Genomic DNA, 141,596 nt, shown 5'->3' with positions numbered 1-141,596 from the left:
TAATTGTGAACCAAAAAGAAAAATTGAGTGACGTTCAACTTCAAGACTTTGACACTGCTGTGAGAAGTCACTGATTTGAAAGCAAAGTATTTAAATACATCTGTTCAGGTGGAGTTGGTTTCATTACAACTGACAGATATTGACCCCTTACTGCATCTGTACAATAGTGTGTAGGTAGCTAAACAATTTAGTCTTATTTTAAGACGACAACAGTAGCTGTATGGTACTATTGTATGGTCAATGTAACTATAATTACACACTGTTGGAACCCCAGTATCAAAAGCCAGACATGTCAAACCGAACTTAACCACAGTTTGACAACAAGAACCTTGGTTCTACACAAACTTGCCTTTTAACAATTTTCACAGAGTTTGCTCACCTTCTCTAACATTTTTCTCCAACATGGACTCCAGTGACTGGAGAAGTGCCAAGGCCTTCTGTATGGAGAGATCATTGGGAGACACATCTGTAGTACACAAGAGGTTAAGTTAGTGTCAAACAGTTGCTCAGAAAAGATCCTGTCATTAATGTTCTTACCTCTCATTCTCCTCTGCAGCCCATTATCACATTGTCCATTTGTGCAACCAACAGGCAAACAAGAGCCTATGGATAGTGCATATTTAATAATTAGCCACACTCTTTAAAATGTGCTATACTCACTACCAATTCCTTAAAAAGTATGTTCACACAGAGGAAATACAAATACCTTTTGCAAGCCAAACAGTCAGCACACAAATAAGCAAGACCCAAACAGCTCCCATTGTTTCAGTTACCAAGAGAAAATGTTTGCAGTGCCACATGGCAGTTTAAAAAGCCCCATCATGCAGGTGGCACAGCTGTTGCTGATCAACTCTAATTGATTCTCTCTCTTCAGAGATTACCATACTGACGGGGGATCAATGAAAGAGTACAATGGGCACAGAAAGGAAATAACATGATGGCATTATGAAGAACTTAACATGGACTTTATTCACACTTTACACGGTACACAATAAAGCTAGTAGGTGTTGTACTTTACCCCTAAAGGCTTTGTCTCATTGTTTTTCAGTTTGTACCTTGTTAAACAGGTTCAATCTAAAGCGCTAAAGACTGAGATGGAGATTCCTGTTTTAATAACTACAAAAAACAGGATTCTAATGATGCTATTAATTATGAACTTATAGTGTACGGATGTATGTTAAAGAGTAAAACCTATGGAGACTGAATTATGTTTGTGCACTTTTACCATCTTGAATATATTTGATACAAAATAAAATGTTATATATGCTTTTGTTCCTTTCTTCAAGTGCTGCATTCTAAATATTTACTGCTCTGTCAGCTTAGATGTCCTCTATCATGGACTTTAAGTTATAATCCATGAGATTTGAAGTACCTTGTTTCTAGCAGCCTGTTTAGTGGTAAGGGTACCTCTTAACTTCCAGCCTGTGCCCTATATGTTAATCCATACAGACACACACACACACACACACACACACACACACACACACACACACACACACTTTCCTATTAGACTTCTGCCCTTGCTACAAGCCTGACTCAGAAGATGGAAGTTCCCGAGTACAAGTGTGTCTATGGCGACACCCCCTCTTTAGAGAGGGGATGTTGCCATAGACACACAGGTAGGATGCATTTTGTGATAGGGATATCAACGATAGATCACTTTTTATATACATTTGTGTTTTTTAAGTGTTTTAAGATGACACATAGGGTTGTTGGTTATTTGCAGAGATTTTACTTGGAGTCTGTACCACAAAGTGAGATTCACAGGTTAGCTGTTGAACTACATATTTGTCTTGAACCTCTCAGTTCATTTTTGATTTCCAAGGGGAGTTATCAATGCATCTAGACACAACAAGATAGACCTTGGACCAATCGAGGCAATAAAAAGATGAAGAGCGACACATGCCTTCTACTGCACATTCGGGAAATTTGCATGCAGCCTGTTACTGCTCCAGCCTTTGAGTTCGCTTTTTTAAACTTTCTTAACTTTTATTCTCTTGTTGTTTGTTCTGTTTCTTCACCCCAACTTCTGAGAAGTTGGGCCCTCTATAATGAAGTTTCTTTCCATTGGTTTTCATATTTTTTTCTTGCTATTATCAATGCCGCTTCCACATGGAAACGCTGCCTTTGGTTACGCCCGAGGACAGCTGATCGCGCTCATGCTGGCTGACATTACGGCCAGACCAGCTGATATTCCATCCGAACTCTTGAGAAAAACATACCGGAGATGTTGAGGTGGGATGCAACGTCGGAGCTATAGAGGAGGGTCGAGACAGAATGGGCTTATGGAGAGGAGAAGATTTAAGCCCGGTCTCCCCTCTGTTGTTATGGGAAATGTAAGGTCTCTGTACGACAAAATGGATGAAATTAATGGCGCTGACAAGGAGTCACCCGGACTACCTTGAGTGCAGTCTAAAGTGTTTCACAGAGACATGTCTGCACAGGGACATTACCAACCAGAATGTCTCCATGGATGGCTTCCACACCATTCGGCCTGACCGGGATTGCACCGAGAGTGGTAAACAGAAAGGAGATGGTGTAATCCTGGTCATATCACCATCAAAGAACAGCTCTGTAGCCCTGATGGTGAACTGCTGGCCGTTGAACTCCGTCCATAGCATCTGCCTTGAGAGATCCTGCATGTCATCACTGTTGTTCTGTAAATCCCTCCCTTCGCAAACCCGACATCTGCCTGCAGCGTCATACACACCACCATCTCCAGACTTCAAACTCAACACCCCAGTGCCCTCATCATCATGTCGAGAGACTTTCACCACGTCACCTTGGATAGAGTTCTGCCGACCTTCCAACAGTATGTGAGCTGTCCTACCAGAGAGGAGAGGACTCTGGACCTGATGTATGCGATCATTAAGGATGCATACATCTCCTCTTCTCTCCGCCCTCTGGGCAGTTCAGATCATAACCTGGTTCCCCTCAAACCCTGCTATGTTCCTCTGGTGAAGAAGAAGCCTACGACCGAAAGGACTGTTAGGAGGTAGTCTGAGGAGGCTTGTGAGACACTGCAGGCCTGCTTTCAAGTGACTGACTAGCCTGCACTTTGTGAACCGGCAGGGAGGACACTGATGAACTCACTGAGTGCATCAAGGACTACATCAATTTTTGTGTGGACTGCAATGTCCCAGCTCAGACTTTAACCTGCTATGCCAACAATAAACCTCCAATCACCAAGGACATTAAGGACATCCTGAATGAAAAGAAGAGAGCGTTCAGAGATAACAACCGCGATGAGGCGAGGAGAGTGCAGGGGGTACTGAAACTTTAAATCAGAGAGCCTAAAGACAATTATAGGGAAAAAGTTGGAGAATAAACTCCAACCATACAACATGAGGGATGTGTGGAGTGGCATGAGAACCATCATCGGCTTACAGAAGACAGGTAGCACAGGGTTGGAGGACCATGTGGACCACTTCACACCTAACTTTTCCATCCCCTGCTCTACATCATGTCCTCCAAAACCTGATGACCCAGCCCTCCCCCAACGGGCACCTCTACGGTGTCCTTCATGCCTGACCTGGTGAGAAGACAGCTGACGAGGCTCCACTCTGGCAAAGCTGCAGGCCCCGATGGTGTATTTCCCAGGGTGCTGAAAGCCTTTGCCCCCCAGCTTTGTGGAGTACTGAGTCAAGTCACCAGCCTGAGCCTGCAGCTGCAGAGAGTCCCTGTGCTGTGGAAGAAATCTTGCTTCATGCCTGTGCAGAAGATGCCGCATCCAAGTGGCCCTCGGGACTACAGACCGCTGGCCCTGACGTCCCATATCATGAAGACCCTCGAGAGACTCGTCCTGGAGCAGCTAAGGCCTATGGTCAGGCCCTTTACTGATCCACTACAGTTTGCCTACCAGCCCTGTCTGGGAATTGAGGACTGTATCACCTACCTGCTGATCAGAGTCTACAGTCATCTGGACAAGCCAGCAAGCACTGTGAGAGACATGTTCTTTGACTTCTCCAGTGCATTCAACACCATCCGTCCGGCTCTACTCGGTGAGAAGATGGCTGCGGGGCAGGTGGAGGCCCCATCGTGTCCTGGATTGTGGTTTACCTGATGGGCAGACCACAGTATGTAGGCCTAGAGGACTTTGTGTCTGGCAGGGTGGTAGGCAACACTGGGGCCCCACAGGGGACTGTCCTCTCTCCCTTTCTCTTCACCCTCTTCACCTCAGACTTCAACTATTGCGCTGAGTCCTGCCACCTTCAGAAGTTTTCTGATGACTCTGCAATAGTTGGCTGCATTGGAATACACGACTGTTGTTTGAAACTTTGTCACCAGGAGTGAGCTGAATCATCTGCAGCTCAACGTGACTAAAACAAAGGAGCTCCTAGTGGATCTAAGGAGGGTGAAAACACCTGTGACCCCTGTCTCCATCCAGGGGTTCCCTGTGGGGTACCTGGGGGCATCCTTCAATAATAAGTTGAACTGGACTAGAAACGCAGAGGCTGTCTACAAAAAGGGCCAAAGTCGACTCTTCTTCCTGAGGAGGCTGAGGTCCTTTAACATCTGCCGTATGATGCTGAGGATGTTTTATGAGTCTGTTGTGTCCAGTGCAATTTTCTTCGCTGTTACATGCTGGGGCAGTGGGCTGAAGGTCGCAGAAACCAACAAACTGAACAAACTGATCAGGAGGACGGGTGATGTCGTGGGGGAGGAGCTGGACACCCTGACTACAGTGGCAGAGAGGAGGATGCTGTCATGTCTCCCGCCCTCTCTACGACACACTCGCCCAGCAGAGGAGCACCCTTAGCAGAAGACTCCTCGCACCCAGATGCTCCACAGGAAATCTTTCCTGTCTGGTCATTAAACTATACAACACATCATGGTACTTTGCACTTTACAATACTTTGATCTGTATATATTACTATAGTGAGTTTGATATTTTTATATACTGTATAAATACACGGTTTTAGATTTGTTTTAAAAAATATGTTAACTGTATTGTGTTTGTATATCTGGAGTTTACAACTAAAACAATTTTCCCCTGGGATTATTAAAGTATTTCTGATGCAAGTAGACATTATCCAATGGTTTAGCGTAATCTAGAATGTGCGATATTGTCTGCGCCCACGCGTCTGTGCATGTTTAAATGAGTGCCGCAGCAGCCAGGGTTAGATGCATCTTACTGTCAATATGCTTTTCTGCAGTCTGGAATATTCCTCTGGGGTCCTTTTTGTAATGAGACAACAAATGACTATCTTCTGGCTGCACTGACACCCATTGCTATGAAGTGCTTTCAAAAAAAAAAACTAGTGCTCTTCTGTCAAACAAAAAATAAAATAAAAATAACCAAAACCAAGAACGTCAGGCTGCACTTTTGTTTTCAAAAAAACCCCTCTGGGTAAATAAGACATCAAAAATCAGTTTAGAGTTTTATTTAAAGCACAGAGGCAATACAGCAGGTACATACAGAAACAGCTAAATCAACTCTTGCATGGTTCCCACACCTAATAGACTCTGTGACTGAGTCACTCATCAGTTCTGAGGTTCCAGGGCAAAATGAAGCACCAACTCTGCCCGCTTTTGCCTCAGCTGCTGCTGCTGCTGCTGCTTTCCTCTGTGTGGCTCCATGAACAGCTCCCTTATCACTCGGAGTCTGCTGGCAAGGTCGCCCGTCATGTTGCTGGCAAGGTCGCCCGTCATGTTGCTGGCAAGGTCGCCCGTCATGTTGCTGGCAAGGTCGCCCGTCATGTTGCTGGCAAGGTCGCCCGTCATGTTGCTGGCAAGGTCGCCCGTCATGTTGCTGGCAAGGTCGCCCGTCATGTTGCTGGCAAGGTCGCCCGTCATGTTGCTGGCAAGGTCGCCCGTCATGTTGCTGGCAAGGTCGCCCGTCATGTTGCTGGCAAGGTCGCCCGTCATGTTGCTGGCAAGGTCGCCCGTCATGTTGCTGGCAAGGTCGCCCGTCATGTTGCTGGCAAGGTCGCCCGTCATGTTGCTGGCAAGGTCGCCCGTCATGTTGCTGGCAAGGTCGCCCGTCATGTTGCTGGCAAGGTCGCCCGTCATGTTGCTGGCAAGGTCGCCCGTCATGTTGCTGGCAAGGTCGCCCGTCATGTTGCTGGCAAGGTCGCCCGTCATGTTGCTGGCAAGGTCGCCCGTCATGTTGCTGGCAAGGTCGCCCGTCATGTTGCTGGCAAGGTCGCCCGTCATGTTGCTGGCAAGGTCGCCCGTCATGTTGCTGGCAAGGTCGCCCGTCATGTTGCTGGCAAGGTCGCCCGTCATGTTGCTGGCAAGGTCGCCCGTCATGTTGCTGGCAAGGTCGCCCGTCATGTTGCTGGCAAGGTCGCCCGTCATGTTGCTGGCAAGGTCGCCCGTCATGTTGCTGGGGCTGCAGACTGTGCCATCATTGTAACCTGTGTCAGTATTGCCCTCTTTTGGCTGTTGTACTACTTTAACGTGGCTTGCTGAAGCCTCAGCTTCCACTTCATTGGTTTCCAGTTGTACTGAAAGAAAGGATTGTGAACCAAAAAGAAAAATTGAGGGACATTCAACTTAAAGACTTTGACACTGCTGTGAGAAATCACTAAACACTTTGCTTTAAAAATCAAATACATCTGGTCAGGGGGAGTTGGTTTCATTACAAATGACAGATATTGACCTCTTACTGCATCTGTACAATAGTGTGTAGGTAGCTAAACAATTTAGTCAACACATCAAACTGAACTTAACCACAGTTTGACAACAAGAACCTTGGTTCTACACAAACTTGCTTTCTAGCAATTTTTACAGAGTTTGCTCACCTTCTCTAACATTATGCTCCAACATGGACACCATTGACTGGAGAAGTGCCAAGGCCTTCTTTATGGAGTGATCATTGGGAGACACATCTGTAGTACACAAGGTTAAGTTAGTGTCAAACAGTAGCTCAGAAAAGATTCTGTCATTAATGTTCTTACCTCTTATCCTCCTCTGCAGCCCATTATCACATTGTCCATTTGTGCAACCAACAGGCAAACAAGAGCCTATGGACGGTGCATATTTAATAATTAGCCACACTCTTTAAAATGTGCTATACTCACTACCAATTCCTTAAAAAGTATGTTCACACAGAGGAAATATAAATACCTTTGGCAAGCCAAACAGTCAGCACACAAATAAGCAAGACCCAAACAGCTCCCATTGTTTCAGTTACCAAGAGAAAATGTTTGCAGTGCCACAAGGCAGTTTAAAAAGTCCCATCATGCAGGTGGCACAGCTGTTGCTGATCAACTCTAATTGACTCTCTCTCTCTCTTCAGAGAGTCAATGCTAGTTGAGATTCAGCTCTTCCAGTGACAAATGTTATGTATTACATCATTATCATGAAGCACTTAACATGGACTTTATTCACACTTTACACGGTACACATTAAAGCTAGTAGGTAATGTGCTTTACCCCTAAAGGCTTTGTCTCATTGTTTTTCAGTTTGTACCTTGTTAAACAGTTTCGATCTAGAGCGCTGAAGACTGAGATGGGTATTCCTGTTTCAATAATGACAAGAAAACAGGATTCTAATGATACTATTAATTATGAACTTATAGTGTACAGATGTATGTTAAAGAGTAAAACCTATGGAGAGTGAATTATGTTTGTGCACTTTTACCATCTTGAATATATTTGATACAAAATAAAATGTTATATATGCTTTTGATCCTGTCTTCAAGTGCTGCATTCTAAATATTCACTGTCCATCCTATATGATGGAGTTTAAAGTCACGAGAATAAACTCCTGCAAAACAACATGAGGAATGTGTGGAGAGGCATGAGAACCATCACCGGGTTCCAGAAGAATGGTAGCAAAGGGTTGGAGGACCATGTGGACTAGGCCAATGAACTGAACCAATTATCAATAGGTTTGATACTGCGGCCCAACCCCCACATGACTCTGCTGGTGACGGCCCCTCAACTACTGCCACTTTACCTCCCCCTACTCCTCCTTCTGACAGACCCCTTTACTGCCCCTCACCACCTCACTTCACACCTACCTATTCCATCCACCGAGGCCCCCTCACTCTACATCATGTGTCCTCAACAATGTGATGACCTCAGCCTTCCCCCAACGGACACCTCTACAGTGTCCTTCATGCCTGACCTGGTTAGAAGACAGCTGACTAGACTCCACTCTGGTAAAGCTAAAGGCTGCGATGGTGTATTTCCCAGGGTGCTTAAAACTTGTGCACCCCAGCTGTGTGGAGTACTGAGTCAAGTCTTCAGCCTGAGTGTGCACCTCCAGAGAGTCCCTGTGCTGTGGAAGACGTCCTGCTTAGTGCCTGTGCCAAAGATGCCGCATCCCAGTGGCCCTAAGGACTACAGACCAGTTGGCCCTGACGTCCCACATCCTGAAGACCACGGAGAGACTCGTCCTGGAGCAGCTAAGGCCTATGGTCAGGCCCTTTACTGATCCACTACAGTTCGCCTACCAGCCCCGCCTGGGAGTTGAGGACTGTATCACCTACCTGCTGGACAGAGTCTACAGTCATCTGGACAAGCCAGCAAGTACTGTGAGAGACATGTTCTTTGACTTCTCCAGTGCATTCAACACCATCCGTCCGGCTCTACTCGGTGAGAAGATGGCTGCGGGGCAGGTGGAGGCCCCATCGTGTCCTGGATTGTGGTTTACCTGATGGGCAGACCACAGTTTATACGCCTACAGAACTTTGTGTCTGGCAGGGTGGTAGGCAACACTGGGGCCCCACAGGGGACTGTTCTCTCTCCTTTTCTCTTCACCCTCAGACTTCAATTATTGCGCTGAGTCCTGCCACCTTCAGAAGTTTTCTGATGACTCTGCAATAGTTGGCTGCATTGGAATACACGACGGTTGTTGGCAACTTTGTCACCTGGAGTGAGCTGAATCATCTGCAGCTCAACGTGACTAAAACAAAGGAGCTCGTAGTGGATCTAAGGAGGGTGAAAACGCCTGTGACCCCTGTCTCCATCCAGGGGTTCCATGTGGACACTGTAGAGGAGTATACGACCTTGGGGTGTACTTCAATAATAAGTCGAACTGGACTGGACTAGAAACGCAGAGGCTGTCTACATAAAGGGCCAAGTCGACTCTTCCTCCTGAGGAGGCTGAGGTCCTTTAACATCAGCCGTATGATGCTGAGGATGTTTTATGAGTCTGTTGTGTCCAGTGCAATTTTCTTCGCTGTTACACGCTGGGGCAGTGGGCTGAAGGTCGCAGAAACAAACAGACTGAACAAACTAATCAGGAGAGCCGGTGATGGCGTGGGGGAGGAGCTGGACACCCTGACGACCGTGGCAGAGAGGAGGATGCTGTCAAGGCTCTGGCCTATCCTGGACAATGTCCCCCACCTTCTCTACGACACACTGGCCAAGCAGAGGAGCATCTTCAGCAGAAGACCACCTTCAGCAGAAGACTCCTCGCACGCAGATGCACCACAGGAAATCTTTCCTGTCTGTGGTCATTAAACTATACAACACATGGTACTTTGCACGTTACAGTACTTTGATCTGTATATATTACTATAGTAAGTTTGATATTTTTATATACTGTATATAGTTATATCTACACATACGGTTTTAGATTTGTTTTAAAAAAATGTTATCTGTATAATATGTGTTTGTATATCTGGAGTTTGCGACAAAAACAATTTACCACTGGGATTATCAAAGTTTTTCTGATTCAAGTTGGGGTGGTGGTTGGTCCATTTTAAAGTAGGAAGCATCATGCATGACCAGGTTAGCAGGCACCTCCACGATCAGAAAAGCGTAGGTAGTACTTGAAGCCACAACACGCACCATTTTTAAAGCCAGCGAAGTAGAGTAGACACTATTATCCAATGGTTTAGCGTAATGTAGTATGTGCAAAATTGTCTGCACCGACACGTCTGTGCATGTTTAAATGAGTGCCGCAGCAGCCCGGGTTAGATGCATCTCACTGTCAAAATGTTTGTTTTCATAGTCTTTCTTGAAAGACATTTGGTCAGATCTTAGTGCTTATAAAACTGTCTTTAAAGTACATTATTCAAACTGCAACTATTGTTTTTCTCAATTGGAAAAAGAGTGCCACAGCGCTTCTCTGCAGTCTGGAATATCCCTCTGGGGTCCTTTTTGTAATGAAACAACAAATTACTATAATCTGGGTGCACAGACACCCATTGCTATGAAGTATTTTGAAAAACTTGTACTATTCTGTCAAATAAAACAAAAAAACTACTAACCAAAACCCAGAATGTCAGGCTGCACTTCTGGGTAAATAAGACATCAAAAATCAGTTAAGAGTTTTATTTAAAGCACAGAGGCAATACAGCAGGTACATACAGAAACAGCTAAATCAACTCTTGCATGGTTCCCACACCTAATAGACTCTGTGACTGAGTCACTCATCAGTTCTGAGGTTCCAGGGCAAAATGAAGCACCAACTCTGCCCGCTTTTGCCTCAGCTGCTGCTGCTGCTGCTGCTGCTGCTGCTGCTTTCCTCTGTGTGGCTCCATGAACAGCTCCCTTATCACTCGGAGTCTGCTGGCAAGGTCGCCCGTCATGTTGCTGGCAAGGTCGCCCGTCATGTTGCTGGCAAGGTCGCCCGTCATGTTGCTGGCAAGGTCGCCCGTCATGTTGCTGGCAAGGTCGCCCGTCATGTTGCTGGCAAGGTCGCCCGTCATGTTGCTGGCAAGGTCGCCCGTCATGTTGCTGGCAAGGTCGCCCGTCATGTTGCTGGCAAGGTCGCCCGTCATGTTGCTGGCAAGGTCGCCCGTCATGTTGCTGGCAAGGTCGCCCGTCATGTTGCTGGCAAGGTCGCCCGTCATGTTGCTGGCAAGGTCGCCCGTCATGTTGCTGGCAAGGTCGCCCGTCATGTTGCTGGCAAGGTCGCCCGTCATGTTGCTGGCAAGGTCGCCCGTCATGTTGCTGGCAAGGTCGCCCGTCATGTTGCTGGCAAGGTCGCCCGTCATGTTGCTGGCAAGGTCGCCCGTCATGTTGCTGGCAAGGTCGCCCGTCATGTTGCTGGCAAGGTCGCCCGTCATGTTGCTGGCAAGGTCGCCCGTCATGTTGCTGGCAAGGTCGCCCGTCATGTTGCTGGCAAGGTCGCCCGTCATGTTGCTGGCAAGGTCGCCCGTCATGTTGCTGGCAAGGTCGCCCGTCATGTTGCTGGCAAGGTCGCCCGTCATGTTGCTGGCAAGGTCGCCCGTCATGTTGCTGGCAAGGTCGCCCGTCATGTTGCTGGCAAGGTCGCCCGTCATGTTGCTGGCAAGGTCGCCCGTCATGTTGCTGGCAAGGTCGCCCGTCATGTTGCTGGCAAGGTCGCCCGTCATGTTGCTGGCAAGGTCGCCCGTCATGTTGCTGGCAAGGTCGCCCGTCATGTTGCTGGGGCTGCAGGCTGTGCCATCATTGTAACCTGTGTCAGTATTGCCCTCTTTTGGCTGTTGTACTACTTTAACGTGGCTTGCTGAAGCCTCGGCTTCCACTTCATTGGTTTCCAGTTGTACTGAAAGAAAGGATTGTGAACCAAAAAGAAAAATTGAGGGACATTCAACTTAAAGACTTTGACACTGCTGTGAGAAATCACTAAACACTTTGCTTTAAAAATCAAATACATCTGGTCAGGGGGAGTTGGTTTCATTACAAATGACAGATATTGACCTCTTACTGCATCTGTACAATAGTGTGTAGGTAGCTAAACAATTTAGCCAACACATCAAACTGAACTTAACCACAGTTTGACAAGAACCTTGGTTCTACACAAACTTGCTTTCTAGCAATTTTCACAGAGTTTGCTCACCTTCTCTAACATTTTGCTCCAACATGGACGCCATTGACTGGAGAAGTGCCAAGGCCTTCTTTATGGAGAGATCATTGGGAGACACATCTGTAGTACACAAGGTTAAGTTAGTGTCAAACAGTTGCTCAGAAAAGATTCTGTCATTAATGTTCTTACCTCTTATTCTCCTCTGCAGCCCATTATCACATTGTTCATTTGTGCAACCAAAAGGCAAACAAGAGCCTATGGACAGTGCATATTTAATAATTAGCCACACTCTTTAAAATGTGCTATACTCACTACCAATTCCTTAAAAAGTATGTTCACACAGAGGAAATATAGATACCTTTGGCAAGCCAAACAGTCAGCACACAAATAAGCAAGACCCAAACAGCTCCCATTGTTTCAGTTACCAAGAGAAAATGTTTGCAGTGCCACAAGGCAGTTTAAAAAGTCCCATCATGCAGGTGGCACAGCTGTTGCTGATCAACTCTAATTGACTCTCTCTCTCTTCAGAGAGTCAATGCTAGTTGAGATTCAGCTCTTCCAGTGACAAATGTTATGTATTACATCATTATCATGAAGCACTTAACATGGACTTTATCTACACATTACACGGTACACATTAAAGCTAGTAGGTAATGTGCTTTACCCCTAAAGGCTTTGTCTCATTGTTTTTCAGTTTGTACCTTGTTAAACAGTTTCGATCTAGAGCGCTGAAGACTGAGATGGGTATTCCTGTTTCAATAATGACAAGAAAACAGGATTCTAATGATACTATTAATTATGAACTTATAGTGTACAGATGTATGTTAAAGAGTAAAACCTATGGAGAGTGAATTATGTTTGTGCACTTTTACCATCTTGAATATATTTGATACAAAATAAAATGTTATATATGCTTTTGATCCTGTCTTCAAGTGCTGCATTCTAAATATTCACTGTCCATCCTATATGATGGAGTTTAAAGTCACGAGAATAAACTCCTGCAAAACAACATGAGGAATGTGTGGAGAGGCATGAGAACCATCACCGGGTTCCAGAAGAATGGTAACAAAGGGTTGGAGGACCATGTGGACTAGGCCAATGAACTGAACCAATTATCAATAGGTTTGATACTGCGGCCCAACCCCCACATGACTCTGCTGGTGAAGGCCCCTCAACTACTGCCACTTTACCTCCCCCTACTCTTCCTTCTGACAGACCCCTTTACTGCCCCTCACCACCTCACTTCACACCTACCTATTCCATCCACCGAGCCCCTACAGACCGCTGGTCCTGATGTCCCACATCCTGAAGACCACGGAGAGACTCGTCCTGGAGCAGCTAAAGCCTATGGTCAGGCCCTTTACTGATCCACTACAGTTCGCCTACCAGCCCCGCCTGGGAGTTGAGGACTGTATCACCTACCTGCTGGACAGAGTCTACAGTCATCTGGACAAGCCAGCAAGCACTGTGAGAGACATGTTCTTTGACTTCTCCAGTGCATTCAACACCATCCGTCCGGCTCTACTCGGTGAGAAGATGGCTGAAGGCAGGTGGAGGCCCCATCGTGTTCTGGATTACCTGATGGGCAGACCACAGTATGTACGCCTACAGAACTTTGTGTCTGGCAGGGTGGTAGGCAACACTGGGGCCCCACGACTGTTCTCTCTCCCTTTCTCTTCACCCTCTTCACCTCAGACTTCAATTATTGTACTGAGTCCTGCCACCTTCAGAGGTTTTCTGATGACACTGCAATAGTTGGCTGCATTGGAAAAGGGGATGAAAATGAATACACGACTGTTGTTGGCAACCTTGTCACCTGATCAAAAATAACTCCCAGATTCCTTACTGTGGTGCTGGAGGGCAACACAACACCATCCAGAGTAACAATATCTTAAGCCATTGAGTTACGGAGGCCTTCAAGGCCAAGTACAATTACTTTAGTTTTATCTGAGTTTAACATCAGAAAATTGCACATCTGAAGTTAAGCTAACTGATCGGTTTCTTCTGGTTTGATCGACATATAGAATTGGGTATCATCAGCATAACAATGAAAATTTAAGGAGTGCTTCCTTATAATATTTCCTAAGGGAAGCATATATGAGGTGAATAGAATCGGTCCAAGGACAGAACCCTGTGGAACTCCTTGATTAACTTTAGTGTGTATGGAGGATTTGTCATTAACATGTACAAACTGAGATCTATCTGATGAATATGACTTAAACCACCTTAATGCGGTTCCTTTAATGCCAATTAGATGCTCCAGTCTCTGTAGCAGGATGCGATTCTCAATAGTGTCGAAGGCAGCACTAAGATCTAGTAAAACAAATACAGAGACAGGTCCTTTGTTTGAAGCTATTAGAAGGTCGTTCGTAATTTTTATCAGTGCTGTCTCATTTTTATCATTCGCTCTAAATCCTGACTGGAAGCCCTCAAACAACTCATTATTATGTAAAAAGTCACACAGATGATCCGGGACTAATCTCTCGTGGATCTTAGAGAGAAAGGGAAGGTTAGATATAGGTCTATAGTTGGCTACTGCCTCAGGATCAAGACTGGGCTTTTTAAGAAGAGGTTTAATTACAGGTACTTTAAAAGACTGTGGTACATAACCTGCTGATAAAGACATGTTAATCATATCTAATACAGGAGTGCTAACTAAAGGTTGGCTAATGGGGGCGGCAGAAGCTCAGTCCATAGGTGACTTGGCTGGGAACCGTAGGGTCGCTGGATCAAGTCCCTGTGTGGACCATGTATGGAGCGTGGACTGGTGGCTGGAGAGGTGCCAGTTCATCTCCTGGGCACTGCCGAGGTGCTGTTGAGCAAGGCACCGAACCCCCAACTGCTCGGGGCGCCGCTCTAATAGTTATAATTTTGTCATTAAAGAAGGTCATGAAGTCGTTACTGCTGAGGGTTATAGGAATACATTGGCTCAATAGAGCTGTGGCTGTCTTTCAGCCTGGCAACAGTGCTGAGAAGATATCTAGGATTGTTCTTATTCTCCTCTATTAAAGATGAGTAATAGACTGGTCTGGCATTACGGAGGGCCTTCCTTTATATTTTTAGACTTTCATGCCAAACTTAGCGAGATTCCTCCAATTTAGTAGCGCGCCATTTACTTTCCGATTTTCGCAATACTTGTTTTAATTCACAATTTTGTGTGTAAGGGTGCACTCACACTGTCCATCCGTGACGTGCCCAAATATGTTTCACGGGTAAAGTCTAGTTCGTTTGACCAGTGTGAGTGCAACCGTACCGCGCCTATGTGCAAAACGCTTGCCGGCCACGGACCGTTTGGGAGAGGTGGGCTTTTGTAAAGCACGTTTGCACATGTATGAGCACGAGCGTGTGCACTTGTACAAGCACGAGCATGAGGCCTAAGGCATTGTGACGTCATTTTATGTGCGCCTGTTCGTACATAGAAATAAAGAAGGACGAACTATGAGAGGACATTTAAAACAATGGCGGCAAAAGGTTCACTTTGGTGTGATGGGGAGGGGGAGTGTTTACTGCAGATTGGACAAGACGCACAAAAACTCAATTAGTGTGACGTGTTACGGTGTGATGACGTATAGGCAGGCAAGAAGCATCCGCGCGAGGCCCAGGCAGTGTGACTACAAACAGGCCTGGCCCTCTGGGGGGGTCAAGTACCCTAAAGCACGAGAGGCACAGTACGGGCGGACAGTGTGAGTGCGTCCTTATACCACGGAGCTAGGCAAGGTAACTTTATTTGTATAGCACTTTTCATACACAAGGCAGACTCAAGGTGCTTCACAGCACAACATGTCATGATTTAAAATGCATTACAGAAAGACAAAGAGAATAAAAACATAGACAATAATAAAAACAGTGCAGACATTAAAAGTGCAAAGATTTAGCAGAAAGCTAAGGTGAACATAAAAGTTGTCAGTCTAGTTTTAAAAGTGGTCAGAGTGGGTGAAAGTCTCACATCTTCAGGAAGTTTATTCCAGCTGTTTGTTGCATAATGACTGAAAGATGCGTTCCCTTGATTTGAGTTTACTCTGCGAACCACTAACAGATTGGCCTCAGAGGATCTTAGTGATCTAGAAGGCTTATGTAGTGGGAGTATATCAGTAATATACTTCGGCCCGAGACCATGTAGTGATTTATATCTGAGCAGGAGGATTTTGAAATCAATTCTCTGATGTACAGGAAGCCAGTGTAATGATTTATGAATTGGTGTAATGTGCTTAAATTTTTTGGTCTTTGTTAGAACTCTAGCAGCAGCGTTCTGAACAAGCTGTAGCTGCCTGACATATTTTTTTGGAAGACATGCAAGAAGACCATTACAGTAGTCTAGCCTACTGGTAATAAAAGCATGGACAAGTTTGAGCTGACATGAGCCCCCTAAGTCTTGTTACCTATTTGAGGTGATAGTAGGCCGATTTTGTTTCTGATTTGACGTGACTGTCGAAATGTAAATCAGAATCCATAATAACCCCAAGATTTCTGGCTTTATTTTAGGTTTTCAGGGACAGTGATTGAAGGTGTTGGATGACTTTAAACCTTTCTTTCTTCGCACCAAAAACAATTATCTCAGTTTTATCCCCATTTAGTTCAAGGAAATTTTGGCACATTCAGTGTTTGACTTGCTCAATGCACTGGCACTGAAGATCTATGGGGCGATAGTCATTTGGTGATAGCGCTACATAGATTTGAGTGTCATCGGCATAGCAATGGTGGTCAATGTTTTTATTTTGCATGATTTGTCCTAGTGGGAGCATATAGATGTTAAATAAAGTCGGCCCCAAGATGAACCTTGGGGGACTCCACACGTTACGTTGGCTTGTTCTGATACAAAGTCGCCAATGGAAACAAAATAGTTTCTATCTTGTAGATATGACTTGAACCAGTTTAAGACTGTGCCTGAGAGCCCCACACACTTTTCCAACCTGTCCAAAAGTATTGAGTGGTCGACAGTGTCAAATGCAGCACTGAGGTCCAATAGCATTAATACTGAAGTTTTGCCAGAGTCTGTGTCAAGACGGATGTAATTTATAACTTTAATAAGGGCCGTCTCGGTGCTATGAAAAGGTTGAAATCCTGACTGGAGGTTGTGGCAGCCAGTAGTAGCCAAGAAGTGATTTAGTTGTTGGAGTACAACTTTCTCAATTATTTTACTTATGAATGGTAGATTTGAAATTGGTCTGTAGTTGTTGATAATAGAGGCATCTAGGCTCCGCTTTTTTAGAAGAGGTTTAATGACTGCAGTTTTGAAGGCCTTTGGGAAATTGCCCGATTGAATAGAGTTATTAACTATTTGCAATACGTCTGTTGATAGGAAGTCAAAAACATTCTTAAAGAAGTTGGTAGGTTAAGCATCAAGACAGCATGTGGATGGCTTTAGATCTGTCACTATTTCCACTAGAGTTTTAGAGTATATGGCATTAAAGCTTGCCATCATTGCTGTGTTATTTTGGCCTAAACAGGGTGGTGATCCAACTTTTTTGTTTGAGATATTGATGGCACGTCTGATGCCTTCAATTTTATTAGTATAAAAGAATGCAAACTCATTGCATTTCTGTGTGGAATGGAGTTCGGCTGGTATTTGTGTTGGGGGGTTGGTCAGTCTATCGACAGTTGCAAATAGGGTTTTGGCCTTATTAGTATTGCTGTTCATGATACTGGAGAAGAATGTTTCTCTAGCACTTTTTAAGACTAAATTGTAGGCCTGGAGCCTCTCTTTATTGATGTCATGGTGAATATGAAGTTTTGTATTTCGCCAGATTCGTTCAGCCTTCCTGCACTCTCTTCTCTGGGCTGTTACAACAGCAGCTTTTCTCCAGGGTGCCTTTTGCTTACAAGAAATCTGTAGTGCAATGACATCTATGATATTCATCATTTTGGAATAAAAGTTGTTTACACGGTCATCAGCATGGCATTGGTTTAGAGGTGGTAGCAAGGAGATGGCATTTTTGCTTTTGGTTGCTATGGCGGCGTACTATGTAGCAGCCTGTAACAGCAGCTCCCGTGGGTTTTTAAGTTTTTAAGTTTTTAAAAAGGTTTTGTTGTGTTTGTGTTCTGGTTTTTGCCCAACGTTTGGAGGTGGTGTGGTCCCGGACACGTTCGCGTGGGGAGACGTCTCTGTACCCCGGACATTGAACTGTTGACTGTGGGGATGAGGCCTTGTTATTTGCCTGTGACGTCATCTACTCCGCTGTTGCCCAGATACAGACGCTGCATCTTAACATCCCTCTCTCTGCTTTTTTTTTGTTGTTGTTTTGTTTTGTATATAGTTTTATTGTTATAGTATATTTTGCATATTTTGTTGTTTATATTATTATTGTTTATTGTTTATAGCACACTGTGCACTGTATATATACACTATGTATACATTGGATTCTATTTATGTTATGTACAAAGTTCTTATTTGCTGACCCACTACTGCTGTTACAAAATAATTTCCCAGTCTGGGATCATTAAAGTAATTCTATTCTATTCTAAAGAGTACATTAGCATGTTCATTGATGTAGCGCTTTTTGACATTCTTTGATTCTGTTTGTGTCTCCGGAATTAAAGAAATATTAAAGAAAACACAGACGTGATCAGACAATGAAAGATAAACATTGAGACCTTTTGTGATAGTCAGGTCCAGGGTGTGTCCTTTACAATGAGTAGCCTCTTTCACATGTTGAGACAGTTCAAATGTATCTTTAAAATAGTAAAAAGTTCCTTTGCACCCTTGTCATTCGAATCGTCAATATAAAAATTAAAGTCCCCAGTTATAACTAGGCAGTCAAAGTCAGTGGAGATGCAAGACAATAATTCAGTAAAATCATCGAAAATATTTGCTGAGTATTTTGGTGGCCTGTAAATAATTAACAGGAGAATTTTGGGAGAGCATTTCAAGACAGCACACAGGTATTCGAATGATGTAAAATCACCAAGGGACATCTGTTTCCCCTGAAATATGTTTTTTAAATATAGCAGCACCCACCCCTTTTCCCAGATCTACATACATCAATAAAGATATAGTTGGGGGGTGCTGTCTCAATCAGAATGATTGCACTGTTATTTTGCTCTTGCCATGTTTCAGTTAAAAACATAAAATCAAGTTTGGAAGTGGTAATAAAAATCATTGACTAAAAATGATTTGTTATTCAGAAACCTAACATTGAGCAGACCCATCCTGATGGTGTTATTGACAGGCTTCGATGTTGACTTTGATTTGGAGAGGATAGGAATGAGATTGTTTAGGTAAGCAGGGTGTCTACGTTTCCAAATGTTCACTCTCTTGGTAGTCACTACAGGAATGTAGAAGGTGCCGAGCTTTGACGTAGGCAGCCTTGGGCCCAGCTGATAATGTGGTCAACGGCTGAACCCTTTTCTGTATCAGTAGGGTGGGGCGGAGGTGGCCATGAGGGGGAGGAGGAGTGAGCAGCGTCAGAGCTGTAACAAACTACTGAAGGTGGACGCTTCGGGCGTGGAGGGGGTTGATATGAGAGGGGCGAAGTAGGGCTGAGAGTTTGTGAAGCACACCTTTGTGGAGGGGGGGGGGTGAGAAGGGGTGCCACTGAGATGACGCTGAGGGGGGGATCGCTGAGGTCGGTCAAGGGGGGTAAAAATAGGTGTAGGGCGGGGAGTGGGTGGGGGTAGCTCCCGGAACTCCAAGGGGGAGAAAGCCTTACTTGAGGAAGGGAGAAGGATGGAGACCTGGATGGAGGCTTGGGGGGTGTGGGGGATGGATCTTCACACGCATTCGCAAATGAAGGGGGCGGTAGAGGGGGATGGACACCTCTCCTCTTTGTTCTGGTGTCTCTCATGGTCAGCGCTCTCCTTTTGCAGTGGCGGTCCTCCTTTGACGTTCATGATAAGCTGTGTTGTGTCTTCCTTTTTCGTTGGTTCCTCTTGTCTCTTGTCCTTGGCAGTGATGATAGATGGATGACGCAGGAAGTAAGATGTTCATGTTGGTCATGAAAAACTTTGCTCCCAGCTTATTTAGACAAAGTCCGTCTGCCCTAAAAAGATGCCTGCGGTCCCAGAAAAAGCTAAACTTGTCAATAAAATGCATTGAACGAGCAAGAAAAGCTCTGGAGCGCCACTCATTCAGCGAGTAAAGTCGACTGAATCTCTCAGCTCCTCTCCCAGTCGGGGATAGAGGACCACTGATAATGACCTCAGCATTCACAGCGCTGACTGTTTCAAAGAGTTTATTGAAGTGCTCTCTCAGCTCCCTTGATTGTTGTTTTTCAATGTCATTAAAACCAATGTGCAGAATGATATTTTTCACATTTGGGTGTGCAGCCACAATTTCCAGGATTCTTTTTTCAGACACCGTATCCTTCGGAATGCAGAGTACTTTGGTGTTATTATTGGTTTTCATATCTTTTACAGAAAAGTCACCCACAGTCAGATTTTCAGGCCCTCTTGTAAGCTTTCTCTGTGGTTTTAAGTTAGCAGGTCTTACCCTGCTGCGTGGTGATGGTGGGTTATTCAGGCAATCAGAGGGGGATCCATTGTACGGCAACAGTGGAGCAAACCTGTTCTTTAGCTGAACACCTGCTTGCTGGGGAGGTTTCTTGGTACATTTCCTCTTCTCAGGTGTCCACTGCTGTGTCCTACGTGGCAGTGGAGTTGATGAATCGCTATGTCTGGATGGAGATGGTAGCGCAGGCCAACCGGTCAGATCAGAGATATCGGGGCGCTGGGTCCTCCCAGTTATCCGTTCTCCCTTGTCGCAGGGAGGTGGTCTTCTTTTTGGCTTTGCACTAAGTGTGTTCCAGGGAGGATTGTCGCTGGTAGATTTATTACCCAGTGAAGGGACCTCCCATTTTCTCGTAGCTTCATCATTGCTAGTTAGCTGGGTTCTGGCATGCCCCTGTCCACTGTTTTCAGTCAGTGCAAGAGTGGTGTTGTTTCCACAATATCCATTCACTTCTATATATACTTCTAACCGATTAATTTCTGTTTCCAACAGCAAAATCTTCTGTAGTAGTTTGTGGTAATCTTCCGTAGAGAAGGGAGGCATCTTCTGCTGATTACCTTTAGCACTGTAGCACAGGCTCAGGCTTATCTTGAATGGTAGGCCTCCCTGCCTAGCGTTGAGGAAGTCGTAAAAATATTGAAAAATGCCTCTGTTATCTAAAAGAAATATAATCCCACTGGTTTTGTAAGTATCCAGGAGCTGTTGCTCTTTGCTTCTTATTGAGGAGAAGCAAATAGTAGAAGATAGTAGCAAAAAATGAAAGCAAAGGCGAGAGCAAGCAGAAAAGCGTCCGCACTGTAGCAAAGCAGGAAGCAAGTAAGGCTAACTTCCTCTGTTTCATTACCTTCTTTTTTAACAGAGCTACAGAGTCAAGTGTTGTTCATAGTGAGCCTGCAATACCGTCAACAAGGTGATCAATTTCAGAGAAACTAACGTTATTGCAGGAATCTTGAATATTAGGATAAGGCATTAAAGTAAATGCAGATGGAATTGCCTCCTTAAATTTAGTTACAGCACTATCAGATAAACGTCTAGTGTAGAAACTTTTGCCCAGAGGCGAGTAGTCCTGTAATATGAATTCAAAGGTTTTTAAATAATGGTCTGATAAAATAGGATTCTGTGGAAAGACTATTAAGTCATTGATTTCCACTCCATAAGCCAAAAAAAGGTCGAGGGTGTGATTAAAACAGTTAGTAGGTTTATGTACACTCTGACTAAAACCAATCGAATCTCATACAGAGATAAACGCAATACTAAGGCTAATAATATTGTCAGGTTCAAACAACCTAAAACATCCAAAACATAACAAAAGAGAGAAAGGCAACAGTTATATGTTTTACTTGCAAGGAGAACGGTCAGAGATGCGTTCAGTTCCAATCTCCTACGCTCTTAAACACATTGTGCCGAGCCCTTTCTTTTTATTTCCTTTCGTTGGACCCTAGTTACAATATTAGTTATAGCTGTAAGGGAGATTGGACACACAACTGCAACTCTTCACATGTTGCTCAATTCATTATCTTCATGAGTTACATCTCTGAGGGAGATGGGGCACATGTTGCTCGTCCTTGAAACATGTTCTGTCTTTAATTAGATGAGCAGTTTCTGTTATTGCTCAGATACCTCTTTGGTGACTCATCGGCAGTAATGCTTATCTGATTTCTTCTACCTGCATCACAACTCTGCGCAAGTTAGCTGTTCACACACACCAAGTAAGGTTAGGTTAGATGTAAAGGCAATTGAAGTAAATATGAGATTACTTTATGTGCAATTATTCCAACATTTCCCTCCTGTTTATCACATATTTGCTCAAATTCTCATATCACTTTTAGTCAGCCACTTGTTTGATTTTCAGCTGTAAGAATATTTTCATGAACACAAATACATTTACACTACAGTTTCTTGATACTTGTCAGAGTCATAGTCTGTTGAATCAGGATGCAGTTCCGGCATATCAAAAGGAGTTTCCTTGTCGTCGTCATCGTTGCTTTCATCATCACTTTGGGGATCGCTGCCAAGCAAAGGATACATTTGCTCCACTTTGTTCTCCATGGGTGAAATAGCTGTAGTAATGAGACAGTTAAGCAAAGCACGCAGACAGGGAACACAACAGCATCCACACAAGGTTAAAATTGCAGGAAAAACTGCTATGGAGACTAGGACAGAGGACACCAAAGTTCTATACTTCCCAAAAGCATCCATCCACGAGTCCAACATAGTGGTATCGACTCCAGAGTGTACTTTCATCTTACTGTTGAGAGTACGGAGCCCTTATATGGCCTTAGTGAGGCTGCCATCAGCAGCAGTGTTGTTAGGGATGAAAGTGCAGCACTGTTAACCTGAACATTGCACATACCCCTCCTTTCTAGGCCAATAGCATGTCCAGGGCTATTCGGTTTTTGGAATGCCATGAGGGAAGTTGCAACTAATTGATCGTGAACTGCTTTAAAACCACTCTGTGTCCAATTTCCTAGCTTTAGCAAGTTGTAGTGGATGTAATTGATTCTGACTATGTTTTTGTTAACTGTAAACCACAGGCAAAAAATTGATTCAAAACCAGTAGATATCTGGTTGGCTTCTTTATATTCATCTGGCACCACTCGTGGAACTCCAATAGCATCAATGTATGTTGGATCTTTTACATCTATCCATTTCGCAGATCTTTTGTCATGTTGCCACTGTTCAGGCATTACACTGGATCAATGAGCTGCTGAATCTGCAGCAGACTTAGGATGAATAGATATTGGCAAGAGCAATATTATGAGAGCACAGTATCCCGTCACATCTCTTGGCAATTTATCAAACAATCTCTCGTCCCCACACCACCACCAGATGTCACATCGTGACACAGGTTTAAATTGTATGCTACAGGCACAATTACTTGACACCATTCTTTTGAGAGATTGCCTAGTCATTTTTCTCCTTCAGTTATGTAGCCTGGTGCTACTTTTTTTTTTAGAAAACATTAGTTTCTTAAGGTCGATCGCAGTGATCGGGAAAATAGGATCCCAGTAACTACAATTTGCCCCAGGATTTGTGTTATTCATTATATCAGCTACACATGTTTGGGTAATCACAGCTGGGATTATTTGTAAGAGGGGTCTAGGAACCATACACACTACACAATTCTGTTTAGACATGTTAGCAGCTTGTTCAACCATTGCATACCAATTGTTATTATGTCCTGATACTCCTGTTACCACCTGGAACCATTCATCTGGAGTATACGCTGCTCTAGGTTCTCCAAATGCAAAAATCTCCTTTCCTTTTTCCTGCTGCAGAGACCTGTTGTTCAGTTGGTGCACATTCATGTTCACTACAATTATACATGCATAGACTTATTAGGAATGAAGGATCATTATTATAAGACAGATAGATGTCACACAGCAACGAATGGCATCTCCTAACCATCTTTGGGTCATTTTGGCTAAATTTATCTCCTCTACTTGGTTTGGTGTCTTATAAAAGCTTCACTGACTTTCAGGTCTGTCCAGCCTCTGAACGTCTGAATCCACCCTATTATCAGATTTTGACTCACCTCCCCTAACGGAGTCTTCAACCAAAATGACCCTTTTGCGGTGTCTTAAATGGATCTGTGTTAATCATTCTGCTATCTTTACTGCTGTGGGAGATGTCAGAAATACCTGATACGACCCTTCACACTTAGGTGAATACCAATGTTCTTTTTTAATGCTTCTTATAAGCACCCAGTCTCCCAGTTCCACTAGTTGGAGTTCCTGCTGGGAGACAGAAAGGTTTCCGTTAGTTTGTTTCTGTTTTTCCAACATGGACCTCATATAATCAGCTAAATTGGCCTCATCATCTGTTTCCCATTCATTTTTAAATTTGGGTAGTGTATATGGTCTTCCAAAAGACGTTTCATAAGGTGTCAATTTCAGAAGTACATGTGATGTTTATGTATAATTTTACTAAATCTAACAATTGCGTCCATGTCTTCCTTTTTTTTTTCTTCAATGCACTTTTTTAATCTATTTTTAATAGTTCAGTTCATTCTTTCTACTAGGCCAGCACTTTGTGGTTGGTAAGCACAATAATTCTTCAGATCAATATGAAACATGATATTATATTATATTTTTTACTATCTGGTTTACAAAATGAGTTCCATTATCACTTCAGATTTTCTCAGGTATCCCGTACCTGGGAATAATGTCTTTACAGAGTGCCTTTGCCACCGTCAAAGCGTCTGGATGTTTGGTTGGAAAAAATTCAATCCATTTTGAAAATGCATCTATTATGACTGGACAATACTTTTTCCCTTCACTTTGGTTTGATTCTATAAAATCCATGTGGATTATTTGGAATGGATTTAGGTGTAGGAAACTTTCCTCTACGCGGTCTTATATTAACTTGTGGATTGTGCCTGGCACACAATTATTTTTTTTTTTTAATAAGAGTTGAATCCATAGGTCATATAATATTACTGTATCTGTCCTACCATCCCTCCTGTTGAGACATGTGTTGACCCATGCCTCAATATTGCCGCCCATTTATACAGGTTTCTTGGTAGGATAGGTTTGTTGTCTTGTCATTTTGCTCCATTTTTTTATCTAAACTTCTCTTTCAGTTTTTATAGACTTTGTTCTTGCATTTCTTTTAAGGTAGTTTGATCTAGAGTTGTGCACTCTTGCACTGTCAACACAGTTGTGTGACCTGTTGCGGCTGCCTTTGCTGTTTCATCTGCAAATGCATTTCCTAGGGAAACAGTATCTGTGCTGGACGTATGTGCTGCACATTTACATATTGCTAATGCTTTTAGCAGTTGCACTGCTTGCAATAGATCTGTTAAAAGTTCAACATGTGTTACTAGTTTCCATGTTGAGGTTATCATGCCTCTGTTCTTCCTATATTATAAGTATGAACTGTAGCATATGCATATTGACTATCAGTATAGATAGTTACTTCTTTGTTTTTCATTCATTTACATGCTTCAGTTAGGGCTATAAATTATGCAGCCTGTGCTGAATAAAGTGATGGCAGTTGTTTTGCTTTTAGCACCGTCGTGTGAGTTACAACTGCATCTCCTGTCACGGTTTTACCTAGTTCATTCTTTTTAGAATAACCATCTACAAATATCACCTCTCCCTTTTGTAATGGTTGGTCTCTCAGATCGGCTCTGCTCTCCCACAGTGAGGCAGTGCACATGCTACACTGTCTAGCTTAGACGAAAAATATGCTATAGGTTTCAATTTGTCTGCATGTTGTTGTTCTAATACAAAGGTCATGAAATATCATTTACAATCTACCATTTAAACAAGAGGTTTACTATAATCTGGTAATGCTAGTGCTGTGCTAGATACCAAAACTGGGGATGTCATTTTTAGATCTTCTTCATACATTAATTTACTCAAAGGTGCCATTATTTCTGCATAGTTAGGCATCCAAGTTCTACAATAATTTGTCAATCCTAAAAATGACATCGTCTGTTTTTTAGTCACTGGTTAAGGAGCTTGGAGGATTGCAGTTTTCCTATCTTCCACTATTGTTCATCCTGCTGCACTAAGATTTTGTTCCAAGTATTTTATCTATTTTTTGCACATCTGCAGCTTATTCTTACTTGCTTTGTGACCTTCTTCAGCTAAATATTTTAGGAGTGCTATTGTGTCTTTTTTACATGTCTCCATATCAGGGGAGTCTAGTAAAATATAATTTACATACAGGAGCACTTGGCTTCCCCCTGGAGGTTGGAATTTAGCCATACTTGCACTCATCACTTGAGAGTAAATAGTTGGACTCTCACAATAGCCTTGGGGCAGTCTGGTATATGTGTATCTTTTCCCCCAATGGTGAAAGCGAATCAGAACTGGCTATTTTTATTTTATTTTATTTTAATTTTTTTCTTCTGGCACTGAAAAGAATGCGTTTCTGATATCTACTACAGTGATCACCTTTGCATCTGGTCTTAAAGTATTTAGCAGCGTATGACGGTCAGGAACACACAGAGCTCTATGAACTACAGCATTATTTACTGCTTGTCAATCTTGCACCATGCGCCATCCTTCGGATGGTGCCTGCCTTTTTACTGGAAAAATAGGAGTGTTGCAGCGGAGTCTTTGCATTTAATCATTACTCCTGCAGCAATTAAATCCTCATTTACAGGTTTTATTCCCTCTTGTGAATCCTGTTTTAATGGCTATTGTCTCACACATGGTCTGTACTCAGTTTTAGGTCTTATATGCACTGATAATGCTCCATTTACTTATCCCACATCAGTTGCTCCTTTAAACCATAATTTATCTGTAACACTTTTTAGCAATTCTTCCTCATTTTCCGTTAAAATAATGTTTCACTGAGCTCTTTGGTTTAGATGAGTACCTCCCTGCACTTGGACTGGCCAAAACAATGCTTTTCTGGTCAGACCTGTATTTGAGCTGTACCACATGTTCACTGATGTGACAGCCCAGTCTGTCACACTCTCCCCCATTTGCACTATTTTACCCAGATCTTTCCATTGTTGATTTTTACATCCGATACAGCTTGGAGGTTTCACCAGACTACTGTGCTTTCTGAATCTCCATACGAATAAATTACAGTGATTTTAGCGGCTGTCTCTAGCTTAGCTTTGTATTCTCTATCTGGTCCAGGTGTAGGTATTAGTGATAGTCCTAACAACAACAAGCGTCTCTGCCCAAAAGGTTGACTGGACAGTCTGGAAACATTAAGATGGACAGTTGACAAGACAGTCCAGATGGATCTGGGTCTCTTATCCTGGTTATGTCTCTGGCACCTGAGTCAGCTTTTGTTGTGGAAATAGATTCTTCAATAAAGATCAACAAACAGGATCAGCTTTTTCTCCGTGGTTTATTTTGCCAAAGCATTTTCTTCTGCAGACAAAAATATGTTCATCCCCACATCCTCACAAGTTAGAGTCTAGTAGGGAATGACGATTTGCCAAATCTCGCACAGTCTTTTAGGGAGAGGGACAGTACGCGAATAGCCTTGGTTGGGTGACGTCTTTAGACCAAACAAAAACATGCCTTAGACATTACAATTCTGAACATTCTGAACCTCTCTCATCACAAGGTCTCTAACACAGGGTACAGATGCACAAATATGCCAATATATCATCATGAGTTAGTTATTTGCATTATCCATTAAGAATGTGAGACAGGAGACACTGAACTGTGTCTGACCTGACAAAACTATGATTATGAATTACAAATATCCAAAATTCCCACAACACTTTCCACTGGCAGATCTCACAGTGACACTTGTTTGATTTGGTTTAAACCCTGGTATCCACATAGTATATTGTAATATAGTGTTTATCCGCGATACTGTACTCTTATTGTAGTTCATATTTTGTATTTTTTTTTTACTTCGGATTGTTTTTTACCGCTGCTATGATTACCTGATTTCCCCTCTGGGATAAATAAAGTTATCTATCTATCTATTAGTTATCTGCAGGTAGTCCTGCAGGCACCTATGTCACATAAAAAGGTAATAGGTTTACTGTTCACATACAAAATGACCTCTGGTTTTATACTATCCATAGAGAGCAGGTCCTGATCATTTAACAGGACGTCCCCTGTGTGCCTGTCTGTTTTGCTCTCTGGTTCTGCTTTGTGGGGAGCTGCCTCAGCTGGTGTCTGTGTTAGTCATGCTGAAAAATGCTTCTTTTCTGGGCAGTCTCTTGCTATGTCTATCTATCTCTCTATGGTTTTGACCTCTCTCTGAAACCACTACCCCTACCTCCTTGGTAGTAAATCTCTTCATGAAAATATTACCGATTCTAATGCAAGTTGGGGTGGTGGTTGGTCCATTTTGAAGCAGCATGTCATCATGCATGACCAGGTTAGCAGGCACCTCCACGATCAGTAAAGCGTAGGTAGTACTTGAAGCCACAACACAAACCATTTTTAAAGCCAGCAAGGTAGACACTATTATCCAAGGGTTTAGTGTGATGCAGTATGTGCAAAAACATCTGCACCCACACATCTTTGGATGTTTAAAGTGCCGCAGCAGCCCGGGTTAGATGCATCTCACTGTCAAAATGATATTGTTTTCATAGACTCTTGAATGGCATTTGGTCAGATCTTAGATTGCCTGAATGTAAAGTACATTATCCAAGCTGCAACTATTTTTTTTTCTCCAATTGAGAAAAACAAGAGTGCCACAGCACTTTTCTGCAGTCTGGAATATTCCTCTTTTTTCTTTAATGAGACAATGACTATCATCTGGCTGCACTGAGACATTGCTATAGAGTGCTTTGAAAAACTAGTGTTCTTCTGTCAAATTAAAAAAAAAAACTAACCAAAACCCAGAATGTCAGGCTGCACTTCTGGGTAAATAAGACATCAAAAATCAGTTAAGAGTTTTATTTAAAGCACAGAGGCAATACAGCAGGTACATACAGAAACAGCTAAATCAACTCTTGCATGGTTCCCACACTAATAGACTCTGTGACTGAGTCACTCATCAGTTCTGAGGTTCCAGGGCAAAATGAAGCACCAACTCTGCCCGCTTTTGCCTCAGCTGCTGCTGCTGCTGCTGCTGCTTTCCTCTGTGTGGCTCCATGAACAGCTCCCTTATCACTCGGAGTCTGCTGGCAAGGTCGCCCGTCATGTTGCTGGCAAGGTCGCCCGTCATGTTGCTGGCAAGGTCGCCCGTCATGTTGCTGGCAAGGTCGCCCGTCATGTTGCTGGCAAGGTCGCCCGTCATGTTGCTGGCAAGGTCGCCCGTCATGTTGCTGGCAAGGTCGCCCGTCATGTTGCTGGCAAGGTCGCCCGTCATGTTGCTGGCAAGGTCGCCCGTCATGTTGCTGGCAAGGTCGCCCGTCATGTTGCTGGCAAGGTCGCCCGTCATGTTGCTGGCAAGGTCGCCCGTCATGTTGCTGGCAAGGTCGCCCGTCATGTTGCTGGCAAGGTCGCCCGTCATGTTGCTGGCAAGGTCGCCCGTCATGTTGCTGGCAAGGTCGCCCGTCATGTTGCTGGCAAGGTCGCCCGTCATGTTGCTGGCAAGGTCGCCCGTCATGTTGCTGGCAAGGTCGCCCGTCATGTTGCTGGCAAGGTCGCCCGTCATGTTGCTGGCAAGGTCGCCCGTCATGTTGCTGGCAAGGTCGCCCGTCATGTTGCTGGCAAGGTCGCCCGTCATGTTGCTGGGGCTGCAGACTGTGCCATCATTGTAACCTGTGCCAGTATTGCCCTCTTTTGGCTGTTGTACTACTTTAAAGTGGCTTGCTGAAGCCTCGGCTTCCACTTCATTGGTTTCCAGTTGTACTGAAAATAAGGATTGTGAACCAAAAAGAAAAATTGAGGGACATTCAACTTAAAGACTTTGACACTGCTGTGAGAAATCACTAAACACTTTGCTTTAAAAATCAAATACATCTGGTCAGGGGGAGTTGCTTTAATTACAAATGACAGATATTGACCTCTTACTGCATCTGTACAATAGTGTGTAGGTAGCTAAACAATTTAGCAAACACGTCAAACTGAACTTAACCACAGTTTGACAACAAGAACCTTGGTTCTACACAAACTTGCTTTCTAGCAATTTTCACAGAGTTTGCTCACCTTCTCTAACGTTTTGCTCCAACATGGACGCCATTGACTGGAGAAGTGCCAAGGCCTTCTGTATGGAGAGATCATTGGGAGACACATCTGTAGTACACAAGAGGTTAAGTTAGTGTCAAACAGTAGCTCAGAAAAGATCCTGTCATTAATGTTCTTACCTCTTGTTCTCCTCTGCAGCCCATTATCACATTGTCCATTTGTGCAACCAAAAGGCAAACAAGAGCCTATGGACAGTGCATATTTAATAATTAGCCACACTCTTTAAAATGTGCTATACTCACTACCAATTCCTTAAAAAGTATGTTCACACAGAGGAAATATAAATACCTTTGGCAAGCCAAACAGTCAGCACACAAATAAGCAAGACCCAAACAGCTCCCATTGTTTCAGTTACCAAGAGAAAATGTTTGCAGTGCCACAAGGCAGTTTAAAAAGTCCCATCATGCAGGTGGCACAGCTGTTGCTGATCAACTCTAATTGACTCTCTCTCTCTTCAGAGAGTCAATGCTAGTTGAGATTCAGCTCTTCCAGTGACAAATGTTATGTATTACATCATTATCATGAAGCACTTAACATGGACGTTATTCACACTTTACACGGTACAATTTAAAGCTAGTAGGTGTGTGTGCTTTACCCCTAAAGGCTTTGTCTCATTGTTTTTCAGTTTGTACCTTGTTAAACAGTTTCGATCTAAAGCGCTGAAGACTGAGATGGGGATTCCTGTTTCAATACTGACAAAAAAACAGGATTCTAATGATACTATTAATTATGAACTTATATTGTACAGATGTATGTTAAAGAGTAAAACCTATGGAGAGTGAATTATGTTTGTGCACTTTTGCCATCTTGAATATATTTGATACAAAATAAAATGTTATAAATGCTTTTGTTCCTGTCTTCAAGTGGTGACGGTTTTTATATTTTTTCATGCTATTATCAATGCCGCTTCCACCTGGACACGCTGCCTTTGGTTACGCCCGAGGACAGCTGATCGCGTTCATGCTGGCTGACATTACGGCCAGACCAGCTGATATTCCATCCGAACTCTTGAGAAAAACACACTGGGGATGTTGAGGTGGGATGCAACGTTGGAGCTATAGAGGAGGGTCGAGACAGAATGGGCTTATGGAGAGGAGAAGATTTAAGCCGGGTCTCCCCTCTGTTGTTATGGGAAATGTAAGGTCTCTGTACGACAAAATGGATGAAGTAATGGCGCTGACAAGGAGTCACCCGGAGTACCTTGAGTGCAGTCTAAAGTGTTTCACAGAGACATGTCTGCACAGGGACATTACCGACCAGAATGTCTCCATGGATGGCTTCCACACCATTCGGCCTGATTGGGATTGCACCGAGAGCGGTAAACAGAAAGGAGATGGTGTAATCCTGGTCATATCACCATCAAAGATCAGCTCTGTAGCCCTGATGTTGAACCGCTGGCCGTTGAACTCCGTCAATAGCATCTGCCTTGAGAGATCCTGCATGTCATCACTGTTGTTCTGTAAATCCCTCCCTTCGCAAACCTGACATCTGCCTGCAGCGTCATACACACCACCATCTCCAGACTTCAAACTCAACAACCCAGTGCCCTCATCATCATGTCGAGAGACTTTCACCATGTCACCTTGGATAGAGTTCTGCCGACTTTCCAACATTATGTGAGCTGTCCTACCAGAGAGGAGAGGACTCTGGACCTAATGTATGCTATCATTAAGGATGCATACATCTCCTCTTCTCTCCGCCCTCTGGGCAGTTCAGATCATAACCTTGTTCACCTCAAACCCTGCTATGTTCCTCTGGTGAAGAAGAAGCCTACGACCAAAAGGACTGTTAGGAGGTAGTCTGAGGAGGCTTGTGAGACACTGCAGGCTTGCTTTCAAGTGACTGACTAGCCTGCACTTTGTGAACCGGCAGGGAGGACACTGATGAACTCACTGAGTGCATCACGGACTACATCAATTTTTGTGTGGACTGCAATGTCCCAGCTCAGACTTTAACCTGCTATGCCAACAATAAACCTCCAATCACCAAGGACATTAAGGACATCCTGAATGAAAAGAAGAGAGCGTTCAGAGATAACAACCGTGATGAGGCGAGGAGAGTGCAGGGGGTACTGAAACTTTAAATCAGAGAGCCTAAAGACAATTAAAGGAAAAAAGTTGGAGAATAAACTCCAGCCAAACAACATGAGGGATGTGTGGAGGGGCATGAGAACCATCATCGGCTTACAGAAGACAGGTAGCACAGGGTTGGAGGACCATGTGGACCACTTCACACCTAACTTTTCCATCCCCTGCTCTACATCATGTCCTCCAAAACCTGATGACCCAGCCCTCCCCCAACGGGCACCTCTACGGTGTCCTTCATGCCTGACCTGGTGAGAAGACAGCTGACGAGGCTCCACTCTGGCAAAGCTGCAGGCCCCGATGGTGTATTTCCCAGGGTGCTGAAAGCCTTTGCCCCCCAGCTTTGTGGAGTACTGAGTCAAGTCATCAGCCTGAGCCTGCAGCTGCAAAGAGTCCCTGTGCTGTGGAAGACGTCTTGCTTCATGCCTGTGCAGAAGATGCCGCATCCCAGTGGCCCTCGGGACTACAGACCGCTGGCCCTGACGTCCCACATCATGAAGACCATCGAGAGACTCGTCCTGGAGCAGCTAAGGCCTATGGTCAGGCCCTTTACTGATCCACTACAGTTTGCCTACCAGCCCTGTCTGGGAATTAAGGACTGTATCACCTACCTGCTGAACAGAGTCTACAGTCATCTGGACAAGCCAGCGAGCACTGTGAGAGACATGTTCTTTGACTTCTCCAGTGCATTCAACACCATCCATCCGGCTCTACTCGGTGAGAAGATGGCTGCGGGGCAGGTGGAGGCCCCATCGTGTCCTGGATTGTGGTTTACCTGATGGGCAGACCACAGTATGTAGGCCTAGAGGACTTTGTGTCTGGCAGGGTGGTAGGCAACACTGGGGCCCCACAGGGGACTGTCCTCTCTCCCTTTCTCTTCACCCTCTTCACCTCAGACTTCAACTATTGCGCTGAGTCCTGCCACCTTCAGAAGTTTTCTGATGACTCTGCAATAGTTGGCTGCATTGGAATACACGACTGTTGTTTGAAACTTTGTCACCAGGAGTGAGCTGAATCATCTGCAGCTCAACGTGACTAAAACAAAGGAGCTCCTAGTGGATCTAAGGAGGGTGAAAACACCTGTGACCCCTGTCTCCATCCAGGGGTTCCCTGTGGGGTACCTGGGGGCATCCTTCAATAATAAGTTGAACTGGACTAGAAACGCAGAGGCTGTCTACAAAAAGGGCCAAAGTTGACTCTTCTTCCTGAGGAGGCTGAGGTCCTTTAACATCAGCTGTATGATGCTGAGGATGTTTTATGAGTCTGTTGTGTCCAGTGTAATTTTCTTCGCTGTTACACGCTGGGGCAGTGGGCTGAAAATCGCAGAAACCAACAGACTGAACAAACTGATCATGAGCACCCGTGATGTCGTGGGGGAGGAGCTGGACACCCTGACTACCATGGCAGAGAGGAGGATGCTGTCATGGCTCCAGTCTATCCTGGACAATGTCTCCCGTCCTCTCTACGACACACTGGCCCAGCAGAGGAACACCCTTAGCACAAGACTCCTCGCACCCAGATGCACCACAGGAAATCTTTCCTTTCTGTGGTCATTAAACTATACAACACATCATGGTACTTTGCACTTTACAGTACTTTGATCTGTATATATATTACTATAGTAAGTTTGATATTTTTATATACACACAGTTTTAGATTTGTTTTAAAAAATGTTAACTGTATTGTGTTGTTTGTATATCTGGAGTTTGCAACAAAAACAATTTACCCCTGGGATTATTAAAGTATTTCTGATTCTGATGCAAGTAGACATTATCCAATGGTTTAGCATAAGTAATGAGTGCCGCAGCAGCCAGGGTTAGATGCATCTTACTGTCAAAATGCTTTTCTGCAGTCTGGAATATTCCTCTGGGGTCCTTTTTGTAATGAGACAACAAATGACTATAGTCAGGCTGCACTGACACCCATTGCTATGAAGTGCTTTCAAAAAAACTCTATGCTCTGTCAATTAAAAAAAAAAAAAAAACTAACCAAAACCCAGAATGTCAGGCTGCACTTTTGTTTTCAAAAACACCCCTCTGGGTAAATAAGACATCAAAAATCAGTTTAGAGTTTTATTTAAAGCACAGAGGCAATACAGCAGGTACATACAGAAACAGCTAAATCAACTCTTGCATAGTTCCCACACCTAATAGACTCTGTGACTGAGTCACTCATCAGTTCTGAGGTTCCAGGGCAAAATGAAGCACCAACTCTGCCCGCTTTTGCCTCAGCTGCTGCTGCTGCCGCTTTCCCCTGTGTGGTTCCATGAACAGCTCCCTTATCACTCGGAGTCTGCTGGCAAGGTCGCCCGTCATGTTGCTGGCAAGGTCGCCCGTCATGTTGCTGGCAAGGTCGCCCGTCATGTTGCTGGCAAGGTCGCCCGTCATGTTGCTGGCAAGGTCGCCCGTCATGTTGCTGGCAAGGTCGCCCGTCATGTTGCTGGCAAGGTCGCCCGTCATGTTGCTGGCAAGGTCGCCCGTCATGTTGCTGGCAAGGTCGCCCGTCATGTTGCTGGCAAGGTCGCCCGTCATGTTGCTGGCAAGGTCGCCCGTCATGTTGCTGGCAAGGTCGCCCGTCATGTTGCTGGCAAGGTCGCCCGTCATGTTGCTGGCAAGGTCGCCCGTCATGTTGCTGGCAAGGTCGCCCGTCATGTTGCTGGCAAGGTCGCCCGTCATGTTGCTGGCAAGGTCGCCCGTCATGTTGCTGGCAAGGTCGCCCGTCATGTTGCTGGCAAGGTCGCCCGTCATGTTGCTGGCAAGGTCGCCCGTCATGTTGCTGGCAAGGTCGCCCGTCATGTTGCTGGCAAGGTCGCCCGTCATGTTGCTGGCAAGGTCGCCCGTCATGTTGCTGGCAAGGTCGCCCGTCATGTTGCTGGCAAGGTCGCCCGTCATGTTGCTGGCAAGGTCGCCCGTCATGTTGCTGGCAAGGTCGCCCGTCATGTTGCTGGCAAGGTCGCCCGTCATGTTGCTGGCAAGGTCGCCCGTCATGTTGCTGGCAAGGTCGCCCGTCATGTTGCTGGCAAGGTCGCCCGTCATGTTGCTGGCAAGGTCGCCCGTCATGTTGCTGGCAAGGTCGCCCGTCATGTTGCTGGCAAGGTCGCCCGTCATGTTGCTGGGGCTGCAGACTGTGCCATCATTGTAACCTGTGTCAGTATTGCCCTCTTTTGGCTGTTGTACTACTTTAACGTGGCTTACTGAAGCCTCGGCTTCCACTTCATTGGTTTCCAGTTGTACTGAAAGAAAGGATTGTGAACCAAAAAGAAAAATTGAGTGACGTTCAACTTAAAGACTTTGACACTGCTGTGAGAAGTCCCTGATTTTCAAGCAGAGTATTTAAATACATCTGTTCAGGTGGAGTTAGTTTCATTACAAACGGCAGATATTGACCTCTTACTTCATCTGTACAATAGCCTGTACCTGGCTGAACAATTTAGTCTTTGATTTTAAGAAAACAGTAGCTGTAAACCTGACACTGTTGGAACCCCAGTATCAAAAGCCAGACACGTCAAACTGAACAGTTTGACAACAAGAACCTTGGTTCTACACAAACTTGCTTTCTAGAAATTTTTACAGAGTTTGCTCACCTTCTCTAACATTTTGCTCCAACATGGACGCCATTGACTGGAGAAGTGCCAAGGCCTTCTGGATGGAGAGATCATTGGGAGACACATCTGTAGTACACAAGGTTAAGTTAGTGTCAAACAGTAGCTCAGAAAAGATTCTGTCATTAATGTTCTTACCTCTTATTCTCCTCTGCAGCCCATTATCACATTGTCCATTTGTGCAACCAAAAGGCAAACAAGAGCCTATGGATAGTGCATATTTAATAATTAGCCACACTCTTTAAAATGTGCTATACTCACTACCAATTCCTTAAAAAGTATGTTCATACAGAGGAAATATAAATACCTTTGGAAAGCCAAACAGTCAGCACACAAATAAGCAAGACCCAAACAGCTCCCATTGTTTCAGTTACCAAGAGAAAATGTTTGCAGTGCCACATGGCAGTTTAAAAAGCCCCATCACGCAGGTGGCACAGCTGTTGCTGATCAACTCTAATTGACTCTCTCTCTTCAGAGAGTCAATTAGAGTTGAGATTCAGCCCTTCCTGTGACAAACATGATGTAGTTGTTTAATATTTCTTTGTTGTCATTTTGTATCTCTGAGACCTGTATTTGCTTTCAGTAAGCCATCCATGTTAATGAGCCAAACAATTAAAAAATGTATATAAATCTATAATACATTAGTCAGAGAGATGCCCCATCTCACAATTTTAAAATTTTGATTTTAGATCCTGGGCATGTATTTATCTCACTTTACACGACAGAATGTGGTAAAGAGCAAGTTTATGAGTAAAAAAAAAGTTGTGAAGAATGAAACACATTTATCAGTTGATTTACTCCATACTTACATACAAATGTAGGCAGGGGTGCCGCCAGGGATTTTGGGCCATGTGGAAAGATGTTATACTGGGCCCCCCAACCGGGCACCAGGCACACCAACCTAACGGGACGTCCTGAACCCAACCGACCCATTTAAGCTTTAAATACCTTTAAATAACTCTACCCATAGTGCAACATCACTATAATCTTTTGTGATTCATTCATGATTAGTATATTTGTGTCACACTGTGTTTGCTAAATTACTCCAGGGTTCAAGAGTTAAAATATTGCCCAGTGAGCTTTTCAAGTAAACCTTTACTACAGGTAGCAAACAGAAACTGTAAGGAACATGAGACATTTTCTGTTTCATGATAAAGCTTTCTTTTTTTTTTAGATATCACAACAATTATACAATGCTATGTACAGGATATTGGAAGGATGTCAGAAAATCAGAAGCTCTAAAGCATAATTATTGCAACAAGAAAATACATTTAGAACAAGTGTATTTTCTCTGATCCAGGATAAAGTCATAAGATGCAGGGTTCCCCCTGAAAAGTTGTTAGGCCTGGTGGAATGGGGGCAGGTGACCAACCAACATCTTTTTGGACTTTTCTAGATAATGCAGTCACATTAACTAGAAGTTCTTGTAAAAAATAAAACATGGGTTATATTCATTTTAAATAGAATATGCAACAAAATGACCATGCTGACCTGTGTATTATTTCATCTCAGCTCATCTTCAACTGCTTATCCAGGGTCGGGTCGCAGGGGCAGCAGCTATAGCAGGGGACCCCAAACTTCCCTTTCCAGGGCCACATTAACCAGCTCTAACTGGGGGGTCCCGAGGCGTTCCCAAGCCCGTGTTGAGATATAATCTCCCCACCTGGTCCTGGGTCATCCCCGAGGCCTCCTCCCAGCTGGACGTGCCTGGAACACCTCCCTAGGGAGGCGCCCAGGGGGCATCCTTACTAGATGCCCGAACCACCTCAACTGGCTCCTTTCAACGCTAAGGAGCAGCGGCTCTACTCCGAGTTCCTCACGGATGGCTGAACTTCTCACCCTCCTGTGAATTATATTTTCTTAATTAAATTATATTTTCTTAATATAAATATTTAATATTTGTTAAAAAATAAACAATTATGAATCAAAACGAGTCCCCAATTCTATGTTTTGATTTAAATGTTTGGCCAAGTCAGCATGAAGGAATTTAAAAAAAACTCAACAATACAGTTGGTATGAATATTAAGTGTAATGGAAACAGTGAATTTCAGTCTGTGTAAAGTGCTACTAGTGACCAGGACAGAACCTGCATCCGTCACATTGTTAATACCTTTTTATTACATTTAAGTGTAAAGTAAAAGTGAAGGAGAAAAAAAAAGTAGTAATCCTTAAGGACTGTAAACAGACTTTGATGTGCCTGTGAATGTTCTCATTTGTCCAGGTCGTCGTTATCCCCAAAGCAATTTCAGTCAAAAACAACTGGACTTGGTTATGTTTACTAGGAAGACGTTTCACCTCTCATCCAAGAGGCTTCATCAGTTCATGCACGCATCTGACCAGGCTTGGACTTTGACTGGGACATGTGTAAAATATGTGAAGTTCCCCTTTGAGTCCAAACTTTCACATCGGTCAGTTAACAAATATGAGCCCAGAAAAGTGTGAGTATTAATGTGAGTTCTTTGCTGGCCCATCGAGGTAGCGTGCAGAGGCTTTGCAGGCCATTCACTCACCTCTACACCCAACTTGGCATCTCTATGGGGCTGTGGAGAAAAAAGCCATCAAGTCCACCACAGAGGCTGCTGAGAAGGCCTCGAGCTGGCTACGGATCATGAGGGGTGATCCGTGGGCTGATGCTGCTGGGACACAGGTCATGGTCAGATAAACACAGGCTGGGTCGCTGAGGGAGGGTGAATGGCTGAAGCACCCACTGACCTCAGGTAACATCAATGATGATGTTTCCAATCTTTGAATCAATCACCTGTTCTTTCACCCAAACTTTCCATCAAATTGTTTCAAAAACAAATATTTGCTCAAATATTTCCAACCAACAAACTGAAACGTGATCCAAAAGGAGTGAAAACATAAACTCCAACGGTTGAAAAATGCTTTATTGTTTAACATAAATAGGACTACACATTTGCAAGGGCTTTGTGTTTTCTCTCAACTCTGACAGTGTGTCTTATAATCAATATATTCCATAGGTGGGCTCCTTTCCATTTGTGTATCTGTCCAGGTAGCGTAGGGGCTGTCGATGTGGGAATTTGACCTGTCGAGGGTGGTACACTGGAGGTCGGATAAACTCAAACACTGGCTCCCTCATGTCTGCAGGCAGAAGATACAACAGACAGGTTTTATTACTAATAGACACTTATTAACAGGGGTAATAAGTTATGACTGTGTTGTCGTTTGTGTTCTTGATTCTACTACACACCAAGCAGAGTCACATCTCCAATCTCGTTGTAGCTCTGCCACAATGACAATAAAGACTTCTATTCTTCTACAACCACCTGCTGCACACATTTGTTGTCCTAAAATCTACTAAGGCTCAAGGAAATGTCACAAGACACAACTTGCACTTTGTTTGAGTGGAAGCATTAGTGTGACTCACTGAGTGTGGTGTGAAAGGTGTTTGTGACAGATTCATCCCACTGGCACTGGAAGAAGGCCAAGCCTGCAGGTGTCACGTTGTCTTGGTGCTTTCTGTAGAAATCCATCGTCTTAAATGTACGGTCCTCCAGAGAATGGCTAGGGGGGAAGAGACAACGCATGCTTAGTGACTTTGTTGCTATATCAAACATGAACTAACACATTGGAACATTTGTTGTGGTGATATTATCGTGATCATAATAGAAGATTTAATTTGAACATCACAAGAAAACACAAGCAGACTATATTAAAAGATATTTTTTGTGGGAAAACTCAACTGGAGCACTTATCCGATGCAGAAATTACAAGCGTATGTGCATATTGCTCACCATGGGGACGACCTGACATCCTCTTGAAAGTTGATGGGTCCCTCCTGTTTGAAGAGGACATAGATGTAGCGGTGGAAGCCTGTTCCTCTGGCAGGGAATGGGGGCAAGTAGTGACACAGCTCCTCTCCGGCCTGCACTGCTCCGCTAGGTATGTTCCCTCTACAGAAACACAGGTCATTTGAGGCTGTAGTGGTTACAAATTTTTAAAATTATGTTTATTCCATCTACCTCATTAAAGTCAGTCAAGCTGCAATTTACATCCATGTCTGTCCAGACTAACATTGTATATGTTGTGAAGATTATGAAGGAATTTAATAAAGTTGAAGTTAAGTAAAAGGTATAGAGGGCTCTACCTTTAACCTGGCGCAAAGCGAAGCGCCATTGTCTTTGCTAGTTTCAGACTGACAAGGTTTTCTTTCTGAAACCCAGCACCCATATTGTATAGGTGTACTTGCGCCCACCTGTGCGCCCATGTGTGTGTTGGTCTTAAAATGAGGTATGGTCAGGGTCAATGTTGGCGCATTGCTATCTTAAGGCAGCAGAAAGCGACACTGACCAACAAAAACCTGGACTCAAGTTAAAGGTGCAGTGTTGTCCTCTTATTAACAGGGTGCATTAGTCATAGTAATGAGAGTAATGTGGTGATTCACAGACTGCAGTTATATCCGCCGCTCCATGGTTAAAAAAAAATATTAGAAAAATATTAATTCAATTCTATAAAATGTGGACCGAGCAAAGCCAAATTGCACTGCGGCTCCCCTGTGCGCATTTATAAACAAAGAACAGTTAAAAGTTCAGTTCTTTATCTTCTTCCTCTCCGGCCTCCTTTGATGCCATAATGTACCAAGATATTTGCTGGGGTCTGTACTGTGCGCATGGAAACGTTTACGGTCACTCAAAGCAGCCTTTCATCTTTAAGTGGAATTTGCATGGCATCAGAGCCAATCAGTGCATCCTGCTTGTTACACGCACAGACCCCTTCCTATTCTTTTTTCTTTCTCCTCCTCCACCTCCTCTTCCTCCATTAAATAAGTTATAGGTACTAGGGATGCAAATTATTGAGAAATTCATTAATGATAGTTGTTTCATCTTATCGATCGATGAGCGATTAATTGATAAGAAGAAATTCTTCTGAGAAGCGGAATTTCCCTCTAAACAGGTTAACTGTATAGACCTTTTTATGGAATCCCATTACTAGGCAACAGCCTTGGTCCTTGTTAACTTCCTGTCAGCTGATGTCGTTCACATTCACTGCGAAAGAAATCAAACTTGGACACATTTAGAATGTTTATGTTTACAACTTTGAAAAGGTCTATACAAAACATAAAACGCTAAAAGATCCCAATCCTATTCCTTAATCACTCACTTGAGGGCAGGGAATAACATTTTGGTAGCATATCAAACATATTCTGAATAGAAAATATCAAAATATTAAACAGGCTACTTAACATGAAAACAAATTGGGCATTCTCTCATCTGCGACATTGGAAACATTAATAGCAGCAGCATAAAAAAAATAATTCCTGAATAGAAGAATACCATACTCTGTCAGTGAGGCCGTATACCTCACTGACATGCTCTCTGTGAGCACGCCGTTTTGTCCTCTTCATCCTGTTATTGTACCGCTTCTTGTTTGTTTTGTTGTTGTCGTCAGAGCCCTGCTTCGTTTGTGTTCCCGCGTGTGCGTCAAGTACGTCTGCCGTCAAGCACGACCTCACCTGGACTGGTGGGGGATTACGGGTTGAAAACGCAATTAATTGCAATTAATTTATTTTAATCGAGTAATTTCTTTACAACAATAAATCGATAATCGATCCATCATTTGCATCCCTAACAGGTACATTTGGCAATATTCAGTCAAATGGAGTTGTTGACGGGACAGAGGACTGTGAGACTGTGGAGGAGTCGACGCTTTGAGCACGAGCAGATCCGTTTCCTCAGCAGAAAACCGCCCCCATCTCTAATTCCCTGAATCTGCAGTTTAAACAGCAGTGCACCCACTGCTAGTGTACCTGGTTTTTAAAGGGAATGGGAGACGATCTGTTTCATTCATGTCATGCCCAAACTAAACTAACAAGACTTTATACAACCCCTTCGCTCTGTGCGCCCTACTTTGCGCCCAATGTATGCACCGTCGAACTAGCAAAAGTGGAGTTGGACACGCCCTAAATTTAATTGCTCCATGCCGTTTAGGCCCCAAGTGTATTTTTAGGCGAAATGTTTGATTGATTTGGTTTGATGTATTTTGGTCAATTTCTTTTGTGTTTTTTTATTTTTTTATTTTCTGTACTGTATGAATAAAAATAATAATAAATAAAGAGCATGGTTGACCTGACTTGAAGTACTCACACTAGCCAGTGGATGTATTCTGCCTCGTTATCCAGAAGATGCTCATCTGAAAAAGATGATTCATTATTTTAGGCGGTTCGTAAATGCTGTGAATCCATCTTATCAGTGTTGATTATCACAATCTAGTGGCCTTCTGTGATAGCTGACGCTGACCTGGGGAGGTGAGCAGAAGGGTCCACAGGGAGCCCTCCTCCGCATCAAAGCTGATTTGAGGGGAAGACGCTGCCTAGAAAGAAAAGTACAGCAAAGACAAGGCAAAGAATACAGTCAGACATATACAGAGCAGAATATTGGGTGAAATGAAATCAAGGAATGCAGTGAGGAGGTGAAGTGTTAAAAGAAGGCAGAAAGAAAGTAAAACATGAGGTGGCCTTAGAAGTGAGATTAGGTCACTGGCTACGTTAACACCGCGACTCTTAACGCTCAAATCCTATTTTTTGTTTGTCTGTTCACATTACGTCTTTAAATGTGGCCTGTACATGCATTGCTGTGTGTTCACGCTCCGGAAGTGACCTGTATGCAAAGTTGATCATTGATGACATCACGGCCAGTGAGCAAACATGGTAACGGCAATCGGTATTGTAGGACTTTATGGCTTAATGCTAAAAACAGTGTGTGGTGGCAGAAAATTTGTGAGTGGGTGATAGGAGGAAGAGGAGAAAGAAAATTCATATTTTAATGATGGCTCAATGCGGAGCCTGCTTCACTGCTGTCCTCCATGTTTGTTTTGATTCTGTTCCTGGCTCCCGCCTGTGGCACACTTTTTAAAAAAATTCACTTTATTTGTCATTGATTTACCAAACAGATCAGAGCGGGTCAGAATGACGTCAAAGCCGCATTAAATGTGACCTGGCTGTTCAGATTGCGGTCGCATTCAAAAAAATCCATTACGTATCTGATTCAGTAGCACGTGGCCTAATTGTGATTTGAAAATGTCAGATTCAGTGTGACTTGTGCTGTTCACACTGTTAAAAGCAAATCACATATGGTTCCCTGATCTGATTCAGGTCACTTGTAACTCGAGTGTGAACGTAGCCACTGTTACGGTGCATCCATTAACTTTGGATGTCGGAACTGGGAATGACGCCATACCCAAGTTGACTGTGTTACAGTTACAAAGTCGTAAAACCATTACATTTAACGGGTTAGCCAGGTTAGCTGATGTTAGCACCCATGCTGTATTTTCTGTTTAGGAAACCTGTAGCAACACATCCATAGGTGAAATGACAGATTGAGACACAGATAACACAACAGTGACAACAAACAATACTGTATACAGCCTTTCCCACTAAGAACTCGGAAATTAACACTTCCGAGTTCAACTGGAACGCGGCATGTAATCACCAGTCCTTTTACGTACTTCTGTTGGTGTGAGCCAATTCCCATAATACACTTGACCACTGTTGTCCTGGCCATAGCAGATGCGGAGCGGGACTTGAGGTAGAAAATAAGCCATGGGGAAGAGATCTTTGAAGACTCCGTAGTGCTCTGCAAGTCTCTTTATATGAAACGGGCCGCTGCTCTTCTCCCAGGTTTCCTGCACTCGATCCAGAGGGATCTTAACTGGTGGGATACAGAGAACACAGAAAAGTTTAACAATGTATTCACTTATCAATTAAAAGCTGAAGTATTACGATTATGGTGAGCGAGTGTGGTTGAGCTTACAAGTGCGCAGACGTAAAGCCCTCTCCAGCTCACTGTTCTTCCTGTTGTCCTTCATCACCTGCCTCCTCTCCCTCACTTCTTTGGTCCTAGGTGGTTGATAGTACGGCAGACCAATGTCCACTCGCTCCGCTCCTACAACAACACAAAAGACTCATTAAAACGGTGTTTGTTCACACTACCGAGGAATCACTGTCAACAGTAGCCTCCTTCATTAATCCTCACCGTGCTCAGGATCCGCTTTCTCCACGTAGCTCCTGTAGGTCTTCCACCATGCAGGTTTACCCTTTGCCTCCTCGGCTTGTTTTAAGTAAGGCGTGTAGCTGCGGTACTTCTCTAATGACTCCAGGTTTTTAACGTTGATCTCTTCATTTGGCATCGGACCCAAAGGAGGTGTAGGTTTGCGGAGCAATGCTGTTATGTGGAGACACCCCCAACAGTCAGTTAGTCCGTTATATAGCACTTGTTTCACCTTTCATGTTTGGTTCTCCTTCCTCAAACCAAAAGTGGGAACTAACTCCCAAAGTAATATGACGTTTTATTGCCAAAGAGTTTCTGTTTAAAATGGTACACAGGTTAAGCTGCTAAAACTGCAATGCCTGTTTCTTGCCAACTGCAAAAAACAGATGTACTTTTTGTGAATTTGAGATTGGGAGATTGTTGTATATGTTTTTATATACTCACGTTACTTCTTTTTGGTTTCATTTACAGAAGTACCTTTCATAATGTTTTGTAAAAATGTAATACTAACAAAGATGTATTTAGAACTAATTCTTGACAATCCAAGATATTCGTCAGATGAAACTTACATAACTCATTAGATCATTATGTTAGCAAAATACTATATCCATAAAATGATTTAGTTTAACAGACTACCCTCCTTTAATATAAATAAATAAAGATTCAGATTTGAAATCCTATTTGACTATTACGGAAAACTTAAAACTCAAAAATAATAAATTGACAAAAACTTTTAGATTATTTGGGTATTTCAAATTTGCTCCCTTAGTTCAGCAGACCCCATACGTTTTTGATTTGTTATTCTTCATTTGTTTTTCTATGTTTTACTGCATTTGTACAATTTAATTTATGTTATTATTGTTTCTACATGTAGATGTTCATTTTTGGCATTGTGTATAACTATGGAACATGTAAGAAAATAAATGTTTATATTGAAGCTTTTCAATAAAAAATAAAAAATATATTATCATTGTTAACCCCCATGTGGGAGATAGAGAACTGTTTACATAATAACTTTGATTGGATTTAGTCGAAATGTCTTTCTCCACATTAGAGAGCATGTTACGGTGGTCTGCTTCAACATTATGTAACTGACACAGGACATACATGCAATACTGAAGCCCGGGCATGAACTTCCTAAAGGTAAGCACAATATAATTCAGCACATACCTGCTGTGGTAAATGTCCTCGCATTATTGACCCCTAAATCTGCCCCAGTTCGCAAGGCAGCGACGCAAACCGTGCGCAGCGCCATCTTGGAGTGAGTTCTTTCCCGTTTTTCAGAAAATACGGTGGCCGAGAGATGACCCACGAAAGGCGCATTTGCAATTGCGCCTCTCAGTTTAGGTTTAGCCACTATTGCAGAGATGTGAGTTGTTTACTTTACTCCGTCAACTGTGATTAACTTGAGATTTATATCCCATTGATGCAGATATAAGAACCCTGCGACTCTAAAGAAATTTAGCAAATCTTATCTTATCTTATCTTTCCAATTTATTTTCCTTTGGTTTGCTTTACTCATTTGAACTGGATGAAGGTTTTTCCATTTTCTGCTACTTTATAGTTATGCTCCACTACTTCAGAATAATAATTCAATATTGCCAAAACATTCATCAGGATGTATGTATTTTATTTAGGATAAATAAAGATTAACACGTGAAACCCATGTGTCAGCGTCCCAGGCCGCGAAGTTGGGATAAAGTTAGATGAATGTAATAAATAGGATTATAGTATAATAATGATATTAATTATAGTAATTTTAATATTTAATATTAATATAAAATGGAAAAATGCACTTTGGTTGGACGTCACAATCATTGACATCTTCTGTTTGAAGTCACCTGTGTTTATCCGATAAAAGTAAAGTTGTTACGATGTCATTTAATAAATGCTGCACATTTTTGGATAAAAATGAGATGAAAAGTAAAACAGATAAACAGTCTTACAAATATATCTAGTTTGTTAGCTTTTTAATTAATTTTAAGGGCGCAGGCTGAAGCACCAAGCCCCTCCTTAGCGAAGCCACAAAGTTATAATGCTTCTGTTTTTCCGCATTTTAAATGTAATACCATTTTCTCATTATTGATTATTTCTTAATTATGATGATTAACATAGAATTATATGTAAAGATGTGCCTTGGGAATATTGTTTTCATAAATGGAGTGCCTTGTGACAAAATCGTCTGAGGTAACAACAGCGGTATTACATGTAACACTGTCTATTACACGGTTATCGATTTTCCCGACCGCACGTGAAGGCACCATGTTTGCGTCTGTCGTCATCAGGGAAGCTTCCTGTGACGATATTCAGTTTTCACACAGATGCTGTGCACGAATGTGTCCGTTGAAGTGGTAAGCATTCATATTGTGTCGTGTTTTGTTACGTATATATCGGGCTGAGTGTTAAAGTCTGCGCCAGTTTACACTTAAATTATGTTTTTATATTTAGACTAACGTTATTATTATTCGTCCCCACGTCCTGACGTTAGCTAACGTGAACTGACTTGATTCCAGGCTAACGTGAGCTAACGTTAGCTTCTCCTTTCACTTGGCTGAGTTATTGTGTGGCAGCCAGCTGCTTGACCGGGACTTTGCTGGTGCACAGTCTAATAACTGTCACTAATTAAAACGTGGGCGATTTCATTTCTCTTTGCTCTTCGGGGAAACCGTTTCTATATACCATTTGTAACCTCGTTTGTCTGCTTTTTACCCTGTGTTTTATTGTGTCTTCCTGTACTCTGTTTACCTTCTTTATACCTCAGGGTTTTAATCTCATTTTGCCACAAATCCCTTCTAGAGATCGGTGTTGCAAATTATCAGAGTGCTATAAGCACTGTGATATTTGTATATGTACACTGTATTTTTCCTTATCTAACAAACCACACATAAAGGGATTCAAAAGTTGAGCAATTAAGTTACAGTACTACAATGGTGTGGTAGGGATATTATACACTGATTCTCTCAATTTCTATCAGATCGTGTCCAACCTCCACCTTTTAACCTTTTTTTCACAGAGATGTCAGCTACTCCTTCGGAGATGGAGTCTCAGAATTCAAACCTGAACTGCGCTATATGCCTGGAGCGTTTCCGGCTCCCTGTAACCATCCCCTGCGGTCACACCTTCTGTCATAAGTGCATCACCACTCACTGGGACACCAAGAGCAAGTCTGATATCGGACCTCAGTGCCCATTTTGCAATGAGGAGTTCCCCACCAGGCCTGTTCTCAAGCGTAATGTGTCCCTGTCAGTCTTGACTGAGGCTGCCAACAGTACCGGCCCCACCTTTAGAGAGTCGCTTATGCGGGGAAGCGAAGGGGCGAGAGCCATGCTGCTGTGTGATCGCCATAAAAAGCCTTTGGTTTATTATTGCAGGCAGGACAAAATGGCTGTGTGCTGCGAGTGTGGCATCTCTGAATGTGTGAACCACGAGAAGGTCATGTTGGAGGCAGAAAGGGAAACTCAACAGGTATAGTAATGCTAGCACATTTGCTCAGCTGGTATTGTAACACGGCCGTCATTCCAGTTATGACACTGTCCTCTTTATTCCAGCATCACAGGAGTCTGTGATTGTGACTATGTGAAATGCACTGTCTCAATTAGAGTTGTTCTCTTTACAGCTGCTACTGGAAAGGAAGAGTAAGGAGGTGGGGAAACTCACTGAAGAGACGCAGAAAAGTATAAATGACCTGGATGAGAATATCAATCAAGCTAAGGTAACCCCCCCAATTTAAGCTTTGCTCTCTTTTTCTCTTAACTCAAAGCCACACTGCCATATTTGAGTTCAAACTGAGTGTAGTCAAGTCTTGCAATGTTTTTTTAATGTCTTTTTTAAAGCTATCTAGAAGTGAAACAGAAAGTAATAATAAACATCATGTTCAGTATCAGTCAATTGCTGACCATGTAGATAAAGAATAGATAAAATAGGAAGCTATATGACACCATTTGTCTTTAATGCATTGTTTTCTGCATTATACGTTCTGTTAAAAAAAGGTTTTCCTATAAGAAAACATATACTGATAGATACCCATATGTCTGTGATAGGCCAGTATTGTCCAATAATATCGGCTAACCGATAAATGAATCTCTACAATAAAATAAGAAATGTTCAGGTCTTCTGCAGTTGAAGTTTGATAATATTGTAGTGAATTAGGGATGGACACCACTAACTATGTGTCCTCAAATTCCTCAAAGCAGGTATATGATTCTTCCTTTTCCCATCAACAGGTGAGTCTTCAGCAGACTTCCACCTGGGTCAGTGTCAAGTTCTCCACCCTGATTAAAATACTGTCGGAGAAGCAGGAGGCAACAGAGCTTTTCATTGAGGAGCAGAAAGTAGCTGCCATCACTGAAGCGGAGGCGCGGCTAGCTGAACTCAAGGAGCGCTCCCAGATACTCCAAGAGAGCGAGGGACAGATAGCAGCTATACATAAACTCTCTGATACAGAGCTCATCAAGGTTTGTACCCCTGTCTTTACACTATCAATCATTTGGCTTAAATGGAACGACTATCGTAATACTACGAGTATATTGCACTCATCATCAAGGTCTTCCAAATGCATATCTCTTCACAGGAATCAATTGTCATAGAAGTTCCACATTTCAAGGATATTCCCACAGATGTAACGTCAAACCTTCAAGACCGATTAAATGGCGTCACAGATGTCCTGTCCCGAGTCTCCAAGCTGGTGTGTGAGGACCTAGAGAAAGCTGTCAGCACTGCTGTGGGTCCAGACAAAGACGGTAATATGCCTTTAGTTTGAAATACCAGCTGTTTGTTCTCCGATCTTTGCTCTGTGTTTTCAAGATTGTCATTGGTCTCCAGGTTCTCCTCAGGATAAGAGGCCGGTCCTAGCTGTGGTTCCTAGTCCAGCTGCCTCATGCCACCCTGGTGGTAAGGAGGGCCTCAGTGCTTGTAAGTTTTGTCTAACTTTTTACACTGTTTTTGTTCCAAATATTTACCCGAATCTCTGGTTCTTCTGACTAATTAATTTGCAAAGGTGCAGCAGAGAAATAGGCTTCAGTGCTTGGATGAAATAGTTATGAGGAGTCAAAGATGGGGACAGCAAGGTCACACAGTGGCTAATTGTTATTCCTGTGACCATAAAATTATTTGGGAAGGTAACAGGGCACAGACACATATGTTAACAATATATACAGTATATCTGTTCCTGCTTCAATCTGTCTGTTCAATTCTTTCTTCCTCATTACAGACCGATGCTCTCTGACCTTTGACCCTCGCACAGCCAACGGACACCTGTTTCTGTCCCAGGAGAACCGGAGGGCGGAGCACCTGACCTCCGGACCACGCCCTGTCCCAGCCCATGAGGCTCGCTTCGATCACACCTGGCAGGTGCTATGCTTTCAGGGCTTCACCCATGGACAGCACTACTGGGAGCTAGAGGTGTCCAAGCCCTGGGCCTACCTCGGGGTAAGGAACCATGCATGTTACACAAACGTTACGCACGATTCAGAGTCAATTAGATTTTCCTCAATAAGGGTGCACTCAAACTTAACATTCGTACCATGCCCAAGCTAAAGTCTAGTTTGTTTGATTAGTTTGAGTGTGCAACCGGGTTGAGAAAGGTGGTCGTCGTCACGGCACGATTGTACATGTACGAGCAAGAGCACGAGGATAAAAGGTGTTCCTGACGTTAATTTATATGCGCCTGTTCCCCGTGATGGACATTTACAACGTGATGATGGAAAAGGAAGACGCAATCCTGCTGTGGCCCAGATCTTTTGAAGCAGTTTGAGAACAGGCCTTGCCTGGCCGGCGGGGGGGAAGGGAGGGGGATCAATCGCGCTTAAGCACCGCAAGGATCACGGATCTTAGTCTGATGTGAGTGCACCCAAAATGACAGGTCACCTGAATTGGTGAGTTGAACAGCAAATGGGATGTGAGATTATCATTTATGTGATAATTCAGTTTAGAGGGTTTGTGTTACAGTCGCCATCCTGTGGTTTACAGAGAATGAGGGGCATTGACTTATAACAGTGAACAGAAGGTTTCATTGGAACTAGTAGGCATTTATTAACACATAATGAAAACCCTGCAGCCTCAAAATTGAGTACTCACCCAGAACATGGTATAACCATAATGTTTACCGCGTTGACCATCTGAGTTTGTGCTAGTCTATTGGTTTATTGTAGTATCTCAACAACTAATGGATAATTTGCCATGACAATTTGTTGAGAAATTGATGGTCTCCAGACAAATTCCTTTGGTGATCCTCTGGCTTCCCCCCCACCTCTTCATCAGGTAACCTACGAGACCATCCCCAGGAAGGAGAAGGGCAAGAAGTGCATGGTGGGTATGAACGAACTGTCCTGGAGCTTGCAGCTGGACGAGCATCAGCTCAGCGCCTGGCACAACGGTCGGCGGGAAACTCTGGCCGGACACTCCCAGCACAGCCGCATCGGCATGCTGCTGGACTACGAGGCGGGGACACTCACCTACTACGGAGACGGTCAGACCAGACTCCACGCCTTCCACTGTGCCTTCAGCCAGGAACTGTTCCCCGCCTGCTGGATAGGAGAGGGAGTCAGCATCACCCTCTGCTCCACATGAGCTGACTCATAAAGAGAAGTAAAGAAGGGAGCTCAGTAATAAGAAGCACTATTTAACATTGGCACTAACTGACTCAACATAGAGGATCCCTCTTAAACAGGTTTTTTTAATCTTTTTTTTTTCTTCTTTATTTAATTACTGCATTCCTACATTTGTTTTAAGAAGAACTGACTATACTGGGCTTTCTCCTCCAAAATGGTCCACTTGGCTTTGGCTTATTATCATCATTACTTACCAAACGACAATAACGTAAGGAGTCTCAGAGTTCAAACCTGATCTGCTCCATATGCCTGGAGCGTTTCTGGAAGGAAGAGTTCTATTTTAAAGGCAGAATGAGTTTCACAAAACCACCTGAGAATCTGTCATCAGAAACTGTTTGGAAATAGGGCAGGCACTTTAAGAAAAATACATGGCAGGTGATTGGATGAACTAGCTGCCAGCATCTCCCCACAGGACGCTGATTGGTCCGAACTGCTGTGGTTTAGGCACAAACGCATTACTTGAAGCCTGACAAGATCGATTTTTATGTGGTCTTGTGATATTGCGAGAATCTAGCTGCCGTGCAAGGGAAAAAACGAGTAGGATTTTCCCAAAACCAATGTATAGACTAATGCAAAAATAATTCCTCACAATCATCACTTATAAAACTGTGTGTGGTGCTGTCTGTATTTGCAGAGATGACACAGAAAAAACTACATTTCTAGAAATAAATGTAGCGGGGCGAATCGCCAAGCGAACAAAGGTCATTCCAATTTACTACTGCGGCAATATTTTCTTTAACCCTTAGTGTTAAACGCGTGCAATTTGACTGGTGTTACAAATACATAACCTTGAAAGGGCGACAGTGTGCTGCCAACTTGTGTTGCACATCACTCACTCACTCACTCATCTTCAATCGTTTATCCAGGGTCGGGTCGCGGGGGCAGCAGCTTTAGCAGGGGACCCCAAACTTCCCTTTTCCGGGCCACATTAACCAGCTCTAACTGGGGGATCCCGAGGCGTTCCCAGGCCAGTGTGGAGATATAATCTCTCAACGTGGTCCTCGGTCTTCCCCGAGGGCTCCTCCCAGCTGGACGTGCCAGGAACACTTCCCTAGGAAGGCGCCCAGGGGGCCATGGCCTCAGATTTAGAGGTGCTGATCCTCATCCCAGCTGTCAGATTCTATTGTGTTCAACTCTAGTCTGCTTTGAAAAATCAATTTTGGGAGATCTGCTTATTCGCGTTCTTGCTGAGTGTTAGATGAGAAAAGCAATACCACCTTCATGGATGAGCAGTTTGGTCAGAGCCAGGCTAACTGTTTGCTATTCTTGCTTGAGGAATTAAATGAGGCAATTCTGGTTATACTAGATTTTTTTTTTTAATTTGTAAGTTCAAGTATTAAGCCTTGAGAGATAAAAGTGATGCTATATACACAAACCTTTTTTTGTCTGGGTGCAAGTCAGACCACAGAAGGACATGAGCCAGTTCATAATACGGTACGTACAGGACAAAAAACACTGCAGGGTACAGTGAATGTAATTCATTTTGTGAGACACTGTCCTGTTAAAAGTACGGCCTTCACTGACATGTAGCGATGTAGGTGAAACCAAATCATTGTGGGCTGTACATTACTACTGAGAATACAGAACAGAAAGTTTCACCGGTTTTTATCCTCTTGGGATCTTGGCATGATACACAAACAAATCACCCTGCCTGTACATTCTTAAACCTGTGATGCTGACAGTGTTGTGATGGAATCTGCTGTACTGTACAAATGTTTTTATTGGCCTGTATGGCCTTTTTTATTCAATCATGAGCACCATGAGCATAGATGTGACCTTTTGGAATGTTAAGTTACTCAAGGCTCAGGACATCATGCATCAGTCTTTGGAAACTGCTGTGGATTTGCACAAGTTGTCTGGTAGCGCAGACAACGACTACCGACTGAGAAGGGAAAAGCACATTTCCAGGCTGTTTTAGCCTAATGACATAAAACATAACCCCTCCAGCTGACTCTGGCAAATGTTTATGTTAAGTATGCTAATGCACTATGCTGTGTTTAAAGTGGAATACCCATCAATGTGTGATAAAGTGATGCTCCGTGTAGAAATAAAGACAAAGACAGTTTGGTTTTAACATGAATCAAGATCAATTTAATAAAATCCAGTCCAATGCATACATGCATCAGTTGAGACCATGCTTAGTTTTTCTTGAGCCATTTTACATGAATTATTCAATAAATTAGTTTGAAATAAATACAGAGCCTTATTAATATTATACACACAGCCATGACAGAGCGAACAGGAGCCCGATGCATAGCATTCTGAAAGTGCAAAGAATCCGCCACGGATGTGCCACAGATACAGTAGATAGATAAGTGACTACAGAGGAAGGAAGAGTAGAGGCTCAGATACTGAGGTGCTCAGATCAGATTTAAAGACTGACCCCAAACTGGAGAGTTAAGATCACAACAACAGGAAGTAGAAACGGTGAGAAAGTCCTCTGGTTTGTTTCTTAAGTATTTCAAATGTACATTAAAGAGAATGAAAGGTGAAGCAGGCTGGCGAGTGACCGTTTGTTCTCTCGAATGTTCAGAGGCATGACAAAACAGGAAGTGACATCATTGGATGACTGAGCTCAGCTCTTGCACATAAATAATCCCCCCTTGTTTGCCGTCCCTCTCCGCTCTAATCCAGGCTCAGGGATTCACTGCGGGGGCTCGACTCTGCTCTAATCTTTGTGGTCCTCTCAAAACATGTCAAAGCAAACCAGGCCACACTGCAATCTGCTCTCTTTACAAAAGCTAGTTTTTCTATAAGTTAGTGTTCTTGAGAAAATATCTCATTTTTAAAAGTCTACATATATTAAAAGCCTGTACACACAAATGATAGAAAAATAAAACACTGCATTCAGCTTGCCTCTGAATAGATTGGCAAATTAACATTATTAGTTTCAGTCTATTTTAATAGGCAGTCGCAGAAAATTATAAGTGAGTGTAACAACAGGGCTAAATCTAAAGTTTAGGTTGCCGGTATAATTCTTGGGACATCTGCAAGGCAATGAATGCTAAAGTAGCTAGTTAGTTTGCAAGGTTTTTGTCAACCACACTGGGAAAAGAACAAACAATTCCTGAAACTTTGGCCTGAACAATCTTGTTTCTCTCAAAGATTGCTACAAATATTTCTTTCTTTCCATCAAGTAAAGGTGCTTCTGAAGAGAATTAAACCGATTACAATATATGAATCATTCAAAGGAATTTGAAATGTATAGGCTGAGGTGGGAAAGCATTGGAATGAGAAAAAAAGGGAAAACAAAAGGAATGAGTTGGAAGGAGACTAGGAAGATGAGAAAGAGGGAATCATGTTAAACAGGAAGATGTTGGCCTTCCTGGTGCCAAGTTAGTGGAATGAGAAACGAGGTGATCCAGTAGGATAGAGAGAACGGGATGGAGAGGAATGAGGGTGAGATCAAGCATGTCTACTGGTTCTTCTTGTCTTCTTGAGGGGAGTAGGGAGGAGGCTTGTCCTGTGGAGACAGGAAAGTCAACAGTACTGTACAGTTGTAAACAAGTTGTTGCATTAACAGTATTTACAGCTACTGCGATTCAAATTAGTTCAATACATTGTTGCACCATAAAAGGGGCAAGATCTCTCTGAAGTTGTGTGCTGCTGTTTCCTGGCAAAGGCGGTGTCGGCAGCAGGTCCCCAGAGATCGCCAGTGGACAATAACCTTATCTTTAGTTTCATAAATGTACCTGAATTCACATATATAGGCTATTTCTACAGATATTTAGATCACAACTTCTGCTGTTGCTATTTAGAAGTGGTCAAAGTAGCGGCTGCAAAACAATGGATAAGCGTTTGATTTCCTATACATTTTTCATGATAAAAGTCCCCTGTTATTTTGTTATTTAAAAGCTTTTATTATGAAAGAGCAAGACTCCTGTACAGTTGAAAGCGATCAAGTCAAGTAAAGCAGGTATCTGAAAGTTCAATGTCAAACCACAGCATCAGGGGCGCGGCACAGCACGCTAAAACCTCACAGACCTAGGCTGTGGCAAACCAACAGCTGCTCAACTTTGTAATCATAAAATAGTTACACTAAGCTGTCACAGGCTTCAGGCTACGTGCACCCCTGTGGACTTGTAAGCACCCATTTCTTAGAACATGCATTCTCATTTTACTGCAATCTTGGTCTGAAGTACCAACAGTGTGGCAGTGTGGTGTATTTATGGGCCGGCTGCTGCAGCAACCAATTAGGGGGTCCACCTTTGGACTGTGTGGCAGTGTTGTGATTGGTGGAACTTCTCTTACCCCAATAAAAACAGGGCAAAATGTAGCTTGAAACAAATAAAAGGAATGCCCCACTTCAGCAAAGCACAGTTTTGACTTGCATGTGTATTGATACATACCTTGTGTAATCTGCTGATTCTCTTGATTAACTTAATTATTTAATCTATTTGTTTAATATATTTTCAGAAAATAGTGGAAAATTATAATTTCCCATAGCCCAAATTGCTTGTTCTATTGGACCAAAGTAACAAAACCCAAAAAGGTATTAAGTTAACCATTATATAAATAAAACCCTTACAGTAGTAGCTGAAAGCAGAAAATAGTTGCATTTTTGCTTGAAACATAACTCGTAGAAATAATTTTTTTAATCAAAATAGTTGTTCAATTATTTGACAAACTGTTTCAGCTCAAATTCAATGATATATTGTCAAATGATATGCAAATGAATTGTTCTTAAAAAATATTGCTTTTAAGAGCACAAACTTAAAGGACAAACTAAGAGTTTGATTCAAAATGTAAATGCCAGTGATTGCATCTCTCCGATATCTTTAAGCTGACAAAAGCACTGGAAACGATATTAATAATAGCGATGTGCAGCCACATGACAAGTTGAACAAAACCTAAATAACTGAGTGGAGAGACATCACAAATACTGATGATTCCATAAAGGGCACAGTTGCTGTACTCAAAGTGAGTGACACCCACTAGCTCATACTTGACGGCCAGCTCAATATCTCAGCCAACTGATTTATTACAGATTCATCCATGCAACATCAATGTGGAGCAGAGTAATGGAGGGCAGCCTACCTGTGGCAGGTACACATGTGTAGAAGGCAGCGTGGCACAGCTGGCGCTTGCTGCTGCCTCGGCTGCTTTGGCCTCCGCTGGGAAAGACACGAAAAATGAGAGAGGGACATGAATTCAATTAATCAGTTTGTCACATAAAAACATATTAATACGTCCATCCATCTATTTTCCTCCTTTTATCCGTGGGCTCATTGCGAGGGAAGCAGGCGAAGCAGAGAATTCCAGACGTCCCTCTCCCCAGCAACGCTTTCTAGCTTTTACTGGGGAAATCCAAACTCTTGGCAAGATGTATAACACCCTAGCGTTTTCTGGGTCTACCCCTGAGCCTTTTACAAGTTGGACATGCTCAGAAATCCTGATCGGATACCATAACCACCTCAACTGGTCCCTTTCAATGCAAAGGAGCAGCGGCTCTGCTCTGTGCTCCCTCTGGATGTCTGAGCTCCTCTCCATATCAAGCCCAGCCACCCTACGGGTCTTTTTCTTTTTGACCGCTTGTATCTAAGATCTCATTCCTTGTGTCACTCCCCAAAGCTCATGACCATAGGTGAGGGGTAAAACATAGATGGACTGGTAAATCGAGAGCTTTGCCTTCTGGCTCAACTCCCTCTTGAGCGCAAAAGGTCAACGCCCGCATCCTTACTGACACAGCACCAAACGCCTGTCCAGCTCATGCTCCATTTTAGCCGTACTAAACCGCAGCATTACAGGTGCCCTCTTCAAAAACAACTCCAGTTGATTTAAATAAGGGGCAATGACAAAGCAGGATACAAAGAATGCATAGCATCATAATAACAGTTAAAGGCAATACAATAAATTATATAAAATGAGATTTAATACAAAAAGAGATTTTAAATATACTAGTCAAAAGGCAATCAATCCAATGTAGCTTCCTAAATCAACTCACTATCTTTTCATTTTCATTTTGTCTTAACTCCTGGGACCACATGTATAAGACTCTCTGCAGATTCACAACTAAAAATGTGTGTACGCACAAACAGAAATATTCATATGCTTTCTTTTCGTAAGATCAATAAAGCCACATGCAAGCTGGGTTCTGTTTCATGAATCTCAATCATTGTGGAACTGGGAGCACATGCTCGAGCCTGATTTCCACACCCACGGTTCGCCATAATTGGATGTAGAAACCCCCTTAAACTCTGTTTGCATATCAAAAGTTGTGGACTAATTCATCAGGTTTCTGCCATCATGGCCGTAAAACTCAATTTGTATTATTATTAAATGTCAGAAGGATGATGATTCATTCATAGCGCTCAAGTTGAAGCTGTTCAAGTGTAGATAAAACGTTTGTCATTTGGAAACTGGTTGTGGAACGGTAAGCAAGTATAACTGAAGTCTTTTAGGGGCCACACGACAACAGAATGTTTGGAAAACAACATTTTTCCTTTGCATTTTCAAACTATGCTGCAATTATAGCCTACAACTGAACACAGATTAAACAGACAATGCAGACAATAGCCCTGTTAAATAAATGTTTGTTTAAGAAGCAATTTTCTGATTGAATGACTGAATGAATTGAATGTTTTTTTTGTCTCATTTGTTACCATTTAACATTGTTGTATTTTAACAGATGCACAAACAAGCTTAGCTTTTTAAATATTGGCATTGACTAAAGACATTTCCAACTTATATTCAGTCTCCTCCTCATTACATCGGCCAAAGCTATCGCAGCTAAAATTGTATGAACGCCCGACCTCTCTCTGATGGCTGGGAGGGTCATCCCTTTGGCCTTCAACACCTGCTGTCTCAGTATTTCAGTCACCTTAGAGCGGATTGGCATCTTATAAAGTAACCAGGAGAGTGTTAAATAGGATGTCCAACATTAAGTCAATTGTCACCAGGTGTCAGATTAACACCAATAACTGGGAGGTTTCTGATTTTGCTCACTGCTTTTTTTCCACAAAACAAAAGGTTTTTGTTAAAGTGCCTTGGTTATTTAAAAAAAACATTCTAGTACAGCAGGGGTACAGCCACAGCAGATATCCTATCAAATTCTGAACAGTAAAAAATAACAGTATTTCAGAATAAATCAAGTATTTATAATGTGTTCTCTAATTTTGATCTCCAGTGTATAAATATATTATTACGTGCATAAACTTAATTTTTTCTTGAATAACAAACACACACAGGCTGCATGAGCCTCTCAGGTAGAGAGACAGATCACAAGAATAGTTCAAATGAATAATGGTAAGGATATCATGTCGATGTTTTTACCTTTTGTATTTAAATTTGAAACCTCTCTCTCGCTGCTCTCAGCCTGTCTCTCTTCACCTTCTCTGATCTGATACACATTAAAACAATACACCAAATAATTACTCATTATAATTTCAAACCATCTTGAAAGTGGTAACTTGTTTTTTCACCTTCACTGATCTTTTCTAAAACAAAACATTAACTTTTGGGGGAGGGTAAATCTTAGGATTAACCACCAACCCTATTAACTATGGCATATTATTCTTTTTTTCCTCTAGCCTGGTCTCCTTGAGTAAGAATGCTTGTTAAACCGCAGGCCTGTGAGGTACAATCAACTATTTTACATCCTTTTTTCAGAACAAACTGGGCTTTCAAAATATTCATGCTTTTGGTGGTGTCATATGAATTAAGAAAAAGTCATATGACCAGATATAGAAAGGAAAATAAAAAACAGAAAATGTATTTCATACATACTTACAGTATGGAAGATTATTATGAATTTCTTTCTAAATGTTATGTGTGTGTGTGTGTGTGTGTGTGTGTGTGTGTGTGTGTGTGTGTGTGTGTGTGTGTGTGTGTAGAGAGAGGCACTGCACAGCCCACACATATGGCTACATGAGCTACAAATATTTTGTCAAATTTTCTGCACTAAACACAGGCTTAAATGCATTAATGGCTGTTTATACATGATTTATTGGGGTTTTTCAGTTGGTACCGCCCATAGTAGTGATCATACATGGTCACGGCTCAATTATCTTCATGTATATAGACGATCTTTGGCTGATCAAGTGACCGCAAATCTGGCTAACTGGCTAAGACACAGCACAGAAGAAAGTAGGACTAACTCTTGTTCACTTAACGTTATTTGACTCGTGGCACTGGAGCCCTAGCAGTAACGTAAATATGTTGATTGGGCTTTCTTTTTCTCTTGTTGCTGTATTCACACTACCATGGATGCTTCATACATACACGGGGAAAGACTGGTAGATGAACCCCCCCCCTTAAATTACACTTATGCCAGCCGAAAAAGGTGCTCCTATGGTTTCTGTGCATACACACCGTTTGTGCATCTGGCCCCATGAGTGAACTGGAACTATCCCCAACTAGCTACACATCAGTCAGAGAGCCTCTTTGCCAGACGGCCTCACCTGCTGCGGAGGAGGGGAGGTCCGGGTCATGTGGGGGCTGCTGGCCTAGATGAGCAGAATAAGGAGGCGGAGGTATGTAAGCTGCGGAGGCATCAAATGCTGGAGGGTTGGCGTAGAATCCACCTGTATAGCAAGAGCACAGAGCTGCAGATTAGACCAGCTGCACTTTCACAAGACTTGAAGAAGATTTGTATCAAGAAATCAAAGCGATGATGGCTGCAATTGTTACAGCCCCTACCTGACGGAAGAGGGTTGGGGTAGGAGTAGCCGGGTGGAGGTCCGGAAGGGTACATCCCGTTAGCAGGGGGAGGAGGGTAAGTGTAGGCTCCATTGGCCATGTAGGGGCATCCACTAAACCCAGCAGTCACTGGCTGACCTCTTGACGCTGCGCGGCGCGAAGCAGGGAGAGTAGGCAAAATATGCAAAACAATGGAGGACAATCAGGCAAACGTCAGTACTATAATAAGAATCTTTTGATACGGTTCGTGTTGTTTTGTAACCATACCTTGAGCTGCAACCTGCAGCATGTACTGCCCGAACTCTATAGCTCCTCCAGCAGCAAAAATAATCTTGAACATAGCACTGCCCTCCCAGCCACCTGTTATAGATAACACAAAGATGAATCCATGTAGTAACTGTGTGCTGAACAGACACAGAATACTGTATGATGCACCAGTATAATCTAGTTGACAAACCTGTACCTGTACACACACACACACACACACACACACACACACACACACACACACACACACACACACACACACACACACACACACACACACACACACACACACACACACACACACACACACACACACACACACACACACACACACACACACACACACACACACACACACACACACACACACACACACACACACACACACACACACACACACACACACACACACACACACACACACACACACACACACACACACTCTTACCTCCAGGCTCTGCGGTGACAGTACCCTTTATATAATTGGCTCCCAATACAGGTTGTTTGACCTCACAGCCCTTTATTAGGTAGAAGGGCATCATGAAGGACTGCAGTGCATCCCGACCTTTAGCCAGAAAGATCACCTGGGAGAAAACAACAACAACTAACATTATCTCATCACACATTAATTCAAAAAGAAGTCTAATCTATTCCCTAGTACCTTAGGAGACTTGGGGAAAACAATTCTAACCACATATGAGTGGAATCAGAGTTGTTGTGTAATTGTTGTAAAGGGTGACGGCATTATGTCAGCATGGGGCTGTGAATGTATATCAAATAAGACATCTGGGTCATGTCTCTTACCCTGTATGGTGTTAGGTAGATGCTGCCTTTCTTGCTCTTTCTGAACGCTTCAGGCAGACTGTCCGCATCGCAGAAAACCAGCTCCACATTATCATAGTTCATCAACACACTGATGACAGAAAAAGAAACGATCAGTGGATCACAGGACATAACAATTGGATGACACAGAATATCATTTTTTTCACATCATGTTTTCATTGTACAACAAATAGAAATCTACATTATTTACATGGGGGGGGGGGGGTTGATTGCCAATAAGACTCAAGCTCCACTTTCTTAATCTTTGACTCAACAGCTTAAAGATTGGATCACTCGTTATTGTGCAACTGTTCAGTTTCTAAACATGGCTCATCAATTGCTTTCAGTAAATAGTACTACAGTAAAAGGATTAGGCTTACACATATCTAGCGACAGGGCGCACTATTGGTTCTGGGTTAGCTGTAATGGGTTTATCTTTGCGCTCCAGAATGTTCTAGAACAGGGGTGCCCAATCCTGCTCCTGGGGGGACTCTGCCCTGCACGTTTTTATGTCCCTCCCTGTTCTGACACGCCTGAGTGTAATGGTTTGCTGTTATCAAGCAGAAGCTTGTCACAGGTTTGATGAGCGTTACAATCAGGTGTGATAGAGCTGGAGGAAACTTATAACGTGCAGGAGCAGGGTTGGAACCTGCCACTGGGTTTACTGAGTCATGTAAACTGCGCTGTCTTGGTCTGGATGTGACAAAACAAAGGTTTTCTAGTAGTGCAGGCCAGAGTGCAGGTGAAGACAGCAGCCTAATCAATGCAGCAGCGCTTCTGAAATACAAGTTACAGTTACATCATCATTAAATAGCATTTTACCCTCGATATGTTTACCTAGCATACATATAACCTTTCAAGTCGGTAAACACTTGTGTATTCACTTGAAGCCTGCTACGGTTGACTGCAGTGGTGATATAACAGGTTGAAGGCCACGTTTGGGCTCGAGCCCGGTTCCGTGTAACGCGAATATCACGTTAACGAACATGGCGTTATAACAATTTACGTAGCCTTTACTTGCCAATATAGGATTTATGTGCATATTTGGTGTCGGTTTGCCCTGTTTATGGGCCACTCTTCAATTCAGCAGAAATGTGATATACCATAAATTACTTTGTTAGAGTAAAATGACAAGTGTAATGACTACCGTTCTCTCTGGAGAGAACGTTAAGCGTGACCGTGTCAGGTTCGTCTAGTTAACGGTAACTGCTAGCTAACAGTTAGCCCGCTGCTCCCGTTACCTTTCACTGTTGTTGATGATGACTCCGCCGGACTCCGAGTTGTTCTGGTTCAGAGCCATGTCGACGGGCCTCCACACTCTCCGGCAACAACACAAAAAGAGATGAGCGTGTGTGTTCCGCTATCAGAAGACGTATCCGCAGGCCTGTGTGCAGTCTCGGTGCGTTGATAACGGTTGTTGTGATGGTGCCCGTGTCCGCTGTTGCACCTGCCCTTCCGCCATACGTGAGCCGCCCGCCACGTGACGTCACACTGCCTAAAACCATAGACTGAATGTTTACTGTAAAAAAAAAAAAAGTAAATATATATAATATAATAATATATTAATAAATTATATGCAAACATTACATGGACTTAAAATAGTAAAGCAATGAAAATAATTTTTTAAAGCCATACATATTTTTCTTTAGTATTTTTATTTGTTGTTCTGGTATAATTTTGCTTTGTTTTGTTTCTGTATTTGTTTTTTGTGTGTGAAAACAACTGTATGGTGAACACACGATAAATAAAGATACGTTTTTATGTTATCTATTATATATATATTTTTAAAGTTGTTTACTCATATTTAAAAATGAAAATAAAAAGTTACTGTAAAAAAGAAGTATATTTTATACAATGCCCATTTGGTGTATGTTAGGAATATTAAGTCCGTATCAAATTTCCCTCAGGAAAATTTTGGCTTATTGGAACATGGTTGAATGGTGACAAATATTCGGTATACTAGAAGAAGAAAAAAAAACGAATCAATAAGAGACATTTCTACAAGTTTCTGCAGGATTCTACACCGAACAAACCTATAACAGTATTATCAAATAAGCTTGGTTTAACACATTTTGTTGTTGATAATTGGATACTATAAATTTTATTTGTATTTACTGTATGTCTAATTTTCATTGTCATAATAATATGTCTAAAATACATTTCTCTACAAATCTACATTCTGTTAATAAAACAGGAGAAATAGAGGCAATTTATTGCATTATAATTATTTTATTAACATGACTGGCTATGCTTGTAACCCCTGTGTGTGTGTGTGTGAGTGTGTGTGTGTGTGTGTGTGTGTGTGTGTGTGTGTGTGTGTGTGCCTGTGTGTGTGTGTGTGTGTGTGTGTGTGTGTGTGTGTGTGTGTGTAAAAAAAATGTATCTACTTTTCCTAAAATTGATATCCGTTAATAAAGAATAATCTTACTGCAGATAAATCCCACCCATTCAAGAGAGAGCATCTGCTTCAGATGAGTTACAGGCCAACATTAAAATATTATAGAATACAATGGAATAGAATAGTAAAGGCTATTGTATTCTATTGAATCCTATTATGTATAAGGTCACGTGCATACCCAGTGTGTGCCGCTTACAAGAAAGAACAGCACTTCTCAGAATGATTCAAAGCAAGAGTGGTCCGGTTGCAAAAGTACCCGCATTCTTGTGAAAGATGCAAATTCATGGCTCTGGCAAAATGATAGTAGAACCCTTTGTCTGGCTATACACACACACACACACACACACACACATAAACAGTTCCAACAACAAAGTGGGACTGAATGGAACTGAATTTTGTTTTGCAAATTTAAAAAAAGTTACAGTAGGTTTTGCAACTGTCATTTAGCTCAAATCTCAAGGTCAACAGTAACTCTTCACTTCTATGTCTCAATACACAGGATGTGATATAACTATCATTGGTGATGAAGTCTACGATCCACACGTACAAGCGGTCATCTTGCAACCTGAGCCTCAGACTTGCAGCACAATTCATTCGTCAGTTCATTTAAATTCTAGTGTCATTGCAGTGAAGATAAGTTGAATGGTACAGTACAGCTCATGCCTTTATGCCTACACACATGTGTTTGGCTGATGCACAAAGTTTAGAACTGAAAGTACTGTATGTGTCAATTAATCAATCAGTCAGAGGGATTTCTCTGCATTTATCTTCAGTAGACTTGACTGCTGTAACTGTCTTTACGGGTCACCTTCTAAATTCGATTTGACTGCTGCAGTTGATTCAGAACGCTGCTGCTTGAGTCCTAAGACCAAGAACGTCTGTGCCCAGAGTCATTTAAACATGGAGAAGCATGGTTTTGTTTTATGCACATATCCACTGCAACAATCAGTTATGTATAGGCTGAAAACTGTTGTACTGGACGCTGCCTATTATCAATCATCAAAATTCATCTCATCTCATCTCATCTTCAACCGCTTATCCAGGGTTGGGTCGCGGGGGCAGCAGCTTTAGCAGGGGACCCCAAACTTCCCTATTAATTATCAAAATTATCAAAATCAAATTATCATTATGCATTACTTACACTACACTATAGCTTTAATTCTTTAAAGAGAAAAATAGAAAGAAATAGATATAGGAAGCCAACAGATTACGCTGTGTGTGTCGATAAGTAGATAAGTGTGCAGTTTTGGCAGATATGTACTCTCAGTGCAGTAACCATAATAGCATGATGAAGTAAATAAACATTTGAATAGCATAGATCCTAATGGGACGCAGGTGAGGCTAACAAAAGTCAAACTGCAGATGTCTCATGTCTCATGTTACATGCTTTTTCATTACCTCATTCAGCTGCAGTTAATCATGAGTCATGTGAAATTTGCACCATGGATTTAGGTTCATCGTGAGATCCATGGTGATACTGCTCACAGTGAAATAATAACAGTAGACCCGGGCATGCACAGCCCTAACTATGATTGCAGCCAGGGAGTCGTTAGGTGATAAACAGTTTGGATTTTTGTTTCACCTTTGAGTGACTGAAGTTCATTTGCTATTCATGCACAATGTAGGGCAACTCGATCAAGAAAAAGTCATATGTCACAGTAATTGACGTTGCCACCATCTGCAGGAAGTGATGACTTCCGGCTGCTTTGTGATAGTTACAAACACATTGCGCACACAGCTTCCCTATATCACAGACACAGAGCACACGAGCGCACCAGGCAGGAGTCTGGTTGTCAAAGATTAGCATCATTATGTCAAGTCAAAGTGAGCCCACCAGCACAGGAGACAATCTACTGCAAACACCTGAACAGGTATGGACTACAGTTAACTTGTATACTGTATATTGATCTAAATTAAATTAGATCTTTGCAGCATTTTGGTTCTCGTCCAGTTACGAACCACCTAGTTTACAATATATGACGCTTTGATGATAGCTAAACTGAGGACTTTAAGGGTTTCTATTTGCCTTGTAAAAACCTAAAAAACAATCACCAAACCTAAAGGTTAGATTAGGTTCTTAGTCCTGTTGTATCTCATTGACATATGAGATACAACAGGGTTAAAAAATAAGTACAGCCTTACACACTGAGTCATGTTGTCCAAGTGGCTATTTCAATGTGATGTGACTATGATTCATATCTGTTTTGGATGTATGCTTGGATCAGATGATGCAGAATGAAGACTTTTTGCATGGAAGACAGTTATACACTACAGTAGTCAACGTGTGTGTGTGTGTGTGTGTGTGTGTGTGTGTGTGTGTGTGTGTGTGTGTGTGTGTGTGTGTGTGTGTGTGTGTGTGTGTGTGTGTGTGTGTGTGTGTGTGTGTGTGTGTGTGTGTGTGTGTGTGTGTGTGTGTGTGTGTGTGTGAGTGATATGTTGGTATTCTTAGCATGGACTACTAGTCATCCCCTTTAAGCTGAATTTCCTTGATATAAAGTAGGTTGTTGCCTTTAAGTCGCTCTCATTATCAGAGATAAAGGAAGTGACTTACAGAAGCAGGCTTTATCAGCAATCAGAAACTTGAATGTTTCTTGAGCTGATGCTGTTTGTCTTTGCAGTATTTTAAAGTCTCTTTGAACTCATTATACATAATCTAATAATATTAAGCTTTATCAAAATAGCACCTTTTATCACATGAAAAAGTGCTTGACAAAAAACAAGATCATAATGGTCAAAAATTAAGATTTAAAAAAGCCATAAAACAAGAAGATAAATTAAATAAATATCAAATAGCAACGATTATGTTGTGGAAATGAAGCTGTTACAAGCAATATGATAGAAATGTGTTTTGAGCTGTTTATTCAATTATCCCCAGAAGTTTCTATGATATGATACAAACCCTCTGATTCTGAGAAATTATGAAATATGCATCCCCTGCTGCCCACCCTTTTAATTTTCATGCCCCCCGAGTTTCAATTCCCCCAATTTTTACATGAGGAAAATGGTTGGTACCCACAAGACAAGTCTCCTCTTTACAAACACATACTTTCTCATATTTATGGGGCAAAATATATGGCGTTTTTCTCATGCAGTACAAATGTAAAAGTTTGTCCTATTCTAAAATGGAGTGTTTGAATATTTCTGCAAAGTGGGGTCCATAAACAGTGAAAACTTGACCTCACTGTCCTCTAGGATAATCATAGCCTCATAAATCTTTACAACCACCACCAAATACGTCCACAGGACAAAGACGAGCATGACCAGTGTCTGTGTCTGCTGCTCCTACACGTACACACACACACACACACACACACACACACACACACACACACACACACACACACACACACACACACACACCACAGATCAGTAAACAGCCAAGGAGCAAAAGCACTGCCGCAGAGAAATGTGCAACTGCCTCTCTATATATCATGACCCTTCATCAAACAATAATGGACCAAGAATTAAACCCTGTGGAACACCAAAGAGAAAATCAAAGTCATTAAGAGCTGATGATGAAATGAAGTCACCCTTAAATACCTGTTTGACTCAACTATACTCTGACATCATGATTCAGTTTCCTGTATCTGAACTTAAGAACCCTTGTTTTTTCCAGGAACATGGCTTAACAAAACTCAAGCAGGTAAAAAAAAAATCATTTGCTACTTTCTTTTGGGGAACTTTTTTTTCTGTATGTCATATAGAAAATGTGTAAAATCTTGGTCAAGAGTTGCTTTATAATCTTATTTAAAGGGATACTTTACCCATTCTAAACCAGCTCTGTATCATGGCAGTGTGTGCAGATTAGTGTGGAGCAAAGCCAAGCTCCATTCATCTACACACACTGGCCACATTGTCATGACAAAGAGCTGGATTTAAATCAGCACAATATCTCTTGTGTATATATTCTCTGTGTTTTGTCATGGCTGACTTTTGTCCTTTTCTGTTGGCAGCTGTCGCCTGGCCACTCACGTAAACTGGGATTGACGAGGAAAGTGCGCGAAAGGAGGGTAGGCAACCCTCCATGACCTTCAAATACCTCAAATTTAACCTCAGAATATATTAGTTTACCTCTTCAACCTGACAGAATAATGGAGAAAATGTTCTGCTCTTCTTAAGGTTTTCAAGGAAGATGAGAACCCAGAAGAGAAAGCACGGAGACACAAAGAACAGGAGGTATCACCTTTCATGTGCTGTACTTCACATAAAATTGTTGATTTTTTTTCCCAACCAAGTTCTCACTGTTTTTTTCTGTTTAAAGCTGAAGCCTCTGTATAAAGAGTTGTTGTACACCATCGCTCATCAGATGGGTAAACCGTCGTCAACTGAGGTCTTTACGGAAAGCCAGCTTCAACAGTACATCAAAGAGGTAAACATCGCGGCTTCACACATATCACATAACTCCGCTGCTACGTTGGCGTATGACTGTTTGTTGTTTTCTCTCGCTCCATCTGTCCTATCTACCAGGCTTTCACTATGACCGAGTCAGAGCACAGCAGTCTGACGGAGAAAGTACAGAGCACAGAGGTGAGAAAAGGAAGTCAGCATGTTTGTTCCGATTACTCTGCCTTTTGAGACCCCTAAAATCAATGTACACCATTCCATACTCATACCAAGCATCTCAACTTTCCACCACCTTCTTTTTAGTTTACCAGTGGCAGAAATGATGTCATCTGTATGTTTGAGGCAGCAATAAGTTGCTCACTGAGTATCAAAGTGTCTCTATATTAATCTGACCCTTACAGCCCCCAGTATACTGCCTCATGGCCACTGTGAAGGAAGCCAAGGGCATCCTGGGAAAAGACGTCACTGGTGAGGATGAATGCTAATGACTTTGGCGATCCCCTGACTTTTAATGTAGGGCCACTCACAGCTCGAAGGTTTCTCTGAGCCAGAGTTGTCTCAACATCTCCTCAGTGGATTGGCACAAAATCTGGTGCAGACATTTATTGTTCCCCAAGAATGTTTGTGGATGGCTCCCACACATTTTCATGGACTACGTTTCAAAACTAAACTAAAACTATTGAAGGGCCCATAATAATGTTTCCATGACTATTCATAACGTAATTAAAACGTACAAATTAACATCTGTAGTGGGTTATGTTCATCTTCCAAATTTCACTTAAGTTCATATACGTCTTTCAAACAATGCAGCAATATAAGTATATGACTCTCTAGAGCAATGAAATACTAAATGCACAGTTGCACGGCATTAATCAAACACAGAGTCAAACTCTAGTCAAACATAACTTCAGGCTGGCTGGCCTACATAGAGGGACAGCGGTTTAACGAGCTTTACGGCATTATTTGCATAATTTGGATGACACTTAAAGATCTGATCCTTGCACATTTTGCACAGAAGTTCTTAATAAAATGAGAAAAGAGTATTTCATTCACACAGGAATATAAAAAAAATAAGCTTTACCCCACGGTTATTTATAGACTATTTATCTTTAACAGAACGTCAAGAACTACGGAAAATAGATTTGGCGTTATGCTACATTACATGGAAAGTTAAATACGAAGATTACTTTAACAAAGAATTCCATTAAACACAACAAAATGTCATGACCAGGTTGTGACCACGGGTACCATGCACCAGGAGATTAACAATTTCGCTAAATAATATTTTCATTAAATTTCAGTCGAGCACTCCTTAAGATGAATTTTAACACTTGATTTAGGCTAAATGATACTTCTCTCTAGTGCCGTCATTAGACCAAAATTCAAATTAGTTTTTTCCAGCCAAATAACGTCACCTACAGAACTAATGACGCATCCCATCAGCTTCACCTGAAATTGTGTTCAGTGCTAATTAGTTAATGTTAGCATGATATTATTAGCATTAAGCACGTTAAAGTAAATTAGTCCTTAAAAGAGCTGTTAAAAACTAGGGTGGGCTGATTGCCTCCAAAGGCTCTCACAGACTGTGCTAACATTAGTGGCTATCGAAACATCAGGGTAACTCTGACTCGATTCTCTTCTCAGGACGCCATTATTCCACAATATCTCTAGCTCTGAGTGTTGAGTAATGTGAACTACTTGAGGTGTTCTGTTCTAAACGACTTTCTCTTCTCTTCACCGGATGATGAAACACTGTCATGTTACATGCATTCTCTTGTGTGTCGACCAGGTTTCAGCGACCCATACTGCCTGTTGACCATAATGGAGGATGAGGAGGAGAGTCGAACACGCCGGTCCAGAGCCAAACCGTGTAAATCTATTGTAAAGGACGCTGTATCCGATGACAAACTCTACCAGTCTGACATAAAGAAGCAGACTCTGAACCCCATCTGGAACCAAACCTTCATACTGTGAGTATAAGTGTGTATTTACGTAAGGTGAACTAAGTTTGCTTTTCTTATTTTTATTGTGGGTTTTTTTTTGTGTGTGTGTTTAGAGAGTTTGGAGACATCGCCGGTGCCAGCTTCCACCTCGAGATGTGGTGAGGAAAACATCCAGAGCTCCATGTTTTTCTGCTTCGCAATCGTCCTCTTCATCACATTCACGTACGGTGCTTCTGTTTCAGGGATAAGGACGAAGAAGTTTCACTCACTCAGAAACTAGAGGAGATCAAAACCAACTTTAATAGTTTAAGAAGGTATTACATTCTCTCTGTGACTCACACACAAACAGATGACCAAGCAAGGTAGGTGAACGTTTCTACTTGCATCTGTTTAGGATGATCAAAGATGCCAAGAAGGAGAAAGGCACAGATGACTTTTTGGGAAAGGTGGTCCTGAAACTACAGGTAGTAAATGTTCTTGATTTTTATATCTGCTAATTTATCCTCCCTAAATTCCCAGTCTAATTGTCTTTTAATCTCATTTTAGGATCTCCACTGCACTGAAGACAGCTGGTACAATCTGGAGCCCAGAACAGAAACGTATCCTGACCGTGGCCAGTGCCACCTGAATCTCAAGTTCATCCATAAAGCGGTAAAAAAGTGCATTCCCATTCCTTAACATTAGGCATGAAAACATCTCTTGGAATAAATGAAAAAATGTGCACCACTGAAATGTCAAGAGGTGGTACTTTCTGGTTGAATGTGTGGAACTGGGAGAGGAACTGGGTGAGGAACTGGGAGAGCAACTGGGAAAGGAACTGGGAAAGGAAGTGGGAGAGGAACTGGGAGAGGAACTGGGAGAGGAACCGGGAAAGGAAGTGGGAAAGGAACTGGGAGAGGAACTGGAAAAGGAAGTGGGAGAGGAACTGGGAGAGGAACTGGGAAAGGAAGTGGGAGAGGAACTGGGAGAGGAACTGGGAAAGGAAGTGGGAGAGGAAGTGGGAGAGGAACTGGGAGAGGAACTGGGAAAGGAACTGGGAAAGGAAGTGGGAGAGGAACTGGGAAAGGAACTGGGAAAGGAAGTGGGAGAGGAACTGGGAAAGGAACTGGGAAAGGAAGTGGGAGAGGAACTGGGAAAGGAACTGGGAAAGGAACTGGGAGAGGAACTGGGAAAGGAACTGGGAAAGGAAGTGGGAGAGGAACTGGGAAAGGAACTGGGAAAGGAAGTGGGAGAGGAACTGGGAAAGGAACTGGGAAAGGAAGTGGGAGAGGAACTGGGAAAGGAACTGGGAAAGGAACTGGGAGAGGAACTGGGAAAGGAACTGGGAAAGGAACTGGGAAAGGAACTGGGAAAGGAAGTGGGAGAGGAACTGGGAAAGGAACTGGGAAAGGAACTGGGAGAGGAACTGGGAGAGGAACTGGGAAAGGAAGTGGAACTGGGAAAGGAAGTAGGAGAGGAACTGGGAGAGGAACTGGGAAAGGAAGTGGGAGAGGAACGGGGAGAGGAACTGGGAAAGGAAATGGGAGAGGAAGTGGGAGAGGAAGTGGGAGAGGAACTGGGAGAGGAACTGGGAAAGGAACTGGGAGAGGAACTGGGATTAAGTGAAGTTAATGACACCAGTGTTCAAGTATGAGAAACAAATGGGCATCAGATATGTCAATATTGTATTTAATTGTATGCATATGCTTTAGTTTGGAACCACTTAAAACTGGGTTTGTGTTTTGTGATTGGCAGAGAGACGGGACGCTGAGTGCCGGTCGGAGTGCTTACATCAACTACTGTGGGATTCTGCAGCAGTTTGTTCAGGCATACATCTCCAAGCAACAGGTAAAGGATGAGCAAACTCTCTCTTTTCCAATTCCATTTAAATCGCTTACTTTTATTCATTTCTTCTTAATTCCCCATCTCGTTTGGCCTCTCTCAGAGTTCTGCTCCGTGGAAAGGCGCGCTGTGCGGCGAGGCTCAGACTCTGCTGGAGCTCTACGCTACGCAGAATGACCTCTCACCTTTTCTTCAGGACCTGGCGTAAGCACCACTTAAACATCTAGAGTACAAAAAAACTATGATTCCAAAATGTGTCTCTCGCTACTTAACGTCACTTCAGTCTAGTCTAGTGTTTTCCTCTGGATGTTCTGGCTGAAAGGCATCATGAAGTCGTCAAAGTCCACCTCGAGTGATAAAAGCTCCTTCCTTCTCTCTATCTTTGACATACGCGGGCTGGTGGTGTGCTATATGCATTCCTCTGCACAGTGTCTTCATATGGTTGACTCAGCCTTCTATGCTTTTCTAAGGTTCATTACCAGCTGTAAAGCTCACACTCATCACTGTGAGTTATACTGTCAGGTAGGATGGCCTGCTCTGGCCACACGTAGGCTCTGTCATTGGTACACCTTTATATATAAGGCCATTCTCGGTGTGCTTCCCTCATATTTAGGTTCTCTCATTAAGCAAGAAAGTACTGGCCAATACTCGTCAACATGTAGTTTGCTGCAGAATGACTTAAGACTTAGTGCATTAATTCCTTTAAGTGGTTTTAAATGATGTCAAACTCCTTAGCATGTCAATGTTTTTAATGTTTTTAAATTGTTTTTGGTTGCAAAAATAGCTCCTTTACTTTTATTTGTAATCGATTTGATGTACACAGTGGTTTAGTGGTTAGCACTGTCGCCTCACAGTGAGAAGGTTCCAGGTTCGCATCTCGGCCTGGGCCTTTCTGTGTGGAGTTTGCATGTTGTCTGCGTGGGTTTTCTCCGGGTACTCCGGTTTCCTCCCACAATCCAAAGAGGTTAGGTTAATTGATTGCTCTAAAATTGCCCGTAGGTGTGAATGGTTGTCCGTCTCTGTTTGTCTCTATGTGTCCTGTGATAGACTGGCGTCCTGTCCAGGGTGTACCCCGCTTCGCGCCCGATGTCAGCTGGGATCGGCTCCAGCCCCCCCGCCACCCCGACCCCGGGATAAGCGGTTGAAGATGAATGAATGAGTGATTTGATGTATTAGAGAAGTTTTATTCTACAGATTTTGTCCTTGTGTTCTGTGTTATAACTCTGCTGCTGCCTGTCTTGGCCGGGTCTCCCTTGGAAAAGAGATTATTAATCTCAGTGGGTTTCTCCTGGTTAAATAAGGGTTATAATAATAATAAAAAACAACCACTGTTTAGACAGAAACCTATAAGACCACTTCTGGAGACCTACACCCAAGGAGAGGAACTGCTGAATGTAACTCATTCAAAGGCCATAAGCCGAGGGGGTTTTATATAACATTAACACATACCTGCTCAATATTATCATCTATCAGCTTTCAGTAACATATTTTACAAAGATTTTTTCCACACATAGTTTAAATAGCTAATCAATTGAATAATTTAAAGGGATGGTTCTGATTTTTTGAACTGGGACTCTATGAAGTACAGTACTTATCCATAGTCAATGTATTGTAGATGTAGATGGCGGTCGGCATGCCCTCAGTCTGGAGAAGCAGGCAGGAGGACAGGCACCGAAGATAAGTAATGTGCTATTGTGGATAGAGGCAGCAGCTAGACACCTAAAAAAAAGGGCCGACCTAAAACAAAAATCTATTTCAATTTAAGTGTACGCTATATTTCAAATATTTTTACCGCTTTACAATGCCATTAGACAACACTGTTTAACTTTACGCCAGGGGGAACTGACACTGTTATCTATGCTCATCAAAACCACCAGATTAGACTGACAAATACAGTCATTTTGCCTCGCAGGACAGGGAAGTTGCTGGTCTACAGCTGCCTAAACAAGGCTATCTGATGCAAAGGTAAAGCAGTGAAAATATTCTAAATATAGAGTACACTTAAATCTAATATTGATCTTTATTAGGTAGGCCTTTTTAGGTGGCTAATATGCATTTTGTTGCTGCCCTCATCCGCAGCAGCAGCTTACTTTGCTTCCGTGTCAGGACTCCTGCTTCTCCAAACCGTGGATAAGACCCTCATGCAGCATACACTATCCCTTTGAGGTTTTGTTTAACACATTTGAGGAGTTTTGCCCGATAAAAAGAATAACAGTGACACAAAGTCGAATTCTGAATTGTACATCAAATATTGTTACATTTATTATTATAAATTTCATATACCTGATATCACGACAGCGGTTTCGAACATATTGTCCAGCTCTTTGTTACCACTGCAACCGCTGTGTGTCTTTCTGTTGCACTTCTCACTGAGTTTGTGGATGTGTGTACCTCGACAGGATGTGGGTGGCTTACAGCAAGCTCTACCAGAGTTTAGAGGTGGACTCATCTGTGATGTTCCAGCAGATAACCAGTATAGAGTACCACTGGCATCAACAGGAGCTGCCTTACCAACAGGTAGAGGATTCATGCTCACTTTACTGAAGTAACAGAAACCATAACAGGCAATAGTATTAGTTTGAGCTTGTACTGTAATGTAGTACTGCCCTTCCATTACTATTGTTACGCTACTTTATACTTTTACTACTCTACAGTTCAGAGGCAAACAATACATTTACTTCATTTATTAACATCTATAGTTACTGGTTACTCTGCAGGTGAGGATTTCATGACGGTCCTTGAAACAAATGAACTGCACTTTGACCACTTATAACATTCAAATTATGCTAATGTCACTGTTTCAGTGATAATAATTCAAGTACGTGGTGGTCATAAAAAGCACTTTTAATGATTGATTACATGAGTAAAGGATCCGAATACGTCTTCCGTCCTCTTCATGAACTTATTAATAGAGATTCATTTTCTGACTTGCAAGTTTCTTTTGTAGACTGTTGACAGCTCTTTCATGCCAGATTTCCCTAGTCCCTTTATTAAAACGTTGACAAGGAACCAGGTGTTGAAATCTAAGCACACATGAGAGTTGAGAAAGGTGTTGCACTCTGAAACAGAAACAGGAACTCGGGGACTCTCTTCATGGTTTCCTGCAGTACGGACTCTGTCTGGTGGCCAAATACAGAGACATCTTCCCCCCGACTCCCAGTGCCACTCCCAAACTACACACACTGCTCAGGTACACTTTGTTGGGATTACATATTCGCTGACATAGCTGTTTTTATTAAATACATACAATACCCAATAAAGGAATGTGCTTTTGTTTTCAGAATCTTGGTCCAGATCTGTAAGACTCAGGCGTTTCAGAAACTGAACCCAGCTCAGTTTGAGTTACATGATGAGGTCAGCGATGCCATACAGGTCAGTAGTCATACAAATTACATTAATACCAACAGTATGTACGGTATATTATGAGTCTTTAATTACTGCTAATATGACTTTAATACCAGACAGGTACACAGGAGTGGTTTACCATCAAGAAGGGTTTGCATCAGCCAATGACTAAGGTAAAAACAAGCACATCAGTCTTCACATTGGGGAGTTGAGGGTGATATAGTTACCCCATATTATTTTACAGGACTAGTCATGTTGTTTTTCTTTATACAGGACCTGTCAGAGATTGTGAGCGCCCTCTCCAGGTTGATTGGGGAGGTGCAGGAAGACATAAAACACAACAAGGATGCCTGGAACAGGGTATTTGTCAGGTAATGTGGGACAAGTGGACTGCTGGAAGTACTAGCGTTGAATTTTCTCGATTCATAGATAAACAAGGTGTAGCTAATTCCAGTTGCAGGGTCCTGGTTTTGTGTGTGCTTTCTGGAATGGCTAATGTTATTAGTTACACCTGTGCTTTTCCTGCTATGAAATGTCAAAAAAGCAAACTGGTGCATGAGAGGGCTTTGGGCTATCACTAATAGTAGAATTTAAAAAAGGTAAGTTTTTAGTCCTGTTTAGTTAAATGGTACTAAAAAAAACGAAGCTGGTTCCAAAAAAACTTATTTGAATCTTTCAATAGCAAGTAGAGAACCAACCAAATTGCATGAGGACTATTTTTTAACTCTTGTAGTCATTCATTAATGTGTTTTTCCCCCACTTACACATTACAGTGCTGTGCAAGTGGATGTGTTCACTGTTGTCTATAAGAGCTTTGACTCCCTGGTAAGTGGCAAATGGCACCATTTAAGTCGCCGGTCTCAACCTCCAGTTTATTTTTCATAATTCAGTCTTTTTCATTTCATCTCACCTTATTGTATCTCTTCTCTTCTCCACAGCTTGCAAAGGAAATTAGGGAAACGTTGGCCCTGATTGAGGGCCATATGGAGCAGACTCTAGCTACTAGCCTGTTCCCTGTTTACCTGAGCCTGCAGGCCATCCACAAAGACAAGGCTTTCCTTCAGAAAAGGTCAGTTATCATACTCAAACCATTATCAACAGCAGTTACTCACAAGCTTTTTTTGCATGACAGCTGACACCTTCCTCCCTGTCAGATGAGCATCACCCTTGCATCGACACCACCCACCGTGTTTCAAATGTGTTCAAATCAACTGATTTTAAAGTGGGTGTAGAGTAACACCACATGAAGGGGGATGTTGTTAACAGTCACGACCGCATCGATGTTGTCCTACCATCAAGTGTTTCATTTTGCACATATTTCAGATCATAACTAGTAACTTTGGTAAATATGGAGAAGTTTCTCCTTTCCCAGCAAAAGTCATAGGGACATACACATTCTTTAAGGTAGTATTTTCTGCCATTTTCAGTCTGCCACAAAATTTTTTCCCTCTCTAAAAACATGAAGATGATGTCCATCAACTGTTTTATTTTGCACATATCTCAGATCATAACTAGTAATGTTGGTAAATATGAAGACGTTTCTTCTCTCTTAGCAAAAGTCATAGGGGGATACACATCTTTAAGGTAGATTTTCTGGAATTTTCAGTCTGCCACAAAATGTTTTCCCTCTCTAAAAACACGAAGATGATGTCCTACCATCAACTGTTTTATTTTGCACATATTTCAGATCATAACTAGTAATGTTGGTAAATATGAAGATGTTTCTTCTGTCTTAGCAAAAGTCATAGGGGGATACACATTCTTTCAGGCTGTATTTTCTGCTAGTTTTAGTCTGCCACAAAATGTATTCCCTCTCTAAAACACAAATATGATGTCCTACCATCAACCGGTTTGTTGCATTTCAACCATTTATCCATTACTTTAAGCAAATTATTTTAGCTGTGTACTTCTAGCTACTAATTCTCCTAGCTAATTCTTTTCCATTATTTATCCATTACTTTTAGCTAGGGCTAACGTTCATTATTTCAACTGATAATCCATTACTTTTAGCTATTAACGGTAGTTATTTCAGATGTTGTTTCATGTACTTTAATTTATCTTTTTTCTAATTAGTTGAGCTATTCCACAACCTTTCCACCTTCCTGCAAACTTGTTGCAACTCCCCAGTTGGAAATAATCGTTTTAGCCTCCAAGATACAACTCCAACCAGATAAAACGTTAAAATATTAGTTGTTACTGCTGTTTCAGGGGATTTCTGGAGTTGACAAACTTTCAAGAGGGCTTCAGAGAGGCTCTGCCATACTGGCTGAACCAGGCATTCAGCACGACTCAGGACAGGGTCGAACGGGCTGTGCAGGTAGACCAGGTAACATTCCTGTTTAGTTGCTTTACTATTATTATAACTATAGCTTATTTCATCCGCAGGTAATATTATCATGATATGTTTTAAACTCTCCTCTCAGCTCCAGCCCCTGCAGTCTGGTGCCGTACCCATAAAACACAGTTCCTCAGCAGTGGACCTGGTGGCATGTATCCAGCCTATCTGCCAGCTGTGGGAGCAGCTGTCCTGGCCTGACCCTGAGGAGGCCTTCATGCTCATGGTCAAAATCACTGAGGTACATCATTCTGCCATTAAAATGATCCTAATGTGGGGATGCTGGTAGTTGGCTGGGGTCTACAGTATCTTTGCTTTCTGTATGTTTTCAGGATGTGTGTAAGATTGTGATGACCTACTGTCACATCCTGAAGGAGAGGGTCAGGCTGCTGTCTGAGAACTCTGACCCCGGTAGCGCCATCAACATGGTAAGGGTACGCAAGGAAACATTTCTAATGCTCATAATTCAGTAGTTACACATCTGAACTCTATTCTCTTCTCTCTGCAGTTGTGCGTGGTGGTGAATGACTTGGAGCACTTACGGTCAATGCTGACACGTCTTCCTACACAGCTCAACTGGGCGGGGCTTCGAGATCGGACCCAAAATGTGATAGGGGAAAGCCAGTTCCACAACACCCTCCCCTCACAGCTGCAGCAGGCCCAGGGCGTCCTTGGCCGAGAGATTCGCTCCGCTTTGGACACTCTTGGGAAAAAGGTGTGACATTTAACATGTAACATTTGATCATCAGAAAATCATTGAAACTAAAACAAAATGATATAGAATATAGAAAAAAACCTTCAACATTACCACTCTGTCTGCCTTTCCAGTTAAACACAGACATTGAGACTCATGTCCGAAACATGTCAACCAGGCGGAGGATTCCCTCCAAATCCACAGAGGATGTAGGTGACAAACACTGCCAGTGTAACACAATCATAGATGCCTTTTATGTATGCCAGATATCAGGGTTGTACTTCAGTCCAGTCTCAGTCTCGAGATCAGTTTTGGGAAGTTTTGCACTTGTCTTGGTCTCTTGCCTTGATGGACTAATAACCTTGAACTCAATTACTGAGAACTGATCAGGTTGTTTCTGGCTGTGGATTCAGGGTCACTTGTACTAGTAATTTTGCCTAAATAAATTCTATGCATGGATTAGTTTGTTGTTAGAATGTAATCTTGTTTATAGATCCATCCTAACTCCTTAATCCCTATATTAGCATAAGAAATACACTATTGCCTATTATAGTCTTGAACAGGACTCAATTGGCTCTAGACTGTCTTGACTCTGTCTCGATTGCCTTTAGACTTGGTCTTGACTCAGACTTGACTGGACCTGGTCTTGGACTTGATTAAATTGGTCTTGACTACAGCCCTGTCTGATATCCAACCTCTACTCTCTAGGCTGCAGCCCCTCTGATGCACTACCTGGAGCAAGAGCTAAAGTACATGAACGAAAACCTGGTTCAAGAGAACTTCAACAGGTACGCATCACAGGTCCATGTTGTATTAATCCAGTCTTTTACTCTGCATCACCTCAGGAAATTGGCTCACTGTGTTTTTTTTCTCTTGTGCCCAGTCTCCTGACTCCTTTGTGGAATAACTCGGTGAAGATCCTCTACCAGGTGGCTACTCAGCATCCGCAGCAGGAAGGGCTCATGGTGTTCTGCCAGAGACTGCTGTATACACTTCAGGTTAGGCCTCAGCCATGTGCACGTATTGACTTCCAGGGCAGAAGAAAGTGTCCGTAGTAAATTAGCATGTGCTTCAACTCAGAAAAAATTCAAAGTACCAAATCGACATTTTAGGGAGAATATACCCATTCACTTTCTTGCTGAGAGGAAGCTACAGCCAGGAGACTTTTAGCTGAGCATTGCATTTAAATCTCACTTATTAACATTTTCTGCTTCTTTTGTTGAATTTGTACAAAAACCTGTTGGGTTTTTTTAGGGGGCCGTAGCTTCAAGGTACATTTTATTTTGTGAATTTCAGTGTCTGGAGCTGTGCTTCCACGCTGAGGGAAATGGGCTTCCTCTGAATACGCTCCACTCTGATGAGTACAAAGTTAGCAATTAAAGATATTTCATCGAGTCATATATTTTCAAGTCTACATTTCCTCTACATTTCCTCAAAATCAAACCACATGTGATAATTTGCTTCATCCCCATTTCATCTTCGTCTCCTCTGTATCCAGGCTCTCAAAGCTCACCTGACTCACAACTCTCTGAGTAGCTGGCAGCTTGTGGAGAAGTTCCTCGATAGGAAAATATGGGAGCAGGTGAGACAGGAACCAGTAAAATAAGATTAAAATATTCTGTAGATTAAGGCAAACTTGCTAGTTGTTCACACTTTTACCTCTGTTTGTCCTGCGTGCACGGCAGAAAGTGTACAGTGGAGAGAAATATGGTGCAGTCACCCTCCTCGCATGCTACAGGAGATCAGACCAAAGACTCAGAGTTGAGGTGCTGAATGCAGTCAACCTCTTACCAATGGACTCTAATGGTACGACTATGCAGAACCATTGCAGCCATATAGATACATTACTAGGAAATACACATTGCTATGCAACTTTTCCTGACGGCCTATGCTTTGATGCTTTGGCCAGGTCTCAGCGACCCATTCGTGCAGCTGTGCCTGGAGCCGAACCACATTTTTCCTGAGGTCGAGCCTCGCTGCACTCAGATCAAAAGCTGCGATCTAAATCCCCTTTTTGATGAGGCCTTTGAATTGTAAGTTATATTTGTCAATATTTTACGTCACATCTGAGTTTGAACTCTCACAAGTGGACCTGTACAGCCATCTGCCTTCTCGATGTTTCTGACCTCCTTTATCTCCTCTCTTTCACAGCCTGGTATCCCTGGATCAGTGCCAGGCTCCAGGGGCTTGCTTGGTGGTGACAGTTCTGGACCACGACATCTTGAGGACGGACGACTTTGAGGGCGAGGCCTTCCTAGCTCTCAAGGCCATACCAGGAGTTGCTGGGGAAAGAAAAGGGGACGGACTCAGCTCGCAGCCAGACGACATCCCCGCTCAGATCCGACTGCCTTTGATGCACCCTAAACCTAATGGTATGATCTGTCAGTTGGTTTAGACCAATGCAGCAGGTTTTCATTTTTAATAAACCTAGGCAATAAATACTCTACCCACTCAGTATTTCTGTGGTCATTGTTGTGTTGTAAAGTAATATTAAATGAATCTGATTAAACAGATTCAAAATATATTTTTACATACATAAAATTACGTTATCAAAGATGACCCACATTAAAGGCGCATTAATCAAGATTTAAAAATGAGCAAATTCATATCTAAGTGCTTATCCGAATATCCCGCAAATCCTGAACTGGTTTCTCATTTTCCAGAGGACAACATTCTGAGCTTACTGGAGTCCAGGAGAGGAGAGCGAGAGGCTCTGGCCTACGTGAAGAAGAGAAGACAGAGAGAGAAACAGTCCCTGGAGGGAAATCATTCGTAACAAACACACAGACAATTTCTTCCTCCAAAAATATACAATTTGTTTTAATGATCTGTACCAAAAAACAAAGAAAAATTCACTCAGAAAGAAACACTGGTGTTGGATGAGTTGTGTGTGCGGAGCATGGTTTTACCAAAGACCATCACAGTGATCAAGAACACTTTCACACCTGCATTCAAAAACCTCATACACCTTCCATATTTGTCTGCTTCCTGATGCTTTGTCTAATCAGTGCAAGAGATAAGTATGATATCACTTAACTATGCGTATATATATAATATATATATTGGGCTACATTGACACACTGAAATGTCAAAGATTACTACAAATGTAAAAAATTTTGGCAGAGAAACCTGTCAGACATTGATTTTAAGCAGAAAATGGGCTGTTTTTAACAAAAGTGTGTACGTTTGAGTTAACATGAAAAATTAAAAATGTCATTTCAAAGACTACACAAGTTGACTGAGTACATTTGCTTTGATTGTATTAACATGCTTTCCTCTTCCAGTTTATGTGGAAGAATATTAGAGAAACCCTGAGTGCTTTAACAGAGGCCATCTGTTGTAAATTTAAACAAATATTAGTACATTTTTAAAAATATTTTTTTCTGTTATTTCTCAACAGCAATTGACCATTTGAAATTTATTTTGTTTAAAAAAAACCTATGAAAAACAAAACAAAAAAATTCAATATAATCTAGAAAAGCACTACCAGCAGACTGGTATGACGGCCCCCTTTATGCTGTAGTCTGGATGATGCTAAATATGCCCTTTAACTGTTTTCAGTCAGACTGCTCCCAACCCTGCCAACAGCTAACTGCCGTGTCATCCATCCATCTAGAAGGTTTGGAGATCTTTGCTGTCACATTACAACTAAATGATCCTCTTTTCAGAAACTATAGCAGTTACTCATGATACCCTGAATTGGATTCAAACACACAGCATAGTGATACTACCTGGCCACTAAGCATTACCAAATTATACCTCAGTTTAGAAGACCGTTGTAGTTTTACATTCACTTGTGTAGTCTCAAGGCATATGCATTTCATCCATGAGTAAATTCATTCTACAATATATGGCAAGCGCAGTTAGTGGACTTTAGTAGAAAAGAGTTGCCAGTAAAACTGCTAGATAGGAAAATGTGGATTATGATTATTGTGGTTGATGAGGACCGCAGATTATTTTGAGTAACTTTCTTGATTTCAGGGAAAAAAGACCCAACTTTTCAATTTTATATGAAATTCTTTGGACCTTGAGTACAAAAAAACAAAAGCCAATGACCTTTGTTGTACCAAGGTGACAGCGAACATCTTTAAACCTCAACAAATCACACTGAAGCTATCCAGATGGATGGATAACACTCTGGAAATATGTTCTTTAGGGTGAGCTTATGCTTAAAAACATGTGATTTATAACTATTCATATAAATGTTTAATAGTTATGGTTAGAGAAGAAATAACAGCAGGTCTTAAAGTTATTTTCACAAATCAAGAACAGGGGTAAAGAACAGTGTTGCTGGTCAAGAGCATCAACTCGTAAAAAGTACTGGTGTCCCATGGGTAATCACTAGAACAATTATAAATCCTAAATTCCACATTAAGAGCTTTCACTAAGGGACCTGTGTCGGTCATTCATCAGTAAACAACATCTTAAAAATACAAAATCAGATCAGCGCTTGTGTTGTTACTACAGTACAAGATGACCTTGACATAATTTTGAATGGCGGTTGCGATCCGAGGCTGGTTTCTGTGGAATCAGGACTGACTGGTTTGGAATCTGTGGTTGTCCAAGTGCTTTGTGGGGTCAAGAGAGCTGCTGCTCCAGGATCTGTTCAGGGCAGAGTGGGCACTCTGTAGAGGTGGAGCAACTCTCACACTGTAGTCCGTGGCCACAGGGCAGGGACACTGAGCCCTGCTCTCCACACGTCACACAGCACTGTCTCTGTTTCCTGTACACCACCTTCGAAAAATGCAGAGGAAAAGATTTAAACCTCTAAAATACAAGAATGTTGGATGGTTTAGGTGACCATTCAGACTATTCACCACTAGTGTGAGCAGAGGAAAATTACAAATCAAGGTCAATAAAAACTACTAAATATAGCTATAGAAAACAAGTGACAACAGAAAACAAAAAAGAAAAAGATAGAGTTTTCACCCTTTCCCCAAAAAATCCAATCTAAAGTGTAACGTAAACAACTTTGAGGCAACACTTTGTGCTCTGGGAACATGCAATAGGCATTTGTCACCCCCCCCCCCCCCTTAATACACAATTATCAAGAGAGTAACACTATTTTTTTATAACCTGTAATAAAGAAATGTGTTTAGTCCAATCATATGAGATTTATTAACTGTGTATTACATTATAAACTACCTAACATTCTTTAAAAGTGACACAAAAACTGATAAGCTACAGTGCTAATTTGGACATGTGCAGTCAAAGGTGCAGGAGGAATAAAAAAACGCCAGAAGGAGGAGAATGCGATTTCTTCCCGCAGCTCTTCCTCTCTCCTCTGTCCTGAGCCAATAGGAACATATACTCCATCTGAAATAACCTGTGATTGACCAAAGGCTCCCATTACGGGCTAGACTGCCTGAAGCCTGTAAACAGAGCCAAGAGGAGGTGCAGAAGTCTAGTTTTCTTTGAATTACAATAGGAGGAAAGATTATTGCAGATTTTATACCCAACATAGGCAAAAATAAACTGCCTTCTCCGGGTTTAAGTACGTGTTAGTCATGAGTCTGTGATAATACCTGCTCCACAGTGTGTAAGCAGCTACAGAGCTGAGCTTGCAAACTGAGGACTGACTCCAAGGGCAGTCGGTGTAGTAGCTGGAGTTGATGCAGTGCTAAATGGGGGTTGTCTCCATTCCTTAAGCTCTCCTGTGCCTCCTGCAGAAGTGAAGCCTGTCTCTGTGCCTCCTCTTCAGCTTGCCTGGCTCTCTCTGCTTCCATGGCTAACCGTGCTGCATGGGCTCGGGACTCCTCTGCATCTGCTTTCAGTGCAGCCCACGACTACAAGAGGCGGAATACAGAATTGCATTTAAAACTCCATTTTTGCCCAGTCATAGCATTATGTATAAACAAGCAAGTCACTGCACTAACTAACAGCCTATTCACAGACACGTGCACACATGCCCCACTACCTACCTACCTGAGCTGTGTGTCTCCAGCTGTGACCCCACTGCTTCAGTGCCCTATGAGCTTCCTCCAGCTCCTGTTTGAGCCTGGAAGTCTCTGCACAGGGGCCAGAGGGCAGAAGTGTGGGTGGTGTACCAGGGGAACCCTGGCCTGATGGAAAATGCTCCCAGATATTAGTGCTCATACCATTCAGACCTACAAAGAAAAGAATAAATATAAGCAAAAACATATCATCCTGCAATACACCACTTAATGTTTGAAATCAAATTTCACAGACCTAAAGAGCTATGAGATGGTCCCAAGAAGGTGCTTTCTGATTGGCCAGGTTGTGACAGGTGAGAAGAAAAGAATGGTGAAGTGTGCGGCCTTATTGGGGGAGATGGTGAAGGGGAGCTAAAAGGAGCAGAGCTGCTAAAGGATCCTGGGATATTGACTGGGGCAGAACTCTGAAACTGGCTACCTCCTACAAAGGGAGACAAATATGAGTTATGTACATATACATATACGTAATGGACTGTATGTAGTTCTGTGGTTTTATTCATGAGTCTTTGAAATACCCAGCATAACTCCCACACTGGGCAGAGCAGAGCTGCTCTCCAAGCTCCTCTCCAACACCGACACGCCAAAATCATTCAGGTCAAGATCATCCAGGGCGGACTCTATAATGCAAACATCAGAACCATTTGTCAGATTTATAGCTTTTATAGATTTGTATTGTCACAGCTGTTTGAAATGTGGATGTTCAGTATTTTGTACATCTTCACTTACCAACGACTGACTCGACGGTCTCACTGGTGGGGTAAAAAGGCAGGGCGTTGGCGTTCATGCCTGAAGACATGCTGGATCCCGGGGGTCCGAGAGGGGCGGGGCTGGGTGGGGTGGCGGCCAGACTGGAAGGGATGCTGGAGGACAGACTCAAAGGGCTTCCCACGGGTAGAAACACTAACAAGTCCTGAAGGAGAACGAATATGAATGTGGTTTTTGGAGAAACATGTTAGTTTATTATTGCGTCCTTGCAGCAAGATTATTAATCACAAAAAACATGTGGACCAGCTGAAAATATGCACATTTTAGACTGTATAAGAAAAACGGTTGTAATTGTTTACCTGTTTGCTTTGCGCTGTTGCAAATTCTCTGTGGCGCTGCTCAAGAGCAAAACTCCTTTGCTTCGCCTGAAACAACAAGCAATATAAGAACGATGAAATTAAAAGACACAAGATAAGCAATTTTAAAGTTACTGGGACGTCATTCAAAAGATGATTTTCCTTTTGTTGCAATTAAAATCATCCCATAATGCCCATGTTCCACCTTTTTTTTGTCGATTCCTCCTCACCTGATCCTCCCTCTCAAATCCAGGTGCTCTGCCGTACCCTCCCTCTCCAGCCCAAGGAGAAAGAGGCTCTGCTCTTCCGCTCATGCCCTCGCACAAAGATAAAACACTACCCAGCAGTCCCTGCTCAGCTACACATGACCCTGAAGACGGGGGGAAGAGGTCTGAAACGGAACCAGAACTCGGCACAGGCCCCATGTTGTGTCTGCTGGGACTTGAAGAAGCTTCTTGGGCAGGAAGAGGGTCTGGAGGTCTGGGGGGTGGAGGGGAGTTTGGTGTGGGGAATGGTGGTTCCTCTGGAGCAAAGGGTCCTGGAGGAGGTTAAAAAAAAAAAATTAATAAATTGCAAAATGAATCATCAGGTTGTTGTGCTAAGAAATGTTTCGTAGAGACTTACGTTCAACATGAGCAAAGGCACAGAAGGGCCCTCTGGGACAGCTGCCACACTGCTGCATGTCATTACACTTTGTAGATTTATAGATCTGCGACACAGTAACAAATCAACACACGTTGATATTCTCCTGGGATTTCTGGTCTAGATTCTATAAAGTCTTTGCTGAAACCGACAAACCTCTGGGTGGAACTGCTGCTCTGTTCTTGTGTGACAATACTGACATCCCTCTGCTCCCTCACATTTACTTGGATCCCCCCATTCTTCGCTCTGTTTCACAGCTGGACACGGCAACGCTCTGTGGAGACAAAACTTTGTGCAACACATCCAAAAACAATATTGTGATCTTCAAATATTTTGTTTTTGACAAGAGGTGGTGGAGCACCTGTATTTATGCTTGTGCGGACTGCGCCTCCTGTCTTTGCTGTTGTGGTAGTATGGACAGGCGTAACCTTGACGGCACAGACGAGGTGGTTTCTTACAGAGTTCTGTCTTGTAGTGGGACAGCACGTAGTTGTTATCTAAGGAGTCAAAGCACGTAGGAGATGATGAGGCGAGCAGATGGTGAAGATTAAGAGTCCTCAGATCAGCATATTTGACAGTATAATGACTGGAGATCCTGTAAACAGACACTGCATTTAAAGTGAGACCATGTGACAATGCAGGGGTTTCTAGCAAAGAAAGTGGGCTCAACCTGGCTGAATTTTCAAATACCTGGTAAAATAATTTATAACATGAAGAGAAATATTTCTGTTTACTTTGCAATTAAATATATAGCAGCATTATAGGCCACTGAGCAGTGTTGTCAGCATCTGATAAGCTACTAAAACGGGATGTTGTAATTGGTTGACAACATATAACTATCACATCGTACGCATGCGCTGCATTAAATAATTCTTAATAATAGCAGAAGTATCTTCAAAAGTACTCATGTTTTCAAAATAGGCACTTTTCCGTGTTTTTTCACCCATTCTTACTGACAATCCATCTCTCCAATCAAGAGGGTCCATCCTCTGATCGATAGGCCTATCTTTTCCATTAGAAGTTTATGTCTTTGTTTTTTATGATTTGTTGAAATGTTTTCCTACTTGCCATCGTGTTTTATGATTTCCTGTTGAGTTTTTCTATTTGCTGTTGTGATTTGAATCTCAGGGCCACCGTAGTAACCTCCGTTTATTTTTTTGATTTCGAAGAGGTTGTCCGTCATCTGAAACCCCCCTTATGTGAGATATACGGATCTAGTAAATCTGTGTGAATGTGAGGGGGGCAGATGTACCATCATCTGGTTCTCAGGCTAACCGTAAACAACATGTCCCCACAAATGCAACACCTTGTATTAATTTAACACAACGCTTATTTTGGGTCTGAGCATTAAAGGGCTGTACCACAGACTTACCTTGCCAACGTGGTTCCTCACTCAGGATCTTCTCTATGAGGGCTGTACTTGCTGCCTGTCCGGACTGTCCATCTCCTCCACCTCCCTCTGAGGGCCCCGAGCCTCCCTGAGTCTCCATCACCTGTACTTCTCTGTGAAATTCAGTGTAAAGAGACTCTGTAAACAACCACAGCACAAATACACAAATGCACATACAGAAACTGATGTGAAGTCAAAGGTCAATTGGTGAATTGAATTGAAGTCGTATTTGCACCTGATATCATAAACAGGGCTGCGCAGGTCATGTGATCCGTGTGCAAAGGCACAGTGCGAGCCGTTTTTGCTGCAGTGGCCTTTTGCATCTGTTTCATGAATACATGATCCTGTCTTATAGTAGCGGAGGTGGTATCTGCGTTCTGTGTCACCTGCTGTCCGATGTAGAAATGGGCATCTGGAACACAGAAAAAACACACCGTTAATCAACCATTCAAACCCAGCCCGACCCATGAGTCGCCAACCTTATAAGTAGAGAGAAGGACAGAGACAGGCTGAGCGCTGTGACACCCAAGAACAAGTGTGTTTGAGAGACAGACAAAGTTAGGGGACGCGTAGGTGCCAGACTATTGCACAAAATGTTTTTGTAAGTTATAAATAACTTAGGGTTGGTATACATAGTGCGTCTTTTACCACCTGTAAGTGCAAGGCTCAACGGTCGGTCGGTAAATGTACATACATAAAGAACAATGGTGGAATTGAGAGTGCAAAAAATACTGCATGTGTACGGCTTAGGCTGCTCTGAGCACTGCTTTTTCCCCTTTTGACCCTCCCGCGGGTCGACTTGTGCATCACTACTGCATGTAGTTTCATCCTGCCGGTTGTCCCTTTCACAGAGACGCCGCTTTGGTGCTGTAATGGCTCTGCGACTATCTCTGCCGGCGGAACAACTCTGTCCACCCATTCAGTCTTACCTTTCAAGCAGATGGTGGGGTTTAATAAAGGAGCAACAGGCTGTGTGTGGGTCTATGGGTACAAACATACCGGTATTGTGAGTCAAATAGTGTGCAGTATACACAAAACACTGCCACTACAGGCCATATGCAACATTCACAAAATAGTCTGCTTCTTGCTACACAAAAATAACTGAATCTTTGGCAGATAAACAGTTCCTTTATCAAAATCTGTAGGACGTCCAGCCTCTGTGTAACAGGGTTTTTTTTTTTCTGAAATCATTTGAAATGTTTACTGAGCACTCCGGTGAGTGGTTCATTAGCATGTATCAAAGACATCCCATCTTCACCTCCATCTTTTACATTTACATTCCCCTTGTCTGTGATTGTCACTAAGAGGGTGTCATACAGACCATAATTGCTCTGCACGTTTCAGTCTCAAAGAGTCCTACAGAGTGGGAGATTGGCTATGTTTATGTGCTAATGCTCACTGTGAAGATTATGCATCTGGCACTATTCCTCCAAGGTGTCCAACTTGACCTATAGTTGCGGATAGGGTGTAACCTGAAACACTACTTCACTGTCTTTAACCCAAAGGTCCTTTGTCATGCAGCGGTCCACACAATATGGCAATTCACATTAGCAAATCAGGATTTAAATGTAAAAGCAAACATGTTAGGCGAGGACAATGCTTTTGATCACAGTTTAACCAGGGTACTGGACATTTAGAAAATCCTAGCGGTCTATGGGTTTTCTGATTAAAGGCCAAGAAATACACTGTAATTTACTTTTATACACAACTACGCCCTACAAAGAGTGAAAACAGCATGTACTTCACACAGACCTTTAGTCACCATTATCATCTTCCCAGATATGTTGCAGGGCATGTGCAATTCAGTGCAAAAACAACAACACTATTGTAATTAATATTGTATTATAACACTATGCTCTATTGAGGGGCTCATGATAACCAATGCAAACATGATGTGATGCAGCCTTGTACACTGAAATCTTAGTTGCACTCACTCATCTCCATCAGGGCAGGTGCCCGTTCCCTCATCATATTTGGTACAGTAAACATCTGGGCTGTAGTTGAAGGTGCCATCCCGTCGGCGGATTGGTCTGCGCCGCCGCTGGTTCAGGAAGTGCCAGTGGAAACAGGAAAAAGGCCTATGTTGGGTACATTTATGCTGTACGAACAGGGGGCACTGCTCAGTTCTGAACTCCTTCAGATATCTGGAAGAGTGAAAAGCAAAGAAATATTCAAATGCATTTCTACCAAGTGTTACTGCCTTTAACAGTTTCTTAAACAAGCAAGAGTGTATTCATACTTATTTACAGTATATTTAATATATTTACCATTTCTAACAGTGATTATTTTATTTATAGGGATCCCAAAATGTGTTATGATCTTACTATCTGTTGCAGTGATAATGTAAATACACGTGCATTAAGTGCATGCAGCAGTGATTCACAAATACATACGTTTAGTCATGCGAAATCACAAGGCTTGTATGAAATAGCTAACGTTACTGTCAGGGAGTAACGTTAGGCCTCTTTATCGAGACCTGCTCCAGTTAATAAGCACAGTATCGCTTAGTTCATTCGTTTAATAGAATGTAAACTTGTATTTGACTTTATTTAAAGACAAATGAGCTGTAGTTTGGTATATGCAACTACACGTGAGGTTGTGTACACTTAGTGAGCTAATCCAGCTAACTAGCTACGTACGTGTAATGTTGAGGTTTCTCGGGCTGCACGTTCAACACGGTTGCAGGAGATGTCGAGCCCCCTGCGGGCGAAGACGAAGAGGACGAGGAAGGCCCCCCGGTAGTGGTCGCTGCCGAAGATGACGGGGGCTGTGAGTGTGTTTTAGACATTTCACCCGTTTGAAGCCTAACAACAAGAACCTTGTTTTTAGCTTACTGGCTAGCTATTCTTATTAGCTTCGAAATCCGCATTCTACAACGATGTGAGCATGCGCAAGTCAGGAGGAAGTAGTAGCAAAGGGGACACCAGGGAACTATGGGACATGGAGTTTAATAATACCTTAACTGACGAGTGTGCAGATCATGAAACATTTAAGAGATTAGATAAATCGCCGTAACTATACTGCAATAATCCCAGAGAGCTACGTACACATAGCTTGTAGAAAACTCAAAAGAAAATAAGGAGCTTCTTCTTCTTTTGTAGTTTTTTGGCGGTTGGAAAACAACTTTTTGGTGCATTACCGCCACCAACTGGTTTCAAATACCTTATAACGTATATAAACAAAACAAAATTAATACATACAAATACAATTCGAATCATAATAATCTGAACCTATTCATTCCAAAACGTATTAGTTACCCTGAGAAAATTAAATTCAATTTGACGTAACTTGTTTTAATTATTTTGTAAAATATCTGTTAAATCAAATTGTACTTTTTCCTTTTCTGAAACGTTCACTCATTGGTTCGGAAAGTTCGGAATATGGACCAATAAGCGTGTCGAGAATGACGTCACGATACAGTATTTAAACTCAGCCTTACCCCTCCTCCCGACACAACTCGTTTCCTGCGGACACCGTTACAGAACTGTCAACTCTATCCCCATAACAACCGGCGCCCTAAAGGTAAATATCACTGGCAGAATCATGTAGATAATGTACGTGAATTCGTTGTTGGTTAACGTCATGCGATATGTATTTATCTGCGGATTGTGTTTATAGATGTTGTTTGGAAAACAGGCTAACTTGGCGGCATGCTAACGTTAGCTAAAAATAGAACAATGGAATCTCTTACAGTTGACGTTTCTAGTTAAACGTAACCACTGGCTCTGTAGTGTGAACCTAGACCCAACGTTAGTAAACATGTTAGGCTCACTAGACTATAGCCATCACTTATATTGGCTGCTTCTCACAAATGTGGTCATTGACGTTAAGCTAAGCTAACCGTTTGAGCTAATGTTGCCTCAATCAAGGCAATGTCGCTTGAGGGTGAAATGAGAAACAGTTAAAATGGCGAAGTGTAAAAGCAGGGGCTGGCTCACTGCTGTGGCTCATACAGGGACCGAGTGTTTGAGGCTACTGGTCGCTTTGGGCCTCAATATATTATATTGTAAATGGTCATGGCACCAATTGTCTAATGACATTTATAACTTTGATCTGCAATCAACGCGGAGTCTGTTTATTGTGCTTTATTGTAGGCCTTGTTTGTGGTCTAATAGAGCGTACCGTCGCAAACCCGACACCTCCCAGTGGTTGCAACCTTAGGGGGAGGGGAGTTACGTTAGCTTTTATGCTAGTCTGGGTTAGCATCGTATCTCGGCAAGATCGGATTGGTGTTGCTACGTAAAGCAAAGACATTCATTCACAACTAGTCTGATTTTTATATATCCGTTTTTGTAACCGTTTAGTCAGTACGAGATGGCCCGTACCAAGCAGACTGCCCGTAAATCTACTGGAGGAAAGGCGCCAAGGAAGCAGCTCGCTACCAAGGCAGCCAGGAAGAGCGCACCGTCCACGGGGGGCGTGAAGAAGCCCCATCGTTACAGGTGAAGTATTTGATTCTCTAAGTTGCGGCATGCACTTTTTGATTTTTTGTGTAAATATTGACTTATTTAGTGGGAAGTACTTGGCACTAAAATATTTTGTTCAGTTATCAGCCACTGTCATGCAAAGAGCAGTTTAAATCCTCACAATAGTGAATTCAATACATCTCCTGGACAACTTTTTAGGTACACAAAAATAAATTATTGTGCTAACCCCCTGTTTGGTTGTTTAGACCCGGAACTGTGGCTCTGAGGGAGATCCGTCGTTACCAGAAGTCTACGGAACTGCTCATCCGCAAGCTGCCCTTCCAGCGTCTGGTGAGAGAAATTGCGCAGGATTTCAAGACTGATCTGCGCTTCCAGAGTGCTGCCATTGGAGCTCTTCAGGTAAATGACCATGTGGAATTGGTCCTAATGGTCTTGGTACCAATGGGGCAAAATGAACAGTAGTTTGATATAAACCTAATTGTCTGTTTTTGTTTTCTCTTACAGGAAGCCAGTGAGGCTTATCTGGTGGGTCTGTTTGAGGACACCAACCTGTGCGCCATCCACGCCAAACGTGTCACCATCATGCCCAAAGACATCCAGCTGGCCCGTAGGATAAGAGGCGAGAGGGCCTAAGCAGCTAGGGGCAACACTGTCAAGGCAAATGATCCTATTTATCGTACTTAACCATTTTGTGGACTTTTTTTAAGTTCTTGGGTATTTTTTACAAGTTTCTTTAAATTTTGTATTTTAGAATGGACATCTATATCATTCCACCAGCCTGAGTAAACTTAGGATAGTTGGAAATGTGTGTGCAGTAGGCTTATGTACCTTTTCCATCATGGGTCATTACTACATGTTCTAGCCATCATAACTCTTCAAATTCTTTGTGGATGTAAGGCTCCCCCTGACGATAGTTTCCTTTGAAACAAGGATGAATTCTTCAAATCCTCCATGGGGCCCAGGGTCTTGAACCATCTACCACTTATCACAAAATGCCAGCATGTCTTGCTTAACTGGTCCCACTGCAGGTCTACACTCTAACTGGGAGCATGGCAGACCCCTTCTGTGTTTTTCTGGACTGCTTTTTAAATGTTTTACAACACACAATCTTGGCAGCTACATTTAATACTATTTATGAAAATGTTGTCACATGTCTTTCTATTAAAGGTCTTTTATGAGTAGAAATGCCTTGTCTTCTGTAGTTGTATTCAGTCAGACATGGAGTTATAATACACAATCTTTATTAACATGTATTTACAGCCACACATGAAACTGTAGACGCACCATTGGAGAGTTGTCATACGAACCACTCGGTGTGCTTGAAACCAGTAGCTGTAAGAAGAACACAGCATGAGCTTTAATTGCGCTAAAATGTAAATTAGAAACAGCTTTTGAAGAGTGCATGGCTGCTATGCCTCACCAATACGGCAGACTATGTCTTCACAGTCCTTGGGGGTGCTGGCTCTGAGGGCCACACAGCAGAAGCCTGTGGACTGAGGGGTTTCTGGGGACTCTCTGTGAACACAACCAATAGCATGCTTAAATGACATACAGACCATACCAGTGGAGAAGGAAAAATCCCTGGCTTGGGTCTTGCATCGTCACATCATTTCAGAGTGCCAAATCGCTTTTATGTACTGCAGCTGCCCTTACAGATATACGGTGGCATGCAATAAAAAACTGGAGCTCAAAATTAGAACGCAAAGTACTAATACTTTATTTTATTCTGAAATCTTTTAATTCTGAATTTGATAGAATATCTGCGGTAACTGTTCCACTGCTATACTAGAATGTTTTCTTTTTTAAATAACAGACACTAACAAACCTTTTTATTTTGTGAGGGGAGAACCAAAATTAGATGAACAGTAACCATTTTGTCAGGCAGAGCTTTAAACAAAGTATTCTTACAGCTATAGGATAAAAAAAATATTAGGAAGTGTAGAGTCCCTTTCTTTCTCCATGAATCTGGAAAATTCTGAACAATATACAACTGTTTCAGAAAAAATCAATACTTTGATCTCAAGTGTCGATACACTTGCTTCTTAATGTTACACCGTTGACCGTCTCGCTTAAATGCTGCTCAGGAGTGTGGGGCAGAATAGACTGATACTGGCTTGCATAGTCAGGGTTTCCACACACCCTCAGTGCGCTGTATGTGCGCATTTGTACTAGTTTTCCATTCATCGAACTTAAGTCTTTGAGCCCCCCCTGCTCTGTCTGCCTGTATAAACCTAGGTTGTAGTGTGACTTGTTGGGATAAGCTGCTCCCTTCATGTTGATTCCTGTATCAATTAATTTGCTGAACAGATTTGGAGCGATCTGTTAGAATTACAGTGTGTTTTCTGGAGCTGCAAGTGTATTTCCCAGAAGCCCAGTGGAAACATAGTAGATGGTCACATGAGTCATGTTTCCAAAAACAATTGACATCACATTTCTAAGTTATTTCAGAAGCATCATTACTATACGGTATAATAGTGGTAAATGTTTTCTTTTAAATACATTTCTACATTAATCTGTTCCTGTTCAAGCTGGCATGAAAAGAGAAACATGCCAATGTTGGGCCAAAAATGAAATGGGCCACCAAAAACTGCACAAAGGTGAACATTTAAAGATCTTCCTTCACTATAATATATAGCCTAATACAATTGTTTTTTGACATATTTAAAGAAATTTCGTAGCTAGGCAACAGCCCTGGTCCCTGGTAACTTCCTGTCAGCTGATGTCATTCACATAAACTGCAACATGAAATAAACAGACTGTTTTGGAATGTTTGTTTACATCTCTGAAAGTTCCATAGGCCTACTAGTCAATTTCAACTCCTTGTGTTGTCCTGTATTTTTAAGAACAGGTCTTGGAAAATTATTTCTTGAAGGGTGGGAACCCTGATACTGAAAAATCTGACCAGATGTAGTAGGACATCCTGGTATGTTTTGGCACACTGCATTTGGCTTACCATGTATTTGGGACAATATTTTCTGGCATATTAAGTAATGTGGTATTGGAAAGGCAGGGCATGTCTCTGTGGAGGAGTGTGATCCGAGAGTGTAATTCCGGCGCAAAATAGTCCCATGATCTTTTTCGGCACTTACGTCATATAGGCAATTGAGACAATTTTTGGTGTATTAACTATTGCAAAGAAAAGTTTTCTTCTACTGCAAAAATCAATGAAATATACAGTATGTCGCACAGTGGCTTGGTATGTAATACTCACGCCACACAGAATGCGAATATTGTGAAGTCCGGTTGACCAAATCTCCCCACACATGAAATCTCTGGATAGTGATGCTCAAACAGCTCCTGGTGAAACACACAGACATGTTTGAGAGAGAATTCAATTGCAGAGAGGGATGTGAACGGTTATTCACTGACAGACATCACGTGTCTACTCACCTGTGTATTGATTCTGTCTGTGCATGTCAAATGTGTTTCCTTCATATCTAAGAGCACTTCCTGTGGGACAAATGACACTGATCGAGTGTATGCTGACGTAGTGTGACAGTGTTTTGAAGCCCATGATAACAAAGGCAAATGTGCCCTGAGGCAGAGGAGTAGTCCCATTACCTTGTTAGGCAGGTTTTTCTGCAACACTTGTGTAATGGCATTCTGCAACACCTCCTTGCCCCCAAACTAAGAAAAGATAAGACCAGATATTACACCAGTTACAGGAAAGACCAGCACAGGTATACAAGGATTGAACACGAATCATATTGTAAAGCAATAGTGACATTTACCATTCCAATGTTTGCTTTTCCCAAGAACTGCACGATGTATACAATCCTGTTGAGGAGAGGTGGTTCAGTGTCTTATGTCAAGTGTACACTTGGCAAAATGTTCCTTAAATCATGCTTAAGAACAACCAACTGACCTTCCCTCTTTGAGACACTGTGACGGAGAGGTTCTCCGGTCCGTGGTGGCTGACTGCTGGGAGGGAGCGGGGCCAAGCTGCATGGTGGGGTTCTCCATCCTCAGAGCATGCAGGAGCTTGATAAGGGGGCGATACTCTGTCCCATCCTGAGCCCTCCACCGCAGGACACCGATGGTCAGAGGACAGCCCTTCAGCCGAGACAGAACCACACCCGCCTGGGAAAACAGAGAAACTGTTCTGTAACAACATCTGTATGTGCGCAGACTTCTGAGGCGTGTCCAGTAGCAGAGAAAACACTCTTTTGCTAGTGGCAGTTTTTTAATGTTATGCAAACACTTCTAGGGTTTTTCAAGGGTGTGACTGGTCAATGTCTCCTTGGTTCAAGCAGTAAGACTCACAGTGAAACCTCACACACCGCCATGGCCCTAACAGAGCTGTGTGACTGTTGGTTTGGGCTCTTCAATATTGTGAAATTTTATATTTTTCACACTGGTAAAAAATATCAAAACAAGTGATTTACTTCTTTCAGTGTTAATGGTTTACTTCAGCACTACACTGTATTCTGTCTAGTACAGATTACCTGATGGGTGGTGTTGAAGGAGGGGTTCTTTAAAGATGGCCTCCTATGCTAGTTTTCAGGGTCATATTTGTGTTTTTTGTGTCAACTACAACAGGTTCACATGCTTTGATTTAAAAAAACACATATTTCTCATAACTGTCCATTGCTGCGGCACTGTGTGGCAGGCTCTGTGGGTGCTTCCTCTTTTTCGTTAATGTTATTAGTTGTATAATGTATAATGATAATGTAGATCAGTTCTAAACACCATAGAGAATCTGTGGAAAATCCTTGGTGACGTAAAGTAAAGTCTAAGAAACCCACTAGAGTTACTGAACTGTGGAAGAGACTGAGTCAGAATGGACCCAGATCAAACCAGAGCAGTGTGAGAAACTAGTGATGTCCTGTGGGTGCAGATGTGCTGAAGTCATTCAAAGCTGTGGCCTCTACACATTAATTTTTGTATGTACAGTATATATGTGAAAAGGTCTACGGTAACGTTCTTTTTACATAACATGACAGGTGCACCGTGCTCAGGTTGGCAAAACACTTATCAATGTGAAACTCAGTTAACTAATAAATTGAATTAATCCATTAAACGAGAAAATAATCTGAAGGTTAAATCTATAAAATAATCAAACGTGATCCCCTACATGTTTCTCAAAACCCCACCAGGACAAACACAAGGCCATTTATTTCTAACAGCTACACCGCGGTGACACGGAGAAAGAGACATAGTGTGTATGAATGACACTGATATATAATTATATGTTACCTGCCCGTTCTTGGAATTCCTCAGCGAGGTCCCGTTGATCTCGTCAATGATGTCACCAGGGCGGATAAAGTTGTCGACGTGAGCCTGACTGCCAGGCATCAGGTCGAGGACAAAGACACGCCCGCTGAGATACCTGAGAGACCCAGAGACGGAGGGGGATGATGCAGAAGCTTGGACAGCTATACTGTATTTATGAGTAGATATACGTGATGGAAAGAGTAGAGTGGAAGATACAAACCTCAACACCATCCCTACCTCCCTACAGGGCACTACTTCATATGTCTCACACACCTGGAAACAACAGTCCAAATCTCTTTATCTCTATAGTTCCCATGGACTCTAAACCCATAATAATAATAATAATATTCATAATAATAATAATGATGTGAAGCTGTGAGTTCGATAATCATATTGTTTCTTACCGGTAGGAGCCAGCTCTCATCCAGAAAACTGCAATTCTGCGTGAAGAGACCAGTAGTTATTAGTGTGGACTAATTTGATCTCAAAGTGAATTGAAAGAATAGCTTTCACCAAATGCTAGTCATGTTATATTTATAAGGAAAATTCTGTCTGGTTTGGAAACATTTGGAAATGTTTACACAGTACATTTGCAGTTTTAAATGGAATTCAATTCAATTCAATTTTATTTATAGTGCCAAATCACAACAAAAGTTATCTCAGGACACTTTACAGAGTAGGTATAGACCACACTCTATGACTTATTTATGAATGAATGACTTATTAGGAACTGACCTCCATGTAGGGCTGGCCAAAAACTCAATATGATAGTTATAGTCTTTCAATATATGGAATATATATATATATGTAATTCTACATTGTTTCTATCAGTATGTCAAAAAAACAAGAGCCAAACTGCGTCATGGCAATATTTGCATAAATATGGACGAAACTTTACATTCCGATCCTTGCACGTTATGTTTATTTTGCACTACATCATATTACATTGAAAATATTGTTTTGATTAATCTAGAAAATAATCAGCAAAGAGATCGATAATGAAAATAGCCTTATTTTTTACGTTCCTAAGTAAATTGAGAAAATACTCGGTACATCTCCTATCTCAAGTATTTGATTCACACAAGTTTAAAAAATATCCGTACAATGTCCTTATTTCATCCAGCGAATAATCGCAATCGTGATACATATCATAATCGTGATATATCTTGTTATCGTGATATGAAATTAACTATATTTGGATAGGAGAGGGCCATATCGTGCAGCCCTACCTCCATGTCCAGTTTAAACTCCATGTGAGAGAGGACCAGCAGCAGCGACATGAAGGGCTCTGAAAAAAAAGAAAAAGAACAGCGTTGTTGATGCTGGACACTGAATGCCAGTGGTGACAAGAATTTCCTCGACCTTGTTCAACAATTGGCGGAAACAATCAGATAGAGTAAAAAGCCTCACCCACAAATTCCTCGTTCCTGAGGATCGACACTGCCGGGCTGTACCACTGGAGAAGAGAGAAACCGTATGAAGCGGATCAATTTTACTCTATTGGTGAGACTCAGCAATGGGCATATTTGGTGGACTGTCCAGAGCATCTAACATGGCAGGCAGAGGTACAGACAGCCCCAGAAAAAAAAGGCACCACATCTCTAAATACACTGTTTCACAGAAAATGTATCTGCTCCATGTCTCTGACCTCCAGGACTCTGGGTGTGTGCAGCAGGTGTGTGATGAACTGTGGCAGAGCCTTGCGGCTGAGGGCCAGTCTAAGCAGGTAGCGGCCTCTGCCCTGAGCTGAGAGCAGCTTCCTGCAAACTTTGGCCTGGTCCACCACCAAGGACAGGGCAGACAGCCTACACACACATGCACATTAGCAGAGACAACAGGTATTAACATTGAAACAGTGCTATAGTTTTATCTTCGGTTACAGTGGAAATGTGTTACAGTGGAAATGTGTTACTAATCTAAGCACGGTGGTGTTACCTGCCACAGTCATCTTGGTGGGTTAGTTGTTCAAAACACTGCCAGTAGTCTCTGTGGACCAGACTGAGAACTGGCTCTGGAGGGAGAGCAAACACACAGTCAGTCCATACCAGGGGCACAGTCAGGTGTTGTATATTCGGGGGCTTAGCCCAAACTTCAGGGGCCTGGGAGCATCCTTCCCGTGGGAGATTTAGCACAGCTCAAATCCTACCATACCCTGTAGAGCCTACACCCGAATTTATATCTAATTGTTATTCAACTGTCTTCATCACTCTTATACCAGAACATGACATTATAGGCTTTTAGATTTCTTCAGGGAATAGCATATTAGCATCATAGAACAAACCCCAATGGCAATATTAGAGCAGAGCAGATTTACTCTATTTCCCTTATAATAGTACTCAGAGAGACTGAGGGGATATGACACAGTTAAAGCTATTAAAAACCTAAAAGATCCAAGACTTCTTAGAAAACATTTGTTGCTGGAGCCCCAGAGGCCACCCCTCTGGTGCGCCCCTGGTCCTGACTGCACAAATGTATTTCTCATATAGCGCTTCAGATGATTTATTATTAAGATATTTTAAATCCATCACATACCGCCAACAATGTTAGGTAGCTTATTGCGATATAGTCATTTGTTCTCAGCCAAAATGTAGGGAAATAACCTCACGCTGGATCCAATGTGTATTTTTCAGAGGAAGAGCATATTATGGGGGATACTCACGTTGGAGCCCCTTCCTGAGGACCAGCTCTAGGAGCTCACAGCAGGAGGCGAGGTGAGGGTTGGTGTCGCATACCGTCTCTCCATTTGTCTGCAGGTTCAGGACACACACTGAGAGGGGAAACACGCGATTGACAATGGATCTGAACATAGATTTGTTTCCCATGCAACCTGTGTGATCATCGCCATTTCACACATCAACACCAGGCACATTTCAGAAGAGGTCGTGCAGAAGATGAACGGCCTGGAAATATATATATATGGCTCCGTCTACAACAGAAACAAAATGATCCAGTTTGGAGGAGCAATAACACGCACACACAATCATCTGCCTCTGAAACCGAAATGAATCCAGCACAGCACGTTTGCGTTGTGCATTCATAATGGACCCTTACCTTTGAGTGTGCCGAGCAGAGGGTCTTTCGGTGCCATGTTAGAGAGGACCAGCTGGGATCAGAGACAACAAACACACACGAGCACGAGCCTGTCATTTACGCACAGCGACACGCGCTACGGTCACACTTCCGTGTACCGAGACACCTTCCCGTTGCACACAGCAGCTACCTGCCGCAGACAGAGGGCGGGCAGCTGGGTCCAACAGTGGCATTTAGTCTGTCTTAACGATTACGTTATCAAACACCTGCCCGGTGCCTCGACATAATAACATGGAGTGAAATAGGAAGTGTTTGTTGGCTGAAGTGACACCTGCTGTTCTGCTTCCACACCTAAAAACGGCGGCGCTGCCTTCAAAGACCGTGTAAATAAGCAGACTGTAGCCTTATTTCTACAGTCTCGCCTTTATTGGCATATATATATATATATATATATATATATATATATATATATATATATATATATATATATATTAACACATAGCCTACAGTGTTTTTACAGGGGCGTATTTCATGTATGACATAACACAAGGGTTGTTGTATAGTTCAGGTTTAGGGTTTAAGGGTTAGAGTAGACTACTACTAACAGAAAACTGAGCTTTACTTAATCCATTTAACATTTACTCTATTTTTTTTTATAGTTATGACTTATTGATATTTCATTTTGTTTGTATATTATAGTAAAATGTTTCTACACAGAGGCATTTTGCATATCTTTTTATCACACCATAAATCAGAAAATACTGTCAACAGCCTTAAAGCATTGTCACCATGTTTTTAAAATGAATAAAAGTCTGACCATGAAGGATATATGAACGACCCCCTGTGTAAAAACCTTCAGAATATAGATAAGAAAAAAATAACCTATACATTTTCACTACAGGTGAATAGGATACAAATGTTGACCTAATAGATTTCACCATGAAACTTCCCCCGTGATTATTCAGCCTACATTAAGATACTTTTTAAAAAATTAGAAGTTTGTGAAAGGATATTTTTAAATATGCAAATGATACATAATCTAATGCAAACTTTTGGTGAATTTAGGAGAATGCTACAGACCCACATATAAATACATACATAAATAAATATGCTTAAGAAATACATCCCGAAATAAATAAATGTTTACTTATGTAATTCAAGAGAAACCTATTTATTTATTTAACTAATTGACTCATTTATATATTTATATTTACATTTATTCATTTCAGGATGTATTTCATAAGCATATTTATGTATTATTTAATATTAAATAAAACGCATTCCATAAGTGTAGGCCTAGTAAAATAAATAAATCAATACAAATCTAAATGTGCAGCCTATTTTGGTTGTTTTCTGTCCACTAGGCTAAAAGAAGAGGCGTTAGAGGTTGAATACGGAGAATGTGCAGAACACCGCCATCTAGTGTCTCAAGATCGTAGTCGTAACAACAAAAAATAATTCCCCCACTCAGGTTGCCAGGTTGGTCCAGTAGCCTACAGGAAACCAGGGTCTGTTTGAGCCTGTTTGAACCCATCCCCTCCAGCAAATCACACCATAAAAACAAGGATTACAGAGGAGTTTGACTAACAGTTAGCGTTAGCCGTTACCCTCTTACAGTTAGCCGTTACAGCTAAGTAAACATGAAAGTTAGCTTACCGGTCAAGGAGAAACGTAGCCATTTGGGCGTGCGTTTTAATACCGTTGAACTCCTTTATCTCAGTCCATGGAGTGAATGCTTGGCCTATATTGACTCTGGTTGTTGCCCGTCTCCGGTCACTCAGCTAACTGGGACAAATAAGCAGCTGCAGGACTGGCAAACTCCATTTAACCCAGTGCCAGCCTAGAGTAGCTGCACCCAACAACAGACAACCCTGGCAACCAACAACGCTATTGGCTGCTACAATATAAACAGAACGTGACAGAAAGTCATTGTCCAACCTGTAATTTTTATTTTAAATATTAATTCAGACTGAATATATAGATTTATATATTTATTTATATCTATATATTTTATGGAAAAGCAATACGTTCATTCTGTACCCCTCAAAACGCCCCATGGGTGTAATATTTATTTTTTTAAGATTCTACATATTGAACCTTTAAGGAATCAAAATTGCCCAAACCTTCAGAACTGACCAGTGCATTATGAAAACTCCCGTTTAGGTCTGTGTTTACTTTAGTCACACAAACTAAAATAAATATACAAGCATGGAAGAATGTGAGACTTCCTGGTGACGGACATGAGCGTTGCCCGGGCGACCCCTCGCGGCTCTCCTCTCGCGCTGCAGCTCCGTGGAGGCGGCGGCGGATAAGAGCGCGCGCTCCGCCTGCCGTGCCGCAGTTCAGTTGAGTTCAGTGTGGATGGAGCAGTGCACCTGTGAAGCGGCCCGGAGCACCAAACGAGTCCGACTGCGAGCGACTACACCACTGAGGAGCTGCGCGAAGTTATCTGCGGAAAGAAAACAAATTATCCCGTAACCAGGTCAGACTTTCATCTCTCCTTTTTTTCCCAGAAAGAGAAAAGCGGTCGAAGTAGAGTCTGAGCCGCCGCTTAGGGCGTAATCCTAAAATCATGTGTGTGCCTGTTGGTGATGGTTTCCCATTTTTTGGGAAAACAGCCTCACGCGCACGAGGGCGGTTCATTTTGTTCATCTTTATGAGAAGTGCACACATTTGAAAAGACCACCCTACGCGTTGACGACGGCGGACAATACATGATAATCCACAAAGTAGATTATTTCTACGTTCTTCCAGTGGATATGAAATGGCCTCACATGTCGCTGCTGTGTGTGGATAGTGTGTTTGTAGGGATGCTGACTTGCAGGCAGAGGTTGTTCAGTCTGTCCTAATATAGAAAGTCACTACCTGGGTTTGCACGTTAATAGCACCGCAGGTAATCCTGGATTTCCCTTTAATCTCCCAGCTCCTCTGCACGCGCTGCCTTCACAGCCATAAATAAACCCTGCAGCCTTTCTGACCACGAGTGGAAACGTAGACGTGTCAACAAAGTCACATCATAGTGTCTCCGTGGATTTACCGTGTAGGCCCGTGCAGGACAGGCTTTAGAATGTTTTTCAAATAGGAGTAAATCCAGCATTAAGTGTATCTACTTGATTAGTTAAGATGCTCAGTGACACACACACACACACACACACACACACACACACACACACACACACACACAGTCCGCATGTTTCTTCTTTTCCAGCACGTGCCAAGGCCTTTGTGCTCATGGTAATATGTTGTTTTTTAGCGTTTTGTGGGTTATTCAGTTAGGGCTATGTAAAAAGGTTCACCACAGGCACCGGGCAAAGCGATTTTATTTTTATAGCACAATTCAAAACTAAGGTAATTCAAAGTGCTTCACATAAAACATTAAAAGCACTGGATAGAAACACATATACAACGATAAAACATAAATAAAGACAAGGAAATGATGCTAATTCAGCAACAACACAACATAAAGCAATGCAAGTCATTGTACTTAGTGATCATCATCATCATCATCATCATCATCATTATTATTATAGGGGGAAATAGACACAGGAAGCATTTCTGTATCATCTCTCTTCACATTTTGACCAAAACAGGAGATTATATTCTATTTTCCGACACTGATACAGTATTTGCTGATATCACAGCGTCTGCCACGATTGGATTAGATTCAGGGGCCTGCGGTGGATGTGAGCTGATGTGATATATGCCCATTTAACGGATCATTTTCTCACGCACTCTATGAACTTTAATGTCAAGCATTGCTCATGATCATTTGTATAGCTGGATGTCATTTATATGGGTTCTGTGCTTGCGTGTTTACATAAACCAGATCCTCCTGATGTCGGTTACATTTATATCAACTCACAAATGTTGGGTCTCTGTCAATCCTAGAGTGGTCTAGACAAATGAGAAGTGTCTTGAGATAACTTCCATTATCTTCTGAACTTCTGACTCGACCTAAAAGGCAACTAAAATACGATTTGACTAGTGATGGATGGATACATATTTGTGTTTTTATGCGTGTTGTACAATAATAACTAAATTATGACTTGTAACATTTGTTATCATTGTGTAATTTCTATGATGTAAATTGAGGGAGCAAAAGTAGTATCGGCTGAAAATATCAGCTCAAAAAATTGGCAGTCAGGGCGGCCGATGGCTGTGTGGTTAGAGCAGTCACACCATGTAAAGAGGCTGAAGGTCCTCGAGGCAGTGGCCGTGGGTTCGACTCGGGCCGGTGGCACTTTGCTGCATGTCTCCCCCTCTCTCTCTCATCCCATTTCCTGTCTGTCATATATAATAAAAGGCTTGAAAAACTGCCAGAAAAGAATCTAAAATAAATAAAACTAAAAGTGAAATAAAAATATAATCGGCAGTCCGTATCGGTCATCGGCTAAGGCTGATGGGAAAAAAAACGGCATGGGCCCAAAAACATTATATCATAGCATAACAGCATGGATTTCAAAATAAAAGCATATAAATATATCTATTTTCACCTTACATCCATGATATTGGGTCGAGTTTATCGATGTACACACCCCTACACAACACCAGTCTAATATTGCTCACTGAAAGGTCGACTTTCAGTCCGGACTGTTTATCCTTCAGTGGGAATTTCTTTGCCAAAGTCCTCAAGCTCTCGGTGCCGTATCTTCTCCTCAGTCCTTGGAAAGTCAATAACAGCATCCTTTGGCTCAGCTGCCACCCTTACATCACAGAAGGAACAGCAAATCCCTTCAGCGCATCAGACTGCCGCTCAGAGGGGTGGATATGCTGAATCAACAGCAAACTGTTCCAACGCTCACCCAGCACCCTCCGCACTGTTTTAAAAGTGCTCTGCGCTGCTCTCTCACATCTCCTTGGGAATGCATTTCCAATTTTCAAGGCCGTGATCAAGATGCATTGACCCAAACACGCCAGGAAATCCTGTTATCGTGCAATATTTTTTTTTGCCTGTTTCTACATTGTACGTCTCTCTACCTCTCACTTTGTGGTCTTGTGTGTGTGTTGAGTGAGTGGGCTGTCTCTTTTCATTCTTCTACCAATGGGTCTTCTTTTCCCTCCTCCTCCTCCCCCTCCTCCCTTAATGATAGCTCAGAGTGCCTAATAATGAGCTCTCTGTGGACCTTCAGAGCAGAGCTGTGATGAAAGTTCTGCAGTGCTTTCTCTCTCTCTCTCTACACGCATACATACCTTTTGCCACCTCTCATAAATTACTGATTTCTGCTCTCTCATCGATTTTGCGTGGGTGCCGTGTGCCCAGTCAGCTGCACTTCAGCTCCAGCTCCTGACAGAGTGTGTGCCAGCGCACTAAAGCTTTTTATTATTGTTCCACAGGGCATCTGCCTCACTCTCCGACTACCAGCATGATGAAGGACTGCCTGCAGTTCCTCATTGAGCCGGCCAAAAAGCTCAAGATCCGACTCAAGGTACGCTTACACGACTCTGCTCTCCTCTGGTAGCACAATATTTGAGCTAAACTTATACAGCGTGTTCCAAAACAGTACTTCAAGTGATGTTGTTTCCTTTTTAACTCATGTTTTTTTTTTTTTGCTCCAGGAGTCTCGTAAGCGAGTGAAACTTGAGAAGAAGGAGCCACTCGTGGAGAGTCAGTTGTTTATAATGGAATTGGCCCGAGAGCTCAACAAAATTTGCCAGGTAAGCTCTTCTCCTCTGTCCTTTTTTCCCCCTGTCACAGACAAACATGCGTATATCTCATTTATATGTTTCTGTGTATCTTCATCTTAGAGGTCAAACATCCTCAGCCACATCTGGACCAGTGAGGACATCTGGCCGGCCAGTGTGTGTCGGGATTTCATTGTGGAATGGGCTGGTGTGTTGGAGAAGAGAGTACAGGTACGGAGGGCTGGGGGAGAATTCAAATCATCATTTCATTTCAGTGGAATATCACCTGACCACTGCAGTTTTGGTTTTATAATCAAACTTTACTACCACGCAGTTCAATGTGATCACCATCAACTGGATTACATAACCCATGTTTTCAAATACGTGAGTCATACAGTGTATTGAGATAAAGTCCTTCTGTAGAAGAAGGAATATATATTTCGTCCAGCGATATAGAAACTGACTATTTTCTGACATTTTGTAGACCAAACACTTAATCTAGAACCATTGATATGGAAATAAGCACTAGTTACAGCCCTTTTTTGCACTAAGGCTCATAATAAAATGAGAAAACAGGCAGTTTCTTTTTAGGTATGTCAGGTATTTCATTCACACAGGAGTACATACACAAATGGGCTTTACCATGCAGTTATTTCACATAGACTATCTATTTATTTGAATTATCAGAAACATGCAATATTGTGATATACAGTAAGTCATTATTGGGGTACAAAATGACCTGTATTTGGATAGAAGACTTTGGCCATATTGCCCAGTCCTACACGTAAGCACGCTCTACAGTTGGGGCTGTTTATGTCACCAATAACTTGGTCAACTACTTTGTTGTTGCTGTAATGTAGCGCTGCAGTCCAAAACTCAAATACATTCACTTTAATATGATGTAAAACAGAGAAAAGCAGGAAATCATCATATTTGAGAGGCTGAAACGACATCCTTTTTGTGCCATTTTTGCACAAAAACGACTTAGTTGTCCATTATGTTCGCGTAAATCGACTAACTACCTTAATGTTTGTGTTTGTTGCTCAGCCGAGGATCGTCCTGTCTGACTACCAGTATGAGAAACCAAAGAAAGACTGGAAGGGACACCTCCTCTGCATGCTGGAGGCAGGGGGCGAGTGTGACATGGGGTCCCACAAAAGAGTAATCATGGACTGGACACGGGAGATTAAAAGCAGACCTCAGGTGACTAGTGGGCCGGTGGACATTGAGGATGATGTGTGCTAGCTTTTTTTCTTGCGGCACCTCTGTGGCTGCTCTGTGATTAAAGTCTGACCCAGATCCCTCCTTGCCCCTGATAAAGATGATTAAGCTAAACCCTGCCCTTGACGATCATCTCATCATACTCAAACAGCGTGCCGCATCTATGATCGCCAGTTAGAATAAACACCCGAATGAGTGACACTGATCGTGCTCATTGTTTCTAACTCATTTCCCCCCCCAGCCCACCGTCTGGCCGGGCGAGCCCGTGCTCATGATGCTGGACGACCTGGAGTTCCAGTGGAAGAGGGGCCGTCTGCCCAACCTGCTCCCAGCCGTGGAGCTCGTCATGTTGGCCGTGATGAACGCTGACAGCCCCGTCAAGGTCTGGATGTCTGTCGCGATATTCCCCTGATTAGATTGTGTTGAATATTCATCTTGTTCCAATAGTGTAAACAGTGTCAATCATTATGTATATGTGCTGCACGACAACCAGTAAGGCTAATTGTTTTGTTATTTTATTGTAAAACTCACCTGCGTCTTCTTTATGTTTCCATTGTCTGCTTTTGTGTGTGTGTGTGTGTGTGTGTGTGTGTGTGTGTGTGTGTGTGTGTGTGTGTGTGTGTGTGTGTGTGTGTGTGTGTGTGTGTGTGTGTGTGTGTGTGTGTGTGTGTGTGTGTGTGTGTGTGTGTGTGTGTGTGTGTGTGTGTGTGTGTGTTTAGGAGGACGTGACCAAGCAATGGCTGGTGAGAAAGCAGAGGAGCCAAAAGATTGGTGAGTGTATTAAAAGTCTCTTGGTAACTTAGGAAAGTGTTAAAGATAAAAAGGAAAAACCTCAGGATCTCAATGTATGATTTCAACACGACACGGTGCCTTTGAAAGAGGATAAGTGATCCTATTGGATTATCGGCCGGCCCTACTTCACCATGCTGAAAGGCCGTCCGTAAGGTGTGAATTGGTATTGATTACAACAGTTATGTGTGCATGCAGCAGCAGCAGCAGCAGCACTTAATCAACCTCTTTAGCAGGAGTGAAAGTTGATGAGTCACTTTCATTAGACCTAATCGGGATCAATATGTGATTAAAAGATTGTGTGTGTGTGTGTGTCTCTGTGTGTCTGTGTGTGTGTCTGTGTGTGTGTGTGTGTGTGAGTGTGTGAAAGCAAACTGGGAAAGGAGCCTGAGCAAGGGAAACTCTTGATTGTCTCTTTGTAATCGCAGTAATCCCCTTTTCTGCTTTCAGACGCCGCCCGCTACATCCCCCACGGTGGTGAGTAGAAGCCCTCACTGCTGTAGAAAAGAATGTCTCTGAAATGAAATCACCATGTTAGCAGCTAATGATTAGTTTACTAGTTTGCATCTACTGTACATCACGCAAAATGCTGTCTTTTACCTTGATAATGATAAACAAAATGATGACTTTTTTTCCACGCTAGTGCTGGTTGGTTGGTTAAAACCTCTGGCATCAGTTGTAGCTATTAAGCGTCTTTGAGCGCCTGGGATTTTAATTTATTATTATTATTATTACAGTTTAAGGGGAGACTTTGGGGCTAGTTTGTTTCCTTAACATGTCTTCTTTGAGACTCGTGGAAAGAAAACATCCAAAATACATTTAGGTGTACATTTGACTACACTGCGTCTGTTGTTTTCTCCTAAATTCACCCAAATTGAGCAAGCGATAATGCATCAGTCGCATATTTAAACATAACATTTTCAGAAAACTTGTATTTCAGAAAATAATGAATTCATGTAAGTTAAACTTCTCTGTGGCGCCATAGTCATAACACACACTCATTTGATGTGTTGATAATATAAAACAAATGATTATATCAGCTTTAAAGAGTTCCTCTTCGTTCTCTTTACAGTGTGGAACTGGATTTGTGACGCCGCAGGTATGAAATTTTGCAACCAAACGCTGTTCCTCATTATAATCTGTTATCAGCTTTGTCATTTTTCCTTTCCTGCTCTGTAACTCCACAGAGGAAGTCACTCTGGACTCAGACTCTTCCAACCCAGACCTGCTCATCTCCGATGATGAAAAGCGCATGCGGTGCGGCCTGGAGCGCCGGGAAGTCCCACGGTGCCAGCGACGCTTCGACGGCTGGCGGTGCGCCGTAGGCCGGGAGGGCCACGTCTCCGGACGCCACTACTGGGAGGTGGAGGTGGGTGAGCGGGACTGGCGGCTGGGCGTGGTCAAGGCATCCGCGGGGAGGCACGGCTTCCGCTCGCTTAACACAGATACGGGCTACCTGACCCTCCGCCTGGAGAGGGGCACAGATCTCAAAGCCCTTACGGTGCCCGCCACCCTGCTGTCACAGAGCCTGGTGCCCAGGAAAGTAGGAGTGTACCTGGACTATGAGCAGGGCCAGCTGTCTTTCTACGACGTGGAGAAGCGCTCCCATCTGTTCACCTACAACGAGAAGTTCACGGAGGAACTGTACCCCGTGTTCGGGACTGTGGAGGTGGTCAAAGACCTGGTGATAAGGCCTGCAGATGTCAGACAGCCATGCCTGTGCCCCGGGCCCTGCCTCTGGAACTGAACTGCTTAACACACATCCATAACTCGTCATTCCTGATCCTCAGCAGCCCAGAGAGTCTGTGGTTCTATTCTGGTCCCTTGTGTAGTGAGTTTGAATGGTGTGTGCTGGTTCTGGACTAACAGTCTGACTCTTTCTGCGGGTTGCCTTGTGAGCTCACATCATCATTCTGCATTACACTTTCTGTTACTCTGCTTTCATGGAGACATACAGTATTTGGCTATTTGTATTGTATGGATGAATATCTTAAGGCTGTACGGTCAAAACTGCAAACACAGCCTTGTTTTTAGCTGAATGGAAAAGGTTTTTTTTCATACAGTCCAGAGAGGGTTTGAAAGTCTTCAAGTCCTTTTTCATTTCAAGTGAAAATCTAAACACCAAAACTGCAGTTGCAAGCTTCTCATGCCACAATGGAGATATGGAAATGTATTTCTTTGATTCGTTTTTTTATTACTGAGAGATGAAAACTGGCAAACTAACTTCACAAATGTTCTAAAAGCATGAAGGCACTGTAAAAGGATGTGCGACCAGCCACTCGTAGCCGATGAGGGCTCGCTAACGTGCACAGGCAGATGATGACACACTGGGTCGACGCATGTGAAGAGTTAATTCTCACTCTGTTTGCTTCTTTGTCCCCTGCAAATATTTGTCAGGCTCCATCCTGCAGCCGTGTTTCTGTTCAGTTATGCATGCGGTATTAAGATGGCTTTTCTCAAACATCAATAAAATAGCTGCAAATGCTACAACTTGTCTTCAGTTGTCGCACAGATCTCATTCAAATGCACAGCTGATGTATTTATTTCAAATCTTTATTGTGCAATAGAATCGACATAACAAAATAAAGAAACGATGCAAAAAAGGTAAGCTGAGCGGCTTAAAGGTAAGTGATACATGTTGACCAAAAGTTCAGGAACACTTAACTGAAAGGGTTTTTGGCGAAATGTTCATCCACATCAGGTTCGCACACTGAAAATATCCTCTCAGAATGTTTTATAAATGTATTTTCAACACAAAATATGGAGCCAAAATACAGTAGGACTTGCATGGAAGCATATACAATCTTTCTGTCTTTACGTACAATTTCTTTAACATATCAAAATCTCATAGCTCAAACGTTAATCTACCCAAAATGCAAAATACAACGGCCCTGCAGAGTAAGGAAGCATATGAAAAGTATCAACTTGAAGCGGTGTATACCATATTTTTGAGTATAAAACATCTTAAGAAATGCTAAAAACATGTTACATCTAATAGGTGTTTGATCATTTGTCTTGTAAAATCATGCTTGTCAGTAGGACATGCGCATTTCAATGAGCAACATGTGTTTACGGAAATACCTCTATATTTGGCATTACATATTTATGTCAGTCTACTTGAGTAAAAATATTAAAAAGTATTAAATATGCTCGAAAAACACACTTTAATATACAAATCTATGAACAGAAGTCCCAAATACACCAGTTTTATACTTTTGATCATGCTGGATAGGATCAAAAATGACATCTACGGCAATTTAGAGCCAATCTCTCCAGCAAACAGATCTCAGAAAGACTCTGAAGTTGAAATTTGGTGGGTTTAACCTGAAACAGTCGAAACAGCTCGCACACAGACAAACAGCTCTTACAGACGGGCGGAGGGGGGACAGGAGATAAGGTCACTTTGGATTACTGATCCGCAGTCAGATTACTGGCCTGTGCTAACCCAGACTTAAAGCCCCAGTGTGTGCTACCAGATCTGAACCGACAGACAGAGAGGAGCCTGACGCTAAATCATTTGCTTAGTGGAAAGACTGAAATGAGATACATCAGAAGCAACAGTGAAAACGAATGTCAACGTTAAAATGATCCTCATCTGTAGAGCAAAGTGGCCACAGTTTGTAACAGACATGAGAGAAGGGCCTCCTCTCCATCTATTCATCACACGTACACATAAAAACATGCACTGCTAGTGTGTGAGTACTCTGAAGCCAACTCTTTTTAAAAGAGAATCTCTGGTGTGATTCCTCGTCACGTTGGACCTTTGGCTGCTACTTAAATAAGGTCTTAAGATTCATAAAACATCTTCTTTGTGACAGTGGTTCCTCCCATGACGCTCCTCTGAACCACTTCCTTGGTGACTTGACGGGTCACCATGCCGCTGCTCTCTGTGTGCTGTGTGGTCATCATCATCCCGTCTGTTAGGAAAGAGCAGTTGGTATTAAGGTGAGAATGATTTAATTGATGTTTTCAGTAGAACAGAAGTGAAACTGAAGCTGTACCTGAGAAGTAGGGGTCGTTGAGCATGGTGTGGGTGACGTTGGTCCGCGTGCTGACCTCTGTTGGCATTTGGAAAACTTCCCTCCTTCCCATTGATTGGCTGTTGTACTGAGACAGAGCGCCTACAGGGAGCGAGGAAGGGAAGACATACTTAGAATATGTTATGAACTAAAATGTCAGAATTGATGAGAACGTGACAGGAAGGCTAAATAATACTTGTCATGGGATGGTTCAGAGACAATACCAATAATTACTGGTCAGATTTCCATGAACTCTGGTATGGATATTTATAGTACATTGATGATCGTGTGTGTGTTCGCATGTGTCTTCGTCCAAGGCTAATCTTGCGATATACTGGATCCATCACCCTAATATTTTTTTTGTGCACATTTATGACTTTGTGCTCAAGTACCTCTAATGGTTGCAGTGGTACACAACTTCTGAAACCAATATTTTATTGATGCTTTATATATTTGTCGTCGGTAGAGGCCACAAGTGATCGATGTGGGCCGCATGCGCATGTTCCAGTTTTTAAAACGCTAGGTCCAGTAGGGGGTGTAGGCACCGGTATTGACCTCTAACTGGTTTGTAAAGTAGAAGAATAATCAGAAGGGGAAGAATACAAAAAAGATGGAAAAGAAGGCAAGAAAAAGCGGGAAGAGGTAACAGTACAGGCAGAACTTTATAAAGTTCAAAAGACAGTTAGAGCACAGAGTGATGAAGGAGGAAATCTGCAGTCCTTAAAGAAATACACAGACCACGGCACCCACCTTCACCCTCTGGAACAGACTGGGACATGCACATGCTGGAAGACCCGACCGAGCTGACCTCAAAAGGTGTAATGGAAGTGTTTGTGAGTCTGTGTGAGCTGTACAGGTCTGCAGAATGCGGACGCAGAAGTTAATATCAGAGTATAATCGCCTCTTAAATCCCAGTTATTGTTAGCTCACTGCCATCTCGACTTTAGATCTACAAGCAGCAAGCAAGTGGGCGTGAGTCCATGCTCGGCTGCAGTGTATTCTGGCCTTAAAAGAGTCGGGGCAGACAACTGAGACTGAACTCTTTGTTTGTGAGGAGAGAGGAACACACACTGATTGGAAATCTGCACTCTACTAAGCACACTTTTTTTATTTCCTAATCTTTTTGTGACCTCCTGACCTTGCGTAGTGCGTAGGTCAGGTTAAAATGTCTCCTGGTCTGACGAGATTACTAAGCTACCAAAAGCAAAAATAATGGCCTAATTCCATCAACATTTGCTATTCAAATTCATGGTCCACAAGGGATTATTCTTAAGATTTTTGTTTTTTTACACAAGATCTAAAGGCCCGATTCCAGGGACATGAACAACCTTGTTTTTCTCTGGTATCAACATCAGGCCAACAACTGTCTGAGTACAATGAGAGAAGACTTTCCATTTTCAACAATCTAAAACTTTAACTCGAGTCCCTTCCACACAAAATGTCAAGTCTGTACAGATGATGTCCCATAGTTTAATACACCATGCTCCTACAGGATAAACAGTCTTGTTTTAGGATCTTATGATCTTTAAGTTTGCAATTTTAGTGCCACTACTAATGAGGCTAAGATGAAAAAGTATATCAGTATGGTTTTTGTACATACCCACTGTCATATTGTGGGGGTATAATGAACGTTTCAGCCACTATTGGGAGATTTTAAGTTGCGTTTATATCAAAAGCTTTGTCAGTAGGATTCGTCTTACTTCCATCCTGAGACTCAATGGTGATGATGCCCTCTCTCTCAGGCCCGAAGCCCTGTGTGGTTCGAGCCTGAACTTTGAACTTGTAGGGGACGTTCTCAGTCAGGTTTGGGACGGTCAGGCTGGTCTCAGCGCTGTCCCCGTTCACCTGGAAGGAACGTATGTCTCCTGGAGGAAACAAGAAGCAGAGCTCAGAAAATAACCTGCTTTCACGACAAAGACTTATATATATATATTTTAAACATTTGAATTTGGAATATATATATATATAAATCCTTACCTCCACCGTGCAGCTGCTCGCAGGTGACGACATAGCCCAGGATGTCTCCATTGGGTTTACGGGGTTTCTCCCAGCTGAGCTGCAGGGAGTCGGGGCTCAGAGCAGTGAAGACCAGGGGGCCCGGGGCACTGGGAGTGCTCAACGTAAATGGCGAGCCTATAGTGGAAGATGATACAACAGAATACAAGAGTTACTTCTGGTAATTATTTTCTGCTGGTTAATCTAAGCAGTTGACACAAAAATCGACAGAATCAGTACCTGGCATGGGGCTGAGGGGACTCTTCGGGTCGACGGCGGACTCAATGGTGATGACTCCCTCTCTCTCTGGACCCCAGCCTTCCTGGCTCTGCCCCTTCACCTTAAATAGGTAGGAGTGGTTGGGCAGCAGGTCCTGGATGATTACAGAGTTCTCTGCTGGGTTCGTCACATTAATACGCTTCATCTCACCTACGGGAGAGGACACGGGTTGTTTAGCATCATTGGCACACGCCTGTTATGCCAAGAAGTTGTATCCTAATGTAGCAAACTGTTACAGGACAGATGCAAACAAAAGGGTCCTTGCAGAGTTTGTTTACCTCCATTGAGCAGCTGGTAGAGAACACAGTAACCCAGGATGTCTTTCTCACAGTGGGGCTCCTGCCAGCTGACTTTGAGGGCAGTGGGACCAAGAGCAGAAAACACCAGTCTGCTGGGAGTGTCTGGTACTCCTGGAGAAAGTCGAGCATCTGATGGGGGTGACACAGACAGACAAGAGTAAGAGTAGTGTTGGATATGATCACACGCTGTGTGGAGAATAGGGCTGAAAAAACAGAGAAGTATAGATTGAACCTATTCATACTAATTGCATATACAGTTATTTGTAATACCTCTGACCATTTTCCAAAAGCACATTATGTTACGTTTTTATTAAAGTTTGCAAAAAATAAGCTGGAAGATCCTCCACTGCGATAATTGTTAATAGTTATTTTTATGGTAGGTGTTAATGTTATAGTGTTTGCTGTGCATTTCTCTCTCTCTCTCTCTCTCTGCTTGCTCATGAGGGGATTGTTGCATTTTTAAATGTTTGGTCTAGACCTGCTCTATATTAAAAGTGTCTGAGATAAGTTTGAGTCTGAGCTAACTTCTGTTATGATTCGACACTATAAATAAATTGGGATTGAAACTGTATTGAAATTATTTTGTAGAGCTCGACTGCAGAGTTTGCTAATCATTTTCCTCCGCATTATCATTACAAGCTGTCAAGTTATTTGATCCATTGTTATTATTAAATCTGTTACCATATTAACACAACGACCACGTTTGCTTACTGCTCTGGCTTCAATCTGTCAACGACAAAGCATGTGAACACAGATTTTTATAAGCCTACTCTCAAATCTCTGATGTCACAGCATGTTTGAGTACAGCAAGAGATGTCCTACACAGTCCCTGCCACCACTAAATTACCACATGATGTAACATAACTTGAAAAAAAAATCTTTTCCATTTTCATAGCATTCCAGATAGAAATGATTGGAAATAAATGGTTATTTATAAAGCAGAAAATCAACTAAAAACGTATAATATAGTCTGAAAAGTGGTTGCCGGTGTTGTAAAATAAGTGATTTGTGGTGGTTAAAACACATAAAACAGCAAGTGAGATCTTTAAAGAGGAGATCAGGGAGGGAGACAAAGCACAAGAGAAACGCAGAGGCGTAAATAAAGATGGCTGAGACCCAGCAAACACCTCCAAGTGCCTTCATGCTTGTGTGCTGCAGACTTACCCTGGAGCACCCTGTCCAGATTATATAGGGCTTCATTGACGTCTGAAGACTGGGTCCTGGCCCTCGGACCCTGAGACAGGTTGTAGCTGAACTGGCCCTGAGAGCTGCTCTGCATCCCAGCATAACCGAACCCACCTGATGGCGCATTGAGCAAGGGGAGGGCAGAAGAGGAGGAGAAGGAGGAAGAGGAGGAGGACGAAGTGGTCGTAATGAGAAAATGATGGAGGTAGCACAGTGTGAGGGAGAGGTGGGAAGGTAGGGGGTGAAGTAAAGAAAGAGGTAAAATAAAACAAATAAGAGCAAAGTTTAGACACGGGGGAGGGAGGGAGGGAGAAACAGCGATAGTCAGCATAGCTCCTGCAAAGTCAGTGTGGATAAGCCTGCTGTGCAGCCAACAGCCCCAACCCTGCTAACAGATGTCCAAGCCATCGACCTCATGCACAGTTTACCTGCTGAGGCATCTCAAATACTGCGCTCCAAAGTAACACCTTCCTTCGACCATGAAGAAGAAGCTAAGTCCTTCTACATTTACCTTAGAATAGATTTAACCCCCTTGATGAGGTCCAACGCTTACCTAGATCTGGGAACTTGCCCGACACATCTCCCATGACGATAGAGTCTCGGATGTTTTCATCCGTGTAACCCCTCTCTGAGCGCTTCCTCATGATGACCTCTGACGTGTGCACTCCTCCGCCGATCATGTCAGTTCTACGAGAGCCAACTACAAGAAGAAGAAGATCAAAGATAAAGAAAAATAATATCTTGATATTTCTCAATGCAGTTAATGCCGTCCATCTTACCTGGTCCAGATAGGTAGGTGGTGGATGTTTCTGTGGTATAGGAGCCGCCAGCACCTCTGTAGTTTGAGCTCAGAGTGGACATGGGAGAGGATGATGCAGACAAGTTGCGTGTCGCTGATCCCCCTGGGAAGAGGAAGTTCTGCTCCCATTTCCCGTTCATGTAATCTGTGAAACACCACAATAGGAGCCAGAATAGTCATCCGACAGAATACAGGACATTTAGCAGTTAGCACTGAAGCATTTTGACATTGACTGGAACAACACAGTGCCACTGATGTCAAGCAACCAAAACCAGGCTCGGCCAGTCTATAGAGGAAGCACCAGCAGTTTGAGATCTGTAACTCCAATCCTACTTACAGTTACAGAAACAGCAACAACAGTTTAGGAAAGCTCCTGGACGTTTGTCAGTTGTGGCCCCTGCAGCCAATGAGCGTTACAAGTGCAGTTTGTCGCTGCTGAACTGTTGTTTTGTTGGAGAATACATATAAATTTGTGACTAAGAGCCAACAGCCACCCTAGCAGCTCTAACTAAATACTAATGTCAGCTTCCTAGCATGCACACAATGACAATGCTAACACGCTGGTATTGCGCATGTATTGTGGTCCATTGTATTAGCATGTTAGTGGGCTAAAATGTCCTAATTAACTCTGATCACAAAGTGATCTGGTGTAATGTCATTAGTCCTAGCAAAGCTGTACTACATTTAATGTCAAATCATCCCATGTTGAGAGACTTTACCAAAGTCTTTGGGATTCATAGTCTGGGAACTTTAAATGTGTGAATTCAATCAATCTAGTAGATGTTGAGACCGTATACTAGTATAAAATATGGATGTAGCCTCCATGATGTCACCCATAGGTTTCTGAAGAGCCAATGTGAAGTTGAATATGGGCGGCTTGGCTGTGTCTGACACCGCCTAACTCCGGGCTAAAATGGGCAAAGAGCCTACAGTCTCTGCCAGCCACCTGTGCTGATACCCAACACATCACTCCCTTAATTATGCAGCAACTTTAAGCAATAATATAATTGAGACAGGTGACTTGTAAAAAATATTATTTTCTTAATTAAAGTAGAAGAAGAGTGTTTGGTCTGGTCAGTTTAGATGCTGTTTACAGGTCTTTTAATGATAATGTAATATCTGCCACACTGTCCCTCCGTATCCTAATTTTTCAGTGCAAGAATGTTACGAGTTTGTGAGAAACTTAACATTACACTAAGCAAATATAATTACTACAGTAATGTACTTTTATAAAGAAATAAATGCATTTCATATAAATCTTAAATTCAAGGTTTGTTGTGTTCTTTATCAATAGTTTATAAATATAGATGTTATGACAAAACATGATCCCCAAGAGAAACTGCATTTCTCTTTGGGTCTCGAGCTGAAAAAGTCGGGGAACCCCTGCTCTATATAAAAAAGTCATTAGGATTTATCCTCAGGAGATCATCACTTTCTTTCCATACTATAGCTGCCAAGATTTTTCAGTCTGAACAAAAATGCACATGTAATACTCATTTCCTGCAGGTGGCCCAAGTGATAAAGTTGGACTAGTTTTAACCTTCTTTGCCTGTAGGTGGCGATGTCGACGACTCTTAATCTGCTGATCTAAACTGATGCAGCTCTTATGTTGGCATATATGAAACCTGTCTAACACTGTCTGAGCAGCTCCCCTTGTGGATAATCTGCAGCCTGCTAAATGTGAATACTTGTGTTTTTACAAACCAGTTTCGTAAGGTGCTTCGCATCTAAAAGGGTACATCAGAAGATAAAAACAAGGAATGGAAAAACAATTAACAGCTGCAAGGAAAGGTGTCATTGAAATTGCCCTGCAGAGATGAGACTGTACTTGATTTAGAAGCCATTATTTCCATACAGCCGCACAGTAACTAAGCCTTGACACACACCCGACAGGCTACCTCCAGATCACTACCTCCCCAGTGGGATGGAGAGAGGACAGACAGAGACAGGCACCTGGAAAAGCCTGCTGCTGATCATCAACTGGAGGTGGGGCAGTTGATGCCAGTGCTCCTCTCTGGGCAGGTGGTGGGAGGATAGATGGGATAGGTGCCAACTAGGGGCAAGGGCACAAGGACTGAAGCCCGAAACTCAATGATCAGACAAATGTTGATATTTCTGATAGGATCAAATCACGAAGGCAGAGAGAAACGATAGTTGCCTTGCCAGGCGCCTGACTGGTCGTGCATAACAGCTGGCATGCTAGCTGCCTGTCTGTCTATCTGCGGCTCTGATGGAATGGTCTTCACCTGGCAGGGGTGTTTGGGTGTAGCTGGGGCGGGGGGCCTCATCTGAGCTCGCCTCTGTGTCTGTGCTGAGCCGACTGGGGATGACGTCCACTCGCTTTTTCCACGACACCTTACGGAGATCCAGGTTGGACCCCACCAACTTGATATATTTCCAGCCTTGTATTTGAGGTCATAGGGGAGAAGCAAGCAGGCGAAGGATTGATTTGTAGCGAATAAGTTTACTATACTTACTATACTTATTTTAAGAAAAAGCTATCAAACAAAATAAAGGGGCTTACATAAAGTCTCAGAGACGAGGGCCAACATCAGAATAAACTTCCAGAGAAAACTAAGAGCACAAAAACGGCTGCAGAGAAGCAGGAGAGTGACAGCAGACTTCATGAGGGAAGGCCTTGCGGTTTGTGATCGTAAAGCACTTCAATTGCAGATAACTGGGGGTGTATTGGAAGCACATTTTTGTTGCCGCCTGACTGGGGCGTAGCCTGCGGGGGGAAATGCCCGCAAGATAGAAGCAAGAAAAAGAAAAAAGAGGAGGGCCGTGAGAATGATGCCATCCCTGAGCTTCACAACTCTTCCACCTCTTCCTTAATGTCACTCTTGTAAAATGAGGGAGAATATTATTGTCACAGAGAAAAATGGAAAAATGAGAAAGAGCCAGAAATCCCTCAGGTTTTCAGGTTGAGCCTCAGATATGACCAACATTTCACAGTGTTGTTCCCCTTCTCCTTCTGATAGGGCAATGACACCACAGCACATATTGCATAAACACGTGGGCTAAACATTTGGCAACAAGAACAAAGCGAGATGCCTGGGAGTGCTGAGAATGTGGGCTGAAATAATTGGATCCATATTACAGTAAAAGCTCACAAACCTCCAGAGTGCAGAATAGAGTACTAGCACAATGAGTTTAGGCTGTCAGCTGTTACAAGTAGCTTGTGGTTTTTACTCTGGGTACCCACCATCACCAGAGACGCTGGGTGTCTTTGAACCTGAAGGGGACTTGAGCACCTCACTGCTGTACATCAAGTAGCTGTCATACTCGTCTCCGGCCTCTGCATCCACAATGGGGATATCTGGAATGATGGGAACTATGGACAGAAAGAGAGGGAAATAAATTCAAGGAAATACTGATTGACTGGAAGTGTTCTGGAGATGTGTTCAGCTCTAACTTACTGGACAGAGGTCTGGCAGGCTGTGATGCCAGGTTGATGGTGGCATCTCTGAAGGGGCCCCAGCCGATGCTGTTCATGGCACGGACCTTGTACTGGTAGGTCTGGGCGCTCTGGAGGTTCTCAATCAACAGCATTCGCTTCTTGGGGTTGTCGATCTTTACTTTCTTAGCGGGGCCCACCGGCTCTGTGAGCGGAGTATTCCGAAATGATGAAAATGGAATAATGCAAACAGTTCTACAGTATTTCCTTTTATAGGTTGAACTCTTACTAGATTCATCATCGATGGGTGTGTAGATGACCTCATAAGCCATAATGTTGCCGTTGGTCTCTGCAGGCTCTGCCCAGCTGACCTGAGTGACAGTTGGACTGATGACATTGAATGCCAGACGTCCAGGTTCACCAGGCACTGGAGACAAAAAAAAAGAACAGGAAATCTGTTTTTAAGTTTTTCAAACTTAGCCTGGTTACAGTGAAAGTGTTGATTAAGTGACATCACTACATTTAAAAAGCTGACACCACACAAACTAGTTCTCATGTAGAGATAAGTTGTTAGTGAATATTAACACAGAGTTACTGCCAAGTGAAATTGTTCTGTAGCTAACAGAGTAAACTGACAAACCTACGTTAGCTTCCTAGTATGACCTGTACCTGTTTAGACTGAGGAGTAAAGGGGTTTTTTAGTTTTTATTTTAAATTACATTTTTAATAATACCTCAAATTACAAACATTATGCTAATAACTGTGAACGAAATGAGTGAAATACATCAGCTGGGTAAGCATAATCAGATATCTCACTGCTACATCGTCATCACTACAGATACATTCAAAGATGATTTAGACATTAGCATGGTATTTTCTACTGTAGCAAAGACATTTCTTTACTTAAAATGGTTTAGTAAATCACAAGTTTGTGACTAGCTCGTTGTTAAAATGATGGCAATGATGGATTCAAGAATAGCCAAAGATCAAATCACATAAATTTAGTTAATACTTTTTTAAATCAGTTATATCTGCTTGTATCTCCTGCAGTTAACACAATTCTCAGTAATTACCATCCTCCAGTGTTTGACAGGGGACCATCTCGGTATCATGGCCATCTCCCATTGTATTGTAGGCGCACACTCGTGTTTCATAGTCACAATAGGGGTACAGGTTGGTCAACTCAGCTTGAGGAGTCTTCACATCTAAGACCTGCGCATCTTTCTCTGGGTCACCATAGATCCAATACTTCACCTAAAAACCAACAAGGAAACATAAAATCTTTGAGAATTACAGTTCCTATTGTAAATGATATTATCAACTCAAGTTGAAGCTTCTCAACATGTGGATTTGATGTACCTTGTACCCCATGGGTTTACCGGGCGGTGGGTCCCAGTTGAGGCGGATGTTTCTAGGTCCAGTTGCTTTGGCCTTAAGGTTTGCTGGGGAGAGAAGCCGACCACCAGGGGAGGTGGCTTTCTGGTTTATGAAGCCCATCTGCTGCATCGGGGCAATATCTGGAGATTTGGGACCTGCAGGAAATGGAAGAAGTCAGAGAATTAACCAAACATTTACCAGATATAAACATTTAGAAACTCTACAAATGCCATTTTAAGTTATCTTTTCTTCCATGTCTTTGCGACAAATGACTCTGCATTGTGTCTTACCTCCTTCAATGACATTGACAAGGGTGGTCTTCCTATCGCCAATAGAAGTGTTGCTACTTGGGTCAAAAAGCTCCAGTTGGATGGTCTCTGGCACGATTGGGCCATGGTGGGCCCTTGGCTCTATCACTATGTTCTTCTCCAACTCTCCAGGACTAAACTTTAGAGGGCCACTTAACTCAAAGCGCTGGGCCTTCTTGGTGCGCCATTTAACTGTGGCGGGGCTGTCCTGGTTGCGACTGCGGACCACAGGGATGGTGTAGGTTGGGTCAGATGTGGTGAAGTTATGGGTGCCCTTTTTGAACATCACAACACTGGGATCTGGATAAAATAAGACAATTGGAAGGAAGAGAAGAAACATTAGCAACCAGTGCTTTGGGTGGGAGAAAGGGTAAGACATGCACATAAAGCATCTTCACCTGGTTGGTCTGTAATGGTGACAGTAGTTCTTGGGTAGCGTCCAAGCTTGGCGCCCTGCCGTGGGTTACTGAGATCCATGACAAACTGCTTGACCTGTTTGTCTTCCAGAAGGCCATCTTTCTCGCTCAGCTCCAGCAGACGAACAGGCACTGTTTTCTGGGTCTCACCAGGACCATAGCTCAGTTCTCCTTCCGCAGTTATATAGTCCTAAAATACACAAGAACAAGGTTAGGAATACAGCCCTGCTGCAGACTTGTATCTCACCTACTAGTCATTATAAACTGGCTACAGCCTCTGACGAACCTTTTACTGAACAAATGCCAAAGCCATTTCAGTCAGGGTAGAAATAACAGGCCAATAGGTTTTAAAGCTCAAGTCTTGGACTTCTTATAATAAACTGTGGGGCATTCTTTAACAAGTGAGAACATAATCCACATCAACTATGTAGCTAGCCCCAATGTTTCTGTGGGTAAAAGGATATAGCTGAGGGTAGGGTAGTGTATCAGTACACAGCCATCAGCTTACCTTCTTATCCTTGGCTGTGAGGTCCCGTGTGCGGTAGGTGACCTGCGTGCGTCCATCTTCTATGATCTCTCTGGCAATAGGAATGTTGGCCAGTCCGTCCTGCCTGCTGTAGGTGTAGGCCGGCTGGAGGAAGGTAAAGATATTGGTGGCTGGAGAAAAGGGAGTGGAGAATCAATTAGAGCAATCCACAGTGAAGATTATACAGTTCCTCATAAGTTCAGGTCACAGGATCTCTGATGGGTTGATCGTCTCATTTTCTTTGCTTTTTATATAGGTTTATATACAAAGCTGACGTTTGATTTTCAAGTGTACATCTATAAATATTGAGGTTTCTTACCGTGCTCTTTGATGATGGTGATGTTGACCAAACGTTTTCCAATCTCAGCAATGCCCAGCGGCACATCTATGGCCTCTACCAGCAGCTGCTTCTTGTCATCGTCTTCATCCTTGACAAAGAGGGGCACGTGAACGTCTACTGACTCGACGCCTTCTTGAAACTCAATGGCTCCCGCAGCCTCTGCAGAGGAAGAGCAGATGAGACAACAAGATTAATGGCAAGAATAAAAATATAAGCCTTAGTAAAGATCGGAAAGGGATTTGCTTATATTGCTACAAACTGTAATTTTGATTTTGTCCACGACACAAATAGTTAACAATCACCTCTGTCTGTGGCTACAGTGTAGTAGCCGGGCACCACTTTCAGATCATGTACATTTCCAGACTGGACGTTTTTCTCAGTGAGTTTGACAATATCAGGGTAGCTGCTGCGAGGAGCAGATAAGACGGTGTCCATGATAGTGTAGTCCTGTCTGATGAGCACAGCAGAGAAGTTAGACATGCGTGACCTCCGGGTCCTTCAAAAGACAATAAACGCTGGTGTTGTAATGTATCAATCAGAATGTTACCTTTTACCGGCGTTTCTCTGCATTCTGTAAAAAACAAAAAAGGTATTAATGAGTGAGAGATTTAAACTCTATTTTTGTTTTGATCCAGAGAATACGAAAATATGAAAAATATCGTATCTTACAATGACGACTGCATGACGTTTAACACATCTCACCTGAATGAGGTTTTCTGCACTTTCTGGGCACCGGGAATCTGCTTGTACACCTCATTTAGCTGGATGCAAGAACAAATACAGTACTCAGTGATAAAGTCATTGTTCAGACACTCATCTGCCCACAGGTAAAGAAAGACACACTCACGTTATCGGCTACTTCTTTGCGGAGCTGTTCGGCGTCTCTGGATTCGGGGCGAGACAGGTTCTCAGAGAACAACCTGTTTAGCCGGAGGGAGACCGGGTACTGGACTACAAGGGGAAAGAGGAGTGATGACAAGAAGGCAAATAGAGGTTAGAGTTGTAATTTGCAGCATTTAATCTTTAAATCTAGCCTCCAATCCTTTAACTTAATGTGCAGTTAAGAAACATTTGATCACTCACTGGTCTCTTTAGGGTTGGGCTTTATCAGAGCCTGCGGGTGATTGGGTGATCGGTGTACGTTATCAGTGACCTTCCAGCGAACCACATCAGTTCCTTTAGGTGGGCCGGTCCTCACCATTGGCGTGTCCAGGTGGTCAGAGGTGAGCAGAGACTGACGGAGCAAATACTCATCTTCCTTGAAGCCAACCATACGACCTGGAGAGAATGCAAAATAGCAGACTCAAATTTAACACGGCCCCAGGTGACAGGATGAAGGATTTAAAGCAATACTGTCACATGTAATATAATAAAAACCTCACCTCTCCTACAGCAAGGCAGCAGGGCAAGACAGCTCTGTGTCAAGAGAAGACAGAAGGCATTACTTCCACTGAGACTTAGAAATATTCATACTTTATCGGTGGGAATGTGACAATTATACCTGGCAGCAGGTTTTGCAGCAGGCGCAGTATTTCCAGCAGCAGAGCAGCAGAAGTGCCAGCAGTAACAAGAGGAACAAAAGGAGTGGGAGCAACCACAGGAGGCTAGCAGGGGGACATTCTGAAGGTTTGTCATGAAAAATAGATAAAGTTAGGAACTCAACAATCATACTTTGTTTTAATTAGTTAAGATATCCATCCCCCACCACAAAATAATGTGTCTATTGTGCTCACACCTTTGCACTGCAGAGATTTGTTTTTATCACTACTTAAAGCCCCTAAAATATTTCTCTATATCTCTGAATATTAACACCTAAATGAGCTAGTTAAAGCTCAGAAAGAAAAGTAGGCTTCACATATTCACTGAGAGTTTAACACTCAGAAACTCTGCAAAAACCATCACAGCTGTGATCATCTTTTGATTCAAAGGTTCTGTAACTACGTGACATCATTTTGTTTCAACACAGCTTCGCCCACTTCCAACCAGTGACGACAGCACAGACACAACAGACAGAAGTCTCTCATTTGAAATAACCAAAACGGTTATAACTTTGGTAAAACATTGTGTGTCCGTGTAAGACCCATCGCTCACAGTAAGAAGCTGACATTTTCTGGGCTCTACCTACTTTGAGCACTGCTCAGTTCAGAGAAAAACGGATGTTAAAACACTTTGGAAAGCACGAAATGGACAGGAAAGGGCTTTAATAAATTGTACATAAGTTGCTGAAATGAGAGAACAGAGCATGATACATATCCAACCCGCAGCTCACCTTTCTTTTTGAGAACCTGGACCTCCAAGCCTTTAACTTTGGGATCTTTAGGGTTTTCCACAGTGTAGTGGTACGTACAGTCGTCGTCCTCATCACGGAAACTGCACGAATCAAGCACCGTATCCGCTAAAAACACATACATAGACGCACATATGAACTATCATCAAGTGTTTTTAGGCATTAATGCTCCAGTGTCAAAATGGCATCATAACCTTAATAACCTTATACAAGAGCAGAGGTGTGCAGAGTGTGTGGATGAGTAAATATTCAACCTGAAGCAAATCAATCAGTCATTTTGCTCCTCTCACATGTGTCTCACCTTCTTTGAGTTCATCCACCATGGTAATTATGAAGGGGCACTTGTCACAATCCTCTTTCTCTTTCTTCTCTCCTGTCTTCCAGGCCTGACACTGGACGCAACTCCTCGTAGCCTCGCACACACCCAACTGGGCCTAGACAGGACACACACACACAGATCAAAAGAAGGTCAGGGAGGACTGTACAGCAACACTTTCTAAGGCTTAAAAGCTAAAAGCAAATATGAAGCACTGAGTCTAGTTGAAAAAGCAAAAACACGACTAGAAATTGTGTCGGAGCTGACTTACATTGAGTCCTACATATACATTCTTATAATTTACACTCACACACCTGGAAATTTGGCTCACATGTTGCAGTCATTTCCATGCCAGAGTCCGGACATTTACAGCGGCCGCAAACACAAATACCTCGCCCATTGCAGACACCCTGGTACAGAAAAAGACACAGTCAGGCACCTACTGACATGTAAGGTGACACGACGACTTATTCTACAAAAAAAAATGATTGGCTCTACTCACGCCCTTGGCGTCCAGACAGGTCTGGTTGCTCTTGGGACACTCACAGGCATTGCCCTCCCAGCCCTCAGTACATGCACACCGACCCATAATGCAAGAGCCGCGGTCTGATAAGAGAAGAAAGAATAAGATTTAACTGGAACCAGAGATGCAGACGTGAGCTGACTTATTTCAGTCTTGACTTGGACTTGGAAGTTGAAGACTGACTAGACTTGAGACATGATAACTGGAATAATGTGTCTGTGTTCATTTTATGTTTTCAGTTTAAATATTAACAAATGGTGACATTACAAGTCTCTGTGTAATGTTACCCTGTGTCTTTGAGGGCTGACGTTAGCTCAAAACTCAGTAACTAACGCCTGATAACGTTCAATGTCACCTATCATCACCAGAATAAAGCATTTGCATTTTGGATTGAAAAGAAATTAAAAAGTAAATAAACTTTTAGAAAGTGATTTTGATTACCGTATTTTTCGGATTATAAGTCGCAGTTTTTTTCATAGTTTGGCCAGGGGTGTGACTTATACTCTGGAGCGACTTATGTGTGAAATTATTAACACATTACCGTAAAATATCAAATAATAGTCCGGGCTATTATTTATCTCAGTAACGTAAGAGACTAGGCGTATATCAGCAATCGTCACTCACACGTCAACCAATCAAAATTCGGCGGGGGCGGGACTTGGCAGAAGTGCATTGTGAAAAAAAAGATGCTACCTGCTACTTGGAGTTGGCGGAGTTGTTCAGAAGTGACACCGAGGAAGAAGAGTTCAGTGGATTTAGTGATTAGTGACAGATTGTTTGGTAAACGTAGAGCATGTTCTATATGTTATAGTTATTTGAATGACTCTTACCGTTATATGTTACGTTAACATACCCGGCACGTTCTCAGTTCGTTGTTTATGCGTCATATAACGTACACTTATTCAGCCTGTTGTTCTCTATTCTATTTTTATTTTAAATTGCCTTTCAAGATGAAATGTCTATTCTTGGTGTTGGATTTTATCAAATACATTTCCCCAAAAAATGCGACTTATACTCTAGTGCGACTTATATATGTTTTTTTCTTTCTTTATTATGCATTTAGGCTGGTTAGACTAATACTCCGGAGCAACTTTTAATCCGAAAAATACGGTACATTTATTTCACTGAATAGTTCATTGTGACACCTTTTGAACAGGTTACATACATTTCCCAATAATAACATTATTAGACAGGTACTAATAGGTTGTGTTTTCTCTCTACAAAGACTGATTACTGCAGGTGTCCCCAGTAACTTGGGGGGGACTTGAGACTTGGACAAAACGGAACATAAATTCTGTAGAAGTCATAAACACAGAGGTGGTGACAGTGACACCATACACATACACCCTTAATCATCAATTTAACAACCACAAACAGTCGTACCATTGCAGAGGAATCCTCCATATCTTTGACACTGGGTTTTGTCATATTCACAGTAGGGTCCTTCAAACTGATCCGGGTTGTAGCACACACAGTTTCCACACTCCTGGCAGTCCCCACGGCCTGAACAAGGTTCCGTCGATTGCGGACCTATACACTGGCTGCTGTCCTTAGCTGAAGCGCTGGCTGAGCAGTTACAGAATGTACTCAACCTGAAGGAGAAACATGGAAAAAACAAAGAGGAAAACAAAGACATTATTGAACCCAAGGGCCTAAAACAGTCCATCACTTGGCAGCAATGCCATGAATATGTTTTCATTATTACCATTACTATAAATTAAAGTCTCACCAGCCACCGTAGCACTGACACTTTCCACACACCAGGTCACCGTTGCCATAGCACCTGGATGCTTTAGGGACTGGAGACTGGGGGAAAGATAGAAGAGACACTGGGATGAATCTACCATAAAGAAGGTTGAGTAAGTGACTTGATCTCGACTTTTTGTGCGACTCAGTGTTAATCTGACTGTCTACCTTCTCACAGTCGCAGGTTGGACACAGAACGGAGGCCTTAACATTGACGCCAGCGTTAAAGGTTGTGGGTTTGACTCTCATTGTCCCCTCTTTTTCATCCTGATCCATCTGACAGATAGGCTGCTCATCGATCATTCGCTGGGCTTTAAGACGCATCTTGAACTTGCCCTGAAAACAAACACAAACACACACACACAATTAGAGTATGAGTCTTGGCACTAACAGGGTTAGACCAACAAGTTAGGACAAAATTGTCATAATGGATGTTTGTGTCTTTAATCAGTTGTTTCCATCTTGTTTTTGCTCTTACTATTGCTCCAGGCTTGATATCAAAGTCTCCGTATTTTGCAACACTTCCACTGGTGGACAAGAACTGTGCCACGAAAGCCTTTGGTCTGTCCTCTGCACGGATGCTCATCTTAGAACGGATATTCTGCCAGGACACATTATAACATCGTAAACAACACAGTAAATCGAAGTTTGCACAGCGATTTTACTGCAAACTGCACCAACTTTCCCACCTGACAATTTTCACAAGAGGTGATGTTTTACCTTGAAGGCGGTCTCCATGACTTCCAGGATATTGCGGGAGTCTTCTTGCAGCACACCGACCTCAGCAATGGGGAAGTACTCCTGGAGTTTCTACAAAATACATAAATAAATAATAAATCTATGACCTAAACGCGACCTAACACTCGACGGCATGTTTCAGGAACCTAACGTCAATGAAAGCTGAATAACTACAGCCCACCAACCTTGTAGTATGTTAAGGAGTGGTTGGTGACAGCAAAGATGGGAATGATGTTGTGTTTGCCCAGCAGACGGATCAGTGTGGGTACTGAAGGGTAATCCTGTTTTATATCCTTTGTGTATTTTCCTGCTCCGTCTAGGTGGCAGCCCTCGTCGTTGCGCGCCAGGATGCCTGACAGCACGTTAGCACCGTCAGACTCGTAGTGGAAGGCTGACTCGGTGGAGAAAACCAGGAGATGCGTGCTGTGGTTACGCCAGCCGATCTTATCCTAGAATAAGAATACCAATAAAATTGGAGTGGTAGAAGCTGTGGTTAGTAGAAAATAAGGATATATAGGTAAACTCTTGTATGATGTTTGGGTCAAATTGATCCATTTCAAGTTTTTACAAGAAGAAAAATGGTACAAGTATACATTTGTTTCTACCTGAAACTCAAAGGTTTTAGCTTACTTTATGTGATAAACATGTGCAAACAAAAATAAATAGAGCACACATGCTTCTTTACCCCACACATTTACATCCTTCATATGATCTTTGGGTCAGTTTGACACACATACACAGAGACACACAGAAAGATGCCCTCACACACATACACAAACACACATAGACACACACATATAATGTTAGATTATTATAATCTAAGCACAGAGAAGCTGTTTTCTCTCACTGTTCCCCACTCTTTGCCCTCTGTCACGTGTCCACCTCCTCCACCACCACAAAAAAACAAATCACACTTCCATTGTTAATGTGTTCTAGTAGAGACTGATTGTAGACATATATGTTGTCTCTATAGTTGAAATTGAAAATTGAGATAAAGAAGATATATGTTAATGAAGTCAAATTTTTTTCAGACTTGTTTTTAGAACCCCAAAATATGGGCTTAAAAGAGATACCGGGTTACAAAAGTGAGGACCATCCACGGGTTAAATTAAAAGATGCAACTTCTGCTGAGCAGAAGCCATTGTGACCAAAAGTAGAGTCCATTCTAACATTAGCCAACACTATAAGCCACCATAAGTTATACCAGACCACATAGTGCTATTGCAGCAAAATCATTTATTGAAAAAATTAATTGTGTTTTATTGCTTAGACGCTGTGTCATTGCTAGCGCTTGTGTGCCATACGAATTAAAATTTATTTTTTACTAGGAAATTAATTTTTCTTTTCTCAAAAGTAATATGGTCTGACTTAAGAAAGGTTTATCAGAATCAGAAAAACCTTTAATGTCCCGCAGACGGGGAAATTCGTTTGTCACAGCAGCAACAGAATATACCAAGCAGAAACATATCACAAAATAAGATAAAATAAGATAAAAGATAAAAAAAATAGCAAAAATAAGCAATTAAGTTAAATTTAAAAAGGGAAGAAAATAGAAATAGACATATATACATATTCACATGATACATGATATAGTGCATGATATAGTGCAGTTGTTCTTGTTTTGTAATAATATGGTATTGGATAAATAAATATGAGTAAATACGACCAAATAAACAGAAGTGACAGGCATGTTGCACAGTGCAGGGTACAGGATGAGGTCAATAGTCTATTGGGAGCAGTGCTGATTGTATAGTCTGACTAGCCGTTGTTTTTTAAGACTTTCCCCTCCCAAAAAAACGACCCCATAGATTGTTTGTACAAGCAGCTTATTATAGCCCATATTTCCGTTTACAGTGGTTGTGACCTTTAGTGTCCATAGTAATTTTGATGGGAGCAAAGGAGGAAGTTGGGTGACATAAAGTTAGGAGGTTAAGAGGTTAGAAAAAGAATGACCTATGTGGTTGTATGGGTTGGAGGATTTGTTTTTTTCAGAGAGGTATGGGTGAGGTTTTGGGTCTAAGATTTAAACTCACGTGGTCACAAGTCTCTTTTTGCTAAAACTGTTTGTATTTAGTATTCTTACTTACCGTACAAACTGCAGCCTGTAATATGGCATCAAAACCTCCTTCAGGAGCATCCAGGTTGCCAGATATTCTCTCCCCTTGGAGCTCACTGTTGAAGAACTCCAAGTCGCTGGTCAGCTTGATGACATTTTGGAAAGAGAACGGAGGGTCGCTGTTGGGCCACGGCTTTGCAAGTCTGAGAATGTGGAAGAGATGGATGGACAAAATAGAGGAAAGAAAGAGGAAATGGCAAGTACATATAGATTATACTACAGTATGTATGTGCTTAACTTTTATCAATGTGTTAATGTTTTTTGCTTACTTTTCGGGTCTCATATCCGTCTGGGGCTCGATTACTTTGTCCACAAACTTTCCAAACCCAATGGTGTAGTCATCTGACAGCGTCCCAACCAATGAAGCTACAGGAAACACATTCACCATCAGTATTACTGCGACAACTTACTTGACAGTCATCACAACACATTAACAATACAAAGACGCTCACCCAGCTCTTTGCCCATCCTCTTCAAGTTGTTCAAATCGTCAGCCATGGAGTTTGAAAAGTCCATAAGAATATAAAGGTCCAGAGGGCCTTTGGTTGGAGCAAACACTTCCACATCCACCAGCCTCTCCTCTCCTGGCAGAAAGCTCATGCTCATCTGCTGGGGAGAAACTTGAGACTGCTGGAGCTTCACGTTGATGCTTTGCTTCTGATGGAAGAGGAAGAACAGGGGGAAAGTTATGCTTTCACAGGTTTTTATTTAAAACAACATACATTTGAGTCTAAAGAATGGTGGAATGATTGGAAGAGAAATGAGAGTGATGAAGACTTACTCTTTCTATCCTCATACTGCTTTTAGCTGTGATTACAGCTGCAGCACTGCAGCCATGGGCAATTACATTCTCGTACAGGTCGCAGCGAGGGCCATTAAAGTTCTGCACAAAAACAGGAAGCTTGGTTAGTGAGTTCTGCTTTTTGGACATACATCATATATACTATTTTGAAGACTATATCCAAGACCAGGAGATACAGTTGAAACTTCACTGTTTTTTGTAAAACTTTTATTATTATGCGACTGTCGTTTCATACTAATGTTATGTTTAACTGAGTCATCATCATGACAACTGAGCAAATTCCACTCACTGATGAAGACCATACCATGTAAGTATGTCCACCTTGAGTTAAATTGTCAAATTATGAACTGGAATTAGGGCTACACAATATAAAACAGGAAAAAATGAGATATGCGATAATGATATTACTTGTGATAAATAAAACAGATGTTAAAGAGGACTGAGTTCTCATTTTCTGCTGCTTCCATTACACTGCTAAAATACAACAAATTGCTTGTTAAATAAAAAAAACTAAAAGGAAATTGTATTGACCAAATTGAACATTGAACTGAACATAAAAGGCACCATAAAAAACAAGAATGATTGTTATATGTGCAGTTTTCTACTGATATTCTCTATCAACTAACTCAAAAAATCTCTGAGTATCTTTCGCAATGTGTTTATTGTGCAAGTTAATATCGCGGTTTCTAATTGGAATTCAGTGGTATGCTCACTCCTTTATTGTTTTTGAACATTTTAGATGTTGAAACGTTTTATAAAGTATGTCATTTCTTTCATTTATTCTCCTGCTGTTGTGTGTGCTCACCTCGTCAGGGCAGTAGGCACAGCCTTTCCCCGTCTGCAGGCATTCTGAACAGGACTTGGCCCTCGAGGCGAAGCAGTAGTTCACTGTGTGTGTGTGTGTGTGTGTGGGGGGGGTCATAACAGAGGCAACAAAGTGAGAATCAAACCCATGAAGCATAGCTAGAATACCTGTGGTAACACTAAACAGACTTTATTTTCTCCAGATAGGGTTCTAAACGATTCTAACAGTGATATCGTGCTAAAAGGTAGATACGGTAAGAAGATTTAAAAAAAAGAAAAAAAAGAATCTTTCTGATCTAAATCTTTATAAATACAGGACATATATACTGTATACACTGTAGCCATCACTAATACTACACGGTTAGATATTCTATATTCAATCATTTAGTGGATTTAATGACAAAACGTGGTGTGAAGATCAATTAACCCATGGTGTTTCTTCCGAGCAACAGTGAAAAACCCTGAAAAATTGAATACAAATAGTAAAAATCAATAATGTCCTGTTTCAGAGCATGAACCAGAAAGGAAATCCATTTTTCGATATATGATTTAAACAAATAATTGTTCATTCATTTAATGTCAGCCAACTGTTGGGTTTTTCATTACTGTTGGAGTTTTAACAGCAACCCACTCAGTCGCCTATTTAACTAAGATGTCAAACTACCCTCTGAACAACAATGAGAAGTCTCTAAAACGAGAAAATATGGTCAAAATATGATCAACTTTCCTATTAAGGCTACAACTCACATATACAATTACATGTCAATAAATGACTTTTAGTGAAATAAAATGACTGGTTATAACTCTGGGCTTCCTCACCTTCACCATAACAGCAGGTCAAGAGGACGGCGAGAAACCCAAGCCCCACTGAGAGATGTGACGTCCATCTCCCCATCTCCCTCCTGCAAAAAAACCCACAAAGCCATACATTCATATATGCATGTGTAAAAAAACTCTTACAAAAAAGGCAGAGAAAGACTTTTCCCCCGCTGATATCTCTAGTGTAACTTGAACCACCTGTACATTCCCTCATTCAAGCCCTGGAGAAAGTGAACAGGCCCAGACACTCCCCTTACCTTCACCTCAGATTGTGAAAAGAGCTGCTCACCGAGAGTGGCTCAAAACAGAAAGGCATTGTAAAGCAGCCAGTTTCCTTTTCAATAATAACCAAATCAAATGCTCAAAAGTACATAAACGTTCTTTTTATACCTAAGTATAGGCCAAAATATTCACCTACATATACTTTTAAAGGGTTTGTTCACCCAAACTACACATGATGTAATCCTCACTCACCCTCTATCCAGTTTGGGTGCTCAAGTTTTAACACTTTTACCTTTTACCTACGCCCCAAATACAATGAAGGTAAATGGAAATTTAGTTGTCCACTGAAAACACTGCTGAAAGATTCATTTGAAACTACTTTTCCTACAAAAGACATGTTTCTTTTGAACACTTTTGACATGTTGATGGTAGGATGGCAGTAGGTGGTGGTTCAAGTCCTGTACAGACTGGTAGCTGGTGAGGTGCCAGTTCCCTTTTTGGGCACTGCCAAACTAAACCTAGATATGTGGAGGCTAAGTCATTCCTTTCAAACTATTTTAAATTTGTGTATCTTTTATTCTCATATATATATTTATCCTGGAGGTGAGAGATAACTATAAAGAGTCTGTTGCAGCCTGATAAAAAGTGATAGAAAATAAAGACAGGAAGGGGCACATACAGGGTGGGGCATGGAAATATTCCAAGCAGCCAATAAAAAACTCTTTATAATTTGATGCTTGAATCCTGGACAGAGAACAATTTAAGAGACAGAAAGCTGCAAAAGTAATCTCCACTAAAGACAGGAGGTGGAGAGTGAACAAAGGGCACAATGTGGCATGAAAATGTCTCAGTAATTGTCTCAGTGGGTAGATAACCACAGTGCACACACACAAAAAACAGATGATTTGTGCTCCGATGATTTACAACTCCAAGAAGGAATTTCTCCTTGAGGTGAGAGAATGACCTGCTCAAGTTAAAAACAGTCTGAAAACACATGGGAAACGCACCTTAGCACGTCGCTGTCAACTTAAGCTTACTACAGGTGTGTGTCAGTGTGTGTGTGTGTGTGTGTGTGTGTGTGTGTGTGTGTGTGTGTGTGTGTGTGTGTGTGTGTGTGTGTGTGTGTGTGTGTGTGTGTGTGTGTGTGTGTGTGTTGTATGTGTGTGTGTGTGTGTGTGTGTGTGTGTGTGTGTGTGTGTCATGCAATGCAGCGTCACATAAATCACTGACCGACATGGGTCAGGGAAAAAGCCTCAAACAGACCGGCTCCTATCCTCTAAACTTGTCACATAACATGAGCTGAATAGAGAAAAAGCACTTTGTATTTTTCCTTCTTCTCAGACAACAAAAAAAAAGAAAAAAATGGGCGCGCAGGCGTTTATGACACGGACAATAAACCGGGAGACACAAATTACAGTTTCCAAGAGACAGAAAATAGAATTGAGTCATTCATGCGGCTTTTTTCTTTGGTCTGAAGGACGCCGCGGCACAAAAAGAGGGCACATTTTTCCTGAGATCAAAGCCGTAGTTGCTGTGTCTAGACAACAACATGCCTGCCAGGTGAACATACCATCACTGGGTGTGGGGCTGACCCCCGCCATGACACCGTCCATAAGGGGTGGGCTTCTTTAGGAACAGGTTTGGGGGTCACGCTCGGGGACCTGCCTTTGACAGTAAGCTAAATCACAACTATCGCTACATTCCACCTTAAAAACACAAATAACACAAGGAAAACTAATACAGCAGGGCTTAATGTTGTGTCTAAATCAGTTCAGCAGACAACCGCAGTCTTCTCTCTCTACTATCTCTTTTCTGGTCCAGTTGCTTTCACCTGTGTTGCATTGCCTGTGCTTTGATGTAAGCAATCATGATTCAATCAAGATCAAGATTCAAGAGAAAGTTAAAGCTAAATCCAAATCTGTCCAGAGCTCAGTCTTCAGTTCTGCAATTCTAAAACCTGCATGGTGAGATATAAAATTACATAATGCGAACTTTACAGCCACTCACCTCGCTCAAAAGTCAAACAAATGTGAATCAGCAGAACAATCAGTGCATTTTGCGAGTCTCACATTTAAGGTGAAGGGCATTAAAAACATAGCACCATTTGGAAATGAGATTAGTGATCAAACAAACCTCTTACTGAGCTCTCGCCCAGTCCAAGTCCAAAAGTCCAACAATAAATAAGAAAAAAACAAATTCCTTATGGCTTTGTTTGACCCAAGAGTTTGGGAAAAGTTTGTATCCACCTGTGAAAAGAAAAGAAAAACCTTCTCCAAGTCCTTGTGGTGTCCGAATTCCAAGTTCCAAAAAGAAGAGACGGACAGACTTCCCTTCTGTTCTGTCTTTTGTTTCTTCCCTCCTGTACACTCCGGTCTGGTCAAATATTTACTTATTTGTCCTTAAACTCAGCTGAGTGATAGTGTGCGTGTGTGTGCGTCTCTCTGTGTGTGTGCAAGACTTTTAAGTGTACGGGAGAGAGATACGAAAGACAGTAAGACACAGAGCAACTGAGTGAGTTTGACTGTGTGCTGTGACTTGATCCCTCCTTTAGCTTCTGCACATACACACACCCACACACTCTCACACTCACTCTCCCTTCTAAATCCAGGTGAGTAGCCTCGATGGAGAGGGTTAACTCCCTTCCTGTACCTCTATCTTTTCCCCTCCCTATTCGAAGTTAAAAGCTCCACACCTCTCTGTGTCAAGTCCCACTCCCTGCTGCATTCCACCCCAACAGGAGTTCACCTGTGTGGGCTTGAGACTGGGGAGGCAGGCCCCTCCTTCCATGGCCTCCTCCCAGGCACTTGGGAGTGGCACACAGAGCAGAACACTGCCTGCAGGCTATGGGAAACAGGCGGCTCTGTGACTCTAGTGTTTACACAATAGTGTGCTCATACTAACGGGCACATTTTCTACTCGTCAAATATTTGATATGAACATTACGATTGCCACATATCCTTTCTCCCTTTTCTGGAAGTAAAGCCACTTCCGTAGAAGATGTTAAGTTCCAGTTTGGGAATCTGCATTCCTGAGCAGAGGGACCAGCATGGCACAGTGACCCTGACACTCAATCCAGTGCTCATTGTGTTTAATTGTGTTTCTATAGCTTTTCAAAAGGCGCTAACAAAACTAGACTGTGTAGACCATCCCACATGTTTAAATACAGTTGGTATTCTTAAGCTGAATCCGTAGAAAAACTAGTTATTAAAGTTAACTAAAGATAAATTAAGTGCAGCAAAAAGTACAATCATTATCTTTGAAATGGAGTGGAGTAGAAGCATGAAATAGAAGGAAAAGGAAATATTAATGAAAAGGTGCCACAAAATTGCATTTAACATTCACGTCTAGGTGTGTTGACTTTTTTTTTTTGCTCTTTTATAAACTTTATTTAAACACGTTCACCTCTTCTACTTCCAGCCCGTCCCCTATATGTTTCCCTCTTAAATCCACACGCACACACATGTTCCTATTACACTTCTGCCCTGAATACAAGACTGACTCAGAAGATGAAAGTTACCAATTTCCGATTACAAGTGAACGCAGCATAACTGTCAGTGAAGAGCTCCACCAGCAGACCAACTGCTGTCAGCAGCGTCACTAACATGGCGGCATATTTAGCCCGGGAATGTCTCCACAGACACGGATATTGTAATACTCAGCAAAGAGGCAACATGTGCTTTCATTAGTGATCTAGTGATCAATCACCATTGTTTTCACTCACTCTATGATAGATAGGAACTTAAAATACAATTAACAAGATGAAAATCTTGAATAACTGTACTTAGCTACTTAAGGTTAGGGAAAGATTGCAGTCATGACGAGTAATACCAACCATCAAAGTTAAGACAATCTGCACACCCTACCATTCAAATGATACTAACAAATAGCTGCTAAATTCCAAATCTTTGACACAGCACTTTTTATTGCCCACCAACCCAAATTCCAGTAACACTGCTTTAGGCCAGCCACCATGAGTCCTGTCAAAGTGGCCCTGAGAGAAACAATGAACTCTTATTAAATTATATTAATCCCAGACTGTCATTGGAAAAATGTAGTTGGTGTGATCATACATAGATTAAATGTACAACATGTATAGGCTATGAAATTACACAAATAAGCCCATGACGAGAATTCTGTCTTCTTAATCACATTTGTCTCAACAGAGTTCAGTCGGTGAATCATTTGCGGTTTTCCTCTGGCACTGATAACTGCTATTGTGAAACCTGCTCATGGATCCACAGTATGAATATATATGAATATATTCCAGCCTTCCTGCCAGAGTCAGTTTTGTTTCCTTGGCTTTCCTCGTTGCTATGGATACTCGATTAAACTGAACAAACTTCACTAAACACAAACAAACACTCTGACAGTGTGTTTGGAGAATAACTGATTGGCGTGCAGTAGCTGATACTCAGAGTTATGCAGATGATACATGGTACATTTCTTAGTCACCCAGCAGTCGGAGAGACCTGTTAATAAATTGTTTCAGTGCATTACCCGTGGATGATACAAAATGTTTTGAAAATTCACAAACACAGGTTGTGACTTACGCACTAGGTTGAGACACTTTGACTGCATGACCACCATCCACAGGCGATCAGCAGACTATAGTTTTAGTGTCCTGCACCCTGCATCAGTCAGACTCGAGTGAGGAATCTGTTGTGCAGTAAAATCGGTGACTAGCAGATGTATCAGAATTGTAAGTGCAGTTACCATTTGTTGCTGTTGTTTGTTAGCTTGTAACTGTCAGTGTCTGACAGCTATGACGTCAGTGTGTTTTCTCTCTGTACTGACAGTGTGCTCTGCGATAGGATGTTTCCTGTTTGAATCTGTTCCCCCATCGAATACTGTTTTACATATAAGACAGCCAGTGCTACATATCCTCCTTCAGGAGAGAATGTGAAAACACCTATAGTGACAAACCTTGCACAGAAACAAGTCACTGTAGTCAACGTCAGACATTGTTGAATTGAATGGAGCATTGGTATGTCTTTCTTTATAAGGCTATTTTAATCAACTTCCATCACATCTGTGTTCTCTACTGGCTCCTAGAAACATCAGAACCTGCACCACCCGCTCCAGCAGCCCGATTATGTTCAATAACCAACACTGTGTTTGGAGAAAGTGCTTTTAATTATTTAGCACCCCTATCCTGGAATAAACTACAGGATCATTTCAAACTGGAATCCCTCATCAGCATGAACCATTTCAAAAGCAGGATTAAGGACTTTTTGAATACAATTTGCACATGTACTGTCTCTGAGCACTGATCTGCTTCTTTATTTGTAATGTTGTTTTATTTTGTTGATTTATCATGTTAAGTTGTGTGTCATGTTTAGTTGTGTGTTGTTTTGGTTTTAAATGTGAAACTTGTATGTTTATGCTGCTGTCTTGGCCAGGAATCCCTTGGAAAAGAGATTATAAATCTCAATGGGAATATTCCTGGTTAAATAAAGGGTAATGCAAAAATGTTAGCGGACAGAAATAGAAGAGAAAATCATTTTTGAGTGGAGGGGGACTTTAGGTTTATAGTTTCTTTCATGTTTTTAACATGATGTTCGGATTTTATGTCTTGCTTGCTATTTATGTTCACATGGCACACACGCTTAATAAAGTCGTATTTAATCAAATTTGCACAAACTAATTTACACACTGAACACGTGGGGCAAGGTGTTATGTTTCAGCTCTTTAAATAATTTATCAAACTGTTGTTTCCTCTAGGTAATCACCTTTTTCAATCTGGCCTTTCCTGTAAATGTAACGTGAATCTATTTAGTTTGTTTGATAAATGTATTTGTGTTGCAGATAAGCGGTTGAAGATGAATGAATGAATGAATGATTCTTGAAGGAAGTAGTAGACGGGACAGCGTCAGAATTGTTCATTTCTCCAGCAGACCACACATCAGACCACACAAAGCTTAATAAAGGTTATTCTATCACTGTCGCTGCACTGTAGTGATTTTAAATATTTAGCACCCCTATCTTGAAATAAACTACAGGATCATTTCAAACTGGAATCCCTCATCAGCATGAACCATTTCAAAAGCAGGATTAAGGACTTTTTAAGTACAGTTTGCACATGTACTGTCTATGAGCACTGATCTGCCTTTTTTAAATTTTGAATGCTGTTTTATTTTGTTGATTTATCATGTTAAGTTGTGTGTCATGTTTAGTTGTGTGTTGTTCTGGTTTTAAATGTGAAACTTGTATGTTTATGCTGCTGTCTTGGCCAGGACTCCCTTGGAAAAGAGATTTTAAATCTCAATGGGAATATTCCTGGTTAAATAAATTGTAATGAAAATACTTTATAATGAGACTCACACAGACTCAGATCAGTGGTCATGAATCTGGGATGCAAGGAGTTAACATGACTCTGAGGAGAAAACAGCCTGGTCCTCTTCACTGTACATACCACACTGGGCAATGTGAACAGGGACATACACAGTCACGCTCCTAGCAACTAGATCTGGTTTGACACAATGGCTAACTTCTCTGGAGGGGAACAAAACCTCTGCAGAATCAGAGGTCCCCCCTCTCTGGCTTTTATTGGCTGACACTTTGGCAGTGATGCCAGTCCAAACAGCCCTTTCACATGTCGGAGGAGGAGCTGGAAGGGAGCGGCCCACCTACGGTATTATTTTTCTGACTTGTCCAAAGGGTTCCCTGAGTGCGAGAATTAAAGCACTTTTTAGGTTCAGTTTGAGATTTCACCAGTTAGTGTGAGCAATATGGGAAGAGGCACATCTAAGGCCTATTATATGTTAAACTGTAAATGTGGAAAAGAGAACAAAATCTCCTGTACTTTTAAAAGCGCTTGTTATGTTTAAAGTTGATAAAAAATGATATGATTTCAATCAGGACTGACATTGAATCAACAGTATTCACTCACAATAGTTGTTTTCAAGTCCTCATTTGGCTCATTTGAAGTATTTGGTGGGGAGGTTTGGAGGCACACTAACACAATAATGATGTTGGTATTTTAATGTTGAAAAAATGACCCTGATAGCCTACACTATGGAGTCAATGGCAATTTTTCAACATATAAAGTGTGACTGCTGTTCATTGAAACTTTTAAACCTCAGCCATAGCAACCTTCCTGAACTCTGTGTCTAAATTGTAATTGTCTCCACTAAATGTTTTATAAATTGTTCATTGAGCACCTGAAACTCTTAAGTGCACCACCACAACACACAGCATTCTAAAGTAAGGACTACCAGGGAGCATACTTTGCATTTTTCTCATTAACTATCTGTCCATACACGTGCACATACACATATATACATATATACAGTTACATTATGACTTAAGGCGCCACTTACCGTGAACAAGATGCTGCCGTGGTGAACTTGACTCATTAGCAAAAAGCCGGTCGACGCGCAGGCTGTTGAGAAACAGAAAATAAATAAATAAATATATAATAATTCAAGTTTTTGGATAGAGAGAGAGAGCCCGACAGAAATAGCTCCACTCTCAGCCCCCGTTTGCTCACCTCAAAGTGAGTCCAGTCTGCGGCCAACCCCTCCACCATTTACATGACAAAAACTGCACTTTTTGGATCAGTGAGTTCATTCTCTGCCCATAATGGCGTCTCCCTCTCCCCCCGCCGATAAATATGCCACAGTGTAGAAACTACAAAGGACGCCGACGACGGAGGAAACATTTCTGTGACGGTTCACACTGTGTCGTGTATGAGAATAATCAGGAAAACACGACAGTGACCTTGTATTTCACACGGGGAATTAATGATATGCAAACTATTTATAGCTTAAATGTTACCAATGGTGATAAGCACAGTTCAAAGTGTTTATGTAGTTGGTGGTTGTTGCGTATGAGAGTAATTATCACCATGGAAATGTATTAGCAGAGAGGCAGCTCTAGTCTGTTGGGGCCCTAGGCAACATTTCACAAGGGGGCCCCTCGAACCAGATATCATTACCATTATATTATAAATAATATGACGAAAACAAACAAAAAAGAAGATGAGATGAGATGAAAACAAACAAAATGCAAAATGTAAACTTGTTTTTGTTTACAGTGCACATTTGAGTCATTTTTAAAATATGAATATATCAAGGGAAAAACAGAACCATAAACACTTGGGTGGAGTCAGGTTGAGCCACTGCTGTAGTTTAAAGAACATAACTATTATACACAAACGCTACATTATGCTTTGCTAAATAATAGCCTAGCTTAAATTAGGTAGACTGAAAAAATACAATAAAGAGTGATAAAGACATGATGATATGAGATATGATGTGATTATTTAGTTGTAGAGGTACTTCGTGAGGTGGGGGTACTGCTTTTGATGAGTATGTAACCATGAGGGGAGTGGGTAAACCTACATTTGTTTTAATTATTGTGTCATGTCCAACACAACTATTGGCAATTATTTTGACAAAAGATACTATACTCCTATATATTCCAATGTCTTTTTGGCTGATTGGTGGGAATACTGTAAACTGCCAGTATGAGAGGAGGGTATACGTCGTATACCTGTGTATTCCCTCCACTACACCACTGGGCCTACCTATCGCAAGAGTTAATAACATCATTAGCTCAAGACCTGCCTGCAGGAATATAGTGGTTAGCACTGTCGCCTCACAGCAAGACGGTTACAGGTTTGCATCCCGGCCTGGGCCTTTCTGTGTGGAGTGTGCATGTTCTCCCCATGTCTGCGTGGGTTTTCTCCGGGTTCTCCGGTTTCCTCCCACAGTCCAAAGACATGCACATGTTAGGTTCATTGATGACTCTAAATTGCCCGTAGGTGTGAATGGTTGTCTGTCTCTGTTCGTCTCTATGTGCCCTGCGATAGACTGGCGTCCTGTCCAGTCCTCACGCCCGATGTCAGCTGGGATCGGCTCCACCACCCCCCGCGACCCCGGCACCGGGATAAGCGGTTGAAGATGAATGAATGAATGAATCCTAATACTTTGTTCATTCCTTATACAACTCTTGTGTAAACACCCACTGAGTCAAATCTGTGTGACGACAGCGGATGGATGGAGAGGTTGAGGGGAAGGTTGTGACCTGTTCAGTACAAGTTGTACATTGGGTGTGTCTCGCAGGCTCTGCACATGCAAAGTTTGCACACGCTCCCAGGAACTACACACTTGCAATGCTGCGGATCTCATAACGGTGAATCATCCCGGTAACATTCCTACAGGGACAGAGTCGACACTCTTAACATGCCTTATGGTTTGAATGTATCATGTTAGATTTCTGTGGGAGCCATTTGCAGAATGTATATAGATGTACCAAGTATGCAGGACTACATGCAATAGTGTCTACAACTTCACAATTGTGTTTATTTACTAATATTTATAACTAACAACCATCGGCGCATCCGTCCAGGCATTAACAGTAACACATAAAGAACATAAATCTATTTTCTAACAACCAGTTCTTTGTGCTATTTTTTATTCTGTGTTTTGAGAGAAAGTAAAATGCTACGCACGATTTGATTAACTTACAATTAACAATAACGATTGTGATTCCTGTGTGGGACCCATCCGATAAGACTCTGACTCGTATTGTATTTTCTCCATCCTCAAACATTCCAGCTGGGAGCGTATTTCTCCTCCAGTTCTGTGAAACCAAATGTGGATCCCACCTAAGCATGACATGTCAAACTGTGTCTCAATAGGGACGGCATTTTTTCAGTACTGTATTTGAATTCCGGGCTCTGCAGAAACATGTCGAGGATCAAGAACATGAACATTTGTTCTTCTACTGTACCAAATGCATGACTACTGTAATGGCTCAGTGGCCAGATGTGGGTATGATTCAGCCGAGTGTCATCAGGTACTCAGGGCTGTGCCACTGTCAGTTCTCTAAACCTCTGTAGGGTCCATGGATCATTTTTTATAACATCCTTCATCCTCCAAATCGCTCTTTCCAAAAGTTAGTTAACAATGCTACGATATGCGAATTCATATTCCTAATTCAAATTATGCTGGTCCGTGTAGCTCATGCTAGGTGTGGGGTTGCAGAATACCTACACCAGCCATAATAATGATTTTATTGAGAGTTTCTTATTTTCCTATTCAATTTGATTTTATTTACAGTGCCAAATCATAACAAAGGTTATTTCAAGAGACTTTAGATATAGAGTAGGTCCAGACCACACTCTATGACTTATTCATGATTTACAATTCCCCCATGAGCAGCAACAAGTCGCTCTCTAAAAATAATTATCATTTTTATACAGTCTTTATCCAGCATTCTTGTGCACAGTGGCGCCGAAAACCTTCCTTTAAACAAGCAAAAGGTCGAGCGGTCCCAGCTCTGTGGAGGACGGCCATTGGTCTTGAACCTTCTTGACAACC

The 141,596-nt window shown here is 42.3% G+C and overlaps 9 protein-coding genes across 12 annotated transcripts; 4 read left to right on the top strand and 5 right to left on the bottom strand.

The window, feature by feature from the left end:
- Positions 1-38,280: 38,280 nt before the first annotated feature.
- Positions 38,281-44,663, bottom strand: mrpl38 (mitochondrial ribosomal protein L38). Its single transcript, XM_083933072.1, has 9 exons — positions 44,565-44,663; positions 43,380-43,568; positions 43,158-43,289; positions 42,853-43,055; positions 41,646-41,718; positions 41,493-41,538; positions 39,144-39,302; positions 38,777-38,913; positions 38,281-38,490 (listed from the first exon to the last, which is right to left on the bottom strand). The coding sequence occupies exons 1-9, from the start codon at positions 44,647-44,649 to the stop codon at positions 38,354-38,356; spliced, it is 1,161 nt and encodes a 386-aa protein (XP_083789198.1). The 5' UTR covers positions 44,650-44,663; the 3' UTR covers positions 38,281-38,353.
- A 1,021-nt stretch (positions 44,664-45,684) lies between these two features.
- On the top strand, positions 45,685-51,993 carry trim65 (tripartite motif containing 65). Its single transcript, XM_083933152.1, has 8 exons — positions 45,685-45,745; positions 46,408-46,859; positions 47,011-47,106; positions 47,618-47,848; positions 47,965-48,133; positions 48,216-48,305; positions 48,604-48,821; positions 49,653-51,993. Exons 2-8 carry the CDS (start codon positions 46,410-46,412, stop codon positions 49,959-49,961), a joined length of 1,563 nt encoding a protein of 520 aa, XP_083789278.1. The 5' UTR covers positions 45,685-45,745; positions 46,408-46,409; the 3' UTR covers positions 49,962-51,993.
- Positions 51,994-52,158: 165 nt separating this feature from the next.
- On the bottom strand, positions 52,159-61,124 carry wbp2 (WW domain binding protein 2). Its single transcript, XM_083932628.1, has 8 exons — positions 60,970-61,124; positions 59,711-59,819; positions 59,355-59,490; positions 58,907-58,999; positions 58,640-58,786; positions 58,402-58,524; positions 55,040-55,116; positions 52,159-53,465 (listed from the first exon to the last, which is right to left on the bottom strand). The coding sequence occupies exons 1-8, from the start codon at positions 61,026-61,028 to the stop codon at positions 53,418-53,420; spliced, it is 792 nt and encodes a 263-aa protein (XP_083788754.1). The 5' UTR covers positions 61,029-61,124; the 3' UTR covers positions 52,159-53,417.
- Positions 61,125-63,891: 2,767 nt separating this feature from the next.
- On the top strand, positions 63,892-79,411 carry unc13d (unc-13 homolog D (C. elegans)). 2 transcript variants are annotated; one of them, XM_083932848.1, is made up of 34 exons: positions 63,892-63,997; positions 65,743-65,769; positions 66,080-66,136; positions 66,246-66,302; positions 66,388-66,495; positions 66,594-66,653; positions 66,872-66,938; positions 68,260-68,440; positions 68,527-68,571; positions 68,656-68,727; positions 68,808-68,877; positions 68,960-69,064; positions 70,148-70,240; positions 70,338-70,438; positions 72,634-72,751; positions 73,303-73,424; positions 73,516-73,606; positions 73,696-73,752; positions 73,853-73,950; positions 74,353-74,404; positions 74,518-74,648; positions 75,788-75,905; positions 76,003-76,155; positions 76,247-76,342; positions 76,423-76,629; positions 76,743-76,817; positions 77,317-77,396; positions 77,492-77,606; positions 77,905-77,976; positions 78,107-78,190; positions 78,294-78,414; positions 78,518-78,641; positions 78,760-78,980; positions 79,272-79,411. In XM_083932848.1, exons 1-34 carry the CDS (start codon positions 63,938-63,940, stop codon positions 79,382-79,384), a joined length of 3,351 nt encoding a protein of 1,116 aa, XP_083788974.1. In that variant the 5' UTR covers positions 63,892-63,937; the 3' UTR covers positions 79,385-79,411. The 2 variants fall into 2 exon arrangements, with proteins under 2 accessions (XP_083788974.1, XP_083788975.1); XM_083932849.1 differs by lacking the exon at positions 77,905-77,976.
- A 1,771-nt stretch (positions 79,412-81,182) lies between these two features.
- Positions 81,183-88,493, bottom strand: unk (unk zinc finger). The gene is made up of 15 exons (XM_083932850.1): positions 88,295-88,493; positions 87,590-87,799; positions 85,891-86,067; positions 85,638-85,768; positions 84,627-84,762; positions 84,422-84,539; positions 84,248-84,332; positions 83,854-84,161; positions 83,627-83,692; positions 83,289-83,472; positions 83,078-83,179; positions 82,798-82,983; positions 82,534-82,715; positions 82,134-82,394; positions 81,183-81,342 (listed from the first exon to the last, which is right to left on the bottom strand). Exons 1-15 carry the CDS (start codon positions 88,441-88,443, stop codon positions 81,187-81,189), a joined length of 2,451 nt encoding a protein of 816 aa, XP_083788976.1. The 5' UTR covers positions 88,444-88,493; the 3' UTR covers positions 81,183-81,186.
- Positions 88,494-89,118: 625 nt separating this feature from the next.
- Positions 89,119-91,262, top strand: LOC310960527 (histone H3.3A). The gene is made up of 4 exons (XM_083932241.1): positions 89,119-89,177; positions 89,960-90,097; positions 90,328-90,481; positions 90,587-91,262. The coding sequence occupies exons 2-4, from the start codon at positions 89,970-89,972 to the stop codon at positions 90,713-90,715; spliced, it is 411 nt and encodes a 136-aa protein (XP_083788367.1). The 5' UTR covers positions 89,119-89,177; positions 89,960-89,969; the 3' UTR covers positions 90,716-91,262.
- Position 91,263: 1 nt separating this feature from the next.
- Positions 91,264-98,484, bottom strand: LOC310960525 (uncharacterized protein). Its single transcript, XM_083932239.1, has 16 exons — positions 98,348-98,484; positions 97,956-98,063; positions 97,232-97,307; positions 96,945-97,101; positions 96,707-96,752; positions 96,526-96,584; positions 95,701-95,736; positions 95,517-95,569; positions 95,279-95,411; positions 93,948-94,162; positions 93,814-93,859; positions 93,644-93,709; positions 93,473-93,532; positions 93,294-93,379; positions 91,503-91,597; positions 91,264-91,414 (listed from the first exon to the last, which is right to left on the bottom strand). The coding sequence occupies exons 1-16, from the start codon at positions 98,382-98,384 to the stop codon at positions 91,380-91,382; spliced, it is 1,308 nt and encodes a 435-aa protein (XP_083788365.1). The 5' UTR covers positions 98,385-98,484; the 3' UTR covers positions 91,264-91,379.
- Positions 98,485-103,668: 5,184 nt separating this feature from the next.
- LOC310960738 (butyrophilin subfamily 1 member A1) lies at positions 103,669-107,869 on the top strand. The gene is made up of 9 exons (XM_083932520.1): positions 103,669-103,752; positions 103,883-103,981; positions 104,072-104,179; positions 104,996-105,151; positions 105,411-105,551; positions 105,889-105,940; positions 106,409-106,435; positions 107,031-107,057; positions 107,146-107,869. Exons 1-9 carry the CDS (start codon positions 103,690-103,692, stop codon positions 107,703-107,705), a joined length of 1,233 nt encoding a protein of 410 aa, XP_083788646.1. The 5' UTR covers positions 103,669-103,689; the 3' UTR covers positions 107,706-107,869.
- Positions 107,870-108,443: 574 nt separating this feature from the next.
- itgb4 (integrin, beta 4) lies at positions 108,444-133,876 on the bottom strand. 3 transcript variants are annotated; one of them, XM_083932529.1, is made up of 42 exons: positions 133,518-133,876; positions 131,050-131,132; positions 130,232-130,314; positions 129,406-129,507; positions 129,077-129,281; positions 128,894-128,990; positions 128,596-128,767; positions 126,694-126,957; positions 126,491-126,580; positions 126,249-126,371; positions 125,939-126,106; positions 125,754-125,830; positions 125,408-125,616; positions 124,004-124,107; positions 123,816-123,911; positions 123,487-123,619; positions 123,168-123,293; positions 122,400-122,518; positions 122,281-122,314; positions 121,982-122,176; positions 121,746-121,849; positions 121,601-121,659; positions 121,446-121,469; positions 121,201-121,349; positions 120,878-121,057; positions 120,541-120,689; positions 120,015-120,222; positions 119,599-119,916; positions 119,291-119,463; positions 119,005-119,185; positions 118,221-118,358; positions 117,954-118,136; positions 117,740-117,868; positions 114,515-114,679; positions 114,289-114,435; positions 113,715-113,849; positions 112,530-112,679; positions 112,213-112,401; positions 111,955-112,110; positions 111,678-111,842; positions 109,960-110,079; positions 108,444-109,875 (listed from the first exon to the last, which is right to left on the bottom strand). In XM_083932529.1, exons 2-42 carry the CDS (start codon positions 131,123-131,125, stop codon positions 109,745-109,747), a joined length of 5,826 nt encoding a protein of 1,941 aa, XP_083788655.1. In that variant the 5' UTR covers positions 131,126-131,132; positions 133,518-133,876; the 3' UTR covers positions 108,444-109,744. The 3 variants fall into 3 exon arrangements, with proteins under 3 accessions (XP_083788655.1, XP_083788654.1, XP_083788656.1); XM_083932528.1 differs by having other exon boundaries at positions 108,446-109,875; positions 133,405-133,876; XM_083932530.1 differs by lacking the exon at positions 113,715-113,849 and having other exon boundaries at positions 108,449-109,875; positions 133,405-133,876.
- Between the last annotated feature and the right edge of the window lie 7,720 nt (positions 133,877-141,596).

Source organism: Echiichthys vipera (assembly GCF_963691815.1).
Source record: "Echiichthys vipera genome assembly, chromosome: 18".
Lineage (NCBI taxonomy): Eukaryota > Metazoa > Chordata > Actinopteri > Perciformes > Trachinidae > Echiichthys > Echiichthys vipera.
This window is presented reverse-complemented; position numbering and strand designations above follow the sequence as displayed.

Excerpts from the sequence above, each read along its gene's own strand:
- unc13d (XM_083932848.1), top strand. The coding sequence starts at position 63,938 with ATGTCAAGTCAAAGTGAGCCCACCAGCACAGGAGACAATCTACTGCAA. Across the intron at positions 65,770-66,079 it reads GCTTAACAAAACTCAAGCAG|CTGTCGCCTGGCCACTCACG; the intron begins GTAAAAAAAAAA and ends TTCTGTTGGCAG. Across the intron at positions 73,425-73,515 it reads AAACTACACACACTGCTCAG|AATCTTGGTCCAGATCTGTA; the intron begins GTACACTTTGTT and ends TTTTGTTTTCAG.
- LOC310960525 (XM_083932239.1), bottom strand. The coding sequence starts at position 98,384 with ATGGCACCGAAAGACCCTCTGCTCGGCACACTCAAAG. Across the intron at positions 96,585-96,706 it reads CAGGAACGAGGAATTTGTGG|AGCCCTTCATGTCGCTGCTG; the intron begins GTGAGGCTTTTT and ends CTTTTTTTTCAG. Across the intron at positions 93,710-93,813 it reads GAAAAGCAAACATTGGAATG|TTTGGGGGCAAGGAGGTGTT; the intron begins GTAAATGTCACT and ends ATCTTTTCTTAG.
- mrpl38 (XM_083933072.1), bottom strand. The coding sequence starts at position 44,649 with ATGGCGCTGCGCACGGTTTGCGTCGCTGCCTTGCGAACTGGGGCAGAT. Across the intron at positions 43,290-43,379 it reads GAAAGCGGATCCTGAGCACG|GAGCGGAGCGAGTGGACATT; the intron begins GTGAGGATTAAT and ends GTGTTGTTGTAG. Across the intron at positions 39,303-41,492 it reads GAATACATCCACTGGCTAGT|AGGGAACATACCTAGCGGAG; the intron begins GTGAGTACTTCA and ends GTGTTTCTGTAG.
- LOC310960738 (XM_083932520.1), top strand. The coding sequence starts at position 103,690 with ATGATGAAGGACTGCCTGCAGTTCCTCATTGAGCCGGCCAAAAAGCTC. Across the intron at positions 103,753-103,882 it reads AGCTCAAGATCCGACTCAAG|GAGTCTCGTAAGCGAGTGAA; the intron begins GTACGCTTACAC and ends TTTTTGCTCCAG. Across the intron at positions 103,982-104,071 it reads AGCTCAACAAAATTTGCCAG|AGGTCAAACATCCTCAGCCA; the intron begins GTAAGCTCTTCT and ends TCTTCATCTTAG.
- wbp2 (XM_083932628.1), bottom strand. The coding sequence starts at position 61,028 with ATGGCTCTGAACCAGAACAACTCGGAGTCCGGCGGAGTCATCATCAAC. Across the intron at positions 59,820-60,969 it reads ATCATCAACAACAGTGAAAG|TGTGTTGATGAACTATGATA; the intron begins GTAACGGGAGCA and ends TTCTGTCATCAG. Across the intron at positions 53,466-55,039 it reads CACATGTGTACCTGCCACAG|GACAAGCCTCCTCCCTACTC; the intron begins GTAGGCTGCCCT and ends CTGTCTCCACAG.
- LOC310960527 (XM_083932241.1), top strand. The coding sequence starts at position 89,970 with ATGGCCCGTACCAAGCAGACTGCCCGTAAATCTACTGGAGGAAAGGCG. Across the intron at positions 90,098-90,327 it reads AAGAAGCCCCATCGTTACAG|ACCCGGAACTGTGGCTCTGA; the intron begins GTGAAGTATTTG and ends TTGGTTGTTTAG. Across the intron at positions 90,482-90,586 it reads CTGCCATTGGAGCTCTTCAG|GAAGCCAGTGAGGCTTATCT; the intron begins GTAAATGACCAT and ends TTTCTCTTACAG.
- trim65 (XM_083933152.1), top strand. The coding sequence starts at position 46,410 with ATGTCAGCTACTCCTTCGGAGATGGAGTCTCAGAATTCAAACCTGAAC. Across the intron at positions 48,134-48,215 it reads TGTGGGTCCAGACAAAGACG|GTTCTCCTCAGGATAAGAGG; the intron begins GTAATATGCCTT and ends ATTGGTCTCCAG. Across the intron at positions 48,822-49,652 it reads AGCCCTGGGCCTACCTCGGG|GTAACCTACGAGACCATCCC; the intron begins GTAAGGAACCAT and ends CCTCTTCATCAG.
- unk (XM_083932850.1), bottom strand. The coding sequence starts at position 88,443 with ATGTCTAAAACACACTCACAGCCCCCGTCATCTTCGGCAGCGACCACT. Across the intron at positions 85,769-85,890 it reads AGCCCTGTTTATGATATCAG|AGAAGTACAGGTGATGGAGA; the intron begins GTGCAAATACGA and ends TGAATTTCACAG. Across the intron at positions 83,180-83,288 it reads GACCGTCGAGTCAGTCGTTG|AGTCCGCCCTGGATGATCTT; the intron begins GTAAGTGAAGAT and ends TTTGCATTATAG.
- itgb4 (XM_083932529.1), bottom strand. The coding sequence starts at position 131,125 with ATGGGGAGATGGACGTCACATCTCTCAGTGGGGCTTGGGTTTCTCGCC. Across the intron at positions 119,464-119,598 it reads TGTCAATGTCATTGAAGGAG|GTCCCAAATCTCCAGATATT; the intron begins GTAAGACACAAT and ends CATTTCCTGCAG. Across the intron at positions 117,869-117,953 it reads GCCTGCCAGACCTCTGTCCA|TTCCCATCATTCCAGATATC; the intron begins GTAAGTTAGAGC and ends TTCTGTCCATAG.